This window comes from Salminus brasiliensis, chromosome 3 (genome assembly GCF_030463535.1).
Source record: "Salminus brasiliensis chromosome 3, fSalBra1.hap2, whole genome shotgun sequence".
Taxonomy (NCBI): Eukaryota; Metazoa; Chordata; class Actinopteri; order Characiformes; family Bryconidae; genus Salminus; species Salminus brasiliensis.
The window spans coordinates 27147567-27259835 of NC_132880.1; the positions used below are offsets into that span (position 1 = coordinate 27147567).

The 112269-nt window shown below is 39.0% G+C and overlaps 7 protein-coding genes across 8 annotated transcripts; 5 read left to right on the forward strand and 2 right to left on the reverse strand.

The window, feature by feature from the left end:
- Window positions 1-6895: 6895 nt before the first annotated feature.
- Window positions 6896-24104, forward strand: slc9a3.1 (solute carrier family 9 member A3, tandem duplicate 1). The gene is made up of 16 exons (XM_072675775.1): window positions 6896-7330; window positions 14477-14779; window positions 14869-15029; window positions 15505-15583; window positions 15693-15870; window positions 16863-17083; window positions 17572-17774; window positions 18043-18132; window positions 18665-18735; window positions 18867-18996; window positions 19104-19255; window positions 19895-20012; window positions 20238-20405; window positions 20510-20558; window positions 20664-20759; window positions 22067-24104. The coding sequence occupies exons 1-16, from the start codon at window positions 7084-7086 to the stop codon at window positions 22342-22344; spliced, it is 2544 nt and encodes an 847-aa protein (XP_072531876.1). The 5' UTR covers window positions 6896-7083; the 3' UTR covers window positions 22345-24104.
- Window positions 24105-25672: 1568 nt separating this feature from the next.
- On the reverse strand, window positions 25673-52223 carry ago3b (argonaute RISC catalytic component 3b). Of its 2 annotated transcripts, none has more exons than XM_072675778.1 (19): window positions 51540-52223; window positions 46187-46358; window positions 45015-45135; window positions 44070-44278; window positions 43717-43853; window positions 43422-43556; window positions 43123-43210; window positions 42577-42724; window positions 40730-40849; window positions 40281-40403; window positions 37814-37947; window positions 37231-37415; window positions 36816-36975; window positions 36643-36733; window positions 36227-36421; window positions 35981-36115; window positions 35776-35877; window positions 35266-35465; window positions 25673-32956 (listed from the first exon to the last, which is right to left on the reverse strand). In XM_072675778.1, the coding sequence occupies exons 1-19, from the start codon at window positions 51556-51558 to the stop codon at window positions 32848-32850; spliced, it is 2583 nt and encodes an 860-aa protein (XP_072531879.1). In that variant the 5' UTR covers window positions 51559-52223; the 3' UTR covers window positions 25673-32847. The 2 variants fall into 2 exon arrangements, with proteins under 2 accessions (XP_072531879.1, XP_072531878.1); XM_072675777.1 differs by having other exon boundaries at window positions 40260-40403.
- A 454-nt stretch (window positions 52224-52677) lies between these two features.
- Window positions 52678-58645, forward strand: olah (oleoyl-ACP hydrolase). Its single transcript, XM_072674738.1, has 7 exons — window positions 52678-52994; window positions 53181-53315; window positions 55495-55633; window positions 56458-56557; window positions 56924-57093; window positions 57796-57878; window positions 58247-58645. The coding sequence occupies exons 1-7, from the start codon at window positions 52988-52990 to the stop codon at window positions 58387-58389; spliced, it is 777 nt and encodes a 258-aa protein (XP_072530839.1). The 5' UTR covers window positions 52678-52987; the 3' UTR covers window positions 58390-58645.
- A 2158-nt stretch (window positions 58646-60803) lies between these two features.
- On the forward strand, window positions 60804-69700 carry tekt2 (tektin 2 (testicular)). The gene is made up of 10 exons (XM_072674739.1): window positions 60804-60823; window positions 62604-62791; window positions 62936-63061; window positions 64041-64246; window positions 64335-64478; window positions 64744-64858; window positions 65162-65269; window positions 65389-65532; window positions 65691-65770; window positions 66120-69700. The coding sequence occupies exons 2-10, from the start codon at window positions 62636-62638 to the stop codon at window positions 66316-66318; spliced, it is 1278 nt and encodes a 425-aa protein (XP_072530840.1). The 5' UTR covers window positions 60804-60823; window positions 62604-62635; the 3' UTR covers window positions 66319-69700.
- Window positions 69701-72473: 2773 nt separating this feature from the next.
- Window positions 72474-73496, forward strand: LOC140551084 (free fatty acid receptor 3). The gene has a single exon (XM_072674451.1). The coding sequence runs from the start codon at window positions 72474-72476 to the stop codon at window positions 73494-73496; it is 1023 nt and encodes a 340-aa protein (XP_072530552.1).
- Window positions 73497-78061: 4565 nt separating this feature from the next.
- On the reverse strand, window positions 78062-79482 carry LOC140551335 (free fatty acid receptor 3-like). The gene has a single exon (XM_072674740.1). It carries the CDS (start codon window positions 79480-79482, stop codon window positions 78547-78549), a length of 936 nt encoding a protein of 311 aa, XP_072530841.1. The 3' UTR covers window positions 78062-78546.
- A 13823-nt stretch (window positions 79483-93305) lies between these two features.
- Window positions 93306-94325, forward strand: LOC140551336 (free fatty acid receptor 2). The gene has a single exon (XM_072674741.1). It carries the CDS (start codon window positions 93321-93323, stop codon window positions 94323-94325), a length of 1005 nt encoding a protein of 334 aa, XP_072530842.1. The 5' UTR covers window positions 93306-93320.
- The last annotated feature ends 17944 nt before the right edge of the window (window positions 94326-112269 follow it).

A 112269-nucleotide genomic window follows, 5' to 3' on the forward strand; every position in this document is an offset into this window, starting at 1 on the left:
TTACAGTTACAGTACAATCCACTACAATAAACAGCTGCACACAATCAGATATTGTAAAACTATAAAAACTAGAAGTACCTTACCTTCATTTTTTCCCCTTTCCTGTAAAAAAGATGGTGTAGTCCCTTTTGTTCTGCAGCAGTGCTTGCCAAATCTGGTGTCTGTTTGCACCACAAGCATATTCGGACACTCCTACACCCCAGTCTTGGGTAGCTTCGGCCTGTTTTTGGCAGTGGGTCAGCCTGCAAGAGTTGCTGTCTTGAAAGACAGCGGTCCTAAAAAGCCAGACTGACTGATTTATTTCTGCCAGCCATGTTGAAAAGTACATCCAATGCATTGTCCTTTGGATCATGTCACCAAATTGAGATTCTTAACAAGGGAAAATATCAATTTTGATACATGAGAGCAAACCCTGCTGCACATTGAATTGGCATCATCAAACTGCCAGCTTTACCACAATAGCCAAAGCAAACTGGCAAGCTTTATCAAATGAATGTAAAAAGATATTATTTGTTCCTTACAAAACAGACGAACTGTGATGCTGGGTAGCTACTTTCAGTTCAGAGGAACAAATTGACAGTTGTGTCCTAATAGTTTCATAGGAAAGCAACTTCCTTACCTTTTCTTTTGCCTGATCCACATGCTAGTCAACTCTGATAGCAGCCTTTTTGGTGAGGCCATGATCTGCAGATCACACAAGGAGTTAAGGAGTCAGGTTCAGATGTCTGTAACTGTTGGGAGCACGATACATGATTAAAACATGCTGTTCTTCTGATGTCTGTTAGTAAATTGTCATTGATTGTAATTGTAATTTGAAAATTGTAATTGAAAATTAGGAGCAATGCTGCATTTTTTTACCTTCTACAGTGTTAGAAACATTCAACTGTTCCCCTATGACCTAAGTCATTGTCGCATGCAGATTTCAGGCAGGAACTACTATGCAGTTTAATGGCTGATCTAATTAGTTACTGTTGGTTATTTTTCATGCTATCATACTGGGATTACTGTAAACCTGTCAAGACCTGTTTACGAATAATGAATTCATAAAAGGTGGACTTGTGTTCAATCAATGCAGCCATAATTCATCCCAAGTGTATTTTTTATTGCTTCTTCCACCACTTCCAGTAACTCTGCCTACTTCTTATGGTCCACATAAGGCTGAAGAAGCTTCCTTTTATTTTCTATTTTTAGTGACAGGGTGGAGACCTTTGATGAACACATCAAAGAACTATAAAGATTCTCCTGTCCAAAAACAATGTGTCTCAATACAGTAAACTTTTAAAGCTTGTGTAAAGAGTACATAACATGTCTGGTAGGGAGCTAAACAAATCTCACTTACAGATCTTACAACATGTTCTTCTGTTATTACACATGGATGCACGCAATAACTTCATGATCCTCCACTTTGTGCTCTCCAGTCGACCTCAGGCCAGCAATAATTCATATTGCTGCAATAATTTGCACTGCACCCATCAGATCCAGTTTAAAGCATGTGAGATGTTTGCTCTTCAGTTTTGAAACCAAGGAGAGATTTTACATTGTGCCATATAGAGGGAAAGAACATGGGGGTGATTGCCCTTGCAACCTCATTGACTGAATTTTAAATTCATCAATGTTTGAGAAATGTTCTATTGCTTTGAATTCAAGCATTTTCAGCAGGTCCATGTATTTACTTCTGTTTATGCACTGGATTCTTTATGGGAATAACACCATTATTTTCAGGATTTCTGCACTAGTCAATGGTGCAAGTCATTCAGAGTGATTAACTGAAGAAACCTTGACTTGTAATGTCTGCAATACAAATATAGCCAGGATGATGCACATAAACAAGTAGGGAAAGGTACAGTGCCCTCTGTGATGACAGAGACACTGATATTTCACTGATATGTCTCTCAACTCCAAAGTACACACTCCAGACTTTAAAGAGTATTTGCAGACATTTCAGCGTCACTATATTGAAATTACAACACTTTTTTTTAACAAACCCCCCTTCATGTAAGGGTCCCATAATGTTTGGGCAATGGTAGTCATGTTTAGTACTTTGTTGCTTACCTCCTGCATGCAAGTCTGCGATTCATAGACGTCCCCAGGCTCTATGTATTGTCTCTACTGATGCTGTCCCAAGCAGTTCATGCTTGTTCAGGGCCTTGTTCCTTCTAAGTTTCTCTTTAGCATATGGAACACATGCTCAGTTGAATTTTAATCAGGTGACCGGAAGAACTTTCCACTTTCTACTTTGAAAAATGCCTAAGTTGCCGTAGCAATATGTTTGGGACGTTCCTCCATACCTCAGAATTCACTGCCTTCAGCTGTAACGTCATTATGAAGATAAGTGTATCTCATGTATCAGTACTCATGGCAGCCATACATGCCCAAGCCATGAGGCCACCACCTTGAGGTGTGCTTTGGATCACAAGCAGTTCCTTTGCGCTTGCCATCACTTTGATACATTCTCATCTTGGTCTCCTCTGTCAAAAGACCATTTCCCAGAATCCAACAGGCTATTTTAAGCACTTTTTAGTGTATTTTGCTGTTTGAATCTTGCAGTGTAACCTCTGTATTTCTGTATTTCTGTTCATGAAGTCTTTTGCGGATAGTAGTAGTCTTTGGCATATATACACAAGTATACATGTGTCCAAGATTCCTGATGCATGGTGGAGTCTAGGACATGCTGCCGTTCTTCCTTTCACTCTGCTGCAGCAGTGAGAGCAGAGTTAGAGCTAGAGCTTTGTTCGTTTATTTCCAGATGGAGGAATCGCCATCACCATCTTCACCACCTTCAAATGCTTGTATGTGGCCTAATGGCCTGAGATCTTTTTAGCTGTAGTTTAGATTAGTTTACATAGAGTTATGCTCAGTGTTTTAAGCTGCTCTCCTCACTTGTTTTTACAGATGAAACACTTGTATGTGGCAGGTTGCTGTCAGTTCTGTTTAACCTTTCTTTTGGGTGAGTTTGTATAGAGAGTTAATTGAAGACTCCATGTACCTGAACTCTGTCTTCTACATCCCTGTCCTTGTACTACTGCAAGCATTTGAAATAATAGAAACAATGATACTCAAACGTTTGACTGCTTTCTGTAATAACTACATAACACAATACCCATACATTTACTTTCAGTACTTAAGTAGTACATTGTAAAAGTACTAAGTACTACTTGAAAAACTTTAGTACTTTCACTTAGGTATGGAGCTTAAAGAACACTTCTACTCAAGTCACATTTTTGAAAGATTACTTGTACTTTTACTCAAGTCTGGGTCTCTAGCACTTTATGCATGCCTGTACAACTGGTTGTGGTCCAATGAGCTAAATCTGTTCTGCTAACATTTGTGCCGTGCTACGAGTCCTTCCCTTTGCCTTGACAAGAATTCAAAGAATTCAATTCTTTCAAAGAAAGCGTGAGTAAGAAGCAATAGCCATAAACTGTGCTCCACCAAGATTTTTATACATGACATACAGTTCCTCAATAAATAATCCTTCCTGATCCTCACAGCTAACTGTGCTGTTATCAAGAGGAAGAGTCCTGATTAATCTGCAGCTTCAGTTTAAGAGCACGGAATTTCAGCGGAACACTTAGGGAATTTTCCCACTCCTTTCTTCATGTTTAGTTGAGAAGAGCATGGTGGGTGTATGTGGGCTGGTGGAGGGGTTGGCTGGCCTGTTCATGAGATACCCTGTTTATTTGGTCAGTATTTCTCTCGTTTCCTTCCTCCTTTTACTTTCCTTTATCCCAGAAGGAAAAAAAAAACTAACATAGATGCCATCTTTGAGAACAGTTTCCTGTAACAGTTTACCTGGAAATTAAAACTGTTATTGTGCTACAATACAATGTACTGTGTGGTCAGTACGTAGTAACAACTCCTTTGGAAAGAATCATAGCTTTGAATGCTTTCTGTAGTGTAGAGTATTTTAAGAGTATTTTAATCTTTGTTCTTGGACAGATCTTCGCCCATTCGTTCATATACAAGGCACAGAGCTATGTTGTATTTTTGGGAGATCTATCCACATATATTTAATGATGTTTACGTAACTGTGCAAGACTATAGCAAAACCTTCACCACGCTCCTCTTGATGTAGTCCGTTGTGGATTTTGAGGTGTGTTCAGGATCATTATCCTGCTGTAGAATGTTTAAATCACTGTGATGGTTAAATCGCTTCATTGAATTACCTCCTTCTAATAGTGAAATGTTCCCTGTGCCACTGGTTGCAGCACAAGCAGACGCACTGTTGTGCACCCTTTTTCCTGCAAAATACACTAGTGTTGCTTCTAGAGGACACAAATAGGGACTGGAACCCTGAGGCTGCATCCCATTCCACATACTACCACACTAAATAGCATGGAAATGGAAAACCACCATTAGAAGTGCATTTATTACAATAGTATGTACAAAAAGAGTCAGTCTATCAATCCACAGACAGAAGAAAAACCCACCTGAAAGCAGTGACAACCCATTAGATGACAACTTTAATTTATATATTTTAATCTATAGAACACAGGAATATACTATATGGCATAAATAAATATTTACATTTGCTCACTCTATAGCCACTGCATAGATCGTTTTACACAGAACACTATATCGGGTCGCAGACATGTTGCTTTTCTCTTGTTCGGTTGCTGATTCGCATAGCCTAACATCTGTGAATTTACAGCGCATTTGAAAGATGTAGCACAGGTATTGTGATTTTGATGGATGTGTTTTGTGATTTTGCAGCTCTTCATTGTTCAGTGTGTTGGGCTTTCTTATCATTACGGCCAAAAGGTTCTATTCTAACCTTAGAATAGACCTGTTCAGATGTTACATCACCACTGTAGAGTCTGCTAAATCTTTCTGAAGTTTTTTTGCAGTCGAAGAAACAACAAGGTCATTCCTATCATTGCCTTCAAAAGATCAAAAAATGAAATTGCTCATTTACTTTAATTTGATTAACTTAATGAAATGGTTGCTTAACTCTAGTGGCCAGATGGACCAGATGAATGAATTCAATGGCCAGTTTAAAAGTAATTTTTTTATTATTACTCTTTGTTCTTAGCTACCACGGCAGCTGGGGTTGCAGACTTGGCCTTTACTTGCGAAACATGAAATGTACAGGACATTAAAAGGCAGCAACATTTTATTGACTCAATTCTGTGATTCTTGTGACAACATCTGTTGTGAAAAGTGCTATATATATATAAACAAATTTGAATTAAATCAAATTGTGCTTTTTTTGGAAATGGAAATGTTTAAAAACAAATAAACATAACAAATGAATGTAATTATATAATTTGAAAAGTACAACAAAAAGCAGTAATAACTCTCAACCTCTAGATCTTAAAACCCAATGATTTACTGGTCATTTTCAATGTTTAGCAAAATGTAACATTTCTAATGTCAAACTGCTGAAACCTTTGATTTATTGGTGAGGCCAACATGCCAGATTATAAACTTTCATGAGTGCCTAATAACTCAATCGAAAAATACACTCTTACAACAGTCCCCACACCATCTGTAAACACTTGCAAAAAAGTTTGATGGCAGTCTCACATTTTGTAATACAGGTCCCTTAAACAGTAGTAAAATTTAGTAGTAGTAGTTACAGAATTCAGAATAGTAGTTACTCACCAGTCTCATTACTTCGGTCAAAAGCTGTTGTCACGAGCACTTTTTGTGACTCTGCAAAAGGTCTCATAAACCAGTTCTCTTCACTCAATACTGGTACAACAAACAGACAGCATCAGAGCCTGCATGGGATACAGTATGTGCCTGTAACAGTAACTTGCCTCTAAATGACACTGATTTTTTGAAATGTTTGTTTTGAATCCTGTATTTGGCTATATTTTATTTTTATATTTTGTATATTTTATGTTTCATTTTATGTATTTTATTTTATTTTATGTTTAATATTTTCCAAATATAATTGTACATTAAAATGTTTTAGAAGTGTGTTCTCTGTAGCATTTCGGGATATGTACTAATATATGTATATAAAGTAAGCAATACAAGTTATTTTACCGAGGGGGTCAATACGCTTGCATCCGATAGCATTATAATGTAGGCTACACTCTGGATGTTATTTGATTCCCCCTGAATTCTCAGAATTCAACACACCTTCTTTAAAACTGTAATTGCAGGTTTTATTCTTTTCAGACCAATTTGACCTGTGCAATGTGTTAGGTTAAGCATGACAGTGCACTTTTTATCCATAGCATAAGACAGTCGTAGAACAACTACTCAAGTACCACTGTTTTTTTTATAGAATTATGGGACATTAGTGATATTCAACACATTCGTTTCAATGTAATTTGTTCTTCACATGTACACTTACGGCTTTCAGCTGATTTAGCTGACTTACAAGGTTACTTGTATTACAGAGGTGGGCCAATGTAGTGTTAGGAGTCTTGCCCAATGACTCTTATTAGTGTAGCGCAGCCCAGAAATCGAGGCCCAGTCTATTACATGGTGTGGTAACTCACTGGCAGGTAATGGTATTATCCGTTGCGCCACACCAACCACATGTCTTTTATAGAGTCTTTTTTGGCCTGGCTGATATACAGTAGTGTATTGATGTTGGAGATCTCTTTCTATATTGTAATGTAGAGAGATTAAACTGTAGAACCGCAATGCAGCTACTGAACAGGATGTTTTAGGATGTGGACATGTGATAACAACTTAGAGACACTTCTGTCTGGTATATCTTCTAAATACAGTCAAAGGTCAATGAGTTAATGCTTCTACTGCTGCACCTGTAGTGCCACAGGTGAGCATGAAAAGGGGGCGGTGCCTCAGCCTGATCCTCACCTGAGCCTCTATTGGGCATGAGGAGGAGCAATGCCTAAAGGAGGGATGGTCGAAGGCACTATATACATGCCAGAGTCTGACAGAAACATTAAGTGAGAGTGATTACAGAAGAAAAGTGGGCACAAGTAAGAAGAAATGGTCCGGCAAGGAAGAATAGCCAGATAGTTTGACTAAGTAAAGCCTTACAAGGTCAGAAAGGTTAAGCAAATGCTAGGCAGCAAGTGCAAGAAAATAACAGCAAGTGTAAGAAAAGACAATAGCTAAGACCTAAGCCCTTAACTTCACCAGCAAAACCTCTGCAACATGCTACTTTTACGGCGGCTCAGCCTTGTCCTCACTGCGCTGTTGGTCTCTGGCACGCTGTGCCAGGCTGACATATTTCGGAACAGTGAGTCAAGCGGGTCCACCGGGTCTGAGACGTCAACCAGTGAGAGTACCAACTCTACCACGACCATCACAACGCTACCCATCGTCACTTGGAAATGGCACCACATAGAAACTCCTTACTTGGTGGCCCTGTGGGTGCTGGTCTGCTGGCTTTGTAAACTAGGTAAGCCTCTCCTGGCATCTTGCCTTTTGACTACTGAATCATTGCCTGTGTTGTGATGATACACCGGCAAATTGAACATGTGCACTCTTAGCTTTGCCTGACCAAAATGATTTTTTGGAGTTTTTTGTGTGAATAATTGATTTATTCATTTATTTATTTTGTGTCATTCGCTTGCACTGACAATGAAAAGAATATTTTATTAGACACTTATAAAAGTGACCAAAAATGCTTCAAAGTGATTTCGATTATATGCTTTTTAGTTGCTATGCCTCTGTAAACTTTATTTGTTGAAATTTCATGTATGAAAAGTATCATTATCCTTGGTAAAGTGAATGTAGTGTATCTTTAAAACATTTTAAATGTCTCAAAATCCAGGAAGATCCATGAACTCGAATAGTATTGTATTGTTTTTATGTCATTACTTTTTACTTCTAAGGAGTTTAGAGGCTTGTTGGAAGAAAATAGCTTCATGACACTAACTGAACTCGACAGCATCACATGCTTTAATCATTACACTCATTTCCAAATGGAAGATGTGGGCCGTGTGATGTGATAATGTGATGGAGATCCGTTATTTACATCCTTCACTGTTAAAACGAACTAAATTGCATGTAAAATGAAATCCAGCTAAATTTCACGCAGTTCTGTATCAACGCTGTAGCAGCATTTTCAAAATTCGACGGCCGGCCTGCTATGCACGGTGAATTCTGGTGGGAGTGTCTGATAAAGCAGTGGCTATTATTAAAATATGATGTAGTATAAGCTGTAACAGGCCTATTCAGCCTAACCCAGTTGCATTGTTATAACTTTTCCATTAAGTGGTCTATTTTGTATTGTAGTAGAATCGGATTTTAAAAAACTGTCAGAGCTTGTTGTACAGGTCAGAGCAAAGGATGTGTGTGTATGTATCTTTCAATCAAGGGAGGAAGGTAACTCTTTGAAGGGTCATGCAGAAGATCAGTGTGAGCTTAAAGCGCCCTTGGTTAACCTGCTGTCTGGTACGTAATGTACCAATGTATGGAGGACGTTTCAGCTCAGGAACCTTTTCTTATTATGGCAACATCTGCCACCCAGAGGTCACCTTGATGCAGTGCAGCACTCTTTGAAAGCACTCTTAAGTTCTGTGCCAGTCACAGTCTATTAAATTAAGGCTCATAAATTATTCTAGAGCTAAAAAGAGGGGCAAGATTAGCAACCAAAAATGGTTCTTCTATGGTTCTTTCTAGCACTGTCATTGAAGAACCACTGTTAGTCCATTAATGAATCTTTGGAGCAGTAATGTAGAAGACATCTGAGTGAATGTGAATGTAAAGAAGAAAAAGGGTGTCTTAAATGGTTGTTTCTGGCTTTTCCATCACTTCAGCTAGAAGTTCATAGAATTTCTCTAAACTACAAACCTTGGCAATTAATGCAGGAGATAATTTAATTAACACTCTATTAGAGGAGCCACTTTTGATCACCTACAGAACCTTCTTCACTGAAACATTTCTTGTTATTGAGGTGTGTGTTTGTGGCCTTGTGGCCTTGTGAGTTTAAGCAACCCTCAAAATTGTGAGAGTGCTGATGAACATGCTTTTAGTTTGGATGCCTTTCTAATGTAAAATAATACTTACTCATTATAAATAATATTATCAGCATAACAATGTGTGTAGTAAAATGTGAAATTTGAACATTTGTGCATAAATTTCTTCTGAATTTTTAAATGTTCAGATTGTCCCCCTCCTGCTTTAATGACAGAATGGGTTTGAGAGGTTTATCTGAATAATAGAGATAATATTGAGGCGTTCACCTGCTCCAACTGAAATATTCACCTAGAAATAGTCCTGAATTTCTAATATTTCTTCTTCATTTCACTTCCTAAATTCTAACAAAAAAACACACCACCCTGTTCTTAGACCTTCGGAGCTCACGGCTGATGTGAAACCAAAAGTCAAAATCTGTTCATTATCTTCTGTTCTTATTATCTTCATATTATTCGTGATCTGTTCATTTGTAAGTCATTGGTGTTATGAGTCCCTGGAGACTAAATTAAGCTCTGAGGAGTTCTGACGCTCAAGCCATAGAGTTAAAGGAATAACGGAGCCAGATTGTCTAATATCTCCAAGATCAAATGAAAGCTGATAACTACATATTAGTGTGATGCCATTTGCATAGTGCTAATGTGTGGCTATTTGCTTTTGTTCATTATAAGCAACATTGGCTTAATTGAAGTGTTTTTTGAAGGCACTGCCCCTCAGGCACTAATAACAACACAATGTTGCCAAAACTCTTCAAAAAGACTTCAAAAAGAAACATCACCCCTAGTGTTTACCCTTAGTATACGGCGAGTTTTTCTCCTCTTGCAATGTCTGTTCTCGCTGCCTGGAACTGTGTGGAACTGTGGAAATACCCTGGGTTAATAATGGATGGCTTTAAATGACTAATGACCCGCTTGCGTAATTCGCCCGTCCTTGAAGTAGCAAGATGCTATGCCAGGTTGGCTAGAGCAAGGAATTTTGCTATACATATTTTGCTGGTGAGTCATGAGCACGTCCAAAAAAAACAGCCACTGCCACTACAGCGCATGGTTATGGTTCAAATGTTATTAAATACTAAATGCTGACAGAAAACGGAAAGTCTGTGTAAGGAACTCAAACATTCCCTGACCTCTGTCTGCTGGGTTAGGGTGATCTGTAGCATGTGGTCGATTGCCACAAGTAAAACCTTGAGACATTTTATCTGTGCTTAGAAAAATTCAAGAAACTGTTGACTCAAAATACCCTGATCCCAGAAGCCAATCGGCAGGTGCTGAAACAGCCACTACTTGACTTTTGTAATAGGTGTGTTTTAAGTCAACAGGTTTTCTATTCATTTCTAAGCAAAAGCAGAATATTCCATTAAGAAGCTCAGCTAAGTTTAGCTGTATTGGTTGCGGAAACCTCTGAAAAGTGTCACTACCTATTCTTCTCAGCCTCTGAGAGACAGAGCTGGATATTAGAACAGATTCTCCATAATTCCCCTAATTCACCCTAATTCTGTTTGGAAATCCAACTCAACGGAAATACATCTCCAGGTCAAAGGTTATACTGAAAATGTATAATGCTACAACCTACCGCTTCCTTCCACCGGAAAGCTCGCTCACGGACGTTGTGAAAGGATCACATCAATCATTAAAACAAGGCATCCGCGGAGGGAGAGGGTGTTAACTTTTTTTGATGAAAGTTTGTTGAATCATTTCAGCTCGGTTACTGAAAAAATGCCTGGTTCTGATTTAATGTCCGGTTCTGGAAAGATGCGACATTTCGAAGCACATTATGTTTGGCATATGAAATAAAACACCGGACATTCAAAGGCTTACAACTTCTTAGAAAGAAAAGGACAAAACTAAGGCTTACATTTTTTTTACAACATCAAACCCTTACACATTAGATAAGAAGGACACCAAAAGTACCCAAGAGTCCAAAGTTTCCAGAAAGAACAATGGCAACTAAAAAGCCCCTGCATGCTACAAATGCCAACTTCAATCAATGTAACGATTCCTGAGCACAGTCTGCACCCAAAAATACCCACGGTTGTTGACAGTTATGAGAAATATGAAATGAATTTGGTTGTACTGATCACCCTGGAATTCCCTTCGCTGGAGTTACGATTAAAGTAACAATGATCTGGTATGCATATTTGAATCCTCCATACTTTATAGCATTTTCCCCATGCCTGGTCTTGGAGAACGTCTTGCCCTGCATAGGTATTTTTTATCTAGTTAAACACACCATATCTAACTAATCAGGTAAGCAATCCACCTTTTCTGCATTGTGCAGAAAGTGGACACGTGTACCTCAAGACCACAGCTGTGAATCTCTGTGTGCATTTTTTGGACAGCAAATAGAGAAATACACAACCATTCAAAAGTTTTTAAATGTTATTATGCTATAATAATTTACACAGCATCAAGTTAAGTATTACAAACTATTCACCAAAACAAGTTTTCAAAAATTCTGTAAAGAAGAATTACAAATAATATCCTGTAATTATTATTTTTTTTATTTAGCTTTTTTTTTATATCCATTTTAAAATTATAAAATATTGAATTGAATTGTTTCTGAGGCAGCTTGCAGGACTTGGTGTCAAATTTATAAAATGTCTAATTCTAAAAAAGACATGACAACCTTTTTTACTATTTACTCCAGTAGCATATTCAAATGGTTTAAGCAATAGGTCCATATTAGAATACATTTATGAAAAAAGGCTGATGCTACAACAATTGGCAATGCCTTTATTTAATATAAATGATATATTTGTAAAATATATGCAATGAGTGTGTATCCCACAATTTTTGTTTTACTTTTGAAAGAAAAAATAGACACCCTGTATCTCAAATTATTAGAATATTTTATAAGATCAAACAGAAAAGGATATACAATACAGATATTATATTTTATATAATATATAATATATTATATTTAATATAAAAAGGCTTTAATAGGTACTCTGTAACCAAAAATCTCACTCTGTTAAACATGACACACTAACTTTGTGTGCCAGGAGGAGGTTCTTAGCCCCCTCAACAGTTTAAAAGTCTCCATTTGTGTTTCTGCGGCCTTATCGCACCACTGCCCCCTCACTAACCAGGGTCACAGGACGACAGGATCAAAGTGTGAGGCAAGGGGAAAGAAGGAGAGGAATTAGAGGAATTCAAAACCGACAAACAGAACCAAGAGGGTCCATCATAAAAGTGCATGAGGGATCCTACAAGCTCTCCGCAATTCTGGTAGTAAGGATACTTTCAGAAGGGCTCGCTGGACTGTAATTAGTCACCTAGCTTCAAAGTAGCTGAACCTGACCCTGCAGGTGTGGAGGTGACTGAAGTAACTTGCTGAGAAGTTTTGGCCCTGATTTGTTTGCGTGTCAGAATGTCAAGCTCTACCTATCTTGCTTTGCTGGAGGCCATAATTCTTACCTGTAGTGCCTTGGCTGGAGAACAGACTGAAGAAGCAGAGAGCCTGCAACATCAAGCAGAGACAAACTCAACCAATGCTTTCATAGTGAAGGTACAATGGCATCACGTGGAGAATCCGTACCTTGTAGTGCTGTGGATACTTGTGGCCGGAGTGGCAAAGATGTCTGGTATGTGACTTTGAAATAATCAAGCAAGTAATCGTTACCATCTTCTAACCTCTTAACGCAGCAAGGCTTATTACACACCAAGGTGTACAGAGACTTCTGTACAAACTGGTGGGGCTATTCTTAGGTAATAGAAGTTTGTAGGAACACTTTCGGCCCATAGGCTGGTTAGGAGGTGGAGGCTGGCTATAATCTGTATATAAACATTTTGTAGGAGAACAGGTATGTGTAATAGCTTAATAAGTAAAGTAATAATATCAGTAAAACTGTGAAACAGTTGCCCATTGCCAGTTGACTCTTAAAATTCTGCGCTAGTGCAGTGAAATGATCCGATGTAGCGGCTCGAATAAATGAACCATGAACTGATAAAATAGTTAGAATCTAATCAAGTGAAATTCTGTCCCCAATGACATTCCCCCAATGGATAGAACAAATCTATTATGAACGTCTAAAGACCTAAACACCACTGCTAGACCTAGCATCACTCTACACAATAAAATGTCTTGACTTTTGGTCTGTAAGGTTCGAATCCCATTGAATTTCCCTTAAACTCGTGCCACTGTGAGGCATGGCCTAATAAGATACCCACTAAATTTTGGCTTGATCTTACACATGCTTGTCCAGCTCGTGACCAGTCTCAGTTCCATCCCATTCCACTCGAAGGTGTCTGGAAGGCATCTGTGGGAACCATATATATATATAGGCATTCATAAATTGGATTCATGAAATGTAGGAGGCCATGTGTTACTTCTCCACCACCCAACCCTACGTCTGCACACTCTGTGAAGAGAACAGGGTGTAATTCTTCATGCGTCTGGGGATTTCTTTCTGTACTTATTTAATGATTTTCTAATCAGACAAGTGCATTCATTCAATCTGCATTTGCTGTAACTCAGAAGGTACCGTCTGGTTACTGTCTTCTACAATTAGAAGTAATAGCCCTTACACTGGCTGTTATAGCCTTGTATTAGCGTGCTAGCTGTGTCAGCAGAAATTACTTTGTAAAGTAGAGTTTCCTAGAGTTGCATTTTCAGCTCCACTCCATGATGCTGAGGTCTCCCACGCATATGATAAATAATGCAAAGTTTTTGGGCCTTGACTTTTTTTTGTCATCTTCCTATTTTATTCTACCTGAATTAACTAATACTTGAACTCTCCAAAGATTGCTATGATTGAATCTGCTAGCTGCTGGATGGAAATGACACACCATCTAGATCTCAAGCTGTGGTAGTTCACAAAACCTTCAGTGAGGTAGATTGTAGCCACTGTACAGAGAATACATACTGGGTTACATTCCAAAATGAGGGATATTTCTATTCACACTCATGTGTTTGATGGCTTATTGTACTAAACTTATTGTACTAAAAAAAATACTATACTTTTGGTCCAGCTAATGTCATTGGAGTTTATCCTCACAGCAGTTTTGTTTGCTCCTTGCAGTGTCTTTACTTTAGCTTTTGCAAAAACGGGAAAAGAAAGTACTTAGTTCTGACTGTCTGCCAAGCATGAGACTTCATAAAAAAGTTCAGTGTTCACCTGTGTGCACTTTGGGCTGGTTTCAGATTAACCCCAGTCCTGGAATAGTAAGCGAGAATTGTTAATGAGAAGTGTATGCTTCAGGATTTTCAAAGCAATGTGTCTCTAAAGGTAGGCGAGGCAAGCGGCAGGAAATTCAAAGGTGTTGAAAGCAATAAGAAATGATTAATAAACTACGGAAATGGACAAAAAGGAGATAATTTCAATGCAACCTTACAATGCTCCTTACACCAGATTAAGAGACAAGAACTGGACTATTGTGGGACCTGCTTACTAGGGGCACATTAGTTGGCAAGTGTTATAGTTCCCTTGTGTAAAAGGTGCCACTCACTGCAGAAGGGATTGTTGCGAAAGCAATCCGGCAGATAGAGAGTAGGTTGAAAATATTGGAGCATTCCTTTAAAAACTGGACCAGCCTTACTTGTTAAAAAAGTGCTTTCAGGGTGTCTCTAAAAGAACAATCACAAAACCAATTCATATAAATGAATCAATCTTTCTGTTTCTTTGCAGTGGTCCAACTGAATACCCGACTCAAAAGCTTCTTTCCTGAGAGTGGACTCCTCATCATCTGTGGGTTCATTCTGGGAGGGATTGTCTGGGGTGCAGACAAGGCACAGACCTTCAAACTCGCCCCAAGGAATTTTTTCTACTTCCTGCTGCCACAGATTATCCTGGACACGGGCTACTTCATGCCAAACAAGCTTTTCTTTAGCAACCTGGGTGCCATCCTCGTCCACGCCGTGATCGGCACCGTCTGGAATGCAGGGGCAGTGGGCGTGTCCCTCTGGGGCTGCTATTTAGGAGGAGCTATGGGTATGTCTCAGTGATCTTGTTGACCTGTCCAGTTAACATAATGAGTTCCTTTGATTTTAAGATTTTGAAAATATCTGTCTGCCCTTCAGGTGATCTGCAGATCGGACTGTTGCAGTTCCTGCTCTTTGGCAGCCTACTTGCAGCTGTGGACCCCGTTGCCGTGATCGCTGTGTTTGAGGAGGTGCATGTGAACGAGGTGCTCTTCATCTGGGTGTTTGGGGAGTCTCTGCTCAACGATGGAGTCACTGTGGTTAGTTTCTTCTACATTTGCTCAGGTTACTGTAGCATAGTAGGTGTTACAATCTATACTCATTGGCCACTTTATTAAAAACACCTGCCCTACCTTTGCTGAGGTACATTTTGAGACAGACTATAAAAAAACTGAACTATGGCAGTCCTGACCTTCAGACTGGTTTCTGACCACAGAACTGGATCATCAGCCTAGCAGTGACCCTGACATGTGTCTAATCACATTACAGTTGGTCCACCTCTCAAATCATTGGTCAAAATTGGATCATTGGATAGAAACTGACCACTGATGGTTGGCTGAGAACATCAGGCCACAGTGTTTAATTGTAAACTTGTATACTAGGCCTTCTTAGACCTTAATAGAGCTTATAAGGTAGGAGGACCTAATAAAAAAATGTTGGGGTTCTAAAACGTGCCTTCAGTGTTCAGGTTTCTTCCTCTTTCTCACAGTTGCTATTTCTGACTTGCTCACACAGGTGCTTTACAATGTTTTTGATGCCTTTGTGTCCCTGGGAGGATCAAAAATCGATGCAGGAGAGATCATCAAAGGCATTGGTATGTACTTTACTCTCCTAACTGATATTGCATGCCTGCTATGGAAGTCTGAAACAGTTGTAATAGTTGCAGCAAGTCACCTTTTCCCTCTGTTTGTCTCTCTCCTCAGTCTCATTTTTTGTAGTGTCCTTTGGAGGTTCTTTGATTGGTGTCGCATTTGCCATCATCATCTCCCTGTTGACCAAGTACACAGGGAAGGTTCAAATCATTGAGGCTGGGTTCATCTTCGTCCTGGGCTATCTGTCCTACCTCACCGCTGAGATGCTTTCACTCTCAGCCATTCTTTCGTAAGACCTTATTCCATGTTCTACACCAGGAGTGGCAATCAATCTGGCATGATATTGAAATAGCGCACCAAATAGATTTAAAACCTTTAGGCAGAAACAGGGGGAGATTCAGTATTTGCAGCAAAAACAGTCAGAAACTCTATTTCAGCTGTGGGGTGGAACAATAGAGAGTCAAACTCAGAGGTGGAGCCAAACAGAATCTCTATTTTAGAATGGGCGGGACGTTTTTCTACTGTAATACAGTGTACTAATATTAAACTGCAAGTTTATGTGAGACCACACTTTGGTTTCTTTCCCAAAAATGACATAATTAAAGTTATTATATATATATATATATATATATATATATATATATATATATATATATATATATATATATATATATATATATATATATAAAATATATATATAGATGATTTGATTGAGAACTTTGATGAGCTTCAATATAATGAGATGTGAGATGATACAGCCTTATATTCAATCAGGAGACTAAACAGCATATCAGGCTAATTTACATTTGATGCATATTCAGTCAAATGCAAACGTATGACCACCTCAGTTAAATATGGAATGTTTTATTGATATTCTAAACGAAAATATGTTTAAAAAAAAGTAAATATGGCATTTTTCTGTGAATTTTAGTGCACAAATTGTATTGGTCTGCTGAATTTGACATATTGGAAAAAAAGTATATTCCCATAGCCTTTCTACATGCCACATTTAAAACAGAAATCCAATATGTTAAATTCAGCAAATAAACAGTTAGTGTGCATTCACATTTACAGACGTTTATTCTCTCTTATTGTAAAAGTAGTAGTGTAGTTATTTTCAGTCAACATTTGATCCGAAATGTTACAACTGCATACGACTGTAATTTTATCCAGACATGGGAAACTTCTTAATTATATAATCACCTATGTGACAGCTATAGTGCAGCTAAACAGATTGACTGACAGGCTTGTTTTTTTTTTTTTTCTTTTTATCTCTTACAGAGTTACTTTCTGTGGCGTGTGCTGTCAAAAATATGTAAACGCCAACATGGATGAAAAGTCTGTTACTGCTGTGCGCTATGCTATGAAGGTGTTCGCCAATGGCTCAGAGACGATGATCTTTGTCTTTTTGGGTGTCACCGCCATTGACAGTGTCATCTGGGTGTGGAACACTGGCTTCATCTGTCTCACAATACTCTTTGCTATAGTCTACAGGTTCATTGGTGAGTACGTAAACGTACTTTTGTTAATAGTAAAGTCAAAATGGAGACAATATAGGGACAGTCACAGTACACTTTTCTGAGTATATATATGAGATGAGCATTGTCAGCACATCCACAATCTAGACCAATAGAGAGAGCCTGTAAACAGCGTTTAAGTTGTGTCTGATTCTGCTTGAAAATGAACACTAAAAAAGCTAAAATAATAAATAAATAAATAAATAATAAATAAATAATCACTGTAGTATTACTGGGCCTCAGACTCACTTGTTTAAGGGCATTGCTTAAATACATTGATTTTAGCCATTATTATATTTTAGTTCCCAAATATTAAATCAAATAAATCATTATAATTCATTAAAAATACAGCAATACTGCTTTTATTTTACACATTTCATGTGATATATTATGATGTTAAATTTTTGCATATCACCTGTAGTAAAACGTGTTTGTCTCACTATGATTTTTGGTGGTGTGTTTTGGTCCTCCAGGTGTTTTTTCATTGACTTGGTTCCTCAACCGGTACAGGCTGGTTCCCATAGAGGTGATCGATCAGCTAGTCATGAGCTATGGTGGTCTGCGTGGGGCAGTGGCTTATGGTCTGGCAGCTTCATTGGATGAGACCAGAATCAAAGAGAAGAACCTGATGATCAGCACAACACTCATTGTGGTGTACTTCACTGTTGTGATTCAGGTACGGATTTCTTACATTCAGAACCCCGTTCAGCTTATAATGGCTATTTCTATTTATCTTGTTAGAATCACAGTGTGAAATATATTCCTATTCATATGTTAATGTCTAAAAGGGTAAAAATTGTATTTAAATATATTGTGAAATTGTATTAGACTATGCTTTTTATTTCTCAAAATGAATGTACTTCACATTGTTAAGTACTAATCATGCTTTTAAAGAAGCAGATCCTTTTAGTCTTGCCATTCATTTAATAATTTTTTTCTCCCAGGGCCTCACGATGAAACCCCTTGTCAAATGGCTCAAAGTAAAAAGGGTCACTCCATCTGACCTCAAGCTTATTGAGAAAGTTAACAACAGGGTAAGTACATATTTTACTGTATTATTAAAAGCGAGTACTTGCACTTTTACTCACTTTACATTTCCAAAATAAAACTTTTTACATGAAGCCCTTAAACAGCCAATGACCTGCCGATTACTACAAACGTCTATTACCAGAGAATAGCCCCACAGTTTGTACAAGTCCCTGTAGTTACTGAATAACACAGCTTAGTGTGTAAAATGCCTTGAAGCGTTAAGGTGTTCAAATAAAAACTGCCCACAACTGTCAGAATTACTAGCACACATGTTAGTATTACACAATATTACATCATCATACACCATCAAATAAAACATTTATGTGTCAAAACCTTTTTTTAAATGTAAATATTTGACTGTATGTAATTGTTAATACATGTTGTGCTTCCATACTTCCCCTTTTGCTTGAGTAAGATGTTAGCCTTCCTCCCTACATTCATTCAGTTTTTAAAGTTAGTTAAAATAGAGAAAGAACACTGATCTAGACCTAGATCTTCCAGCTTCCCTAAATATGACTGCATGCATCTGTGTTACAGGCATGCGAGCACATTCTGGCAGCAATGGAGGACATCTCTGGACGCATAGGAGACAACTGGTGGACCAGAGGGTGAGCACTGGACCTGAAATATAAGAATTTTGGCTTTAAAACAATACATACAAACCAGTCGTCATTCCTTTGTCCGATCTGGAAAGTCTACACTTTCTGACTTTCTTGGTCTCCGTTCGCCTCTGTTTCAGCTGGAAGCGGTTCGAGGACACATACATCACCTGGTTTTTGATGAAGCCAGAAGCCAGAAAGAACAGAGACTACCTATTCAGCATCTTCCACAAACTGAATCTGGAGGATGCCGTCAATTACGTTACTGAGGTGAGGGCCGGGATGATTTTTGGTATCTTCCTCTGAGTTGGCCTGACTAGTCAAAGTCGCCCCCACAGCATCTGTTCCAAAGGAGTAAACCTCTATCTTTAAACTAGGGGGAAAAACGTGGATCGCTGGCCTTCCTGCGCAATGGTGAGGGTACTAATGTGGACTTCGATAAGAAATATGGGATGGAGTTTTCTGGAGTCATGCCTGACATCACCTCCGAGCTAGACTTTGGCATCGACAACGTGCCAGTGACCACCATGTATGTATGATCAACCGCATCATATATGTGTGACACACCAAGAAGAACATTTTTAAGAACGTTTTAAGAAGCTCCACACAATGTCAATTCCAGATGTTTTTAGAGAATCATACACTGAAGTCAAGAACCATTAAAACTGGGAGACTGTGCTCAATATAGTCTGATTTTACCCATTTGACAAATTTTGACAATCTTTGAAATAAGGCTTCTTCAAAAGTTCTTTACTTAAGACCGTAGTTTGACATAGAAGTTTTCTCACAGCCAAAGAACTCCTGCACACTTTGCTAATTTTCCTGTTCAGGTACACCTGACATAACTCGTTATCTAATTACCAGGTTTATTTGGTGTCCTGAAGCAAGGAAATCACCAAACTGTGCTAGACTCTCAGGCCCTCAGGCCCTCAGTTCTAGAGACTGTAAATAGACACCAGTATGTCCTCTGGCCACAGTCATGAGAGTGAGCTGAGGAGGGAGAGTAAACACAGGCTGTTTATGAGAGACACACTAGTATGGGTCATCTATTCAGTGAGTGTTGTTGCATTTAGGTCAGTCTGTCCATCATAACCTTGAAAGAGATGACTCAAATAAACAATGACAGAACCACACATCCAACGCTGGCGTTTGCTTTTTGTCCACCCAGACGGAACACTGTTCCTTCTGTGTCTCTGGACATTCATGAACAAGACATGAGGGGAATGAATGAGGACTTCAATGCTCACCATCTACTGCAGCAACATCTGTACAGGAGCAGGAAAAATGTATGTATACCATTTCTCATACATATATATGAGTAACCGTCACCTAAAAAGTGCTCATACACACCCCTCAGAAATCACAATAAACCATATGGTGGAAGCTTAGCATTGGTTGCATCACACATTTGACACAGTTGCCAAGGCTGTGTTTTGGGCAAGCACTATATTGGACTACTAATAACTACCAGCCAGAATACATGAATGCAAAAATGCTACATTTGTCTGCAGCACCGTCACAAGTACAGCCGCAGTGACTTCACCATCAACCAGAGCGAGGATGAGGTACAGGAGATCTTCCAGAGGACAATGAGGAACCGGCTTGAATCCTTCAAATCCGCCAAGATGGGCGTCACTCCGGTCAAGAAAATCACAAAGCACCCAAAGACAAACCATAAGGTGAGAGCTTCCAGACATGAAGAGACTTAATTCCAGTCCTTTTGCAAATGACCTGCTAGCTGATGTAGATGCCTCCACTCTAATCCTCTTCTGTGTGTTTCCAGATGGCGAATGGAAAGACTACAGATAAAAGCTATCCATATGGAGATGAAGGTAACCTTTCTTACAGTGCCAGTTCTAAAACGTTGATGTGTCTGAGTAGAATGAATATCGAGTGTGCCTCAGAGTAACGACTGTCTTTCCTTTTTTTCTGACTAGATTTTGAGTTTTCAGAAGCGGACAGTGCCTACAGCGGCGATGGCGCTGCTGCAAGTGGCAATTCTCCCATGAGAGCCCCTCCGTATACAGTGGGAGGTGAGTGTTCATTTGGTTCATTTGGACCAGTAACCTTATTTGATTTTGTGACCCCCACAATAGCATTCTGAGCATACAGTGCCAATATTTAGCCAGAGCTATTAGAATAACACTATCAGCTGATCAATCATTGTTGCACTCATCTTCTAAACAGTGATATCTATGTTTACAGTTAAGTAGGTGACATATTACTTCTGTAGGAATATGGCAATAGGTTAGCTAGAAAGTTAATGTTTAATAATCAGGACACACTGTATGAAAGGAGGACAGGCACAACATGCTTTTTTATATAATAATGCCAGAGGTTTAATACTCCAATTCATTGACTTCCATTCACTAGCGCCACCCCTCTCAACATAAACAGCGTATCCACAACCATCCACTAAACCCACTGTCCTCGAAGCTGCAATACAAAGTCAGCCTTACCAACTTGGAATAGAGAACTGGCCACAGCAGAAGATACAGTTGAATATGGCTTGTGTTTTTTGAGTCAGATTTGATTCTCAAACAAAAAAAAACATCCTATGATTATTTTTAGTGTTAGCTCAGTTATTACACAGCCTATCACAGATTGAGAACAACTCAACAACCTGAAAGGTTTTGGACACATGCAAAAGATTCTCTGGTCAAATGATGTTTGGGTAATTTATAGTAACAGTACAGTAACTTACGTTGAGTGAAATTCTGTTAATTCCACAGAAAACATTGATTTTTACCTAATAATAGCTGCTCATTTTCCTCATCATTTGAACCCTGGGGCTGCTCTGTACCCTGTGTAAATAATTCTGGATTAATTGACCAATAGAAAATCTCCAAAATGACTTATATATAAAATATTGTACATTGATTTCCATTGAAGGTCAGGAAGGTCTTTTTTCATCTCCTGTAAAGTTCCTGTAAAAAAATCTTGTTTTCCACTAGACAGCGACAAAATGCTCGCTGCCTCACAGTGGATGAGTGGGCATGGCCATGTATTACAGAACTGATATAGACACGTCCATATGTGCTCTCACTAACACTGCAAATCAATGGGAGTAGCTTTATTGGCCATCCAATAAAATGCTCAACATATCTAGAACCGTACAATACAACCTAATGATTTTTATTCCAGTCAAGGCTACATCACAGTACAGCTGATGCCTTGTAACAGTTTGTGTAGCTAGGCACTGAAAAAGGTCCTCAATTAGCCTGAGCTCGCTACTAGCTATAAATAAACAATGTTGTTACTTATTTAACGTTCCCAAGTATTGCACACACTTCCAATAGGGTCTCACTAACGCAACTTTCTGCTTCTCCTCCCTGTATAGGAGGAATAGAGAACCCAGCATTCATGCCAGAGATGGACACTCCTCCACCTCCCTGGCTTTCAGAGGCTGAGACTGACACTAGCGTGGCACCTTCTCAGAGAGCACAGCGCCACCTACCCTGGAGCCCCAACAACCTCCGCCGCCTCGCGCCTCTGAGGCTTAGCAACCGCTCCGCAGACTCCTTCGTGATGGCCGATGTTCCTGCCGCTGAAGGTTCTGAGGAAGCGCCCAAGGAACCCTCTGATGAAGAAGATCAAAGGGATGGCACTCATATGTAGACTTCATATAATATAACATTAACTTGCCAAAACATTCGATCGGGTTTTTTCATGATGAGTATTTAACTCATCGTTGTTGTCCAAGAGTACAAGTTGTGAAGGTATAATATCATTTCCTTAGTCTAACTTCCTTAGACCTTGTATACAGCCGGTCACTTCACCCGTCTTGAGTATCAGGATTGTATCCGGATAAGGCCGGGCCGAGTGTAAACGCACCCAATGCGCATTAAAAACAAGGTACAAATCTGATCACTCAAACCACTTCAGGAGGACGTCTGAGACGCATTTGAGCTACGTGTTATAGCAGCGTAAACACATCAGTCTCTCCAAGACACAATCGATGACCAGTACACCCTCCCAGTACAACCTAAACACCAGTCATAATTGCAGCACAGTGAGCTAATTAGCAAAAATAGCATTAATGCATGTGTCTAAAATCTTCTCAGGGTGCAATCCAGATCCTACTCACATGAAGTGACCAGCTGTAAACGGCTGTCTTTGATGACTTTGATGTCTAGCCTCATCTCCTCTAAGTGGAGACTTTTGTAAAAGCACTTTACTGTTCTGACAGAAGACCAGAAAAACAGTTCTAGGGTCAGTTATTTGTATTTTCATGCATTGTGATGCACTTCCATACTTTCCCTTTGGGCAGTGGATGGTTACATAGATATTTTCTTGTGTACCTTTAATGGCTGTTGCATTTTTGTGTTGGAAACGTTATTTCGGGTGTTTTTCCACAGCATCTGTTCAGAACCACTTGTGCCGTTCACCTCAAAATTTTTCTGATCTTCCTATCTTTATTAAGATCTGAAGTCATTTACAGTGATAATACTGGATCTGTTAGTAAGTCAATGTCATTTGCAGTAAAAGATTTTTAATATCAGTGTAAATACACCATCAACTTTTTTTGTTTTGTTGGTGGAATGAATGAGCAAGGATATTGTTCTGCACCATGTGCTCATTCTGTGATCCTCTCTCCTTGTTTTGAAAGCACTACTTACCACCAGTTTAAAACCAGAAAAGATCTGGCAAAACGGACCGATTTCACCACAAGAGTTTTATTTTTAACCAGCCGTATCTGAAGAGCAAACGACGGCGTCGCAGGACTGTATTTCAGGTTGTCCAAAAATGCTAAAGAAGTTAAAGAATGGACAAACAGGCATGTGCTCACATTAAACAAGCACAGCCAAAGCATTAGAAGCGCAGATATCACCATTCTTCATGTTCACTCAATAGTTCCACACTGCAGGCATTTAAACCCGAGGCAAAAACAGAGGCTTGGACATAGACTGGGCTTAAAATGACCCAAAAAACAAACAGCCTCTCCAATAAAACATGCCTGGGTCAACCCTGATGCCCATAAATACATACAGAGCCCGGGGCTGCACCCTGAAAACTGCCAGACTCCATCATCTTATACTGCTTCAGTTTCTTAACTTACAAGTGGTGTCATTTGTTATTGGTCAATGCTCAGTGAGCTCCAAGTTGGTCAGTACTGAGCTATTCGATTTCTTTGCTTGCTTATTTATTGATGCATGATTACGTCATTTAGACCCCTGTGTCTAAAGAGTGTGTGTTAATGTGCTAATGAAACATGTTGGTGAACTGTGATTTTGTGTGTTAAGGCACACATCTTAACATGTTTAGGTCATGCTTTTTTCAAACATGTTTTATAAACGCAATTGAACAGTGATCATTTCTATATAAGAAAATGATTTAACCAGCAATCTAAAAAAAAAAGCTTCAGCTTCTAAGTTTCAGAAATGAGGGAAAACATTGCTTCATGTATATGAAATGTTTGTTGTATAGTAAATACATTATTTATTCAAACACTGAGTGAGTGGGGATTTTTTCTGTGATTCTTATTGAAATACAATAAATAGTTATCAAATAATATCATACACATATATATGCACATACATACATACATCCATACATACATACACACACACACACACATATATATACATATACACTCATGTACATATACACTCAATTTCACATGCTGTTGTGCAAATGAAATAGACAACAGGTGGAAATTATTGGCAATTAGCAAGACACACTCAATAAAGGAGTGGTTCTGCAGGTGGGGACCACAGACCACTTCTCAGTACCTATGCTTTCTGTCTGATGTTTTGATCACTTTTGAATGTTGGTGGTGCTTTCACACTCGTGGTAGCATGAGGCGGACTTTTCACATCTTCCGTGTTTTGAGCCGTGCAAGGTGTACTTTTACCCACACTACAATAGCAAGGACACACGGACAGGCCCTAAATCAAGCTGGGCAGTGTGCGGTTGACAGCTCACCAAACGTTTGCTAATATAGGGCCTCAGATGGTTCTTTCCAAAAAAAGTCCTAATTATTTTTTACGTGAAAATGGCACCTAATTGGCAGACATACAGTTCTATGCACTGTTTTTTCTTTCATCTTATATTTAATATAATGTGAAATTTAAGTGTGAAACAAAACCTGTTTTTCTTTCCAATGGTCTCATGGTTTCATCATCATCATCATCACATTGGTAATCACATTATGTGATTAAAAGGACTCATAATAATACATTTTTGCCGATGTTTCTTTTCCCAAAACGTCATAATTAATTTTAACCTGACCTTGCAGACGTACAATTCTATTTTTTTGATTTTAATTAAAGTGAAGGGAAGCCAACACAGCGTTTGAAGCAAACACATTTAAATGTTAATCTTTTAACTTTATCTAAATGCTTGTAAATATATATTAGATTAACTGTCTCACTTGAAAGGTTGAGGACCCCGGCTGTCGGACAAAGCCCATAGCCGACAAGCATGCTGTATTTTTGTATGATACAGTACACTAAAGTGTACTTAAGAGTGAAGAGTCCTAAATAATGCACCAAATAATCTTGTACTTCTAAGACACAGCCTTTGCCATTTTCTGTCCTGGAAACATGATGCAACTATGGAGCCAATCAGCAGATCCATACATCATTAAGCCCTCCCAGCCAACAGTTGTGTGGCCCCAAGTACGCCTAGCTACCTGCCATTTACCTCTCAAAAACGATACAATATGTCATTTGGCCAGGGGGACTTCTGCATACAACTGTATATGCAAATAGTTTGGCTTGTATGAGATCTCACACACACAAACAAAAGAAAGAACAGAATTAAAACCAGGTAAGGTTATGTTTTAGCATGATTTCTATATATAGTGTGTATGACCTGAGGAGCCAATAGTGCATTTTAAAATGGTAACAGTGAGAGAAGAGAAAAAAACAACACTCAAATTCTGCATACATATCTTTAATTAAAATATTGACAATTAAATAGAATAAAGAACAAAAAGGCTCAATGAAAGACCAGAATCAGATAAATGTTAAGACCGGACAAAACTAAATTATAATAGTTGTATTTAAAAAAAAAAAAAAAAAAAAAGTTCCATTATCAGGCGATTAACAGCATTATGCACTATGTACTGTAACCAAAGGAAAATGGATTATGGTGTATATGAAGAAATATGCACTCCAGTACGAGAGGAGATGCTTTTGGAGATTTTTCATGGAATGCCTTCAGGATGAGAGGGAACTGACATGGCACTACAGTGCACGGACCCAAGCGTTTAGCAGCTCTGGCTAACAACTAGGACATTTTCTTTTAGGAAACCCATGTCTGAGACAGATGAATTAATCAGTAACGTAGAAATTCTGTGCTAACTGTAACAACTTTACAGTTTTAACCAGAAGGTCAAGGTAACTTGAGGTCAGCTCCTTAAATTATACCTTAAAAGTTAGTCTCCTAAACTACAATGCGTTTTTGTGAGTGGTAAATCAGATGGAAGCCGAGGATGAAACCCAAAGACTGGAGTGCTACAGGTAAATTCCCTTTCAAGCATATTAGCGTACTTTGGCCTACGCTTACGACGTAAAATGACAAAGCATCAAATTACAGCTCATTATTGCTATTTGGTAAAAGACGACACGCAACAGCTAACAATTGGAATATTGTAGACCGGCAAACTAAACAGGTTTCGACACAGACGGAGGAAAGGCGCCAGAGAGGCTTTCTGCAGCTTTTGTTCCAAGCCTACTTAATCAGTGTCCAAATGGCTGCTGATGCCATGCCAAGTGCCCTAAACTCGACCACAGACACTCCTGAAAAGTTTGGTCCTGACACGATGTAACTGGCAAACCTAGTATGTCAATGTGTTCTTGGCAAACAAAGTACAGTTACACACACTTTTAACACATACACACATTATACAGTATATCAGGTATCAATATATACTCATCTTCAATGTAGACAGAGGCTTGTTGTGCCCTTTGAACATTTTAAAAGTCTTTTTTTTTTTGTCCTTTATTAACTAGTTTGAGATCAGCACCATCGAGAAAGGCACAGTCCACTCACTCTTCACCTCCTCTTGAACCTTAACCTCTACTGTATTTGTCAGAAAAAAAAAAAAAAAGAAAAACACAGTTAACATTTCAAACCGTTTATACATTGGATAAAACCGTCACATCATTTCTGTGAATGGCTTCGATAACCCATTCAACGTGGACTTTTAAAGGGCAGCTTTTCAGATCTGTTCTTAAGCCCCAAACTGAAAACTAAACAGGAAGAACGAGAGGATTGAAGGCTCAACCACATATTCAACAACATGCGTCACTTAAAAAAGGGAGTTCACTCTGAAATCACATCTGATCCCTGTTAGATTTTTGGAATTTGGACATTTTGGAAGCACCAAACAGTTCTAAACAGTTTATGTCAATCAATGAAGTTTCAAGAACTTTCGGTCCAACAGTGATCGTTTGCAAAATAGATTTGAATCAAATAAAATGTATCTCTTTATATACGCCAACTGATCTGTAGACAATTTCCTTTAATCAGAAATTTTATATAAGTATAAAATATGAAACAAAAAAAGTAAGACCTGGTATTCTTTGCAATGGTTTTAGTTATTAGTAATTAGTTATCTGCTCTGTAAACCACATTTCTATTTTTTATTTTGGTTTTAAGAAAGAAAATTTTGATCCCAGAAATAAAATCATTGATCTTTTCCTGGGTTCGCAGCGGATTACGAGGGTTCAGGTTCCTGGACTGATTTACAATCTTTGGAGGAAGGCTTTTTTTTGTATATATACAGCTCTGTGTTGGACATTCAAACTGAATACAAGACCCTCAAATCCCAACAGAAAACTGTACTGCATGTAAACAAATCCTGAAGTTGCCAGAAAGGTGGCCTGAATTAGAGTTACAATATTTCCAATGAAGAAATAACCTTCAATTGAATCAAAATATTAAATTTGGTTATTTTGGCCATTCTGAATGTTGATAATGCTCAGAATTTTTGTTTTCTCGTGTCCCGGCAAAGCTGATATGATCAAAGATAGATATGACTACTTTCAACACAGCGTTGATACATGAATACATGTGTGAGATTTGAGTGTGCAAAGGCAGTTTAGGCTTTAGGCTCTAGGGATGTTTTTCTTTTTTTTTTAATGAACAAACGTTGTCGACAAAGAGATTAGGTTTAACAAATCAATTAAGCTATTGACATAAAAACTGTCTAAGGTTCCTAGAAAATCCCTTAAAAAGTATTTGGAAGTGCTCAAATGTGAAATCAGGTGAACTTTCCCCTTTAACACAACTCCAATACCATAGGACAATGTGGTAACCCTTAAAACTCAAGTTTACAGTTCTAAAAACAAGACAAAAACAAATCTAGAGGTCAACAGTCTATTGCATTTTCAACCGGTTATTATTATTATTATTATTAGACACTCTTATTATTATTATTATTTAATATTAAATGTTATATTACCATCTTGTATCTCTCATAGACTTTGTTAGCAAAAATAAGTGGTGTGCACTATACAGATCCATTCTTTAAATATACAAATATACGTCTGCTCTTAATTAAAAATGCTTTGAGCCAAGGCATTCGTATTCCAGCTTTCAGCAACGCGGAGGGGGGCAGAGTGGATTACATCACAGTTTATGCTCCACCCTCACAACAACTGCTCCACCCTCCTCCCCACATGAAATGCCCCACCTACTGGGCCCCGCCTGAGCAGCTATTTCCGTGGCAACTTGAGTAGACAGAATGCTGTTATCATTTACAGGACAAAACGACGGAACTCCTACGGTCACACATGCACAGCTGCATGCCACACTGACTCGAGCTCAACTTCAAGTTCAAGTAAAATGAAATGCTGGTAGTGCCAGAGAAGTAACAGTTACGCTTCAAACGTATGCACACTTTGGGAGTTTTCACAGTGCAGCGCACCAAAGCTGTTAAAACAGCAGCCCAACGTGGCTTTTTCATGAAACAAGGCAGCCATTCGCTTAATAGACTAGATTTACATTTAGGATTTACAGTCGGGGTCCGTTTACACTGCACAGTGACACTGAACAGAGAGAACATCTGAAGGAAACAGGGAGTGGTGGAATAAATGATCAATTAGAGGTTTGTCTTTCAGGAACACTGGGAAGTGCTATGGAGTAAAATGTGACGAGTACAGGAATTCGTAATCTGTAGAACGCCCTCAAAACACCCTCCAACTGTGCAGATTTTCAGTTCTTACTGTGTGTAAAGGACCAGCTAAACACTGAGCACCCCATTAAGGGTACAGAATATTAAACATGCTTCACAACCCATGTTTAAGTCCTTTAAAATAAATACACGTCAAGGGAAATTATGAACACCTGGTACATTGTAAGAGTTAGTTTTTAGTCATTTGGATTTAGTTAAAGGGTTTTGAACACCTGGCCCTTGGATACAGAAGTCGAAATGAACCATTGAACTGCAAACTTGAACAAGCTAACCTTACAAATGGTTCTAATTGCTCTTGAACCAGCTCAAGAATCAGACTCAACCTGCACCAAACTAGGCTTTAAAGCCCAAATCCACATTCTGAAGAGGAAAAACTCCTTTATAAGAAAAGACAAACCAAAAGAAACATGGTGAGGATTCACGGTTAGCTGTGGAACGTCAAGGGAATGGTGGTCGACATAAGCCAATTCCCAAAATTACAGCACCGCACCTCTTAGCACCTTAGGTCTTTAGCCCAAACTGAGTGCAGTAATGTCATCATCATCATCATCATCATCATCATCCCACACACAGACACTCTCTCACTCTCTCTTTACAAACACAGATCTCTTTGTGGTATCGTTTGGATTAGCAGCTACACTGGTGGGGTAAATAACAAAGATGGATTTCTTATATTTAGTCAGATAACTTGAGCCCAAAGTCAAGCCTGCCCAATAGAAGCAGTCTAAATGGACTGCCTTCACTTTGGGCTGAGGGTGTATTGAAACAATTTGATACGATGTGTCAAAATGTAAAGCGGTATTGCTCAGAACTCCAGGGCCTTTCATTGATGACGTTTTGTGGAACCAATCAAACTAGGTATCTAGTAATTACTAGGAATTTTTCAGGGGGAACTGAAATCCTTCTGAAAGAAAACTTTTATTGATCTGTACTGAACTAAATTGTATAAGCTAAATGTGTAGCATCCTAAAACGAACTGAATAGGACTGCATCAAACCTGAAAATATGTGCATCATTATGCCGATGCATCTGCATATAAACATATTATATACATAGCATATTGCATCACTATTTTTGAGACATCACCGTATCAAACTGAATGGAATTGGTACACCCACACATGGGGTTTATCTAACTTAGTGGGGGAAAAAAAACCCACCCTGGTTCCATGGCTTTAGGGAGAGAGGAAGAAAACGCAGCACCATACTTGGCAAAAGCCAACGAGACAGGCAAGCCGAGCTCACACGGTTGACAAATGCAACAGCAGCCCTCGATCCACAGTCCAGAATGAACTCTCACGACCATCTCCAGCTACCGAGGCACATCGGTTTGATCCAATAACTTGATAACAAGATGCCCCCCCCACACAAAAAAAGAAAAAGTCAGTCGCGGCTGTCGGCAAAAGCTTGAGCTGTCCAGAGCTCAACAAATGTTAGCATGTTAAATATAAAATCGAAGGAAATCCAGATTTCCCTTCACAACCACTGTACTCCAGGAGCAAAAGGCCCATTTACTTCCAGAACAGTAATCGCTGGAGTCATATTTAAGGAAGAGTTTGACCGAAAACAAACAAACAAAAAACAACAGCTAGTATCCACCCAATGGCATGATATAATTTGCATAATGCTAATTGGTGGCTGCTAGCTTTGATTAGCACTGTTAGTACATTTGGCCCAACTATCCCTTACTATAGAAAAGGATCTGGTAGCCTAAGAAATGCACCTTCAAAAAGGTTCTTAAAGGGTTCTTTAGTAAAGGCAATAATTATAGAAAGAATCATGGACACTAGGATCCATCTATTAGCATAAACCAAATGGCTCGGTCATGTATGGTTCTCTAAAGAACTGACAAAGAACCTTTTTTGGTACTATATAGAGGCCTTTGTGCTTAAAGTGTTGAGTAATGGGCTATTTAAAGCTTACTCACTTTTGGAAAGCATTAGTGCAGTTACTGCTTTTCGGCATTGGCAGTATATGCTTTCGCCCATCATACAGAGAGGAGGGGAGGGAAAACAAGAAAAGAAAAAGAGAAAGAGCCACTGAACGAGAGGAAGAAATGCCCTTTGATTCTGCAGTACATTCCAAAATGTGAAGACAAATTCTTAAGGGTGCAGAGCATTCTCTTCAGAGATGCTCGAAAGATACAGTTAACCTGGTCAAACTCTTGGTCTTAGTTTCACTGTCCACGTTTCAAAAACTTAATTCGGCTGAACTCCTAAAGCAGCTGCAGCGCAAGGGTCAATGGCACGGACACTCAGCCTCTCCACACGTTGGCCCAGTTTTATTTAGAAGGTGTTCTCCAGGCACTTTTGTCTAAAATACGCAACTACCTTCTGCCAACGTGACCCGTCTCAAACACAAATCCCATTTCTAACACAGACAAACTTATATAAAAACACTCCAACAGCTCCAAACACTTGCTTTGCGTTCTCAAGATTTAAATGAAGCCACCTGCTTGTTCCCACCATTCAACTTCCTTGGTAAAATGCCACATCAGCCCACAAACAGTGTTCGTGATCGTATTTCAATATAGAACAATATACCAGAGCCGTCTACAGTTGGCTTATTGCACTCAGTCTTTTTGGACAGCGTTGGTCAACAGTGAAAGAATGAAAAGCTTTCACAGATTCACAGATTTTCGATAAAAGCAAAATAAGGTTTGTAAACAGCCTCAAAGACATAAGGTGTGCATCAAAATATCGATGCGAGCGAGCAAGATGTAGATCATTCACCATTGTTGCATGAAGCTGGGTCAACATACTTCTTCAGTACCTTCTGGAGGCCATGACCACACGCCAATGACTACATTTAAAGAGCACAGTGACATGTTTAGGCGCACCCCCACCCCACCTACTTTAGAACAGCACAGAAATCTTTTACCAACCTTGGGTTAAATTTAATGGATGTTCAGAGGTTGTACTTTAAGTGCGAGCGCAGTTCTTAGCTAATGTGTCACTTTCTGCTTGTGGAGAAGAAGGGAAAAAAAAATAACAGAAGGGGGTAATCATGAACGAGCTGAGGCCTGTGATGTTTTCTGGGCAGTGCATGGACACAAATGTAAAAACCTCATTTTTATAACAGCCGATAAGTAGGTTTATATATATAAAAATGTCAAATAAAATTAAATAAAATAAAAAAGTCAGGGTCACATCAGAACCTTGCTGAAAACACACACACACACAGACACAGGCATAAAAACGGGACAAAACATGTTAAGTGCCTCAAAGCAACCATATGAAGCACCGATTAGATTCTGACCATAGATCACAGATCTCTACATGTAAGGGGGCCAAGCACCAAATGTGCCATTTGATTTGTTTTAAACCTAATGACCTTCTGTGAGGGCCAATCATCTTCCTCAAATCAAATGTAAGCCATGATTAGCATGAAAAGAACCATTAACAAAGTCTGAGCAGTTTCCTGGCCCCCTCCTGACCTCTGATGGTGAGCTTTTCTTTAGTTGAATAGAGTCCTAAAAAAAAGTACTTGACCTTCACGACTGCATTTACAACAAGCAATTTGCTTAATTTGCGCTGATTTTCCTTAGTATTATAAGAAAGGCTCTTTGAGGCTTAGAGAGACACACACACAAACACACAGAGACAGACAGAGAGTCAGTCAGTCAAACACAAACTCAACACTAATAAATAACAGTAAAACTGCCACACCTCTTTTTTGGGACTCACAGATCAATGTGTCAAGAAGTGCAAAAACCCCCAAAACAAAACAAAAACCAAGAGACAAAAAAAAATAAAATAAGAAAGGAGTGGGTTCTTGGAAAAGACTGGCTGTTTTCTCTCTATTCTATTGCATAACAGTGTTAATCCCGCCCCTCCCGTTGGTTTTAGTTACGTTTGGTTCATTTTAGCAGCAGGGCAGCCTGTGGTTGCTTGCCAGTGCAACAGAGAGGAGCCTTCACCAGCTCAGTGCATGATGCCAAGTGACTGAAAGGTGTGTGCTAGCGATGAGGAGGAGAGGCTAGGCGAAGTACATGGTCCTCAGGGTGTCGTGGTGAATCTGCACGGCTTTGGCCAGAGCCTGAGGGTCCCGACCATTGCTCTGCCCGGACACATGACTTCCTTCCGCACTGAGAGAGGTAGAAAACAGGATTGAAACACGTACATTAAAAAAAATTGACTAGCCTGCAAAAAATACTATAGACACTATAGTATATTAGTGACTATAGACTATTTTATAACCTTCTAGCTAACAGATGCACAGATACTAGTAGTGTTACTAGTATACCTGCCACTTACACATAGTAAGCCAGTCATAAATAGTTATTACTATTAAACAGGCATTTAATGGAACTTTTACATTAGCACTTTGTTTTCATTAGGTGTTTTATTTGTCCCAAAACCAAAAGTTAAGGCGATAATGTAAAATTATATATATATACAGTGGGGAGAACAAGTATTTGATACACTGCTGATTTTTCAGGTTTTCCCACTTGCAAAGCATGTAGAAGACTGTAATTTTTATCATAGGTACTCTTCAACTGTGAGTGATGGAATCTAAAACAAAAATCCAGAAAAATACATTGGATGATTTTTAAATAATTAATTTCCATTTTATTGTGGGAAATAAGTATTTGATACACCAGAAAAAGAAACTTAATATTTGGTACAGAAACCTTTGTTTGCAATTACAGAGATGAGACGTTTCCTGTAGTTCTTGACAAGGTTTGCACACACTGCAGCAGGGATTTTGGCCCACTCCTCCATACAGATCTCCTCCAGAGCCTTCAGGTTTCGTGGCTGTCGCTGGGCCACACGGACTTTAAGCTCCCTCCAAAGATTTTCTATTGGATTCAGGTCTGGAGACTGGCTTGGCCACTCCAGGACCTTAAGATGTTTCCTACGGAGCCACTCTTTAGTTGCCCTGGCTGTGTGTTTTGGGTCGTTATCATGCTGGAAGACCCAGCCACGACCCATCTTCAGTGCTCTTACTGAGGGAAGGAGGTTGTTGGCCAAAATCTCACGATACATGGCCCCATCCATCCTTCCCACAATACGGTGCAGTCGTCCTGTCCCCTTTGCAGAAAAGCATCCCCAAAGAATGATGTTTCCACCGCCATGCTTCACGGTTGGGATGGTGTTCTTGGGGTTGTACTCATCATTCTTCTTCCTCCAAACATGACGAGTGGAGTTTAAACCAAAAAGTTCTATTTTTGTCTCATCAGACCACATGACCTTCTCCCATTCCTCCTCTGGATCATTCAGATGGTCATTTGCAAACTTCAGACGGGCTTTGACATGCGTTGGCTTGAGGAAGGGCACCTTGCGTGCACTGCAGGATTTTAATCCTTGACGGCGTAGAGCGTTACTGATTTCTTTGAGACTGTGGTCCCAGCTCTATTCAGGTCATTGACCAGGTCCTGCCGTGTAATTCTGGGCTCATTCCTCACCTTCCTCAAGATCATTGATGCTCCACGAGGTGAGATCTCGCATGGCGCCCCAGACCGAGGGAGATTATCCGTTATTTTGCATTTCTTCCATTTTCTAATAATTGCACCAACAGTTGTTGCCTTCTCACAAAGCTGCTTGCCTATTGTCCTGTAGCCCATCCCAGCCTTGTGCAGGTCTACAATTTTATCCCTGATGTCCTTACAAAGCTCTCTGGTCTTGGGCATTGTGGAGATGCTGGAGTCTGACTGATTGAGTGTGTGGACAGGTGTCTTTTATACAGGTAACGAGTTCAAACAGGTGCAGTTAATACAGGTAATGAGTGGAGAACAGGAGGGCTTCTTAAAGAAGAAGTAACATGTCTGTGAGAGCCAAAATTCTTACTGGTTGATAGATGATCAAATACTTATTTCCCACAATAAAATGGAAATTAATTATTTAAAAATCATACAATGTATTTTTCTGGATTTTTGTTTTAGATTCCATCACTCACAGTTGAAGAGTACCTATGATAAAAATTACAGTCTTCTACATGCTTTGCAAGTGGAAAAACCTGAAAAATCAGCAGTGTATCAAATACTTGTTCTCCCCACTGTATATATATGTGTATGTATGTATGTATATATATATATATATATATATATATATATATATATATATTAAACATCATATTAAATGTGGTAATGTGTCATATTAAAACAAGAGGTGTAATTTAATATTTTGCATGCAACCCAATCTAAAATACTGAACCACCACCTTAATTCCCAGTCTAAACCATCCTGTCCATTGCTAGCTTTAATTGAGGGTTAATAGTTTTAATCTGGGCTCAGTTACTCCACAGAAAAGCAGGAGGAATTAGATTTTTCTGAAAACAATGAACAAGCAAATGTCCATGTAGTGTAACTTACTTCTTAATATTGTTCACTACTAGTGAAAATCTATTATTACTAGCACCTCCCTATAGCCAACAATGCCAGTCACAAGCACTCACCTGTCATGTTCCTTGTCCACCAGGTGGTAGCGAGCTCGGAAGGCAACCAGGTGGGCATAGTAGGCTGGTGCCGGGATGGACACAGAGCGCGTGCAGCGCACGTAAGTGTGGCACAGCTGGTAGGTTAGCAGCTGAAACTCGTCAGCAGTGAAGCAGTTGTCGTCCCACAGCACGTGGTAGTGTGAGGGCCGGCTCGTGCCCTGAGAACGGTTAGAGACCAGAGTGTTAAAACTGGGCTCATGGACAGGGATGGCACAAGTAGATGCTCTAACAAATCATTCTGACTACTCAATAGCATAATGTTATTTAAAGACTGAAATGTACATTATTTTATTGTTTAGTTTAAATCATCTTCACTCAGAGTTAAATCACACATCTCAAGTATCTTAATTTGCTATTCGCATAAAACTATACACATAATAGGGTTATGAAATCATCAAACTTGGAGTTAACAGGGCAGAGATGTACAGTGTGGCAGATAAAACAGTGCATTTACATCAGTGTGTTTACCTGTATTCCAGCATGACTGCAAAGGTAAAAGTCAAACTCGTATGGATGGGTGATATCCGTGTCCACCGTCGTGCCAGCAGGAATGTTACCACTCCGTCCAACCTGAGAAGGCAAGGGAGAGAACAAGAGAGTAAGTAGTAAGCTCTGCTGTAAGGGTGCTGATGAAGGATGTTAAAGCTGGTTTCATTCTGAAGCTCTTTCCCACCCTCTCGTTACGGTCAGCGCAGAAAAGGCGTGTGTGGTGGCGCTTCTGGACAACAATATATGTGATGCCAGGTTGGTACTCTCTCTCCAGACTGATACAGGCCTCGCGAATGGCCAGCAGCTCATAGTACAGCACCTACAGGGATATCACATTTTGTAAAAAATAATGATTCCCACAAAAAAAAAAAAAAAACCTGGCAAAGGAGTCCCAAGATAACTCACAATGCCTCATGTTAGCAGCTCTAACCTGTCTGAACTGTCCCTCGGACACGCCGTCCCTGTAGAAGATGAGTCTGGTGGGCTTGTAGCGGGTGGATTTGTAGAACTGAATGAGCAGTTCTCGAACCATGGAGGCCAAGTCCTGGATAATCTCTTGCCTGGGCCTCTGGACACGCACTGTTGCACAGTACCGACTAGGGTGGGCATCCATACTGCCCACCACCTATGTGTAGAACATGAACACACAGAGGATGTTTGTGAGAGAGTCATTTGCCTTCATTTATCTTGTATTTAGTGGTTATGGAAAAGAATGTGAGTGAGTGAGTGAGAGAGAGAGAGAGAGACATGGGCCAGAAAGAGATGGGGAGAGAAATGGTACAAATTAGAGATGGGGTGGGGTGGGGTGGAAGGAAGGAGAGTGAGGGACGGAGCGAATTTCCTCACCGCAGCAATTGAGGGCTTTTTTCCATCTCCTGCAGGAGGGTGAGTGACATCAGCACCGAGGAAGATAACTGGCTGCTGGAACACAGATGGACTAAAAAGACAGAGGGATGACCTATTAAACCCTTTCCACTGTACACAACTGCACGGCTACAGTACATGCTGAGAAACCGTACCGCTGATGGGGGACCAGGATGTTGTTGATGCCACCAAGTTTGACGTTGATCTTGAGGCAGAGGTTGGAGAGAGTCTGTGGAGAAGTCTTCACCACGTTCTTCACCTGCACACATTGAGTGGCCATTCCCAGAAGAGTGTCTCCAACGCGCTTCACCTCCGCTGCACACATTTAAAGAAGGCAGCGCACAAATGACACTATGCAGACATTGAAATAGCGAGAACACACAAACCTGCACGTGAGTAGGACAACAGGGCGAATGTGTGTATGTGTGCATATAATAAGACCGTAAAAAACAGTGTTTAGCAGAGGACAGTGCGAGTTGCCTTGGTCAATCTAACGATACCTACGGAGCATATTGGTTGCATTGGTTGGTCTAGGTGAGTGTTTTTACTGTTTCTGTTGCAGATCTTTACCGTAGACGGGCGTTTTCCCAGGCAGAATGACGATGATGAGCTGCAGGCCAGCATAGGTGTTCTTCAAGTGTCTGAACATGGGCTCCACGCTGTCTGCTCCCTGAGCATACTTGCAAAAGCATGGCTGGCCTTGGATGGGCATGCCTGCATCTTTGGAGATCTTACGCAGCTGGTCTGTAAAACTCCTGCACAAGATATATTAATTATTAAATTAGATCTATAAAAACTATCTATAAAGCAAACAGGGATGGGAGATCATTTCAAAATATGTTTCTAGGACATAAGCATTTTCTAATTTTTAGACTGGACTTAGTGTTCTGAAGACTATACATTTCAGCACTAAAAACTGACTCTCCTGACTGTCCCAGTGGTGTGTGCTGTTGTGAATGAATGGCTAGACTTCTGGATCTCTGTCTGTATATTTAGAGTATATAAATATTACACAGTTTTAATCTCTAAAAGATAACACACACCTCAAAACTATTACTAAAAACTATTGAAATATACTGGTTTTATACATTAAAGAATTCTGCTTATACTAAAAATAAATTGAGAACAGCAGAACTGGAAATAAAAAACATACTTGAGGATCTCCTCTCGGCACTGTCTCTGGGTGGCAAAGCAGGCGATAGCCCACATTTTGATTTCTACACCAGTATGGAACTGCTTCCCTCTCATGTCCCATACACCATGGCTTGGGGTGGCCACTGTACGATTCTACAGACACACACAGACAAACCTAGCGTCATGTACTCAACACGCCCTCACAGACACAGACACCCTCCCTCAGTCCATGCAGTGCAGTTTCAAGTTTTCACAAAACCGGTGTACATAGCATGCTGTATGAGTTACACAATTATTGTCAAAAATACTACAGATTTTGTTCGTTCGGCATGTGCTGGTAATAGAAGAGCCTCTAAAGGCTCTAAACATTTTAAGGACAAATAACACTCATGTATTAATGATGATGAAAAAATAGCATCTGTTTTTTGGGGGGGGTCCAAAAAATATTTCCTTTGTGTAAAAGGGCCCTTTCTTCTTCTTTAGCAAAAACAAGAAACAAGGTTTCTTTGCATTGTTTTTTCATTTCCACAAAGTATTTACACAATTTCACAATGGTGCCCAATACTAAAAAAGTGCATGTGAGAGCAAACCGAGTGATTGATTATGATTGCGAGGTCGAGCTTAATCTTTGTTAAATGAAAGAACATAAGGCAGAGACTGAGCTCATAATGCCTGATTTCCAGGTAGAAGTGGAGGATATGGATTATTTTTTGAAGATTTGAAAAGCTGGGAAAAATAAATGAATAAATAAAATTAAAATATGATAAGTGATTTTGTTGGGCTAGAGTCTGAGAACGTAGACACACAGATCACAGAACACTATAACAGACGGCTTTTCATATCTGCCTGATGCAGATATGCGCACACACACAGGCATGCAAAAGTTAGGGCACCTTTGGTCAGAATTGTAGTTAACGGGTAAAACGGGTAATGGTTTTTTTTTCACCATTTTCCCACCATTTATAGTTTCAAAATAAAAATGTGGGCACCCTGCATGGTCAGTAAATAACCCCCCCCCCCACCCTTTACAAGCGAGTATCACAGCTTGTAAACAGCTTGTTTTATAAGAGTCTAAGCTAAGAAATTAGCTTTTTTTTTCTCTGAGATTCTTGAGTCATCTTGCTACTGATCATTTGAGATCTATCCTTTATGATGTTTAAGTTGAGGGACTGTGAGGATCATGGCAAAAACTTATGTTTGAAGTAGTTTATTGGGGATGTTGAGTGTGTAAGATCCTTATCCTGTTGTAGAAGCAATTATCTTTTCATCTTCAGCTTTATTTATTTCTTTTGGTTTTATTTTGTTTTTTTACTTTTACAGACGCTGTGATGGTGGAGAGTTATTTTTAATGTAATTCTGCACACTTTTTCTTTTCTTTAAACATACCTTCCCTCATAGCGACCAAAAAGTTCAATTTTAACTTTAGTCCAAAAGACTTGTTTCCAAAATGCATCTGGCTTGTTTAGAGGTTACTCACTTAATTTTTTGTGAGGAGGATGTCTAAACTTATGTTTAATATTTATTTTTTATATTACTTATAAACCTATTATTTTCACTTTGAAATTGAATGACATAAAAATGATACACTGATCTTGCTTAAACCTTTTAAAAACAAACTTCATACCTTTCGCTGACTAGTTCTGCTACTCATTTATAGTAAGTCTGTACATTTTCAGAGGATTATTTGAGGATTTAGATACCTCTCTGCTAACAATATGTAACTGCACCGAGCAATGTGGACAAGTATTTAAAAATTGATGCGGTCTCCTTTTAGAGTGGTTGAATCATTTCGTCAGTGGAGTAGTTCAGAGAGGAGTATTCAGAAATTATATTTCTATATTTATTATATAATTAATATAGATCATATAACTACAGTTGTCACTCATCAGTGTAATTTTTTAGGTTTTAAACCATTAAAAAGAGACTTATTGTTACTGTCTACAGAACAATAGTGCCATCGGCTCCATTAGGTTACTAGAAAAAAAGTGTCTGATCCTATTTTAGAGGTTGCGCATGTGATGCAAGTACATGAAGACATGCAACATGGCCAGAAAAACTCCTGTAAAAACCTACCAGACCACTTTTTTTGGAATTAATATATTAGATTAGCCCACTCAGGAATACCACTGCTTTCCAAAAAAACAAAACAAACAAAAAAAGAACTGCCGCTGTAACAGAAACTTTGACCAAGGCTCCCCAAACTTTTCCATGCAACTGTCCTGCAAGAACTCGCAGAAGAAAACATTGGTGACAAACCCCCCCCCCCCCCCACACACACACACACACACTCCAACCCCCAGAACACACTAATGGTCTACACTACCAAATAAATCAAACAATTTTAACTCAAATCAAACCAGGTCAACTCAACATTACCCGTTTTCTACCCAACTACACCCAGAAGCACGGCACACCAACAAACAAAACACACACGTAAGTGTCGTGATTGAAAGGAGAGAAGGTACCAGAAAGTGTTCAGAGCTCACCCTGCCGCCGTACTGCAGCATGGGGGCGGGCAGGACGCGGCCCGTCACCTCGGCCATCTCGTCCCGCACGCAGAACTGAAACTCCTGCACGAAGGGGTCTGCCTCGTAGTTCGCACTGCGCACCTGCGATGGAGAGAGGCAGAGAGGCAGAGAGAGAGAGAGAGAGAGAGAGAGAGAGAGAGGCAGAGAGAGAGAGAGGCAGAGAGGCAGAGAGGCAGAGAGAGAGAGAGAGAGAGAGAGATATTATTTAAATATTACATATTTAACACAAAACAACAGAACCTAAGAATAATAACTCGCCCTCCCCACACATTTCTGCTGCTCTTAGAAGTCGAGGTTGATTTCAAGCTGGGGGCAGTGGAGGACTTTTCCCCCACCTAGCTCTCTAGCGGTTCTGGACTAAACTTTTACTACTTCGGCAGGCCACTAGGTGGTAATGCGACCCTCACCAATCTGCTGATCTCCTCTTGTCTGTCTGGTGCCGAACGAGCTGTGGCTTTGATCATGGTGGAGGTCTGGTTGTCGGTCAGTTTCTTTATGCAGCGCTGCCCGGCTACAATATTGCACACCTGTATAAGCACAGATTAGTTGAAAACCAGTTACATATACACACACACACTTCTATTTGCACTGGCACTGAAAAGTATTGACAAGCACAAGAGAAACAGGAAAGCATTCAATCATGCACTAGAAGCACCAGAATAGAGACAACAAGTATGATAAACACGTATGTTAGTAAAAAAATTACCTCAGACAGTCAGAAATCTATCCAAACAGCAATTGACTCAACATATGAACAGATTTTGTTTAGCTAACATTTTTACTAAATTAGTAACAGAATAATCTACTGTACATGCTGATGATTAATCAAGTGGTTTGTTGTTTTTAGAGCCAAACACAGCCTTTCAAAGATCCAAAATACACTGAAACAACGAGCTCACAAATGACGTGAGTCAATAGCTCCCTCTTGTGGAAAATGTTCAGACTGGTAAACACAACTTTAAATTGACCTGCAGATGCATGGTCAATTGTTCAAATTGCAAACTTATCACTACAAACCAACAAAAGACAGAAACAGAATTAGAGTTGGTCTCTTGAACTCCGAGCACAATCAGGTATCCCACCAGAATCTCCCAAAAATACACCAAACGCTCAGACAACTATGATCATATACTTATGCTTGTCCATAAATGCTTAGTAGGGGTGTCCCGATCATGTTATTTTTCAACCCTGAACCGATCCGGGCTCTTCGTGCTGAGTTGGTATCACCCGATACCAAACCGATCTTTGTATTTGTTTAAATAATCCAAGATTAGACAAGCTGCTGATTAATACTCAATTAAAATCCCTTTATTTTTAGTATCAGTTTCTATAAGGAGACAGTCTGGACTGATTTATTTAGTTTAGTTTTATAGTGTTTAATGTCTCCAATCCAGTCTGACTCACCTCCCTGACCAATCAGCTCCCAGTTCCTTAACAATACTGCAGTCAAGCCACTTACTGTGTGTGCAGTGGTACTGGTGCTGACATCTATCTGTCAACTACTGATGTGAAATAACTGGTTTATAGTGGGTAAATGTGCTATGATTGGATTTCTATTGCATATGTGTATTAGCATTAGCGTTAGCCTCCACTCGGTTCTTCAGTGCTGGTATAAAAACCAAGGTGAACGGCCCCCCCATTGGTAAAAGAGTGCTTCAGTGAGTTTCAGATATGATGCCATGTTTTCATGTTCCACTGTTAAATAGTTCCACACTGCAGACTCTAAACTCTTGAGGACACCAGAATGGCGCACCAGAAATATGCCCTAATCGGCCACACAGATTCCTCAAATCTGCTATTCAAAACACTCTCCTATACTTATTACAGTGTTTTTTTATAAATAATATGCTGCACTTAAATTAAATCAGAAAATAAATTAAATCAGACTTATTTTGCTGTATGTAATTGATCATTGAGGAGATTAGAAAAGCATATTGTGTATCACAATTACTAAATACTAAAATAAATATTGTTTTGTGATAACTACCTACACTCCTGTTTCCAAAGTGGTACAAGAAAGGTTCCTGCATGGACTTCTGCAGAAACCAGAAGTAAGCTTCTGCGTTTGTATTGTGTTTACCACAGGGGGCGGATTTTCTCAGGGGCCTCTATGCATTCCAAGACCAACACAGTGACCATGAGCTTATTCCTCCAGCTCAACAAAAATATGAGCATGTCTTGAGGACGTCCCACTAGAACACAGTAAACTACCTTCACTATTAAACATTAACAGTGAAGGGCAAGTAGCTCTCACCTCTAGAGGCAGATAGGTGTGCTTCTGCTCTTGGCCCACCTGCAGACAGGGCAGATGGGGATATTTGAGCTGCAGGTTGTATTTCTCTCGGAAGTACTGCGCCACAGTTCTCTCCACGGTCTGACCGTTCTCCAGTTGCAGAGGAAACCTGAGGGTATGAAAATGCAGTAGATCTTCCATGATGTAGGGAGAAAAACATCAAATCTTGGCATACACACATACAAGCAACCAAACCCATTGCTGACCAAAAACAATAAGCCAATTTAGTCTTAATAAGGTGTTTAATATAGCTATTAATTTATACAATTTATAGATATACTATTCAAACTAGCAAACAAAGACAGTCCCTTTAACAACCTATAGCATCAGAGAGAGCTACAGATGGCAAAAATAAGAAACTATGGTGTGTGGAAATTCTTTAAAGCTATTAAAAGAGCAGTCAGAAGTTGAACACAGTCAGAAGACCTGCTATTGTTCAAAATCTCAAAATGTTCAAACATCCTTAAAACGTATGACTGCAGTTAAAGCAGCCTTAGGATGACTCACGTTTGATGGCTGGCAGGCCGGCGAGTGACATTACACACCCTGTACTTCCTCCTCATGGTGCCACAGTGGGTCACTTCCACCTTCAGACCTGAGGGAAGAACCAGACATTCCAAATTACTAGCCTACACAACTGAGAAGAAAACAATGGGACCAACTTCAGGATCCACATGTATGTTACTAGTTCAAAGGCATCTGTACATTAAACCAGGTACACCCAGGATGTCATCACTAGGGCCCTCCTGTCACCACAGAAGGCTTATAATAGATAGGTAATGCCATCCATAGTCACACACACACACCTTTGATTTCTTTGGTGAATTTGACCCTGTGGGAGTCTGTAAGAGGACGGGGCTGCTCATCGATGTTGTGGATGTCGAGAACCTCACACATGAACTGGATTACCTGCTGGGCTTTGTAGAAGGCTGTAGCAGACACTGTATTCAGAAGAAACATGAACAGAAAGACAGGCTTTAACAAACTGGCGCATGCTCATACATAACATTAATGAAACGTCAGGTCAATGCTGGGCCAGTTCCCCGCTCATCACCTTGTAAATCTCTTCCACATCAACCAATATGGTAATGCAGTACTAACCATCTATGTTCAGCATCATTTTCCACATAGCTGGTCGAACTGACTGGTGGAATCCAAACCACACCTCCCTGCCCCCACCCAGTGGATAATCATAGCCCTCAGGAGAAGAGAAAAAGGACCGTCCCACTGGGGTGTACCTGTGGAAAGAGACAGAGACAATACTCCCTTCAATTCCAAAATGGACTACAAACAAACAAACAAACAAACAAAAAACTGTTTATAGGCAAAATCAAACACCAATCCGATCCACGCCCACTTAAACTGCCAAAACGCAGTATTGAACTGGCGATGCTTTGTGCAATTACATCTAAATCTGTTATTTTGTGATACTGACTGATGATTGACTAGCTTACCTCATGGATGGCAGGTGGCGCAAGACCACATCAACAGCATGGACAGGGTTGGTGCTGATTGGCTTGTCCAGCTCTACAGGCTCAGGCATGCTCCGACCCGTTAGCACCTCGTGCAACATATGCCAGCTGACTAGTGACACAAACTTGATGGACACTTTAAAGGGCCGATCCTTACCACCCTCACCAGGCAAGGTCACATCTAGATCCACCTGGAAAATGATGGCAGCATGACTTAGGGTTTCTGTGAAAGGGCTGATATGACTAGTTCATGGCTCATAACCACAGAAGCACAAGGTTGTGTGTGTGTGTGTGTGTGTGTGTGTGTGTGTGTGTGTGTGTGCGCGTGCACATAGGACTTCATGTTTGCATTTGCAATTCCAACAGTTTTTGATCTCAGTGCACTTGTGTAATCCATTCCCTTGCTAACTTGGTAAAATGTCTGGAACGTGGCAACAAGAGACAAAATACACTTTATTAGGAACATGCTAAGACTGAGTAAGGCCTCATTTTGCTCTCAAAACAGCCTTGGTTCTTTGTGGAGTGGTTAACAAATTCTGACCCAACCAACAAGGCATTTTCATTAAAAGCCCTGCAGCCAGTTTCTTTAATTACACCAGTCTGAGTAAACTCCACACTCTGAATGTGCATGAAAATCGCTGCTGGCCCGAATCTGGATGATTTTATGCATCGAAGGCATGTAAGTGCCAAGAATGTGATTAAAAAGTCTGAAACCCTCTGTTTATTTTTGCAAATTTGAATAATAATAATAAAAAAAGATCACTGAGCTATCTGTACATGTGCCAAATAATTTGCATGAACAATCAAATAGTTTTGATTACGCAAGCCTTTTCTTTATCCAAAGCAAAATACGCTTTACTCTAATGATCTTAGCCTCCAAACTAAAAGGTAAGAATACAGCCCTGGTGTGAGGGTCAAGCGTCTTACCCCTCCCGTAGCCACTGGTAGTGGTTGTGCTGTGTAGAGGCTCCTCTTTCCATCATAGACTGGTCTTCTGTCCCCAAAGATGGTCACCTTAAAATGCTGCACCATGGAGTCCACCACCTCCCTAGAGGATGACACGACAGATAAGCTTAGTAGTGGCGTCAACATGTTTATGTTTAACTGCTTAAGAGAATATTCTTGTATTGACAGTACTTTTTCAACAGAACAATGATCCCAAGCATCTCAAATTAACGATCGAGTGGTTGTCACAGTCACCTGACTTGAACCCCATAGAAAACCTCTTAAAAAGGGAGACAAATGTGAGAGAGTACTTTTAGTTTTCAGTCTGAAAGTGTTTAGCCTTTGTTGTTCTTGTTTTTAAATGTGGAGTCCGTCGTTCTAAATTTCAATGGCTTATAGATCTCTCCTTGTTACACTCAGTCCATGTCCATGTGAGACTCCCACGCCTCCCACGAATAGAACTCTGCTCTCCACTCACACACCAGAGTGATGGCACTGCAGTTATGTAGCTGTTTTATCCACAAGATCTGTTCACGTGACAGACAACTGCTCAGACTCAGAGGAAATTATTACTGTAAAAAGTAACAGCAGCAGTAAACTGTATTCTGCACTATTATGGTTAAACTGTGGTGAATATTCCATGGTTCACATGTGTCCCAAACTGTTCCTAGTTAGCGCAAGAAACGCATGATGACATCAACAACTAACTGACTAATAACAGCAGAATGGTGATCTACTAAGAACTGAAGACGCTTGAAGGGGTTGAATAATCCTGAGGCTGCAGTGGAATTCTGTGTTGAACTTGGAGAAACAACTTGTTATATTAGTTGTGTTAAGCCTTTAAATTGTTATTGTTTGATTGGTTTGCTGCAAACAGCTGATATTTTATAAATGTTGCTAATAAAACTCATTTTCAGTGGAGGTTGAATCATTTTAATTGCAACTACATATAGCTGCAATTAATACATAGCCCCCCCCCCCCCCCCAGTCAAATTAGTTTGAACAATTTCTGAGGCACTTCCTGGATCGCACACAGAGAAACATCGAATGAGAGGAGTGAAAGAATGTATACAGTCAACTCTTTGTGAAAATCCAGGATATCCATTAACAGTGTTCAAAAGATGATGATTTTGTACTGTATGCGCATTAAGCACCTGTTGACACGCCGAGGACATCTCTCCGGCTTGATGTCCACCTCGTACAGGTAGACGTCCATTTTGGGGATGTCCACCTGGAAGCAGTTGGCCAGCAGCTTGATGGGCTTCCCCATGGTGCCATAGCCAGGCCTCCGTGGCACGGAGAACAGGGGCGCAGCCCCAACGGCTCCTGCATACACACATTGGGATTGATTATTAGTGGAATAACAAATTTTATTGACATTTTCAGATTTTATAAATATTTCAAACATATAGATCATGCATTTATATGTACTCCAGAAAATCAGAACATTTAGGCAATGCTGGGATACTGCGCTAAATAATCAGCATTCTCCCTTAATTTAATCATTTTTTATTTTCACCCACTAGCTAAAGACACTATTACACAATGCAACCAGTACTGGGAGGGTGACTAATACAGCGCCAACTGTATTATTTCTGACCTTCACTACCAACGCCATTGCAACTGTTCCATCTTCGAAATGATGCCCATGTTGGCTAGTTACACACCAAGGGAAGAGGGACAACCACCCAGAGAAAGACTAATTCACTCCTGGTGAAGCTGCAGTCTCAGAATAACTAGGCCAAATCTTAGATGGCTACACCACTCTGCAAACATCTGGATTTTATTCATTTTATTGCATTTGTAATGTTACAAGGAAAAAGAATCCTTGTAATGCAAATCCAGAGTATATTTAGTTAGGGCTGGGCAAAATGGTAAAAATACTATATCATGATATTTAAAGACTTTTTTTGCAATAGATGATATTTATCACAATGCATGTAATTACAGACTAAAAACATCAGTGGCGACAGATTCTTATAAACAACTATTCAAAGACTCTCCTGTACTGAATACAGTTAATTTTATTTAACATCTGCTGCACTTCATCTAATAAAAACAGTCTAATTACACTGTTTGTAATGAAACCTGAAGCTGATTTGAAGCCTGAAGTGTTTAACAGTATCCTCCATATGCTTTAATAAAGCATATTGTTATCACGATAACAAAATGTATCACGGCATGATAAAATACTGTCATATTGCCCAGCTCTATAAGTGTTTATGTATCAAAATTAATAGATATGTACATAGAAATATCAAACATGTCTCACAATTGCAAATCACTGTAAAAAGTCTTACTTTTTTCTTACTAGTGATTATCTTTAAGACTAAACATGGGCAATAGGATGTATTAATGCCCGGATTGCTGACAGCCCATATACCTACTTGTACTCGCTAACCGCTTTCAGCTCTGAGTCAGAATTTCTGGAACACTCGAGGGGCTTTCTGGTACACATAAGCTTGGTTTCATTGGCAACGTGGATGAAGTCATTGTCTGAAGATGTTCGTTCAATACAAGAAAAGCTTTTCTATAATCCAGTCTTTCTTTCTCATCTTTGATTTTTTGATCAACACTGGAGGGTACAGGTCGAATAAAAATATACCATAGAAATATGCTAAATCCATGTGGCATGCATCTGAATACTGGTAAGCAGGGATAATAATGAACCTTAGCTAAATACTACCCATTTCTGTATAAAGAAAAAGGTAGTAGCCCATTGTTTCTATCAGGCAAAGGAACATGACGGCTGCTCAAGGGTATGCCTAATCCACAGATTTTACAACAGCTCATTTCATTCGGGGGTGGGGATGGGGGTTTGCCCAGTCTAGAGCAACAATCATCTGTCAGCTCTGAATATCAACACAAGAGGACTGACGATTGAGATTCGTCGTGGGGTACAACCTCAAGAGTTTCCTCTAAATGCCTACATATTGGAAACACCACTGCAGCTGACATCAAAGACAATGCAGACACTCGCAACCCACACACAAAAGTGAAAATTCAGTAAAACTCAGAAAACTCACTCCGTCAAAGCCTGCTCTCTGACTAAGCAATGAACCATCACTGATCAAACTGAGACACGATGACATCAGACGATTAAGTCATCTTTTTGCCCTGACTAATCTTCCCCTTTTGAATAAAACGCAAAAGTACTCATTCTTAAGGACTACAACTAGACTGTACATGCAAGTTACTCAAACATCACACTATAAATCACACATTTAACATGTTTTTCGAAAGATTCCAAGGGCTGCATAAATATTTAAATTTTATTGTGATTCACTATACTCACTTTCCTACCCCAGGCATGAACCCACTGTATACTCTTTATACAGTGAATTAAACTGCTAAATTATAAAACATGTGTGCTGATCTTTAACATAATGTATTTTGGAAATCAGGCCATCTTTTACTCACTTAACTGTTCACAGTTGACCAGGGGTGTCAAACATGCATGCCACTATATATTGTAATAATACTTTTGGTAGAGCTATATAGAAAAGGTATTTAAGGAATTATAATGCATTACAAAACCTTATTTTTTAGTTTGGAAAATAGTCAATGATTCTTTAGCAAAATTCATCCATATTGCACATGACTAAAAGCTTCCCAGTTTCTTTCCTGGTTAAATATTTTGCAGTGTCATTGGTTACTTAAATACTGTTTTAAGTTAATATAAATGTTTTATTTCTTTTTAATACTTACTTAACCAGGACAACAGGTAACAGCACATCAATCCAATGTTGACAGTAAGCTTCACAAACCCCTGACCGAAATTTACTGATTTGACTGATTTTTCAAACACCATTCAAACAGGCATACTGTACTACAGAAGAGCAGGAGTGAATTTGCCCTAGCACAAAGCTGAATTTGAGCTGAAAGGTAGACTGAGCATCACACCGAACACACACAGTCTACCAGTTGGGTCTTTCCTTATACCAAAAAGCTTTGGAGAAACTGGGTCTGGAACATTTGAAGCAATGGTGCATGAGGCTTTCTGCATTTTACTGTGGATCCAGTTGGATTCAGTCCCAGTATCTCGCTACATTGCAGACATGTGTATTGATCGACTGACGGACGCCAACAGGTGTGTATTTTAACAGGATTTCCAGCAGATTTCCAGCGGATTCAGAGTGAGGCTTGATGCTGGAAGTCACCTGAAGGGAACTCTGCTGTTCCAACTGATTCTTAGGAGTTCCCAGGGTGCCGTTGCCATGCCGACAGCACCCATGTGGCTGCCCTCTCTCCATGGAAACCAACCCTATACTAACTAGCAATAAGAGGAAAACAGGTGCTTCCATATCTCACCACATGCCCACCTGTAACAACGAGTCACACACACACACACTCTCTAAATACAGATCTGATCACACAGCTGAATAGTGACACACACACAAACACACAGCTCAACCTGGAATTCATGAAAAGCTACAGTAAGCATAGCAGCAGGTTCCTGGCTGCAGAACAGAGTGGGTAGAAGGCAGAGAGGGTTTATAATATGGCTGGACGATATGATGGAAATACTATCACACACAATATTTAAATATTTTTACAATACACTATATTTATCGCAATACAGAGAAAATCCATCAGTAGAGACAGATTTATAAAAACTACTCTTCCGTACTGAATACAGTGACTTTTATTCAACATCTGCTGCACTTCCACCAGTCTAATCACACAGTCTAATGAAACCTTCAAAAGCATTAACAATACCACTAGTAGTTGAGATGACAAATCTATATAAACGATGGGTATCTGTAGCAGTGGAAGGTATGGACAAAAAAAATTCTACCATGGTATAGTTCATATTTGGGATGTTTTTAGTACAGATCAGTACTAAAAACATGCGAACAGAACTTTTTTTTTTAACAGCGGCTTATTTTTTACTACAAATAAGCATATTTAACAAAGTGTAGTGTACTTTTTTTTTTAAAGCAAAACATAACAGTCCTAAATAAATATAGGTACAAATAGGTAAATCTGTAATTACTGCTTGCCTTCTACACACATATTTTAAAGTATATGAACACTGAACTTTAAATACAAATGAGAGTCCCCCCCCCCAACCTTTAGTTTTTCGAGAACTATAATCTCAAATATTTTATTTAACACTTTGCACACACTGCCCAGCACTACATCAAATTTACCCATTTACCCAAAATTACTATTATGGTCTGTTTGCAACCAAACATGCAGTTGGTCAGCATTTCCGAAGTACTAATGAGATCACAATATCATTAGAAAAGCACATTGTGGCATTAATAACGATGATAATGATAAAATACCATCATATTGCTCAACACATCTGACTAAATTGTGAAAAAAACATACATCCCTTCATTCAACCAACAAAGTCTTCATTCTGGCCTCACGATCGATCAAACAGCTTGGGGGCCCAAGAGGACTGTGTTTTTATAAAAAGATATATTTATAGATTTACATGTCTTCCCTCATGTATGAGTGGTTTGATCATGACTGCCTACGTTTGGATGCTCAACAGCTCATTTTAAAGTGCAGCTGTTTTTAAAGGAACAAAATCCTTTAGGATCTGCATCAGTTGATATTGAAGATTTCAACATCAGTATCGTAGCAGAAAGCTTCTGAACAGGACAACAGACAAGCCATGATGGAGGGGGAAAAAGTTATTTTCTTAAAACTGCAGGAACTGGTTGGAGGTTCTTGGAATAAACCACATGAAGACTAGAACCCCACAGTACTAATCTGATCATCAACCTGACCAACCACCGTTAATACTTCTCTGTTTTATCAGCAGGGGCCTGATTCCGTGTCTTTTCCACTTAAACCAGCTGGGTGAAACCAGTCACCAGAGCAGAAACTCTCATTTCTGTGCTGCTACTTCAGTGACACAGCAACCGGCAACTTAGTCACCATGACAACGAGCGCTTACAAGCCTCCCCCACCCTCCCCTATGTGGCCACACACACACACAGAGTTTGTATTACTATCCTTGTGAGGAAGAGTTATTGTAACATCTGGATCACTACAGATGTTCCTATCGATTCAGATAGTTTCCCTCTTGTGTCAAATGTCTGTCAAATGCCCCCCTCCCTCCCTCCCTAACAGACTTCAAGTCCCCACAAGGAGCTAAATACTCACAAACACACACACACACACAGAGACAGACAGACACAAGCAGCAGCACCTGATCGCCACACCACCTGTGCGTGACAGTCGAGCCGCAGCGCCGTGACGTGGAAATGCGCGAGCACGTCGGGACCCCCTCCAACCGACCGATCCTCACCAACCGTCACACAGACGAGCAAGCTCCAACCCCCCAAACTTACAGTGTGTACTTCTGATCACTGTAGTCTAATCTAACCTAAAGCCAAGTGCCTCCAAGCAGCCAGCAGTAAGGGGCAGTGAGCTGAGTGCCGGGTGAAAATGCCACTCCAGTGGACAGAAGACACAGGAGACACTTAGGGCTAGCTAGCAGCACCAGGTAGCTGAGCTGACGCCTCGGGGCAGAGCCCGTAAACCTACCTGTAGTACCGATTTCCATTCATGAGGTCTCTGCCCGGATTCCAGTCAGCTGGCTGTCTAGAGCTGGAGCCCCGCTCACGGCTGGTGGTGTTTAGTCTCTGCGGAGCCGCTGTGGGGCAGTTGGAGCTCGGCTAACGGCTATCAGTCCTCCTCTCCCCCGCCGCGGTCGTCGGTCTACGCCGCGGCTGATGAGACCGTCTCTGAGGGTCAGCTCGGCCTGAGCTTCATACGACTAGCAGCTCGTCTGCTCTCGGTGTTTGTCGTTATAGGGCAGGCAGACAGACAGACAGGCAGGCAGGCAGGCAGGCTCACCACCGTGTCGTCCTCCTCCTCCACCAGCAGCAGCAGCTCCTCCGTTTACCTCCGTAATTATTCCCAGCTGACAACTAAACCAAACCCTCGTAAAGACTCCCGAGAGTGAAGGAGAGTGTTTTTCCTTCCCTCGAACCAGAGGAGCTGCTCTCTGTCTGACTCTCACTCGGCTAAGATTAAGACCTTCACCTTTCACACGGCGACAGCTTGTTAAGGACTAAAAGGTATAAAAAAAATCATCCACTTATAAAAGCCACACGACAGCGGACCGAAAGTTTAGCTCTGGGGCTCTTTTTCGCTCTTGTTCGCCGGTTGGTCTCTCCGACTCTCGGTCCTGTAACCGGTTCACCATCTCCCCACCGCCGGGCTGAGGGAGGGGGACCACAGGAAATACCAACGGCAGGAAGCGCCGTCACATCCTGGAATCGTGTCATTCATTTTTTGATCCACGTTTGAGAATTAATTAATAAAAAAAGGAGAGATTAATAAACTGACATGCTTTGACTCAGGCTGTGTGTTTTACTTTATTAGAAATAAATAGCTCTGCTTAGTCAGACACATCATATGTGGGCTGAATGTTGGAGAAAATAAAATAATACAGGTCACAGGGTGGACTCTAATAATAATAATAATAATAATAATAATAATAATAACAATAAAACAAGTCATATATTAAGTGATTATTAGTCATTTAATAAGTACTGAGTCAGGTCTCGTTGAGGCCGCTGGTCCTGAGAGGGCAGCATTGCGCCCTACAGTCAACTGAGCTCAGCGTAGAAGAAGCTAAACCGGCGCTCCTTCAACACAGCTGTCGGGTTAAACGTCCATCTGTGTTGGGTACATTTTCCAGGGTCTGTATTAATTAAGCAGCACAGCGACAAACACGGTGTCATTCTGAGATTTAGACGCTTTACTTTCATATGTTTGAATATATTTCAGCACATTCAGCAAGAGTTCAGTTCCCTGAGTTAATGAAACACGGTCTTTAATAAAGACTCCGGCGGTATTGAAGGCACCTCAGGGATCTGGTGAACTGGAGGAGGTTGGCCAGCTCTTTATGTAGCTAAATGTCTGTGGGCTGTCAACGATAGTCCATGTCCAGCTGTTGAGGAGCTATTGGAAAGTAATGTCTCTAAATGTCAGGTGAATAGTTTACTCTGTGTGCTCAATCTTTAGTTAAACAGCTGCTTATACAGAGCTCGGATTATCGCTACTAATACTGTTCTACTCAATGAGGTTTAATCTCCGGAGTCTCCTGTAAATACTCGGGTGTCTGGGTTCAGAAAGGAGTTGGTTTAAAATGACCAGTTGCTCTAACTCTTCTTCTAGCTGGAATGGACAAAGTCATTACCTGCTTCAGCAGGCGGCCGGACGCTGTAGTCCGCCTGATCTGCTTCCCTTGGGCAGGTGGAGGCTCCATCCACTACGCCCGCTGGGGGAGACTCCTCAACAGCTCTGTTGAAGGTATCTGTCAGCGCCACTGATCGACCTGTAGTGTTGGGCTGTATATGCTGTAAATCCAGCTGAGATGATGTACAGTTATCTCTACAGGTCCTTTAAGGCTTTAAAGGATTTACTCGAATTGCACTCATTTAAAGACCACCTATTTCTGAAGCCCACTCTTCCTCTCTTTCCTCTTTACCCCATCATCAGGCTGAAAGTTAGATTAAAGGTTCAGGTGAAGGTTAGGGTTAGGATTTAGGGGAAAGGTTAGGGTTAGGTTTAATGTTACATTTAAGGTTTAGGTGAAGGTTAGGGTTAGGATTTAGGGGAAGGGTTGGGCTTAAGGTTAGATTTAAGGGTTAGGTGAGGTTTAAGGTTTAGGTGAAGGTTAGGGTTAGGTTTAGTTTTAAGGTTTAGGTGAATGTGAGGATTAGGATTTAGGAACAAGTTAGGGTTAGTTTTAAGGTTAGATTTAAGGTTTAGGGTTAGATTTAAGGTTTAGGTGAAGGTTAGGATTTAAGGTTTAGACGAGGGTTAGGGTTAGAATTAAGGTTTAGGTGAAGGTTAGGATTTAAGGTTTAGGCAAGGGTTAGGGTTAGGGTTAGATTTAAGGTTTAGGTGAAGGTTAGGATTTAAGGTTTAGGCGAGGGTTAGGGTTAGGATTAAGGGGAAGATTAGGTTTAGGGTTAGTTTTAAGGTTTAGGTGAAGGTTAGGGTTAGGATTTAAGGTAAAGGTTAGGTTTAGGTGAAGGTTAGGTTTAGGGTTGTAGGTGAAGGTTAGGATTTAGGAGAAAGGTTAGGGTTAGGTTTAATGTTACATTTAAGGTTTAGGTGAAGGTTAGGGTTAGGATTTAGGGGAAGGGTTGGGCTTAAGGTTAGATTTAAAGGTTAGGTGAGGTTTAAGGTTTAGGTGAAGGTTAGGGTTAGGTTTAGGTTTAGTTTTAAGGTTTAGGTGAATGTGAGGATTAGGATTTAGGGACAAGTTAGGGTTAGTTTTAAGGTTAGATTTAAGGTTTAGGGTTAGATTTAAGGTTTAGGTGAAGGTTAGGATTTAAGGTTTAGACGAGGGTTAGGGTTAGAATTAAGGTTTAGGTGAAGGTTAGGATTTAAGGTTTAGGCAAGGGTTAGGGTTACGGTTAGATTTAAGGTTTAGGTGAAGGTTAGGATTTAAGGTTTAGGCGAGGGTTAGGGTTAGGATTAAGGGGAAGATTAGGTTTAGGGTTAGTTTTAAGGTTTAGGTGAATGTGAGGATTAGGATATAGGGACAAGTTAGGGTTAGTTTTAAGGTTAGATTTAAGGTTTAGGGTTAGATTTAAGGTTTAGGTGAAGGTTAGGATTTAAGGTTTAGACGAGGGTTAGGGTTAGAATTAAGGTTTAGGTGAAGGTTAGGATTTAAGGTTTAGGCAAGGGTTAGGGTTAGGGTTAGATTTAAGGTTTAGGTGAAGGTTAGGATTTAAGGTTTAGGCGAGGGTTAGGGTTAGGATTAAGGGGAAGATTAGGTTTAGGGTTAGTTTTAAGGTTTAGGTGAAGGTTAGGGTTAGGATTTAAGGTAAAGGTTAGGTTTAGGTGAAGGTTAGGTTTAGGGTTGTAGGTGAAGGTTAGGATTTAGGGGAAAGGTTAGGTTTAGGTGAAGGTTAGGTTTAGGGTTGTAGGTGAAGGTTAGGATTTAGGGGAAAGGTTAGGTTTAGGTGAAGGTTAGAGTTGGGGTTAGCATTTAAGGGAAATGTTAGGTTTACATTCAACTTACAGTTCAGTTGCATTTAATAGTTAAATGTCTTGTGAGCATCTTAAGGACCATCCAAGTAAAGTGATACCCAATCTTTAAAACTTTGCTTAATTGATTATCTTCCGAATATATACAGTTTTTCAATTGTGTACTGATTTGTATAATGAATAAAGTAAATAAAGAAGTTGCTGCATTTCTTTCTGTATATAAAAATGTTTGGCACCGGCATACAAGAGACTAAACCATGCAAATAAAGACACTAAAGAAGTATAATTAAATGTGATTAGCCAAATAGTTAAATATTATTTTATGTAAATAAAAAACATAAGATTCCTTTATGTCTCTATACACTGACAAAGTCTCAAATGCTTGTACGACAAGCCGTATACACTGTTCCAAGTTCACACTGTCATTTTGACCTTTGCTGCTTATTTGAATGCTAATTTTTGTTGTTCTTTGTAATGTGAAATTCAGTGTATTCAGTCAGACTGCCGGGCAGGGAGGGCAGAGTGAAAGAACCGTTCTTCCAGCACATGCAGCAGATCCTTGATGAGGTCATCAATGTACTGTTGCCAGCACTCAAGGAGAAACCGTTTGCCCTCTTTGGACACAGGTTGGTGCTATTAGGTGTTTTAAGTTTTTTGTGTTGTCACATTTCTATACAAATAATATCCACACCACACCACCACTGAATGCAGAGTTTTTTGTTTGATGGTGTTGGATGCTTTTTGCACTGACCTGAGTTGTATTTAAGGACTGTTTAATGGTTTTGCTACTGTAGCACTAGAATTTGTCCTCTGTGATTAAAAAAAGTATGTTTCTATATATTTAAAATAACATCTGGAATGTCTGGAAAATGAATATAGGTCAGGTCTGCTCAAAGTGTGGCGAAAGTTGGATGTCTGGCCTCCACTCCCTCACCTAACGAGAAAATTTGCCCAACACAAAAAAATAATTGTACTGAATTTCTGTATACCCTTGATATAAATATGAGAATTAATAAATGTTATCGGGCAAAACTATAATGAAACTGACGTAACTGTCTAAGTATTGGCCCAGTCGGAATTTCACATGTCTTGGCGAAAGCATGTGCGGACCTTCACTCTCCCAGCGATGGTAACATTGTGTTATAGGGAGTCCGCATTAGTGGTTGGTAATTGGCAATGACTAAACTGGGGAGAGAGAAGGGATCAGGTAAGATTTATATTTATTTGGTGAAATCATTTGCTGCGATGTCATTTAACAATGTACTTCTGGTTCTTATCACCATTACTGGGAGCAATTTGTCTAGAAAGGCCATATTCAAGCACAGCTTAGGATACAAGTTTAAGTGGAATTTGTTCATTTTTTTTATATTCCAGTATTACTGGTGTGAAAATGCAATATAGCTATGATAGATTTTTCTTATTAAATATTTTCTTATTCTTATTTACCCAGTTTTGGTGCCATGACCAGCTATGCCTTTGCTGAGTATGTAAAGAAAGTGCACAGCCTTGAACCAGTGCATGTGTTTATCTCCGGCGCTTCTGCGCCTTACGTAAGTACAGTTGTTCTTCATGCTTGTTTGAGCACTACAGTAGTAGTGATAACAGTGGCCTAGTACAACGCAACAAGCACCATACTACATCTTTTATTAGACAAAATATACTGTATATTAATGTGAAATACATTAAGCAGCAGTACTGTAGCTGGCATTAGATCAGTCACCATTGTTTCGTAATGTAAAGGGGTGTGACCCATCTACGGGTAAAACATTTACAAGCATGGAAGAAACATTACAGTAGTATCAGTGTGCTTCCCCCCCCTTCTTCTTCAGTCTTCACTCTTTGCAGTTCAGCATAACGCTCCTGGATGCAATGTATTAGATGTATCGGCTGACGCACAAAATGATCCTCTCTCTCAGTCTGAAACCAGATTACAGGCCCCACGGAGAAGCCACCTGTCCGATGAAGAATTCCTCCAGTGGATGAGCGCCATTGGAGGAACCCCTCCTGAAATTCTGGCCAATCCTGAGGTGCTGAAGCTATTCTTGCCGGCTTTAAAGGCGGACCTCAATGTAGTGGAGAATTACAGGTTAGTTGAATGTAATTAATTAATTAATTAATTATAATTAATTATAAATTATATATATATATATGCTGCCTTTTACAAGTTTGTAAAATGCAACTAAAATGAAATCAATCAGTCAGTGATTAATTGGTAATTAAAATTATTTAAAAACTACATTCATAAATCACAGGCCGGTGCTTATGTTGGAATTAACACAGTGGAAAAATGTATAAACCTTTAACGTAAAAAAAACAAAAGGAATTCCGTTTGCAGTGATACATAGAACATTTCATACGTCTTCATACATACAGCATATTAAAAATGAACACTTCTAAATGTGTAGAGTAGTACTGGAGATCCAGGTATTATACAGTGCTGTGAAAAAGTGTTTGCCCCCTGAAAATGTGCACAGTTTTAGACCCTATGATGACCATTTTATGTATTTTTTTATATAACACATCCTATTTTATATATGTGTGTATATATATATATATATATATATATATATATATATATATATATATATATATATATATATATATCATTTTCAATTTCCACCCAGTAGCCGGGACTCCCCCTATCCCCACAAAGTCGCTAGTGCTGTAAGGGAATAGTGTCTAGTGGCATTCAAACTGACATAGTGATTTCCACATGTTGTACTGAGAAATGCTAGTTCTATAAGAAACGCATGGAATCTGATAACCTGTGTGTTTGTGTGTGTTGCAGGTGTAGCCGGCCAGAAAGCCCTTTTCTCTCATGCCCAGTTTCATGCTTTGACGGCAAGGAAGACATGCCACATGACTTACAAGGTCAGAGATGGGATTGTCCTGCACAGTATTGATGTTTCAGCAGTACTCCATGATGCCATGTGGGCAATTCTAAAACACTGTTGGTACCTCATGACCACACTGTACAATACAATGTGGACACAGTAGTTCTAAACCATCTTGTGGTAAACCTTTCTCAGAAGGAGCAAATGTGAACTGGACAGTTTACATTTTAGCTTCAGTTCAAATTCTGTTCTGCACTAGAACACAGGTTTGTGTATGTAATGAAGAATCACATGAAGGTTTCTTGATGTACTGTACACGTTTAAGAAACCTGGTGATCAGAATTTGAGATGTTATCATGTTTATATGCAGTACATTACTGTGTTTTTAACTTCTGTTCTTTACAGCATGGCAGGCTATGACTAGTGGGGATTTCACTGTGCGGATGTTCTCTGGATCACACTTCTACCTGAAAGACCCGGGCAATGAGAAGCTCATATTGGACCACGTAACAAAGCATCTGGAGACGGCTGAGATGGACTACTTGTAGAGTGCCATTGGATGATCTTTTTAAGGCAGCCAGTCAAAATGCTAATGTGGAAGATAGTCATGCCAATACAGTTTAAATGGCAAGCATTAAAAAATGACATTCTGATTTCCTCTTGTTGCACTGCTAGAGAAATGCTAATTGTATATTTTTATGAATATGTGCTTTATTACACAGAGCATGTCTACAAATAACATTCCAGATGCAAACATTATCAGTGTTTTTTAATATAAAAATAAAATTATAATTGTAATAATAATTTATTTCGTTCTTCAGTACTATAAAACTCATATTTTGAAATGGTATCTTTATAAAAAATCATTTTGTTTATCTTGGTCCTTTCATCAGGAAACATCCACACAGTGTTAAGCAGCTGGCATTAGATAGCTGGCAACTATCCATAACATAATTAATAACATAATTTAATTTAAAAGGAGTAATAATACATTATGAGCATGACCCTCTTTCAGGTCTGATGCTGTCCTGAGGTGACTTATGCAGATTTAGTAAATGGACAAGATGAGGTTGAGTATGGATAGCTGGTGTCGGGTCTGTGTTAAAGAATATTCTGTACCTGCTACATTAATGAGCAATTAAGGAGGCAGAGCCCACTAACATTGCCTGTCTGAAATGGAAAAAGTGTAGCTAAATCGAGCGTCCTACATGTCATGTGTACAGAGTATGCAGTCAAACAGTACATGTTGGTTAATTATTAGCCAAAAACACAGCAGGCCTGTACTTCACCATCTTACAAATACAGTGAACGCTGTTAAATATGTCAGAAATAATAAAATAACAACAATATAAGGCTTAAATGTTGAAGTGACACATTATCTGGCAGTCTTTTATACACAGGTTTGCAAAGTTGGCATACTTTAGATTTTCGTGCTTGTGAAATTGTGAAGTTTCAATTGAAACTTGATGCTCAGACGGAGAATTACAGTGATGAACCATGGCATATATTTCAGTAAACCTAGTGTACTTGTGCTTAGAGCTTGTGTGGAGTTTTTCATTCTTGCAACAGATTCTGACTAAGCCAGATTTCAAAAACTAGGAGTGGGAGTGCTGATCTTGGATCAGATTTATCTCATGTTATGGTGACCTACTGACAGGAAGGCATGTCATGGAAAACAGGTTGATGAAAAAACCCTTCTATAATGTTCAGGGCAAAGATACCATTTTCCTTGCCCCTCTCCTCCACAGTTTAAACATTTTGAATCAAGACAATCAGGTGTTATTAAAGTACACACTCCAGAATTCAAGGGGTATTTGACTTTTTGTCACCATAACTTTTGAGTCATTTGGGACGTTTGGCTTCACTGGTGTTTATGATGACTCAGGTGTGTTCCTATGCTTGCTTCTAAGCCTTAAACATGTTTAAGTCATGACATGAAGACAAGAGCTGTGTCGAGGAAAGTCAAAGAAGCTGTTTTGAGGATGAATAACAAGTGTAAATACCCTTGCAGGTGACGATCAAACCTTGGCATTACCAAAATCAACTGTGTGGAATATCAGTAAGAAGAAAAAACGCACTGGTGAGCTCATTAATTGCAATGGAACTGGTAGGTCGAGGAAGACCTCAAGTGCTGATGGCAGAAGAATCCTCAATAATCCTCAATTCAGATCAGAAACAGCCTCCATGAAGTGGGTCGGTGTTTGTCAGAGACTACTATCTGCAGAATACTTCATGGACAGAAAAAAAAAAAACACGGTCTAGGTCTGTAGATGAAAGAGACCGAGATGAACCTCTATTAGATTAATGGCAAGAGCAAACTATGGAGACACAAATGAACTGCCTGCAATCATATCATCTCAAACATTATGGAGGGCAATGTAGATAGTAAATCATTCGATTTCATGAGAATACAGAGATGCTAGTTCACCTAGTTTTCCATATAGATATGATATATGTAGGTTACAGCCTACATCTGATGTTTGTCCCTCTATGCTCAGTTGGCAAACCAAATGTATTCCCCTTGTTGCCAACTCTAGTCAAGCTTTATAAGGAATGGCCACTGTAGTTAACAGTGGCATAGGTTTAATTTCAGCTTTGGGGGACACGCTGCCCACACCCCGTTTATGGTTATGTTACAAATGTTAGACATTTTATTACCAATTTTAATAATATTGGTCTAGTTAGTCATTCTGACACAGTGTAAAGAAAAACTGCCATATTGAAATGATGTAAAAAACGGGAGATAAAGGGTTTGGACGGTGAAGACATGTACAGCTATATCAGCCTGCGCCGCATCTCCTATTTCAGAACCCCCTCAAACTGTGCCGTCATCCAATAGCAGATTGTTTAAAGTCCGTTGCTATGGCACTTTAATTATTGAGTAGCAGTCGCGTCCTCTGGTTGCCTGGAGACCGCGGCGCTTTGTTCAGCGTTCTGAAATACACGCGCACAAAAGAGCATCTGCACATTCCAGAGCCTAGGGTAAGTCAACCGTTCTCGAGGCGTTTAACGGCACTGACTGTGTTAACAGAGCTGCTAGGAGTAAAACTGTATGAAGGGCTTGGGCAAAACTTTGCAAAACATCATCTGAACTAGATTTTTGCTTGTTTTTGTTCCAATTATTTTTTAATCATAATTTAATAAGATAAGGAGTTAACTTAATTTAAAAGAAGGGCTGGTTGCATCGGATGCATTCAAGTGTGGGTGTTTCTACCTTTATTTGACAGACCTGACTATAATAATAACTGACTATAAATAAAAGACACTATTGTATTCATTTTCTGACCAGAAAAGTGGTAAGCCCTTTTGCCTTTTACCTATACAGTAAATCTTGTACCTGAATATGTCTCATTATAAAGTATAGCTGTATAATTACAGACTGCACCGTCTGCCGCCTGGCACGGCTAACAATTCCTGGTTGATTGAAACCTTGGATCTGTCAGGGTTTTCTGAACATTCCTAGAAAGTTTTTATTTAACTGCGGTTGCTCCAGTTCTTTATTTTGGAAAAGATTTGATGTCACAGCTTGTGACTGACAGGGGCCTTAGAAAGTGTATAATAAATGTATCATTTATTTTTATTCCAATATTAAACCATAAAACCTTCCTAATGAATAGAATTATTTATTAATAACGCTAAAACGGTTTAAATGACCTTTCTTGCCTCCCCCTCCCCCTTTGCAAGACAGGGTTTGGTCCGCCCTCAAAACAAGTGCGATTTGTACTGGCAAGCAGTGAGCTGCCTATTGGGACTGAAGCATTCCGTTACAATTTGAAGAATAATTTGGTTACCAAAAACCCAAAGAAACCAATATTTTATTGAGAAAAGGTGGGTATAGTCTGTAAGTGGTAGAAATGACCCTGTTGGCATAGTCCACAGTGAAATAGGCTAATATGTGTTATTTCATATCTTCACAAAAAAAAAAATGTGTTAACATTCAATGCAGGCAATGTTTTAGCAGCTATTGATACTAAATGGGATGCCCCTACCTCTGCTCTGTGCCAGGACAGGCAGAAGGAGCTTCAGGCTAAGCAGCCACACCTCCCCATCCCCATCTCACAGTCCTACACCCAACTGAAGAAGGGAGTGAGCTGCACTGTGTCGAATAACCTGTCAGTTGATGTAATTGCTGGGGCTCTATTGTGGGTATTTGAAGAATCAATTGCTTATAAATAATTACTTTTCCAAACCCTTCTGCAAAACAGAAGCACAGACCCTCATGCTTTTTATGCTGCTTTTAATGGTCTAGTGTTGGTCTGGTGTTGGACTAGGTGGTCACCTCCAGGATGCCAGTGCAGGTTTTCCAGCACAACAGCATCCAGGGACATTTTGAGTATTTGACAACTCATTTGTCATTCAAATACACACATATCATATTTGTGATATGATGTGATTGTGATTTGTTAGATTAGTAAGTGTTCATTGTAAAACTTCTTTACATCAGGATGCTAACTAGCTATTCTGTAGCGGAAGTATCTGGCTACTGATTAAAATAGCCAACTGGTCATCAATTAAGTCGCTAGCTAAGTTTGTGCTAGGTTTTTAAGCTGCTGTTGTTAAACATCATTAGGTGTGGTAGGTGTGCTACCACAGTTATGAGTCTAACGAGTATTTTGACAGAATTGTTAGAGGTAGAACGTGCTGTAAGTAACACACACACACACACACTTTCAGTCAAACACTACAATATGGTTCACTGTAATTCAATTTATTATAATATAAGACATACAGACACGTTCACTATCCCTCTATCCCACTATAGATCTGGTGGAGAGTGACAGCTGTCCCTTGGTCATGGCCACCATGAGCATGAAGCCAGGTCTTCGCTGCAGAGTGTCTGATTGGGAGAACAGCAACAAGCACATCTCAGACACTGCAGAGCACAGACGGCACGTATCACACGAGATACGTCAGGAGGGGAGGGCGCTGCGGAATGAGACAGCCAACAAAGTAACGTATTAAATACAGGAGTGGTGCCACTGCATGTAATTACATACCAATCAGAAAAAGGCGTTTGTTTTAAAGACAATTAGACAAGAATTAAGAAAACATGGACACTAAGACAAGCTTGTAAGCTCCATCTTTTTCTACCAGACGAGCTGGGATGAGTATGACAGCAGTCGTCGCCTGAATGACAGGATCAGTGATGTCACGCGATGGAAGAAGACCTTGGAGGCCTATGCGCAGGATGTGGACCAAGAGATAGACGCTCTCACTCTTGTTAGTACATTACTGAAGTTGCCACACGCCAACCAGCCATCAAAACACTGAGGGGGTATAGGTGGGCTAAAAGGACATCTTTCTCAACTGAAAGCAAATATGGAGCCAAAAATATACCTGACTGGATATGAAAATGATTTCATATGTATATATATATTAAGATATGATTTGTTATTAATATCTGGTTTGAGTTTTCCTTGTCCTTTTGGTACATTACATTATATTTAACTCACATTATATAACAGGCAATATCACAGGCAAAATGACAAAATTCAAGACCATCCGTTATACGAATTTAGTCTCTACATTTAACCCCTCCATGGCAATGAATGCACACATCCATAATTACTAGTGCAAATTAATCATCCTATCAAGTTTGGTCCCAACTTCCTCCCATAAGTCACTGTCTCTACAGAGCCTAGTGATGCATTAGTGGATGTATTTAGTGACATAAACTGGATTGCACTTCATTTAAGTGAAATATGCATTAAATGTCATAACTAACTCTCTTGCTCTCTCACACACACAGCTGCTCCTTTCTTAGCTCTGCTTAATCCGGCTCAATGACTGAGCCTCCATTTATTTCTTAAAAAGCTGTTGAAGCAGTTTCTCTATTAAAGCTTCTGTGTCCGAGCTTCGTCGTGTTCTGGGCAAAAGTTCTCAAAGCTACACTCACAGAGTGTAATAAGAAAAAAGGTGATTCCTCTAGACAGTTTATTAGGCACACCTGACAGCTTTATCATAATTACTCACAATATATTGCTGTTATTAACGACATTCAACTTTTTAATTGATTGACACCACTAATAATGACATAACTTTCTATTTAATCACATTTACATTACATTTCTAGATTTCTATTCTGTATTGGGTTATGTTGGTCACATTCGTACCACAGTGAAATGTCTGCTGTTTTGTTCAATCATCCAGATCTTTAGCCTTTTTGATGTCTCAAGTTGAATCGATTATCGGTCTCCAGGCAAAGGACGAGACCGAGCGTGCCCTTGCAGCCACGGTGCTGCCCCTAGAGGTCACTGCCGAGTGCCAGACCTTGAGAGAGGGTCGTCGGGGCAACGAGCTGGTTAGTGACCCAGTTGAGGCCGAGCTGAAGAAGGAAGTGGACGTGATTGATGGAGCACAGCGGGTCCTGCAGCAGCATATTGACCAAGCCTTCGAACAGCTGTGGTGAGGGAGAGGGAGAGAGAGAGAGCAAACATGTTTTGAGGGAGAACGAGGGTGGTGAGCTATCCCTAACGTTGACAGGTGTGTTCAGTTTACTGCAGGAAGCCCGTCACCAACTTGCCCTTGACCTCCAACACAAGACAGAAGCTTTGGACGTGGACGTGTCCTGCCTGACGCTCACAGTGACATCACCAGAAATCTCACTGAAGCCCAATCCCACCAGAGTTCCTCCTGGGTGAGCTAACAAGCTAGCCTACCAGGTTCTCATATGCTGACCAGTTTTATTGAAGGGTTTATTAAAACTGCTTTTTATTTTATTTTTTTAAGTGGACAAGACAAATGGAACAGAAAAGAAATAAAAGTAACCTGGAAAACTGAAAATGAAAAATAACTGAAGCTAAAGTCTTTATAAACATCTCTTTTTTTTTGGGGGGGGGGGGGGGGGGGGTAGGGTAGGGTAGAGCAACACAGTGATACTATGCATCTAAAATTGTTTGCAGATCCACGACCCCCCAGCAGTGGGAGCAGTTCAGCCACCACAATGTATCCCACGCTAAGGAAGAGATGCAGGCTTCTGTACAGCTGAGAGAGAATATGAGTATCACTCGAGCACAGGTACAACAGCTGAGGTGTGCATGCTGTTGGTGGCGTGTATTTCTGGAGTGTGTTCGATCATTTCTTCATCTTCTTATTAGGTCTAATATATAAAAATAGACTTACCTGAACAGCAAATAAAACAATATACTGCAAAAAAAAGCACAAATATGCATTTTTAATTGATTGACTATTAAATAAATGAAAATGAAATAAATGAAGTAACCTATTCATTACAGTTAGAGTAGTACTAGACTAACAGTCACAGTTCTAGTAAGGGAGACAGAAGATGCTCTATTAAAGCATGCGTCTCCCGTCCTTCAGGTGCAGAACGAGCTGGAGGCTCAGCGCGTAGCTACAGAATTCGCCCTCCGTAAGCGCACTCATCACGTGGAACAGGCCCTCCAGGAGGTCCAGTGGCAGCTGAAAACTGTAAACATTCTTCATCACCCTCCTCATCTTCATCTATATGCTGTTTCCTGACCTAAAAGTAGAGTGGCTAGAAGCACTGGAAAGGCACTGTTCATGTGTTTGTTCTGTCCATGTGTTAGACGCAGGACGAGATTGCTGAGCTGGAGGGAGACGTCATTGGACTGGAGAGGGACTTGCAAGCTAAGATGGCTCCTCTGAAGCTGGTGCACACTCGTCTGGAGAACAGGGCCAAGAGGCCTGGCGTGGACCTGTGCCGAGACGAGGTGATCCTCCTGAAGTGATGTTATGGCAGTTTTTTGGTGCCTAAACCACACAAACATTTTAAGTGGGCTTTCCAGGAAAAATATTAAATACAGAAAAAAATGAAGTTGTTTGATCAACATTTGATGTGATCTCATTGATGCTTATGCTCTCCACCCAGGTTCAATATGGGCTTGTGGAGGAGGCCAAACGACTGGATTCTACCATTCTGGCTCTAAAACAGAAACTGGCTCAGGCTCAGTGAGTCCATCCTGTCTACATCTATCATTCATCTTGTGTGTGTTTTCATTCATAATGAATCATAAATCATAATAATCATACAATAAGTCATAATAACCTGCTAAAATGACAAAATTCAGCCTGTGGTTTGCATACGCTATTTCTTATATCCACCTATTCAGCCTACTTTAGCCCCTTCGATTCACGCCAATTACAAGATGTATTTCAGTATAGACTGCATTTAGAATAAGGCACAATACAGCCAATTAGAACAAAGCCTATTTACATATATCAAATCCTTAAAGGCTTAATAACTGTATTCTCATAATGTTATGATATGGACTGAATTTGTTCTCGCTCTAATTTCCAGGGACTCCTTACAGTCTCTGCAGCATCATAAGGCCCAGATGCTGGAGGATCTCTCTCGTAAACAGGAGGCCCTGGCCCTGGAGCAGCGTACCACACAGACCCGCCAGCGCTTGACCCTCACTTCTCAAAGTGACACCTTATCCATGGCTGTGGTTCCCCTCACCAACACTGGAGGCAGGCACATGCTGCAGCTAGCCTAAGCTAATCATTCACACTGTTAGCCAGCTTTTCATTGGTTCATTAAATGTTCACACATAAATACACTTTCTAGCTCTTTTCAATACTTCATCTTCATCATCATCATCGAGTTTATATCCCCCATAAAACCCATAAAAGAAGCACAGAAAGAAAGAAATCTCATATATTTTTGTTGTCTTGTATTAGGTCTGTAACAGTGTATAATTGAGTAAAGACATTTAACTATATATAATAACACATTTTATTTTGAGAGTCCAATATAGATGCTCTGTAGATGATCAAGTTGACTTTAACTAACATTTAACTACCATTAAATAAATTGATTGTAAAGTTTCAGCTGTAGTAGATTATAGGAAGTTTAACAGTAACCTTAAACCTAACCTAATTTCAACCCAAATTACTTAATAAGATTTATTTAAGGTTTCTTTAATATCATTTTAAATAGATATTACTTTAATATTACTAGATTCAAAATATCAGAAAAGGTAAAAAAAAAAGGTAAAGGGACTGAAAGTTTGAGCACCCTGCAGCACCTTTGTTGTACATCACTACTTACAGCAACGGTTTGTAGACAACTAAAGGCCCTATCTTACACCCTGCGCACGGCGTTGTGATGCTACCCTTCCAGTTAACTACAATTTACATTATAAACTGAGCAAACAACGTCCTGAAAACCCTTTGCTATCTTCATATAGCCTTCTCCTGCAATGTGAACATCAGCTCTGTTTATTTTCAGAGTGCTAGGCAGCTGCCTAGAGGAGCCCATGGCTGATGATTGTTGGGACAAATTTTAACATTTCCATTTCCCTTTAAGGCATTAAGCAGCTTGCTATTTACTCAATAATATCATTTTAAATAGATATTACTTTAATATTACTAGATTCAAAATATCAGAAAAGGTAAAAAAAAAAGGTAAAGGGACTGAAAGTTTGAACACCCTGCAGCACCTTTGTTGTACATCACTACTTACAGCAACGGTTTGTAGACAACTAAAGGCCCTATCTTACACCCTGCGCACGGCGTTGTGATGCTCATTGCTATCCTACACCCCCTCAACGGTCTATTTTCATGCTTTCCGCCTGCGTTGTTTAAATATTTGAGGTTTAAAATGAGGTGTATTCAGGTCAATTTCTGGTGTACTGCAATCTTGGCAATGGAAAACACAGGTGACCACTGACTGAAAACAACCTAGGCAGACGTCAACAGTCAGGGCAGTGAATTGTCAACACAGGCGTGCGTACACCTCCACTTTGAAATAGCAATTCACCAAAGTCAGACCACACCTGGCTCTTAAAGGGGATAGCGAGTGACACGTCGATTGGTTTGTTGCACGTTATGCCCAAAGTACATCTATGAGACTTAGGACATGTCTTTTTAATGTTTAATGTTTTAATTTAAGCCTTTTCCCATCTGAACAATAGGAAAGACACACCAACACGCCCTAAATCAAGCTGTGCGGTTTACGGCCAAAAGATTGCTAAAATAGGGCCCTAAGAGTCTTCCAATTTTTGAGTCTTCAAGTCTATGAGATTTTTGGGCCATCTTGCATTGCACTGCTCTTTTGAGATCTATCTATAGATTTTTAATAACGTTCCACTGGCAGTTACACTAGCCCAAAGCTTGATCAATTCAGCTCCGTGTTTAACAGTTGTAGAGGTGCTTTAAAAAAAATCTTCATCCATTTTTCTCCCCCAGAAAAGTTCAATTTTAAATAAAAATACATTTTAGGCATTTATTGCTTAGATGTTCCTTTGAAAACCTCTGGTGTGGAATTTTGTGGTGAAGATGCAGGGAAGATTTTCTTCTGATGACTCTTCCATGAAGGTCATACTTGTGGAGGTGTCGCTGCAGAATAAAGCAGTGCACCAAAGTGCCAGAGTCTGCTAATACTTCCTAATTCGTCTTTTGCCATCAACAAGGATATTGATTAGCTTTTCTACCAATTTTACAAGGTTCCTTTGTCTTCCAGACCTCAACTTGACCTCCACCCTTCCAGTTAACTACAATTTACATTATAAACTGAGCAAACAACGTCCTGAAAACCCTTTGCTATCTTCATATAGCCTTCTCCTGCAATGTGAACATCAGCTCTGTTTATTTTCAGAGATTTCCATTTCCCTTTAAGGCATTAAGCAGCTTGCTATTTACTCAAGAATAACCTCAGCTAGTTTAAATAGACTAATACTTTAAAGATACCTCTAAGTTTAGACACTACTAAACAAAAGTCAATAAGGTGACCATAGTACTCTACTATTCGCCCAAGTATTCTCAGAAGAGGTGGGTCTTCAGTCTGCGAGTGACTCGGCCGTTTGAACACACAGGGGAAGCTTGTTCCACCACTTTGGTGCAGGACAGAAAAAAGCCTGGACGCTTGTCTTCTGTAGATTTTGAGGGATGGCGGGTTGAGCCGAGTCGTACTTGAAGCTGGAAGGGCTCTTGGTGCAGATCGGCTTTTGACCATTGACATCAAGTACTGAGGGGCTGGACCGTTCTTGGCTTTGTAGGCCAGCGTCACGATTTTAAATCTGATGCAGGCAGCAGCTACAGGAAGCCAGTGAAGAGAACGCAACAGTGGAGTGACATTGCCGAAATTAGAAACCTTGAAGAAGTCCATTTTTAGAAAGCTTTGAAATTAGCATCACCTGGCCTTATCTCATGATGACAGTGAACAAGCCATAGCCATATCAGAACACGGTTTATTTACATATATCTATCTTAAATTCAGAATAAGGCATGTTTAATGCATTATTAGTATTAAAAATAAAATATCAAAAATGGACCTTAAGGGGGAAATATGTAATTAAATTTCAACCCAAAATGGAAATGTAATCCTAAAACTAACTAACAGTAACTCTAATTCATCTGATAATGATTATTATCGCTATCTGAGCAGCTGCGGGTGATCTAGAACTTCTCAGGCTAAAATGTGCCCTTATATTTAGGCTTGTAAATGAAATGGAGCGACGTGTGGAACAGAGCTTGCAAATCTCACATGCATACACACACACACACAAAAGGCACACAAGACAAGACATACACATAATTAAGAAACCCTTACTCTCTCACACACACACACACCTGAAAGGGACCTCATTGATCCTGCAGTATACAGTGCAGCTGCTCCACGTGTGACCTTAATGTCTGTAAATGAGTCTGTTTGTCACACTGTCTCTGAGGGGAAGAAAAGACGAAGAGGATATTACACAGTAAATGTAATGCTTTGCAAATATTATCGAGTTCTTCACAACACGCCGGAGAGCATGCTCTTGGTATGTATTTGCAGAAATGATTTTGATTAAACGAATAGTTTTTCTACAAGTTCAAATGCTGACTATTGCTGTCACATGCTTTCTAGTGTTTTGATTGTGTGAGGGTTTTTCAAAGGTGCTGTGTGTTGCTGCATTTGCTGTATTGTGTGCAGAACAAGAACCAGCTCATTTGGCTGAATTGAAATAAAAAGTGTAACGTGGTTAATTGTGGCTCTGAACTGTTCTGACTGTAGTTGCTAACAAAATATGTCTTAGGTTAGGTTGATTTGAAAAACCATAATATTTAGCCAGTTTAGTACTGGTTGGTTTGGGTCAGGTTGAAAGCTACCAAACATTATTTTAAAGTTAAAATTTGTTTAAATTTAGCAAATTAATGGTGACTCATGAATGCTTAATATCTAGCCTAATTCGTTTCTGTTGATTTGTGAATGCGTAATATCTAGCCTAATTAGTTTCTGTTGATTTGTGAATGCGTAATATCTAGCCTAAGTAGTTTCTGTTGATTTGTGAATGCTTAATATATAGCCTATTTAGTTCAGATTGGTTTGTATTCACTTAATGGTGAAGTCTACAAGGTTATAATTTTGTATATGTATTTGTGCAAAATTTTCATCAAATGGGTAAGCTTACAATAGAGAAAATGTAGTTCAGATCAGTTAGAATAAGCTTACAAAAGAGCAAATTTAGTTCAGGAGGTTGGTTAACATAAGCTTACAATAGAGCAAATTTAGTTCAAGTCATTTTATATAAGCTTAAAAACTATAAATATTTGGTTCATTTTTTTATTTAGCACGTTTGGTTCAAATCCAGTTGTGTAATTTATATACTTTTGCTAATTATGCTCAGGTTGATTTGTACAAGCTAAGTTCACTATTGATTTGCATAGGCTACAGAATGTGCTAAACATGTGATTTCTGCTAGCATTTTGTTGCATCTCAGTGCAGTTTACTGCAGTTGTGTTGCTAGTGTTGCTAGTGTTGCTATAGTGCCAACTAATCATTGGGGCACTTAAAAGGAAGCAAAATCAACACTCAGTGTTTATCTATTCATCGATTTAAAGGTCATGTGTGTACAATAATGTGCAGGGCCCACACAAACAAAAAAAAAGGATTAAAGGATTGTTCCAATTGTTTCCTAATTGTCTCGTGTGATACATGCTTGAAGCAAATTCAGTTTAGAATGGTTAGGGTATGCTTACAATAGAGCAAATTCAGTTCAGGATGGTTAGGGTATGCTTACAATAGAGCAAATTCAGTTCAGGATGGTTAGGGTAGGCTTACAATAGAGCAAATTCAGTTCAGGATGGTTAGGCTACGCTTACAATAGAGCAAATTCAGTTCAGGATGGTTAGGCTACGCTTACAATAGAGCAAATTCAGTTCAGGATGGTTAGGCTACGCTTGCAATAGAGCAAATTCAGTTCAGGATGGTTAGGCTACGCTTACAATAGAGCAAATTCAGTTCAGGATGGTTAGGGTATGCTTACAATAGAAAAATGTAGTTCAGGTCAGTTAAGATACACTTACAATAGAGCAAATTTACTTCAGGATGGTTAGGGTACACTAACAATCGAGCAAATTCAGTTTAGGATGGTTAGGGTACACTAACAATAGAGCAAATTTAGTTCAGGATGGTTAGGGTACACTAACAATAGAGCAAATTCAGTTCAGGATGGTCAGGGTACGCTTACAATAGAGCAAATTTAGTTCAGACGGTGAAACACAGACAGACTCTGAGAGCACCCTGAAAATAATATTTAGAATAAATGTAGGACATGGGTCTTTTGATTGCTATGTATCATACAAATAATGATACTTGCTATTAATGTCTGTACTGTAGAAGGAAATGTGTGATATAACATTTAAAAAGCAGTTATATTAGACACACATAACAGTGGTACATCTGACGAGTCTCAGCGGTTGCTTTTGACCCAATATGAAGTTATGTGTCAAATTCAGAATGCTGGGAAAGTGCACCTAAATGTTGAACCATTTCTCAACCACTGTTACCTGTATGATGTACATGCCACTCGTTTGCCCATACACAATATCAGATCTAGCCACAAACCTGTACAAACATCAGTGATGAATATAGATTTTCCTTGTGTGTGCAAAAAGCTACACACACACACAGTAAATAAACACACGTACATACACACAGAGAGATATAAACAGGTTATAACCTACCGATTGATGTGCTTTTTCCCCCTCCTATAAAGACATAAATTTAATCCCCATTGTGCAATAACCACCATCATCCCATCACCTGCTTTTTTGACTCTTACCGCGCCTCCCTGGCATTGCCATCAACCAGCCTGGTTTTATGGTTTTATGATTTAACCCTTCGCTGTATTTAGAGAGAGCAAGCTAGAGCTGGATCGGCTTGGCTTCCTGAAAAGCTCAATTATTCTGAATCATTTCACTAAAGGGGGCTGATGTGGCCTTGCTGTTGTCGTGTGTGCTGAAAGCAATTAAGGCAGCACCAGGCTGAACAAATGCCATCCTGATCCATTACTGCTGCCTGAGTGGTCGCTCTCACCACTTCGACGTCAAAATCAAGCCAAGCCCCTCAAGGTACTAGCCAGTCACCTTTAAACCCTGATACACACACCCATCTCTCCATTGGCCTGACGTTGCATAGTTGTTTTCACCTCCAGTGTGTACACTTTGGTCTCTCTCTCTCCGATCGACTGATTGTAATTTATTTTCCACAGGGCTCTCGAGATCACATTGGATTGTATTGGAAAACATCTGCTTGGTTAAGAAGGAATTGAATGAGCTACCTCGATCCTTTGGAACGTGTAAAAGAACTGCTTACACGTATGGGGATCAAATGGACGATTCGTTTTAGGAGCTACATCCAACCTCATGACCTCTAGCAGCGATAAGAATGGAGTACCTTTCCATTTTTGACTGCATCTCTTTGACCGTGTACTCCTTCACCTTCTTGCTGGGACTCCCTGCCAACATCCTGGTCTTTTTCATCTATGTTCGCAAGGCTCGCAAACGAGGTGCTACGCCAAACGTGGTCTACGCCATCAACCTGTGCGTGTCAAACCTGGCTCTGGTAGCCTGGATGCCAGTGAAGGCCGCTGAGACCATCCTTCGGATCTGGATGCTACCGGAGTTGTTTTGCCCCATCTACAACTTCTTCCTTTTTGCTTCGCTCTACGGCAGCGGCCTCCTGCTCACGGCCGTGGCAGTCGGACGCTACCTGAGCATCGCCTTCCCTATCAGCTACAAGCTCTACCGCAGGGCCCGTACTTCTTGCCTGGTTAGCATTCTCCTGTGGGCTATAGTGCTTTTGCATCTGGGCTTGGCCTTGGTGGCTGAGAAAGGGGCCAACTTCCTATACCCTTTCCAGCGCAACACGTCCACTTGCTACGAGAACTTCACGCGGGAGCAGCTGGATGTGCTGGTACCACTGCGCTTTGAGATGGCCCTGATGTTGTTTCTAGTGCCGCTGCTCCTGTCTGCCTTTTGCACCCTGCGCTGCCTGGCGTTGGTGAGGCGCTCTTGTCTTCCCGCTGGAAGCAAACGACGGGTGCTGGCCATGGAACTCTCAGCGCTCTTCGTCTTTGTGGTGTGTTACGCACCCTACAATGTGTCGCATGTGGTGGGTTTCGTGCTAAACAAGAATGTCGCATGGAGGAGTGAGGCTATCATCACCAGTTCCTGCAATGTCTTCCTGGAGCCCGTGGTCATGCTGCTGTTATCGCCATCCACGCCCAAGGACTTTGTAGGGAGACTGTGCAGGAAGCAAGCCCCACAACGCCAGCACAATGGCACTGTTTCCAAAAAGGACCCCCTGGCAGCTGTGCGAGGGGTGGCATCACTGATTGAAAAGCAAATGGACTCCCGATCCAACAAGGCGGGCAAAAGTAAAGGAGCTTCATCTGTGAAAGTGACTTAAAACCTGGGACATTCTTGCGGAAGAACAAGTGTTTTTTTTTTTTAAACACAAAGCTGCAGGTTCTTGAGTTCCTGTACAATGGACGAAGCATGAGATGCTGGACAGGCATGCGCACTTTAGGTGCATTGTGGTTGTGTAAAAGAAAGATATTTAAGATATCATTTTTTCTACTTTATTTGATCAATTTCTTAAAAACGTAAACAGATAAAGAATTTGGATGCATGTCATACATAGATGTTTAACAACTGTTTTGATGGATAATCATGAAAAATGACTTGATTTGTCAACCAGACGACGCAAAGTCGAATGGGCCTTTGGGACTGTATTGGGAAATTCAACCCCCATACACTATAGGGTTTTTCTAAAGTACGAAAAAAGCTCTTTAAATGACCACACAGAAGGTACTTGGTCACGGTGAAGAAATATAAAAAAAACAACAACATTTGAACATTCAAATAATAAGCAATTCATTTAGATCATACAGAAAAATGTAACATTAATATCTCAGGCAGTCACTGATGCCTGACACCGATGTGCTGATCCACGATGTGCTGAGAACTGCTATCACATGCATTGTAAAGAGAAACAGATGATGATGTCCCAGCTTCGTCCTGGCTTTTCTCTGAGACATTTAATTACCACTACTAAAACAGTGTCAGTTAATTCATTCACCAAACTCCTAAAACCTGCCTTCTTCCTGTGTAGTACGGGTGTGGGAGAGAATCAATGTCCTGTGTGAAGAGTGCTGTGCTATGAGAGATGCGAGCATGAATGTATCTCTGTATCTTATGGGGTGGCATGAATGACTCATAAACTAACACACATCTTATCACAAAGCAGAACTCACAGGAAAAGGAAACGAAAGACAGCTTTTCCATTAAACCACAGTAAATGTGCCATTCCACTTGAACTTATCTAGGTCATGGCAGTTTACATCATGGACTTCTATCTAAAAAATCATTTTAGATTAAACCCCCAGTTTAATCTAAAATTAAATTGATGTCAACAACACCAACATTTTAAATGGTGCTCATACTTTTCTTAAATGCTGAATTTCAAGGCTTTTATTATGATAGAACTTAGTTTTAAAGGTAACTGGTAATAAGAGTAATGTTGTATATTCTTTATTTCATTGTATTTGGCATTTTATAGAGGTTTAATACAACTAAGGAATAATTTGCCAACATTTCTGATTGAAACAGTTATTTATTATTATTAAACCCCCCTCTGACACAAGTGATTTAAAATAATTAACTCAACCTGTTGGAACAAATTTATAATTTTAAGTAAAAATCCTTGAACATCTCTTATAAATGTGAAAATTTAATTCCCTTCATGAACAAGTTTGCTTCTAGATAAATTGGCTTAAACCAGACAATTTTGGGGAACAAATATTAATAATAGTATAGTTGAGACAAGACTGCAATTTTTTAAATAGATGCAAACAGACGATGCAGACTTTTTAGAAATTAACAAAACTTTCCCAGTATCTTAAATTCACAAGGGCCTCAATGTATCTGTACTTGAGGGCCTCATCCTATAAAAAGCACAGATAGAACACATATGTGTATGCATACAATCAGAAGACCTTAAAGTCAACATAATACTGCTACTACTACTTATAATAATGATAATAATAATAACAATAATAATAATAATATCATATTTTAGTTTTAAGGTCAAATCAGATGACCTTGAGATAATCAGTAGTGACACATGAAAGAGATACGCAGTAACATGTCTTCAAACGCAGACTGAGAGTTTCTGTAGACCCACCTCGTCCGAAGTGTAGTGTCTTACGTGAGGTGTATTAAGATCTCCATGTTGACATTTGTGTTTAGCAGTGTCTAGGCTTAAGAGTTATGTTTAGATCCTAGCCGATACAAACTAGCTAAGGGTATTTTCTGAGTAAACGGTGTAGCACTTTTGTGAGTCGCTCTGGATAAGAGCGTCTGCTAAATGCTTTAAATGTAGATGTGAATGTAAATGTCTAGTGTGTAAAGGGAACAGTTAAATGGAATTTCAAATGAATCCTAACAGTTTGCATGAATGTGTTTATATGTACACACAAACTAAGCAATTGTTCAAAGCAACATTGGCTAAATAATGTATTTATTTGTAGTGTTATTATGGTTGTGAATATTTTGGATAGTGAAAAAAGTCATTAAAAGTCAATGGCATTCTTTGATCAAATGTTAATGATTTAACAGATAACACGTTTACAACAATTGTCACCTTTTGTCAAATAATGAGGGAAATTAATAATAAAATCAATTATGATCTACAACCCTTCTTCGGGTTGTCAAACATATCATTCCAATAATGTAATTTTTTGGCAAAGTATTTTTTCAAAAGGTGACTGGTGTGTTTAAGATTTATTTTGCTGACTTCTGCACATTTGTATCTAAAAAACTTTCGTCAATGAACCTGGTAAGACAAACAGCCCCAGACTTTGATGATTCTGCCTCTGCCTTCTGCTTTACACTATCCTTACTCCAACATGTTTTGCTAAACATGTTATGAAGTAGGTGATGCTAACATACTCTTTTCTTTATATTTTTAGTCTGATCCAGTCCTGATACCATCTCTGGGTACGAACAAGCAGTTTTCTATTGGTAATGACGTGTTGTGACAAAAAGGTTTTATTTCATGGATGGCTATAAAATTAAAGATAATAATGGTGGGTGTTGACTGTAATACATTATTTAAAAATGTACAAAAATCAGATAGATAAAAAACATTAAAAATACATCTTGTGTCTTTTTCAGCTATTGTTCAACTGAACGTTGTGCTTTTTAAATAACTTTTTATCATTTTATTGGAGCAGAGACGCAGTCAGACCATAATCTCTATTCTGTGGTTCTTGTACTGAGAGCTGTATACCAGCACTCTCGTTTGCCCTTTAGTAAGCCGTTTCAAGAAATAGAGATGTAAACTGAATGGATACTTTCGGGTTATTGCTTTCAGTTCTGTCACCAGTTGCAAAACCTGGTGGTTTGTCAAGAATGTTATGATCTTAGTGTTATTGCTGGTGTCTATCTTAGAAATTGACGTTCGAGTGCCGGTACCGAACTGAAATTCCTAATAAAACTTCAGTAAAGGGTTGAACTCTACAGAAAATGTGTTATTCTGTTTTTGCAGAACAGGATATATATATATAAGCCTTGAAATTCAGAATATATATATATAAATTTATAATTTTCAGTGAAAATCCATGAACATCACATATAAATGTGAAGATTTCATTCCCTTAATGAACAAGTTTGCTTCTAGATAAATTGGCTTAAGCCAGACAATTTTGGGGAACAAATATTAATAATAATATAGTTGAGACGAGACTTGAGCAAACAGACAATGCAGATTTCTTGATGACACCTTTTCAGAAATTAACAAAACTTTTCCCAGTATCTTAAATTCAATATATCTGTACTTGAGGGCCTCATCCTATAAAAAGCACAGATAAAACACATATGTGTATGCATACAATCAGAAGACCTTAAAGTCAACATAATACTGCTACTACTAAAATTTACTAGTAGAAATTGACGTTCGAGTGCCAGTACCGAACTGAAATTCCTAATAACCTTAGTAGAAAGGTTGAACTCTACAGAAAATGTGTTATTCTGTTTTTGCGGAACAGGAAGTATATATATATATATATATATATATATATATATATATATATATATATACATTTAAAAAGACTTAATTGATGGTTTTCAAGGTGCCAGAACAGTAAATGAACAGCCAATAATAGGCTACACATATTGAATGAGACGGTTTGAGATGCAGGTTCTTTATTTATTTGTAGGAACTGGCCTAAGAAGAAAGGTTGGTTTTCAATAACACACTATGGGAGCTGGGGAATGGAAAGATGAGGTATTGCTGCCAAATATTTTCGCTGGAACAACCAAGGCTGTGATATCCTGATGGGACTGTTATGTATTAAATTGCTGTCAATGGCTGAGCTATTAGCTCTGAACACAGATACAGATGTTTGCATTATATTGTAATTACATGTCATACACTATCAATAACTTGAATAATAAGTAATATCAGTTAATTTTTGGATACCTTAATACCTATCAAAATAACCTACAGAAGCTACAAAGGCAACTGTTACATTGACGAAGGGTGGTGCAAACTATTATATGTATCTGTATCTGTTTAGTGCTCCAGATATATGTCTTTACTCAGAATTAAAGGTGAAGTGGGTGTGGCATAAACATTATGTTTACATTTGTCAGTTCCTTTATGTTTAGCTGAATTTCGTTATGCATGTATTTGTTAAGAGTGAGCAATGTTCAGGTTAACACTCAATTCTTTATTTAGTAAGTATTTACTTACTTTTTTTTATTGGAGACCCCCAAGAGAGAGCAAAATCAGGTCATGTCTGAAGTAAAGTATGGTTTAAACAGTTTCCAGTTGTTTCCTACCAATCAAAAAGCTGTGACCAATGATGTAAAATAACAACAACAACAACAACAACAACAACAATAATAATAATAATACAATTTTAAAAATAATATTCCATGTGCTATTTTTATATTTATCCTATTTTCTGTATTTGTATCTGTTTGAGCCACATTAGCTGTTTATTTCTAATAAAATAATAAACACATATAATTCACAAATACTTTATCACAAGTCCAGATTTCAAAGGTGTGTAACTAAACAGTAGGAAAAGTGAATATTGTCGCTGTCCAATAAAAAACATGTATCTAAAAAGTGGTGAGTTTACAGGAGAAGGTAAAAATGTTTTAAACTTTGCGTTGAAGTCAATTTAAAATAAGAGTTTATTATATAAGTTATTAAAAACATTTCTATTGGTCCATTCCTCCAGAAGTATTTCCACAATGTACAGAAGAGCTACAGGGTTCAAACAATAAAGAAAACTAAAATTTTTTTTTACTAGACAGCAGTAATATACACTCATGTATTTCTTTCTTTTTTTGTTTATAAGCATGGCATAATATGAACTGTGCAAATGAACTTTGCTTCCATTCCTATGAAAAGTTATTTCGTTGATTAAATTCATATCATTTCCAGGTCATTTTGTGCTGTGTTCAGAAGACACTGAAGTGCAATGTTTCCCAAAGACCCCTCTTAGACCCCTTTTAATAATCTTCCTCACTTCCCAGGAAGTACAATAAAATATGACTGGGTCCAGACTAGCGTTTAATGTACTCAGCATGACTGCCTTCATGCGCCATGGAGGGTTTTCTCGCTTGATGTAACCCACCACATGGGAGAGGTTGTAGGGCGCAAAGCAGACACAAAACACCACTAGTGTCCCCAAAGCCAGTCCGATGGCCCTCAGCTTGCGCCGACGTCCGATATGAGGCAGCTTGGACAGGATGCGTATGAAGTTGATGTAGCAGAAGCAGCAGATGATGAAAGGGATGCAGAAGAACACCAGTACAATATTTAGACGCACAGGAAGTAGGTTTTTGAGCTGCTCTTTAGTGAAGTTAGAGTAGCATCTTTGACCTGTGGGAGGTGGGAGCTCCTCAGAGGCATTTTCTTTTTGACTGGAGTTGTATCCAGCCCAGTAAGCAACAGATGCATTTGCAACCACCAACACCCAAAAAGAGACACTAATCGCGAGAGAATATATGATTCGTCTCCGTCCTTTATAAAGCACTGGGAACGATACACAGAAAAAACGCTCAGCACTAACTGCAGTCAAAAACAAAATGCTGGAATAGATGGGGAGAAAGAACAAGAAGATATTTAGTCGGCACAGGATGTAGGGCATGTTCCATATCATGCTGTCAGCAGCCTCCTTCATTTTCACCGGCAGGAAAGATAGGAAGATGAGGTCCGAAATGGTAAGATTCAGCAAGAAGATGTCTATAGGAGCAGGTTTACTGCGGAGTTTGCGTACAAAGGTAAAGAACGCCAGTAAATTGGCAGGAAAACCAATAAGAAATGTAACAATGTATGTAGACAGAAACAATAGATGTCCATCTTGTCCGTCCTCCATTATGTTCTTCTGTGTGGGATGGTGATCAAGCAGTTAAGGCTCTGCAGGCTGCAAAAGAAAAATATTGATATGTGATAATGTATATCTGTCTGGTATTACTGTAAATTACATCTAAAAGGCTTAAGAAAAAACACTAAATGTGGATATCCACCCTCTGTACCGGAAAATAACTAAACTAATGAAACTAGTGGCTAAGGCAGAGTGAATGAGTAACATTTTAGGCTGGTTACTGTGAGCTCCTACGTATACAGTTGATAGAAGGACATGAGATGAGTTGGAAGCGGTGTTCTCATTCAAAGTTCCAGTTCCACTTTAAATGACCACGTTATTCAGTTAGATTCAGGATCCTGTATAAGTTGTGTGCCTGTGTGTGTGTGTGTGTGTGTGTATAGCAGTAAAAAGTTTTACAGTTTTACTATTGGGCTGGTCTTCATCATGGAATTCATGTCAAATCAGTCAACAGCAAACTAACTGAAGCAACAGCAAGGATGAGCTACAGTTGCCCTTAGGGTTTCCACTGTAAACTGAATTCATGAACAGTACAAACAAGTCTTGGGCCTCAACAATGGCAGAGGCCTCCACATCATTGCTGTGAATTCACCATACATGGCAATCACTGATCATAAAACCAACCGACTCCACGGATTTAAGGTGGGGCCCAGCCTGTTAATATATAAAGAGACATGATAGGTCCATGTAGAGCAAAGCTATGCGACCTCCAACTGGAATTCATTACTGCTAATGCTATATAGGCATTTCCACAATAGGAATGTTTCTGAAGACAAAACAATAACAGATGCAGGCTCATTCGCTGTGTGACACGGACTTTCATGTCATTGATTAGTGTGAGTGACATAGACTGCAGCGTGGGCAGTGAAAGTGCACATTCTTTTTACCCGTTTATTAAAGCACTCTGAGCTGTCGATGGATGGATACTTAATACCCCCTATTGGTTGAGCAGTGTACCTACAAGCACGCATATGATAGGTGCTTTACACAAACAGGACGTGTTTCCCTTGATTTATCTTACTTAACAACTTTTAACAATTTGGCCAAATGCAATTTTACCAACCGCTAAACGTTTTATAGATGATCTCCAAGAATGTGGCATCCCGGTTCTAGACAAACGTTTTGTGCGTCACCACTTCTTATTCACTGTAAATAGTAACCTATACATTTGACACCATGGACAGGAATATCAAGTTTTATCTATTGTACCAGTTGACCTTTTAATTTCCCCTGGCCTTTATCTGCTCTTTCAGATAACAGATGTCCCTCAGTACACTGCACATGAATCAACCAACTAGAAAATGCTGCCATACAGACAGTAGTTGTACAACACTACAGGTTGATCACAGATGCTGTAGTCCAAACAAACGTTCTAGGTTAGTCAAGGTCCCGTCTGAGCTTGGAAGGAAGTCATTTGTTTAGTAACAATCAACGTAACATACCTTTGCCTCAATGCTAGAGTCCAGTATCTCCACCCCATAGAAAGTACTGCGAGACTGAAAAATGTCTGTGTGAGGCACTGCAATAATGAAACCATGTAGCTCTACTCCCACATTCCCTTTTTACAAAGGTGGAGAAGGAACTGCAACTCCTTGAAAACCAAGGCCCAGTGGAACAAGTTGAACAGTCAACAACAGTTATCATGAATATAAAATAGAACTGATTAATTAGAATAAATTAACTGTATAGTTACAAGCTACATGTTCAAAACCTAACTAACCTAGTACCTAGTACCTAACTGTAGATCTAGTGTCACAGTGACTTATATACATATATCATATGGACAAAAGTACTGCTCATTCCTGGTTTCTTCAGAAATCAAGGGTTTTTAAAACAACTTTGGTCTGATTCTGTCTAGGGAAGACTTTCTACTGGATTTTAGAGCTGTGGGGACTTGATTGCATTCATTGGCAAGAGCATGAGTGAGTGTCCGAGGAGAATTGTCAGTAGGGAACCAAATGATTAGCATATTATAATTTCAAGAAAATAAATACTTTAAGATATACATCTTTAAGGTCCAACACAATCTGCCTCACTACTAGAAACACATCATTAGATTATGATGATGATCAACGATAGATAATATCACAACAAAATAGTCTGAAGACTCACAAATACCCATTTCTGTAATTTAGTTAGAACTGAACATGTCTGACCTACACTTTTGAGTTATGTCAAAACTCAGAAACGAATAGATAGATAGATAGATAGATAGATAGATAGATAGATAGATATAGGCACTTAAAATAGTAGTAAGAAGTGGCAAATAGGAAACAGTAAACCTGACTATAAATACAGCTATATTAATAAATACAGCTATCATATACATAATATAACCCAGTTATATAATAAGAAGTACTAGAAAAAGTGATTGCAGTGCAGTAATTACATTAATATAATGTAATATACAGAATGAATTATGTGTAATGTAACAGTGCAGTAACTACATTAATATAATGTAGTGATGTAAGGCATCCTGGGGTATCAGTACAGTATAAGTGATAAACAATAGAGTTTTAAAGTGGCAGTGCAGGTGACAGAGCTGTGTGGCAGTACATAGTGAATAGAATAGTGTCCGATTGAGAAACAGCGGGACTGTTCTATTAGTACACTCAGTGCACAATAATCAGAAAGTAGAGTCCCCTTCCTGTACACAGCCTCTGTGTTGGCCTTCCAGTCCAGTTTGCTGTCCAGGAGGACACCCAGGTATTTGTAGGTGTCTACCCACTCCACATCCTGACCCGTGATGGTAATGGGGCCGGTCATGGTCCTCTTCCTCCTGAAGTCCACCACCATTTCCTTGGTCTTGGCCACATTGAGAATCAGGTGATTCCTCTCACTCCACACAACAAAGCTGTTAACCAGGTCCCTGTATTCTCCATCCTCATCATCCCTGATGCATCCGACTACCACAGAGTCATCAGAGAATTTCTGAAGGTGGCAGAGTTCTGACCTGTACTGGAAGTCAGTGGTGTACAGGGTAAAGAGGAACCAGCAACCAGCTAGCAACACCATGGAAACCACATGGAATACCACAGCAACCATGAAGCAACAGTTTAGTGTGAGACAGTATTTTTAGGTTTCATTTTGAACTATTTTGTTTTACTGCATCAGTATTTATGTTAGGGACTTTTATTTTAATACCGTTGGTATGTGGTTGGTTGTGGAGTGGAGCAACATCCGCTCTTGTGTTTGCTTTTCGTTGCGGCGCTCATTGAAAAGTTAAAAGTCTGTTTGCTTTGATATCGACTTACTGGAAGATACAGCAAATACTTTTCATATGAAGCACGAGCTCATCTGAAAAAAAAAAACCCACGCCACAATATCCTCCTGTCTGTCCTCACCAGCCTTGGTATTAGTGCTCATACCAGGTAACATGGCAGGGGAGCACAGCCGCTTCTTGTAGTCTCTCCATTGGCATTCCACAAGGCTCAGTGCTTGGTCCTCTTCATTTCTCACTTTACACTGTCTCTCTTGATAAAGTGATATCCTCTCATGGATTCTCTTACCACTGTCACGCCGATGACACTCGACTCATCCTTCATTCCCACCGTCTGACACACAGGTTTCTACTCGCATCTCAGAATGTCTCGCTGATGTCTGTTCTTGGATGGCGGCTCACCACCTCAAACTCAACCCTAGCAAGATAAAGCTGCTGTACATCCCGGGAACTGCTGGACCTCACAATGATCTTGCCATCTCCTTTGAGAACTCACTGGTCACTCCTTCTACAGAAGCTGGAAGCCTTGGTGTAGTCATGGATGATCAGTTATCGTTCTCAAGTCATGTTGCAAATGTAAGATTTCTCCTTCACAACATCCAGAGAATTTGACCCTTCCTCTCTAGAGAGGCCACCCAGGTGCTTGTTCAGTCTCTCGTCACTTTAAGCACCATCAGGCCCCTGCAACTTATCCAGAATGCAGTGGTACGGGTCGTCTTCAACCTTCCTAAATTCAGCCATGTCTCTCTACTGCTGCGTTCTCTTCACTGGCTTCCTGTAGCTGCTGCCTGCATTAGATATGGAGGACCCTGATGCTGGCCTACAAAGCCAAGAATGGACCAGCTCCTCCATATTTGATGGCAATGGTCAAAAGCCAATCAATACCAAGGGCCCTTTGAGCTTCAAGTACGGCTTGGCTCAACCCGCCATCCCTTAAGACCCACAGAAGAAAAGCTTCCAGGCTTTTTTCTGTCCTGGCACCAAAGTGGTGGAACAAACTTCACCTAGGTGTCTGAACAGCAGAGTCACTTGCTGTCTATAAACGTAAACTGAAGACCCACCTCTTCTGAGAGTACCTGGGCGACTTGGAGGTATCTTTGGATCCTAGTCTATACAAACTAGCTAGGGTTTTTTTCTGAGTAAACAGCGAAGCACTTGTGTAAGTTGCTCATGATACATGCATCTGCTAAATACCATAAATGTAGATGTAAAGTTTTACATAAGATAGAAAATGTAGGAAAGCAATTTATAGAAAGATTTAGAAGAGAATGTATGGTGAAGTCATTTACAAAGTCCAAGTATTATCAGCAAATTATTGTAACTATAAGTAGTAGAAGAAAACTGCTCAACTTATAATGTAACTTTTAAAACACTTTAATATTTAATAAATTCAAACATTGTTTAAAAAAGATTATTCTTACAAAGGTCAACATTTGCACCATCATGTCTTCATATGAAAATCAAGTTACATACCAAACAGAATGTCCACAAACACTATGGATGACTTGCTGTAACTGCAGAGTGTTTTCTGCATTAATATATACTCATCATAAACTGATATGAATCTTGATATTTAAATGTGATGGTCAATTCTGCAATGAGGGAGGCCTTTATGAAAGCATTTATTGTAGGCAGTGATGCACAGGCATGCCAGAGGTTTTCATATTAAAATAAAAAAACAAAACAACCAGGAAACCTGAAAGAACAAGGAAGAAACATGGCATGCAATAGCAGAAAGCCAGGCTTGACATCAGTACTATTTTCATAATGCCGAAGTTGTGATGTCATATGTTTTTGGTTTGTTTGTTTTACTTTGTTTGTTCACTCGTTTTCTATCTTGTCCACTGGTCCCCTGTGCTCTTTTCATGCATAACCCCCTTGTAGGAAAACATTGTTGAGATGACTTAACAGTGAATACATTAATTCTGTTAGATACTATTTTGTTAAGTATTTGAAAAAGTCCCTTAACTTCAGTTTTTATTTGGAGCATAGTCTATGATGAGTGCTGAGGTACATTTAATAAAGGTTTATTTTACCACCAAATTATTTTACAAATTATTGCAAAGAAGGGATCGTCGTATATTAATTGTATATTCACAAGCACCGTTCTTATTTAAATCATGCAGACGGAAGGCGTGAAAATAGACTGTTGGCGGGGTGTAAGATAGCAATGAGCATCACAGTGCGCCCCATCACAGGGTGTAAGATGGGGCCCAAAAACTGTAACAGCATAGCCTTTCCATGTTTAAAAAAGTAAGCAATCAAAATACACCAGCAGAAGTTTGAATTCACTGGTGAAATATTTGAAGTTTACTATACATATTGATTAGCTTACAACTTAAAAAGCTAATTAACATGCATGTTTTCTATTATTTTTAGCCTATGTGGCATTTAGTACATTGGATGAGACTCTTTGTTGGCCAGAGTTGGGCACATTTACCCAAAAGTTTTTGCTAAATAGTTCAGGATTTACAAAATTTAGTATACAGACAAGCTATATTGTCGCTGTCCGAAGAAAACGTTGAGCGTCCAAAATGGTGACTTAATAGGAGAAGGCAAAAATGATCTTAACTTTGAATGGAAGTCTATGTATGTAAATTAAGAGTTTGCTCAAAGTAATTTAGAGCATTTGAATTGGTCCATTTATCCAAAATTATTGAGCAGCTACAGGGTTCAAACCATGGAGAAAATTAAAAATGTGCAAAAATGGAGAGACATGGTTTTCATTGGACAGCAGCGATATACTGTACTCTGCAAAAAATGGAAAGTGACAAGCACTTGATTCATTTTTGTTCACAAAGTAGAACAAAAATTGGCACAATACAATTGTATGCAAAGGTTTGGACACTCTTGTCAAGTCAAATCAAATTTATCTTTTTTTTACACCCTGATGTCACAAAGCAGCTTTACATAGAAAAAAACGAAAGGAACAAAATAAAAGAGAACATACAGAACACAGTAGTAACCCCAAGTGAGCAAGCCAAAGTAAACAGTGGCACGCAAAGCTGGAGGAGGAAACCTTGGGTTGAACCAAGACTCAAGACTCGACACATCGTACACTCGTACACATTCCAGTTTCACCATGTTGAAATTATAACATTGTTTTACCCAGTTCCCCTTATTTCAGGGTATCATAATGTTTAGTACTGAGCAATGATAGGCACATTAAAACAATCGTGTTGTTGCATGTCTCTGTTGAAGTCTGCGGTATGGGCGTCACCATACACCTCCAAAGTCATTGTGCTACAGCCTTCAGCAGTTACATCTTCAGAGAAATTAAATATGCCAGTACCTGTGGCATCCATACATACCCAAAGTATGACACCCCCACCACCATGTTTCACAGATGAGATGTTTTAGATCGTGGGCAGTCCACACTTGCTCTTGGATCCACCTGCAGTGAAGGTCTTCCTTGGCCTACTAATCCCTCTGCGTTTAATGAGCTCACCAGTGCTCACATATCTTTTTAATGACATTCCACACAGTTGAGTTTGGTAATCCCAAGGTTTGACCGATGTCACTAATGGGTTTCCTCTTGTTTTTCAGCCTTTTAAGAGCTTCTTTGATTTTCATTGGCACAGCTTTTGCTCTCATGTTAAACAACGGCAAAAACACCTTAAATGGTGTTTGAAAGCTTAGAAGCAAGCCTTGGTGTCTTATGTCCGCACTAATGAAACAACTGAACACACCTGAGTAATCATAAACACCCGTGAAGCCAAATGAGAATGAAATAAAAGTGTTGTAATTTCAACATGAAATGGAAAATATATACAAACACCCTTAAATTAAAGTGTAATTAATCACATTAGATTGGTTTTAGTTTAACATTTGAAACTGTTGAGCAGAAGGGCATGTCGAAGAAAAGGAAAGGCAATTTTTTACATTTTCCTAATTTAAAAATGTTATGCCATCCCTTATAGCAAACAAACAGATTACAGCACAACCTCTATTCATAATTTTATATTAAACATAAAATGTACCATAACCCTTGTACATGCAACAATTGATCCCCACCCCAATATGTTAAGCAAAAACATTTGCACACAACCATAACAGTAAAACATATATATATATATATATATATATATTTTTTTTTTTATTTTTTTTTTTTTTATTTACACCCATACTATGTTCTTGATTAATATATTAAATAAAAATAAACATGGCTCCCCCTCTTAGTTTCAGCAGGTATTGCACATAGATGAACCATGTGCTTTGGCTGAGCTCTGCCCCTCACCTGATGCTTTTCATGAGACTTAGCTTAGCTTAGGCCTATCCCTCTATGACTACTCTAAAGGGTGCTACCATCACCATGCATTGTGGTGGGGAGGGTGTGTCATACCATCTAGTCTGATAGCCAGAAAGCTCTATTTTGGTTTCATGAAACCAAAGAACCATCTTCCAGTTGACATTGGAGTTTCCCACATGCTTTTGAGTGAATTGTAGTCAAGCTTTAATTCTCTTTGGCGCTTTTCCATACAGCTCTGACTAGTAAAGAACCCGAGAATTTCTTTTCAGTCTATTTCTCAATGATGGATTTTCAGTGAGTTTCAGGGATTTTTTTGTATCCATCCACTGGACTGGAGAGTTGTTTTGTTTTCATGGTTTATTAGTAGCCTGGAATACTGATTAACCAGTGACTGGACCTTCCAGACAGGTGTCTTTATATTATACTCACTTGAGACACATTTACTGCACTCTGAACACTGAACCATTTCATTGATTGTGGACTTGCCTGGACCTCTGTTGAATTTGGCCAGTCACTTTAAAGGGGCTGATCGGTCCTCTTTCCCGACTTATGGTGCAAACCTGACTCGGTCATGCAGATTTCTCCTTTACAGCATCCGGAGAATTCAACCTTAACCCCCTACAGAGGCCACCCAGGTGCTCAATCAGTTTCTTGTCATTTCAAGACTATCTATTGACTGTCTATGGCTGGCTACTGCAACTGCCTTCTGTCTGGCCTTTCTAAGTGTACCATCAGGTTCCTGCAATTGATACTGTCCTATAGCTGCCTACAAAGCCAAGAATGGACCAGCCCCTACGTACTTGATGACAACAGTCAAAACCTGATCTGTAACAAGAGCCCACTGAACACTGACCCATCTCTTCCAAGAGTACTTTAATCAGCACTTATCTTGCACTTGTACTCATGTCTTACTTGATTAGATTGATATTCAGGCAAAGTGTAGTTAAAGTGTTTGTAGAGTACTGTGTATCTAGGTCTCCATACTGACGTTTGGATTTGGCAGCATCTAGCTTAAGGTATCTTTTGGATCCAAGCCTATACAAACTAGCTATGGATATTTTTGGAGTAAACAGTAAAGCATTTGTGGATCTATCCATTGTTCTACTTATAAAAGCATTAAAAGGTAAAAACACTGTAAATTTCATGTGATTTTGTAGCTCATGGTGTTGCTACTACTACATTTGTAGGAATTTGGGTCTAAACCTGTAAGTTGAAGGATGATGGGTAGAGGAATTTGAAGGAACAGGCCATGACCCTGAAGATAATATCCCTAAAATCATTTGGTCCCTCATTATTATTGTTACCAATCCTGCAGACAGCATGTAGCCGCATATATTCTAATATAAACAGATAGAAAATAATGTAGAATTCTACATACATTTTGTTTTCGATTTGAATGTCCGCTTGTAATGATTTAAAATAAAATATGAACTGAATGCATGAACTCCACCAACTCTCAGGGCAACACACGCGTGCACACACACACACACAGATGGTAATGGCATTGATGTTTGCCGACAAGGTTTATCTCCTGTTTGGGTAAGCTGTTTGCTTAAGGTCATAAAAGAATGTACATATCTGCTGAGCTTCTGAAGCAGACTATTCGGTGAGCAGATCAAGAATTGCATGCAACCATGCTGATATTATAATTAATATTTTATCAGGTTTGTGGATAAACCACAGGAGCTGTTCATTGTAGCAAGGCTCAGGAAACAGAAGATACGTCTTGATGAACTAGCCTATACGCATTTGGCCAACTGGATCAACCTACCAAGTGGAACATCTGGAGCTGCTGGTAGCTGGTAGGTGGTTTTCTGAGGTAAACAGGGGCTGCGTTGTCAAGGTAACTACTGACGCATGGGAATGGTGGAGAAAACAGCTGTCTTGGGGAGATGAGATGCCGTTCATAATGTATATGGTCAAAATGGCCGTTATGGTCTATGGAGGTATACATTCGTTGAATATTTTTGTGCTTTGTAATATTAATGTCATAGCAATGTCAGACTAAAATGTCAAAGCTATTACTCTTAAGCTATTTGTCAATTTCTTTTAAAGAAATATTAGCTGCCTCCTTTGTTCTTGAGGTGACACAACATGAACTTCAAGTTTAGGGGTCCTATCTTATACCCTGTGCAAGCAGCGTCCCAATGCTCATTGCTATCTTACACCCCAGCAACAGTCTATTTTCGCACCTTATGCCTGAGTCATTTAAATAGCAACGGTGCTTGCAAATATATCTGCGGCGATGGGTGTGGTGGTCTTGAAATAAGATGTGTTCAGGAAAAAGGTGTAAATGAAGCATATGAACTAAGACAGGACTTTTTAAACAAATATATTGTAAACAAACATGACTTGGGTTACACAGGTTTGTGTTCCGCAAAAGACATTAGAATTTTGGTTGCTTATATTAGTGAGAATAGTAGCTATTATTATTTAAAGTTTAAAAACAAATTGTTTAAATAATATTGTGAATTAGTTTCAAATGATTTATATTTGTAACTGTCAGTAGATATATTTGAAGTTATTAAAACAAAACAATATTATTCTCTAACATTTGTCTATTGAATTATTATTTTTCTTAAATTATTTTATTAAAATTACAAACCAATTTAATGTGAAATCCTGACACATTCTTCAGTCACATTTTAGCCCCTTGTAAATCCCTTTCTAGAAGTATGTACATGTATATCTAGCTATAACTGTCTCTACTATATAACACTGCAAATGTACATGGTGGCTTGTGGTGTACACTTATGATACACAGTTTTCAATGAATGAATAGTGTGTAGGTCGTTCTAAAGATTTATGATGTATGAAGATTGTTTTTTTTCTTTTTTTCTTATGCTACAAAATATGCCCTGAAATATGATTGCAGTAAATAATAAAGACAAACCATTTTAATCATCTGGTTAAGTGGTCACTTTTCTACATTTGTAGTGTATTTATATACACTGATGTACTAGTTTTGCACTGATCTTTTGGCAGTTAGCTATATATATATATATAGCTAGATTCCAGCTTCTGGCAGCATTTCTGAGAAGCCCATTCCTCATGGGTTTCTTCTTGGGTTTTTTTTTTTGCTGCAACTGCCTTCTTCAAATCCCACTAAATGTTTTCTATGGGTCTACAGTCATATATAGCACTAATCCACTGACCTCAAAAAGTTTTGTTTAATTGCCTTACAGAACAGAATCCCAAAGCGTACATATTTATGACTTATTTATCTGGTTTTGAGCAGACTGGAGCAGACCTTTGTTGGGTTTTTGGGTTAGTAGTACGGTTTTGGAGTTTGGGCATGGAGACCTTCAGTGGTTAGTATGTGCATTACTGTGCAAACTAAAACCTCAATGCCTGCTGCCATCAAATCCTGCACTAGATCTTTTGCAGTCACTTTGCAGGAATGTGGTGGCAGCTGGTAATAGCTTCCTCTTTCTGCCACATCCAGGTGTAGCCAGTGTTCATTTAACTTTGAACTTGTGAACTCTGCTTCTAGCTGAATGTCTAGGAACGTTCAGTGTCTTTGTTCTTTTTTTGTATCGTTTTACTTGTTTATTTTCTGAACTTTTTGGACAACTCTCTTGACTTTTTATCTGAAGCACACCTGATGCAACTAATGAAGCCCTTGGTTTGCCACCTGATTCTATTTAGCGGATTGAATAATTCTGAGACTGTAGTTGTCATTAAAAGTGATGTTCTGTGTTGAATTTGGAAAAAATAAAACACTTGTTATGTTATAAGCATCAAGCTATTGAAATTGTTCTTATTTCATTGGTTCATTGCAAACAGATGGAAGTTTGGGAATATTTATTGTAAGCATAATTTGCAATAAAGATACTGTAGATATATAAACCTATAAGATTTTTAAACATTTGAAGGAATGCACAAAATGTTACCGACTAAAGGCTACTGTCAGTTATGCAACACAAGCAAAGCAATGCTAGTTAATTAGCAGGGTAAATATTCCACCTCTATTATAGGTCAGAAAAACATATTTACGTTGTAATCAACGTTGTAATGCACTGATGTCCTAGGTCTCTGAGGAACAAAAAAAGCAGTGCCAGCATGTAATTCCATGTTGGTCTGGTGCTGGTTGACCCGCATACTAGCATTCCCAACACAAGACCATTTTTTTGCTGTATATCATCTATGATGATCTATATAAATTGTTTTTGTGCTAAATCATTAATAAAATATCATTGCATATCACTGATAAAATAAGAAAAGTTTGAGGCAAAAAAAAAAAATTGTACCAAACAAAATTGCAGTGCATATTAATTTTCCTATGGTATAACAGTTTCAGCAGTGGGTTTGGAAGATTTGGAAGAATCACATGTCGCAACTGTATTGTAAAAAGAAACTGTACTGTATCTGAAGGTCCTGGTGTGAGGCCCTTGAGAAAAAAAGACACTTCCTTAAATCTGCCACAAGATCATGCTTAGCCATGGTGAAAGTGCATTGTCACGCTGGACCAATGTGTTGAATCTGTGAATTCTCAGTAGGATTCAGAGCGCTGTTTGGATTGGAAAGCATTTATTGTTCATTTTCAGTCAGAGTAATGAAACAGGGTAACTGACATCTGGAGTGTACAACAGTAATGCAGTTGGAGATCAGAAAAATCATCAAAATTGTTACATTTTGCTTTGTTAGATCAAATTTATCACATAACAAAATGATTCAAACAACAGCACTGAGCCATCTGGTCATTAATGGGAAACAGTCGATATGAAGAAATAGCTGCACTTTTACGTCAAACCCAAGTGGTTATGTGAATGTATAGAAATGTAACATATGAAGCCCAGAATATATTAGAATTAGCATACAAATATCTACATGTAAAACCACTCATGTATATAAAAGTGAAATCCTCTGGAGCTGTGAACTGCAGGTAACCAGCCCGCCCAGACGCTTCATAAAACAGGTAGATCTGACATTAGCATGTGATTGACCTACAATGCTAAATCACACAGTCCTGCCCTGTATGGTTGCCTTTTACATCAGAGACAAATCCTTTCCTGTGGACATAAGTGATGAAGTAACATGCTGAACTTGATGCCTGATAGATAACGAAGGACAACACATTTGAGTTATTGCATTGAAAATCGAAGCTATAATGATTGCTCTTAGTTCGAACCTTATATAATATTTCCTTTAATATCTAACTTTAATAGACTGCTTAATATCAGCCTATAATAATCTCTCAGGGCTGCTATTATCACTTTTTTTTTATTAACACATACGCAGAGAAGAACAAACACAGACCTGTAATCTCAGAGATATGCTCTCTGTTAGCGGATGTGGCCTGTGTCATCCAGGCCACCCTGTGTGTGAACCTATACATTAACACATTAACAGCAGTTATGACATCTTCCGTTCTCCCTGTTTTAGGGAGTTGCTGAGCAACTCTGTTTGGTCAGCATCAGACATGTTGATTGTGTCAGGAGCTTATTAAATTTCCACGAACTGAAACACTGCATCCACCAAAAGATAACATAAGGAAATAAGAATGCCTGAGTCCAAACTGAGGCTACTTTGCTCTTGTATTTGGCACGACGGCAGGACCGCTGCAAAATGAAAACACAAGCTTTTCAGGGTGAGTTTTATCCAAATTCTCCTAATCTTATGCTTGTATGATTATCTTGCTGTTTATTAATGCAATTAAGCTATTAAAAAATACTGTTTAATAGTATTCTTTTCCATTAATATCCAGAGTTGATTATGCTATTTATGCTGTTGGAAAACTTGGTCAATCTCTGTAAAATGACTAAAGCTTCATATAACTGTCCACCAACCTGGATTGAAGTGCCATAAATTGGCTTCAATTGGCTTATCCATGGTTGCCCACAACTGGGTCCTTTTGCAACAAATGTTGCAAGGTTGGACACACTTTGCAGGAATTAGGCAAAGGTCTCATTTAACCCAACAAGAAACAGTAGACTTTACTTTCCCATATGGGTCCCAATTGTGCCCAGATGATCAAATTCAGTTGATTAACAACACTGTCAAGGATAGGGGGATAGGGGGCAATTTCCCCTCAATCTCAGGTTTAGTTTTTTATGGATATTATATGTTGATATTTAGTTTCATGTTAGTTAAAGACAAGGTGAGTATCTACAAAGCATCCACAGGGGATCATTAAAATAATGTGTTAACATGCATTGTGTTTATGGTCTCTCATTAGGTTTAATGGGATTTGACATTGTTCTAAAAGCTCGTTCAAACTTGTGAAAAGAAGGCATTTGGTGGACGCAGCATTGATAGGTCAACTACCATCTACTCCTCTCACCTCTCAAAACTAATTACTGTTCTTGTGTAGTTTTGCAGTGACTCCACAGATGTTTTGTGAAAGACAAGCCCATCACCATGTTGCCCAGCCAGATGCTCTTGCTTGTCTACATCTTTACGTTCCTAGTTGGACTCCCTGCCAATATCCTTGCCTTCTGCACCTTCTGCCGCAAGATTCACCGCAAACCTGCACCAATTGACATCCTTCTGCTTAACCTCACCATCTCTGACCTCGTCTTCCTTGCATTCTTGCCCTTTAAGATGAAGGAGGCTTATGATGGCATGGTTTGGTTGATGTATGACTTCCTGTGTCCCCTCAGCAGCTTCATGTTCTTCTCTACCATTTACACTAGCACATTCTTCCTGACGGCAGTGAGCTTTGAGCGCTACTTGGGCGTTGCTTTCCCAATCCGATATGCGTTGTACCGTCGACCTCGCTATGCAGTGATTGCTAGCGTCTTCTTCTGGCTCGTGGGAACTGGCAACCTCAGCATTGTTTACATTGTGCCATTTTTGCCTTCGTGCAGTGGAAGCAATAATGACTGTACTCAAAACTGTAGTGCAAAACAACCTGCTCTGACAAGGTGCTATGACAACTTCACCCAAGAGCAGCTGGATATTCTGCTCCCAGTCCGCCTGGAGCTCTTCCTGGTGCTCTTCTGTGTACCTTTCTTCATCTGCTGCTTTTGCTACATCAACTTCATACGGATTCTGTCTGGCTTGCCCCACATTGGCCGGCGTCGGCGGCTAAGGGCCATTGGGCTGGCCCTGGTTACTCTGATTGTGTTTGCTGTATGTTTCGGGCCCTATAATGCATCACACGTGGTAGGCTTCATTCATGAGGGAAGTGAGAACTGGCGCTCGTGGGCTTTGGCATTCAGCACCCTCAACGCCTGCCTGGACCCTATGATCTTCTACTTCTCATCATCAGCAGTAAGGAGTGCCCTTAGCGGCTTTGTGAAGGGACTCGGGGAGAAGGTTCATGTCCTGAGATGTAAGAAGCTTCAGTGTTGTCCTCTGCAGATTTCCAAGACTGAGAAATACAGAGAACCACCTCCACCTGATGACCTGAAAGGTCCTTAGCAGAGGCCAATAAATTGTTGAGAAAACATTATCTAGGGAGGATTTCTAGCTATGCTATCTGTCTAGACAACTGGCAAATATAGACAAAATACACATCATAATGATGCAAACGGCTGATAATTGAATAGAATGTATGCTTAATATGTCATCACATAATGGAATCTGCCATGGTGTTTTAATTAAATGCAGTTAACAGTTTGAAGTGTTTTGGACAGTTTAAAGGCTTTTCACATTTGGAAATGCCACTTTCTAATATTTATTCATTATAATTGTGGTTGTTTATTTTTTGGAGCCAGACAATTCTAATTCAGAGTTATTTATACATGGTAGTTACAGGTTGACCTAAGCCAGTATTTAAATATCCTAATTCCATAAGCAAGAGGTTTCACATACACCCCATCTCCTTGTTTCTGCATTCTTCCCATAGAGGAGTATTTTATATTTATATACTGTAGTTTTGTAGGTCTAGACTGTTTTCTTACCCTGTTCTTCAAGGGTCAGGCCTCCACAGAGCATGTATTATTTGGATGATGGGTCATTATTAGCACTGCAGTGACACTGTGGTGGCGTGCTAATGTATGTTGCGCTGGTACGAGTGGATCGAACACAGGTTGGTTGTCCACCAACCAGAAATATCCAGCCAACAGCTGCCTGTGGGCAACATCCTGTGACCACTGGTGAAGGTCATTACCTCCTTTTGGGAAATATCACATCTAGTAAATGCTTTTTGTAGGCAGGTCTTTATCAGTCCATAGGACATTGCATTTATCTGACTCCGTTTGAGGTCATATGTAATACAGAACAGGGTACAGCCACTGCAGAGTCTGCAAAATCTTCCTGAAGGTCTTTTGCAATAAAACTGTGGTTTTGATTAGCCTTCTAAGCAATCCTGCTAGCAAGCCTTTCCTTCAAAAAGCATTAAAACCTTAATCATTCCTGTTAACTGTCATTGTCACTCAATTAAATTAGGAACTGAGCACATGGCTACCTGGAAATGATTTGCTATCTGCTTATAGCTTTATCCGGTTTTGTGGGCACTGGTTTTTACAGAGTGCTTTACAGATGCTTAGGGAAAGGTTAGAGGAGTCAGAGTGTAAGCTTTGAAATCAGACTTTTTCTAACGATAATTGTGATCAATCCATAACCCAACAAGTTAATTTGAGTATTGGAGAAAAAAGCAAAAATAAAGCACTAATCTTGCTTAAAATCTTGAAAATATGTTTCTTCCTTAACTTCATATCTCAGTTCAACTTCTACATTCTTTTAGTTTTCTTCTCAATCATTAATTTATTCTACCAGTCCCTCATCATGTTGTACAAAGTTTCTTCACCTGTAACCATTGTTTATATTTGTGACATAAGTTGGGTCTTTAAAGTAGATGTTCCAGCCATGTTGTTTTTTTTGCAATGTAGGTTTAGAGGTCATCATAATTCTAATGTTTTAAAAGGGTTTTTTATGAGGAACTGGAGTTTTGTTTCTTTGCTAGACAAAGTCTTACAGAAGATCTAGCCCCCTTATTATTGACTGATGATGTCAAACACATCAAGAAGGAGTTTTCACCACATATTTTTTCAGCTGGATTGCAAATTTGGAATACAAATAATCACTGGGGTAGACGAGAACCATTTGAAATAGAGAACATGCCAAAAAGTATCTAAATTGGTGTTACCTTTATATTGGACATCTGTTTTTTGAGCCTACTCTGGCCCAAATTATAAAATTACAGCTATTGGAGGAAATAAAAATGACATTTTGAAACTGTTTTCCTCTTTTTATGTTACAATTATTTGAATCCTGTCTATTCAAATGTCCATCCAAGGATTACATCCATGTAATGCCACTGGGTTTGGAATTGAAAATTTGATTTGTTTGATTGCTATTTTTTTTTTTTTTGATCATTTGTTTCCACTTTGTCCTTGTAAAGTGTCCTTGTAAAGACAAGGGCTAGATAAAAATGACACATCTAAATAACTAAAACAATGACTGTAAAAATCTAATGAAGTGTTATTGAAGTATTACACAGACCACAATTTACTTCCCAAAGTTTTGTATGTAATTAGAACATGCATGAAATGTAATACCAATTGTTTAAATAAATAAATAAAATAAATACATATAAAAATACAAACATTCTCGATTATGAAATGAATAAATAGATAAAATAGTAAAAAAAAAAAAAAAAAAAGCAAATCCCTGATGTTTGACCCCAGTAAAAAAAAAATTACTGGATAAAATAGAATGGAAAAAGTCTACTGAACTCTCCTGGGCATCACTCAGCCAGGAATTGCACCCAGGCTTTCCACAGTAAAGAAAGTTTTCTGAAGAAACTCCTTAAGATTTTTTTGCGTTTTCTGTGTGACTTTTTTAGGAGGTTTTTCTCTGCTGGCCTGGTGTTTCCAGGATCCTCCTGTGAGCATAGGATGATGATTGCAAAAGTCATCCCATGATTTTAGTGAATGAATCAGCACAATGTTGTGGAAAAACATCTCAGGATTCCTGATGACCTCTGAGAACAGGATTGCTGCGACAGCTATGGCATCCTCTGGGCTTCTCACAATGGAGTCCACTTTGTTGTGGTTGCCCATCATGTAATAGAACAGAGGTTCACTGCATTTCTTGCTAAAAGTTGTTGTTGGCTTTAATTTAGCATAAGACAGTTTCCTCTCATCAAATCGCATGATCTGATGAAGCTTATTGGAGCCAAGAGAGTGTTTGTACTGCGGAACAACATAGAAGTCATTTCTCTGCAACTGGAGAACATATATCCCTATCTTCAAATAAACATCGTCCCTTTGTGGATTTTCTGCCCACTTACTTATGAGAAAAGAAGCATTTTGAGCATACTCCTGAAACTCCCTGTTTACGAGGGCTGTAATGCTGGTGCCAGACTGCAGAGTTATAGTTTCCATAATCGGTCCATCATCTTTTATGATCTCATGTCCAAGGTTAGCAATCCGTTTGATTTCTGGTATGGCTTTATCTTTCTCCCATGAGGTACACACTGTAGTTCCATCTTGCATGATCAACACATGTCTTGCATTGCTGGGTTCTATAGCATTCGAAGATCCAAGATTGACTCTGTCTGATTTCTCTGAAAGTGTGAAAGTGTCTTTCCAATTAGGAGGCCAAAATTTCCTCTGCATCATTTCACTGGCGTTGAGAGACAGGCACATTGGCGGTTTGTCTTCTTTCTCCTCTGGAGTGGTCTGTGGAAATAGTCAGAAATAATAGTTCAACTGTACAGTTTACAATTACCCCCAGTATCTAGTTTATAAAAGCTTTACTTTGTTCTTCTGTAACAACCAAACTTCTGCTAATGTGCATTTATTCTAATAATATATAATGCTGTGTACACATACAGTGCTGTGCAAAATTTTACATATTGGAAGATTTTTTATATATTAAGTGTTTTTGTGAGTGAAATGGTTGACACATGAATTTGAGAAGTTTTATTTTAAGTACACCTTTTATTAGATATTTACATGGATACATGTTTTTTTTTTCTCACCGTGTCCGAACAAACAGGGCCTTCAGCTCCAGCTCCATTAAAATTGTCCGCAGAATTCTTGGGCTGATGGTAGTCGCTGTAGATTTTTGCATTTTGATTTAGTTTCAGTTTTCATACAGTGTAGTTAAAGCTCAGTAGCTGGAAAAGTCTGCTAGCTTCTCAAATCTGCGAGCCTTAAAATCTACTTAAAAAAAATAACAAGAATCAACATACATGGACCATGGTATCATCATTATGTCGAAAAATATGAAATACACTTAAATGTACCTGTTTTTTCTTCGCTTATGTGTTTCAGGTACGTCATCAAGTGTGAAAGAATTATTGAGTAATGGTCTCTTCTCACTGCATTTCCTAAACAAAAAGAGATCAGAGTACAGTTTGACTCCACGTTAGTGCTATGTTGTCATTATGGATCACATGATCTAAAAATGATGCAAAATTATCCTCTGATGAATGCAAGCGCTATGTTCAACAAGAAATACTGTCAATGTACGTTTGCTTAATATTGTATGTAATTTGTAAGTCATTATTATGCATTCCATGCACTTATCATGCACAAATCATGGTATAGTAATACTTCTGTCAAATTCCAACAAAACACATTCTGAACTTACTCGGAAAACATCTGAGAAGATGAAGACTTGAACCCGTTGTGGCCGTTCTGTCCAGGTGCTGCAATAAAAATAGCAACAAATTGACTGTGGTGTTCACTTGACTGATCATATGAATACTGTGTCATTCAATTAAAAGTGGAAGTATGGAGCCAAAAATATATTTGACATACTCAAATAGTGTGTACATTACTGTCAGAGCAAACCCCCCCAACTCCAAAATGACAAATTCACAGGAGATTAAAACCTTCTTGCCAGAGGACAATGCCATTTATCTCTAGTAATTATAATATATTTGTATTTGTCCATTCAACATGACATTTTAATATTATTATTGACACAATATTAAGGACAGTTGGTGTTGGTGCTTCATTCCAACAGAGACAATAAACCGGTAATTTTTTTTTTAAACAAATTAATTTCTTATTACATTTGTTATTACATTTTAACATTAAATACACTTTTACCACACCTCGGCTGCAACCATAGCCACATACATCTGAACTATATACACATTGTACTAATGAATGCACTACTAATGGTGGTGTGCAATTTTATATAATGTGGTAATACACATATGGTTATGACAAATTTTGGAATCATTCTCTGTGTAATCTAGACTGCAGAATAAACCCTATATATAATATATATATATACCCTACATACAATATTTAGACAACTGTGAAAACACAAAAATGTAATAATTATAAATAACATTAATATAAAAGGTTTTACAACCCCTCTGCTTCTTTCAGAAAATGCACCCCTCTATTCAGAACACTGTTGCAGTTACATGCTTCGAGATTCTCATGTTCATTTTTTGCATTGGAACAAAACAAAAAGCTGAAAAAAGTAAAATGTGACATCATTCCACTCAGAATTCCAGAAATGGACAGAACAAAATGAGAAAGAATATTCGGTAGCCCACATTTTACAAAAACAATAACTGAAATCAATCATGTTCTGTAACCATAAATGAGTTTCTTACATTTCTGTATTTGAAATTTAGACCACTCTTCCCTTGCCAACTGCTCCAGGTCTCTCAGATTTTAAGGGTCCCTTCAACCACTGTTTTGAGAACTCTCCAGTGTCCAGTCCTGGTTCAAGAGGGTTTGGAGCTGGACTCATTGCTGACCACTTCAAAATGCTCCAGCACTACGTCTTAATCCATTTCTGGTTGCTTTTTGAGGTTTGCTTTGGGTCATCGTGCTACTGGAAGACCCATGACCTCTAATGGAGACCTAGCTTTCTGACTCTGGGCCCTACATTGAGCTCCACAATTCTGTTCTTACGATTTTATAATGTGAAACAGTCTATGCCTATCCAGTGCCAGAGGTCACAAAACACCTTTGTATGTCCACCTTACATACAAAGGCCTCAAAGGCCTTCTTTTAAGGCCTCATTTTATTTTTGTAAATGGTACAATGACTATTGTGATGACTCTATTTTGGTCTCATCTGTCCACAGTATATCACTGCTGTCCGATGAAAAACATGAATCTCAATTTTTGTTTGTTTTTAGTTTTCTCAGTTCTTTAAACCCTGTAGCTGCCCTGTCCACTGCGTAAATAATTTTGGATCAATAGACCAGTGTTTCTTGACCCTGCTCCTGGAGGCATCCTGCACTGAACATTTTAGTGCTTTTCCTGCTCCCACCACACCTGATTCAACTAATCAGCTCTTTAACCAGCCCTTTCAGAGTTGCAGGGAGTGTGTTAAAAATGTAGCGCAGGGTACTTCCAGGACCAGGGTTGAGAAACACTGGGACAGACCAGTAGAAATGCTGTAATTACTTGGAATTACTTTACACTGGAGTTTGTTTGGAAGTTGAATTTGAACAATCCTTCATAGTAATCTTCCATCAAATTTTCTCTTCCATCCATGTCCAGGGAGGTTAGCTAAAGTGCCATGGGCTGTATACTTAATGACGTTGAGCAGAGTGGACACAGGAACATTAAGATCTCTGGAGATGGACCTGTAGCTTTGAGATTATGCATACTTTTTTCACAACGTTGGTTCTCACATCTTTATTGTACATCAATATTTTTTGCTCTTCTTTATTTAAACTGGTTGAATGTGTGATTTCTATTGTATCAGCACCCTTTACTGTCCACAAATACAAATTACACAAGCATCACATGATTGAAATCCAACATTTTCTTTTTTTTTTTTTTTTTTACAATTTTGCTAATAATGTCCAGTCAATTGTTCAAGTTCTATGTGGAATAATATCTGGTTTGACCTTTTCTCTCAGCTTTTTTGTGTTTCAATTCAAACACAAACACAATAAACATGAATACCAAAGCATTTGTAACTGCGACACAATTTCTTAGAGAAGTGGTGCATTTTCTGAAAGAAGTGCAGAGGTGCCAATATTTAGATACATTTTCAAAGCTCCCCTCAAGGGAGTCTTATTCATAGTTCTCATCCAACACCTGATAACATCCAACAATGTTCAATCAGGTTAGCTGGTGACGGAATTGTCTGGGGGGAGGAGGGATGTGAAAGGCAATTTAAAAATATTTTTGATGCCTTGATCTGATGAACCTCATTGTAAGTATACAGGTGAGTTTATATCTGTAGGTATATTAGTGTGTGTGTACCAGAGCTGAGTCTGAGTCAAGACCAAGACCGGGACACATTGAGTCTGAGTCAAGAAAAAGGCTGATAATAATCGATTCTATAATAATCGAGACCAGATTAAGATTTTACCAAAGAAGTTTATAATTCAATGAACAATCATTTTTTATTTATTAAACAAAAATAACATTAAATAATATGTAGCCTAAAATGATTATATATTTATATTATAGTCTTAGTGAAACTAAAACAATGTAACTTTTGGAATCAATAATGGGGAGGAGTCTTTTTCTCTTCTTCCCTGAAACACAGAATCAGAAATCACCACATAAAACCAACTGAGTATAATGCAGCAACATCCAGTCCATCCGTTTTTATTATTGTCACGCTTCTGTGTCCTCCCTCTGCCTCCGTCACTTCCAATCACTGCTACTCCCATAATCCTTCGCTTTCTGACACTACAGCAACAGGTCACCAGCCCACCAATCAGAGACAGCTTTCCAGATCTTCGTCACCAGACTACTAACTACACAAACCTGTTTACAGTCCAATCTGCTCTATAGAAACCTGATTGTTGATTACTCTCATCACTGTTTTTGCCTGCCATGTTGTAGGGCCTTGTTTTGCTCTTTTGGAGCTCCCTTTTGTTTTGTTAGCCTGGTTGTGTTATGTCTGCTTTTCTAGTTCTCAACTGGTTGCTTTTGCCTTTTTCTAACACTATTGTCTAGAACACTCTCTATCCTAGGTCATAAACTCATACCAAACATGAGAAATTAGTGTAAGCTTGAACCTGGTGTTTATCAGCACTCTCACTGCAGCGCATTCTGTGCACCATAAGCCTGCTTTGTTCCATATCTGTTCCATATGTTGTGCTATGTGATGCTAAACGGCATTGTGCACTGCATCCGCTACCCGGTGTAAGATGGACTTAATGGAGAAAGTAGAGAATTGAGCTTTTCAGCATGTTGATTTGTACACCTGACTATTGGTTAATTGTTAATAGTCAAAAAAAAAAAGACACACTGAACTTCACTGGTCTCTGCAAAAATTTCTGAATCCCCAGACAGAGACAAGACCGATTCCAAATGAGTTTGAGACCGAGGCAAGACCGAGATCCAGTACTACAACACTATTTGTAGGCTAGTTTTGATAATAGATGTGTAAAGGAGGCGGAATAGTTCGGAAAACAGGTTACTGATTTAGTTAAGTTTAAAATAGTCCTCCTAAAGTCTTTGAATATATGGCTATGATCACATGACCATAGAGAGCATCCTAAGCAGCTGCATCACTGCCTGGTTTGGGACCTGCACAGCCTCTGACCGCAAGTCCCTCCAACGCATTGTGAGGACAGCTGAGAGGATCATCAGAGTCTCTCCCCCCTCCGTCATGGACATTTACACTGCCCGCTGCATCCGCAAAGCAACCAGCATTGTGGATGACTCCACCCACCCTTCACACAGACTGTTCTCCCTCCTGCCATCAGGAAGAAGGTACCGCAGCATCCGGTCCAACACGACCAGACTCTGCAATAGCTTCTTCCCCCAAGCCATCAGACTTCTCAACTCAACTCAACTTCTGACCTGATGTCTTTTCTGCTACATGCACTCTCTCTCTCTCTCTCTCTCTCTCTCTCTCTCTCTCTATCTCTCTCTCTCTCTCTCTCTCTCTCTCTCCAACCATTTACTCCAGATAAAATGGGAAGCATTTTTGCACAAAGCATTTGCACAAATGACCTTACTACCTCACTGGACTCAATATTTATTACACACTGCATAATTTGCACAATTATTTATTATTCTCTGTCTGTACTGTACTGTGTTGTGTTGTCTGTCTGCACTTGTACTGTGTTGCACTTGTGTTCTGTATGCACTGTGTCTATGTTGCACCAGGGTCCTGGAGGAACGTTGTTTCGTTTCACTGTGTACTCTGTATGTAGTTGAAATGACAATAAAACCCACTTGACTTGACTTGACTTGACAAAACAGGTCAAAGTAGCCCAACTTTTTTCTGCCATATGTGTGGCAGTGTGAATGGCAAAAAAATACTCAATCTGACATTTTCATTTCTGATCTTGATCACTTTTAAATGCGGCCTTTATGTCAATCCATCTTTGCATTCACTAAGGAGATAGGAAAATGGACAATAGCAGGTTTTCAGTGGTGGGATAGTGAGGTAACAGACCTCATAAATAATTGGCGTGACATCTCTGTTAAAAAATTAATTTGAACGAAATTAGAAGACACATATTGGAAGCGCTTCATGTTTAAAGGATTTTTTAAAGAAATGCCGCAGCTGCAGTGCCAAAGAAAATCATAAAGCTTTTTACAGTGAGCTCACATGCCTTTTTTTCAGCAGTCAGCTGCTAGAGCTCCTTGATAGAGCATGTGACACTGGTAAAGATGAAACTGAAACCTCATTTGCGCACATGTGTCATTTGGGCCACTTTACATGCTGTGTGTCTGATTTTCTGGGGAAGGACCTCCATGCCACTGCCCACTTTAATTCTCACCATTGTCCCCATACTTTTTTTAACCTTTCCAAACACTTTCCAGAGTCTAAGCATTTTATAACTCCATTCAGTTTATACATTTTGAGTAAAACTCTTGAATATATTAAAACTGTTAGCTCACAACTTGAATTTCTCAGCCTATAAGTAGCGAACATCAGAACACAGTATAAACGCTGTCAGCTTGCTAAGCTAGGTAGTAATGTTAAGATCATGTTAGTTGAACAAGGCTAATAGTTTAGTTTGCTAATAGATAACGTCGCTGTCCAAAAAAAACATGTATCTCCAGCAAAGTGACTTTACAGGAGATGGCAAGGTACCGTAGTATTTCTAAACCCAAGTGGTTCTGGTATGGCTCTCCTGAACTGGAGAGGGAGCCCATGAGCAGAATCATCACCATGTTGCTCAGGGATGGAGTTGTTTATGTTGTTCCAGGACAATCATCATTACACTGATCATGACTAGATTAGCTAATGTTGTTCCCAGACCATCATTTCAATATTGATCCTGGATAGAATTGTTAATATTGATTAAGAGTAATTAAACAATATTAGTTAAATTTTCCTTTGTTTACATAATGTGTGTCATTTAAATGTAAATGTGCTTTTATTGTGTGAAAAGATGTGTGGTATATTAATATGAGCTAATGTGTGCAGCATGCAGCCTAAATTGAACAAGAATTAGTCATCTGAAACAATATACAAAATACACGTTCTGGTAGCACTGGCTACATGCTAATGCTACCAACTTGTCTCATTCTGTTTTCAAATCAACTGGATTCATTCAGCTAAATGAAACAAATATATATATACTACATCCTTTGACTATTGGACATATCATAATGGTCACAGTAAGCAATGCTGGTTTTAATAACATTAGCAGACAGTTAAACAAGTAGAACATGCTATGGAGCAGTGGAACGTTGTTCTCTAGAAAGATGGTGCTCCATCCAATTCTTTTAGATTGAGTTGGGAATGAGGTGGAGTGGTGATCACCCCAAAATTCCTCTGTATCGCTCTTGCTGCTGAATGCAAATAAATCCTCACATCAATGCACCAAAATCTGGTAGAAAGCCTTCCCTGGACAGTAGATACAGTTATTCTAACAAAAGCAGGACAAACTCTTTTTATTACCCTTTATCTCAGAAGAAGAGATGATTAAGCAGGTGTCCCAAAACGTTTGTCCATTTAAACAAAATTCATTTGATTACTGCATTGTATATAAATGCCACATAATTCATACCTTTATTGTTTCAATCTGTAACAGTTTAGTTTGAGGCATATAACCCCCATACAGCAGGTCGCTTAAAGCACGGTGTTATAATTTATCCTTTCAAGAAAAACCCTGGCATCAAAGATGGCCCACTCGCCAAGACTGTTGTAGAACAAGGCTGCAATTTCAACTCTTTTTAATAACAGCACAGTTTCTTCATTTCTTCACACTGAAGTAACTAAAGTCATCCAAAGGGCAGTGCCATTTCAAACACTGCAGAAATTGCTTCACTCATATTTGCGTATTTGGAAATACCTGGAATATTTGGAAACCTGTATACCTACTTATTCAAGCAATTATCTAATTAGCCATCATAAGGGCAGCAGGTTATGGTGGTGGTGTGTGTGTGTGTGTGTGTGGGGGTGTTGGGGGTGTAATTGAATCACATTTTGGGCCTTTTAATAATGATCACAATAATTTGAATAAATGCCACAGCCTGTTGGAATAAGCATCCCTTCAGAACCACAGTTTGCCCATCTTCTAACAGCTACTTCCAGTATGACAACACACCATGTTACAAAACAAATCTGCCTTAAACTGGTTTCATTAACATGACAATGTAAGGATCTTCACAGTCACCAGGTAGAACCTCCAACTTTAACAAGAATGTTTCCAACATCTTGTGGAATCCACGCTATGAACAATTCACAGTTTTTAAAGCAATGGGAGGCCCTAGCCAGTACAAGCACAGTTCTCCTAATAAAGTGTTTGGTGAGTATGACTTCAATATATGATTTAAAAACAAGTCATTGATTTGTTTTGAACATTGGTTTAGGAAGGGCTTAAGGGTAAATAAGTGGTGTTCTTGTAGCAACAAATTCACCTTGTGAAATCGAGATTTGGCTGAATGAACACAGGTTTGAATGCAGACCACCCTGCTAAATGCAAAATCCACTCATTTAAAGTTTACCACCAAAATGACAGTCATACATTTTTACAAGCAGACTTGGCCATGATTGACAGAAAATACAAATGACACAAGATTTTTTGTGGATTTGTGTGTTTCTAGAGCATCCCTGAAATAAAAGCTCTAGCAGAAGTTCTACCAGGAGACTGTAATGCAGCATCACCGTTCTTCAGCCAATCACCAGCCGCCACCTGTGTTAAAAAGTCCTCTAATCACACTGCTTTCAAGAGTTGACGTCACGTTTCTCCCTCCCTCCTTCCTCCCTGCTGCCTCCAGTTTGTTCCCGACGGATGTCCCGGTGCAATACCTGGGCTGATGACGGGGCCTACGCCAAAGACTAGTTCTTACTTGTTAACATTTGTTTAACAACTGACTCAAGAATAAATCCATGGTTTACTGCTTCATGTCTTCAGAGTCTTCTGGTAGAACTGCAGTGAGAGACATTATCTATAAAATGAGAACCCTAGGAACCCTAGGTGAAGGCAGAGCAGCATACCACCCAGGAGGTCAGCAAAGATTCCAGAAGGTTCTCTCATTCTGTCCTTTCTGTCCTTTCTGCAGTATCGTACTGGAACAGCTTGTGTAAAATACTAATAGGAAATGAGTTTGGGCACTACAGTAAAAAAGAGAGATTAACTGTGTTCTCTGGAATGACGATGCTCCATCCAATACTTTTGGGATGATTTGGGGAAGTGATCATCCAACTCACTGACATCACTTACACATTTTTCTCTGAATGCAATCAAAATCTCACAGCAATGGTCCACAATCTAGTACAAAGTCTTCCCTGGACAATTGAGACTGTTACTCCAACAAAAGCATGTACCACCGTCTTACAATTCATTACAGTTGTAGCCTTCTGAAAAAAAAAAATATTTAGTGCTGAATGAAAAGGGAATAAAACAAACACACAAACAAAAAATAGTATTAACAAATACAAATATATGGCAATTTTTTTTTTTTACCTCATTAAATATATTTTTTATTGTTTACTGACATAACAAGCCATGGGACAGGAATTAGTTATTTTGTCCCATGACATGGAAGCTAAAGAACCTTTTCATGAACATGCTGGACAGTGTTCAGCCTCCCTACAGGTGTGATCATTTCCGAACCGTCCTCTAAGAAAACACTTCAATTCAGTTCAATTCAATTCAATTTAATTTAACTGAAGTACTGCTCTGCCATGACTTTTGGCATGTCAATCAATGTAATTTTTCCTGTCCTGTTATACAACTTCACTGCTAACTGCTATACCTTTTTGTTTTGTTCTGTTAAATATTCAAATGCGTTACAGAAACTTAAATTAACTATAACAATAGATTAGATCTGATGTGATGTTTGGTAAAATCGCTTAAAAAATTTCACAGTTATTACTATTCTGATTATTACCATTTCTCCAGTCAAGTTGTGACTCTTTTTCTTCCTCATTCTTCTTAACGCAGTACCCCTTATCTGGTTCACCTGTGTCCTGCATGTAAACCCACCTAATAATTGTTCTCTTTTACCTGTGCTTGCTTTAGCAATGTTTTTAAAGGTAATTAGCCCTAGGTTGATGTAGTCTTTTTCATTTTTTTTTTTTTTTTTGTTTTTTTAGGTTTAGTTTCTCGTTGTTTCTATAGTCTAGCCTTTCATTTTTTTCTTCGAATGGGAGATGCAGGCTTGTATAAAATACAGTGTAACAGTTTGTTTTACAGCCAAGTGTACAGGAAAGTTCACAGGAACATTTGCAAATGCTTCATAGCTCTTTGCCAACTCATTCTGACTGAAGTGATGTCTACTTAAAAAGCACACAGTCATGTGAATAGTTAGGATACACCTTGAAAACCATTTACACTGTGTTTTTTGTTGCTACTGTGATTAACAATGCATTTTATAGTAATGCCCTATAAACTGGCTCTTACCCTAAACCTTTATACCACTGTATGATAATTGTCATTGGCTGTATGAGAATTTTACCTATTCATCTACTGGGCTACCCTTTGTATGTCAAAGTAAGGGCAACCCTTTCCAAAATAAGTTACGCATGCCTGCGCCATCTATCCATAGGGTGTTGCATTTGTATTCAGTCTGTCTGGAAATCTGTTTTATTTATTTGGTGCTACAGGTTCTATATTTCCATAGATTTAGATTCCATAGAGTTTTGGTGATAATTTGGTACAATCATTAAAAATATCTTTAAGTACACTATTTATAAAATTTACTTTTGAACTTTTTTAATGAATATTTTAAACTAGAAACCCGGCCTAGGCTTCAGATATATGTATGCACATACTGTAACTCAAAAGGTCTTTTCCCTAACAGGGTGCACATTTTCATTTGAATGTTTTGGAAAATGCTAGAATTTTCAAGACTGAGCTTGACTAACAACCACTTGTTGAAATCACAACTATTGCATTCCCCTATTTCTTTTTGTTGTTGTTGTTGTTGTTGTTGTTGTTGTTATTTTCCGTCTAGTAAATATGACATCTTAATGGTTCACAGGTAGAAACCGCTAACCATTTATACCAATTAAATGGTTGCTTAAAAAGGTATCTTTGTTAGAGATAATGATACTTTGTAAGTCTGAAGCATCTAAACCACATGTGGTTAATACTAATACAAGCAAATTTCAGTTCTTCAAAGTTTACATTCTGCAGAATAATATAAATAAATAAAAATAAAAAAGGATAACACTTACTTACTTTGACTAAGATTTTCAGAGGACACAAAAAAACAAGTGTAACAGTGGTGAAGAAGCCCTCCTTGGTTTCTCTTCTGACCAAATGATGTCACTTGCATATAAAATACTAATAAAGATATTCAAATATGGTTCCCTGAGTTTGGATGTGAATTTTGCAGCTAGGCAAACTAATTAGGTGAACTTACCATTTCCATTTTGTAAATATATGATTTCACTGCGCTCATCACAGCTTATTGTAATGAGGAAGACACTGAATGATTGATAAGCTGAACATTCTGTTACGATGGCACTGGATTCAAAGTTCCATTGTGGTGGCTTCTTATCCTAGTAATGTGGGGTCATCTTGTCACATGATACAATAAGAGTAATAAATATTTTCCTCACAATTTAAAACATCTTTATTTGGCTACTTTTTCAACATATCCAACTGGGCCCTAACTCATAACTCATGTAATGTTTATTATTTAATACGCAGTGTTATGAAATAACCAAGTTTTGGAAGAAGAAATCTGTCTGAAGCACCTCCTTCCTAATCCAACGTCCTATAAACTCCACCTCTACTTTGTTCATGTGTCCACGACAACCCTTTTAACCCTGTCATCAGCCATACCTGACTCCATGTATCAGAGGGGGGAATGGCCCCTACCACAAAGCAGAAGCCACCTGAACTAGAGCCCAAAAAGAGTCTTCGTACAAATCATCATGAGATGACGCCATAGTCCGAACTAGCCAAAATATATATTGTCTTAGGGTGTAGAAGGAGCTCTTTCTTCATTTTCCTGTGTGTCACTTGTGATCCAGAGAATCTTTACAGCTTTCGAAGGAGTTGTGTAGCTTGGTAAATGATGAAAATCACCAGAATACACACTGTCCGTTCCTCTCAAACCACTTCAAACTATGCAATCTGTGAGATTTGTGTTAGGATAATTTCCATCAGCAGTTAGCGCTGTCAGCGCTGTCATCTGAACACCTTTTCAGTAAATTACACCTAATAACCACAGTCCACAGAAACAGACCCTGCTGCATGTGGGACAACATTTACTTTGTTACATGTCTGTGTGTAATTGCATTGTGTGCAGGATGTTGGACAAACTTTTAATACTCATGTGCAAATGTGTGTGTGTGTGTGTGTGTTTGTGTGTGTGTGTTTATGTGTATTTTACATCTTCTTGTAGTTGTTTAGAAGAGTATTATCCTAATGGTGAGATGTCACAGAAATCACAGTATTACTGCATGTATTCCAAGGAGACACTCAAGTTACAAAGAATGGGACAGTAAACTATTTGGACCATTCCTCATTTGATGTTGATTTACAGAAGGAGATGAGCAGTAGTGCAGAAGTGCTGTACATTAAAATAGATGTGTGATGTTAATACCATCTGGTCCTCTGCTTTTTCTCATGATGTACGAAGCAAGCCGTTCGAAGCTGTAGAAGTAAGTCTTGGGTCTTGTTTCGATTGTTTCCTGTACCAGGTTCTGTTAAAATCAAAATCAGAATCAAAATCAGAAATACTTTCTTGATCCCAAAGGGAAATTGGAGTTGTTACAGTTGAAAAGAGAAAGAATTAAATATGTACATGTTTATAAATTATATGAATATAATAAAGTGGCAAGTGACAGTAACTATGATAATAAATATTGAATATATTGAATAAAGCAGTTCAACTATTGCACCTGAAATTATTGCACATAAAACCCAATAACCCAGAGATGTTTTTTGTTTATTCTGAAAGTAAAAGTTTCAAATTTAATGATTAAATCAGTTTACATTTATTTTATTTACTTTTTGGTAACTATTTTGTTCTGTGAATTTGTATATGTACTAAATTAATTTAATGTAAGTGTGAACATTTATTAACCCGGTGGTAAAGTATTGCCCTCAAGCTACAGACATGTTACAGACATGTCTGCGTACAATAAAAATATGGGTACAAGTGGGTTTGATATTTCTTCTGGCAATTAGTAAGATACAAAAAATGAATAAATATAAAAAAGAAATATTTATATTTTATATTATATATATTTTTTATTATTATTTATATTCTGCATGTTTTAGGTGCTTTCCTGATCCAATACACCTGGTTTAAATTATCAGCTTGTCATAGGGTCCCTGAAACCAGATTTTAAAACCACTATGTTAACCCTCTATGGCATGAATTGTATCGAATCAAATCAAATTTGTTTGGGTTCATGCATGCATGCACACATCGCGCCTCACGCACACACATACATCACATGTCACTTTATTGGCTGTTCCTTAACTGCCTCCTGAATTCCTAATTCCTATTTTTTTATAGACTTTCTGGGATTCTGGTCTCCACTCTTCCTTACTGTCACTCATCAAACTGATTGTCCACAACACAGGAACAAGCAAACATGGATCACAATTGCTACTAGTTTACAATGTACAGTATTTACAGGCACTAATGGGGGCGCTAGATCCGAGAAAAGCAGAAAGTTCAGAATGTTCTAGAACAGGGTGTGACAGGGTGCCAACAGAGCAGAGAGTAAGGCTGATATATGAATTGGCACAATGTATTAAACGTGTAAATAAATACAATTAAACCATCAGATATAACAGTCTTCAAAACATCAGAATAAACATGAAATATAAAAATACAAAACTGCAAGGTCAGTTTACTTTAGAGAATGTACATCTGTCTTAAATATTCTAAAAACTGTGAAGCTTCTAAACAGAACTTTGATTTCCATTTAAATACACTTTATTTATACCTTGGTTATCTGAAATAGTAAACTACAAAGATTTACAAAAGAATTTGTACTACTAACATACTAGTACAACAATTAGTAGAATAATACCATATGTACTAGTACAATAATGATTACTGTTTTCGTAAGCTGGACCTCTTTCCAAGTTTTCTTGGAAAATAGACATCATTACAGCCATATAACATCAATTCAGGTTTAACACCAGCACACATCAATACTTATATAAATACTGGTTCTAGTTCTTAAAGGAAGTTCTCCTTAAAGTTCTCATATCCATTTCCAATTTACATAACTATTTTTACAATAATCTTATCTTTGAGTTCAAGTTATTTTTGTTTTAAGTAATAAAATTCCACTAAACTTGGGAAAGTATGTTGAAAGCACTTACCGGGACTTCAGACAATAATCAGGAAGTTCTTTACCGTGCTCACTGCCTTATATAGCTCCAGGGGTGCGATCCTGTGACGTGTTATGACGCATTATTATTATATCATAATATTATGTAAAATATCATAAAACAAAAAAAAATAAGTTCAGAGATAATATAAATAAAGACATATAAGAATAGATTCTAGAGTACTAAATAGAGTATTTTCACTAAATTTACACAATTAAAAAAATTAAGAACTTAACAGTAGTGTGCAATGTGAAGACGAGAATCACTGAGTATAAAAGTGCAAAGTACAAAAGGAGGTAATATTATAATAAAAAGTGATTCATGTTCAGTAAAAAATAATTTGTGGTGTGTGTGTGTGTGTGTGTGTGTGTGTGTGTGTGTGTGTGTGTGTGAGGCAGTCCTAGTTGCTATTCTGGCTGAGAGCCTGAATGGTCTGTGGGAAGAAATTCTTCTTCATCCTTTCTGTTTTTGTATCCAGGGAGGTCCTTCACAATCTTCCTGGCTTTGGTCCTGCTGCACTGCTTGCTGTAGATGGTCTGTAGATGTGCTCAGCTGATCGCACCACCCTCTGAAAAAGCCTGTCTTTCCTGCTTGGAAGCTCTCCTGCTTCTTGCTGTAGTCCACTGTCAGCTCCTTAGTTAAGGAGGAGATTGTTATTCTGGCTCCAGTTATCCTAGTGTTTAATCTCATCCAAGTAGGCTTTCTCATTATTATCAAGACCCACAGAGATCAGACAACAGTGTTGTTAGAA

Bases quoted from the DNA above. Each gene is read 5' to 3' on its own strand.
- slc9a3.1 (XM_072675775.1), top strand. From the start codon at position 7,084: ATGCTACTTTTACGGCGGCTCAGCCTTGTCCTCACTGCGCTGTTGGTC. The intron at 7,331-14,476 runs GTAAGCCTCTCC...GTTTCTTTGCAG, and splicing joins CTGCTGGCTTTGTAAACTAG to TGGTCCAACTGAATACCCGA. The intron at 15,871-16,862 runs GTAAGACCTTAT...TATCTCTTACAG, and splicing joins TCACTCTCAGCCATTCTTTC to AGTTACTTTCTGTGGCGTGT.
- LOC140551084 (XM_072674451.1), top strand. From the start codon at position 72,474: ATGGAGTACCTTTCCATTTTTGACTGCATCTCTTTGACCGTGTACTCC.
- olah (XM_072674738.1), top strand. The intron at 55,634-56,457 runs GTTGGTGCTATT...TTATTTACCCAG, and splicing joins TTTGCCCTCTTTGGACACAG to TTTTGGTGCCATGACCAGCT. The intron at 57,879-58,246 runs GTCAGAGATGGG...TGTTCTTTACAG, and splicing joins CATGCCACATGACTTACAAG to CATGGCAGGCTATGACTAGT.
- ago3b (XM_072675777.1), bottom strand. The intron at 40,404-40,729 runs GTGAGGGTCGCA...TCTCCATCGCAG, and splicing joins AAGAGGAGATCAGCAGATTG to GTGCGCAGTGCGAACTACGA. The intron at 37,416-37,813 runs GTATGTTTTTTA...TATCTTGTGCAG, and splicing joins TGCCGAGAGGAGATCCTCAA to GAGTTTTACAGACCAGCTGC.
- LOC140551335 (XM_072674740.1), bottom strand. From the start codon at position 79,482: ATGGAGGACGGACAAGATGGACATCTATTGTTTCTGTCTACATACATT.
- LOC140551336 (XM_072674741.1), top strand. From the start codon at position 93,321: ATGTTGCCCAGCCAGATGCTCTTGCTTGTCTACATCTTTACGTTCCTA.
- tekt2 (XM_072674739.1), top strand. From the start codon at position 62,636: ATGGCCACCATGAGCATGAAGCCAGGTCTTCGCTGCAGAGTGTCTGAT. The intron at 62,792-62,935 runs GTAACGTATTAA...TTTTTCTACCAG, and splicing joins GGAATGAGACAGCCAACAAA to ACGAGCTGGGATGAGTATGA. The intron at 64,479-64,743 runs GTGAGCTAACAA...AATTGTTTGCAG, and splicing joins CCCACCAGAGTTCCTCCTGG to ATCCACGACCCCCCAGCAGT.